The 107,500-nt window shown below is 50.8% G+C and overlaps 7 protein-coding genes across 11 annotated transcripts; all 7 read right to left on the bottom strand.

The window, feature by feature from the left end:
• Positions 1-3,919: 3,919 nt before the first annotated feature.
• On the bottom strand, positions 3,920-36,053 carry HOXB4 (homeobox B4). Of its 4 annotated transcripts, none has more exons than XM_032134332.1 (3): positions 7,023-7,218; positions 6,461-6,887; positions 3,920-4,534 (listed from the first exon to the last, which is right to left on the bottom strand). In XM_032134332.1, the coding sequence occupies exons 1-3, from the start codon at positions 7,134-7,136 to the stop codon at positions 4,308-4,310; spliced, it is 768 nt and encodes a 255-aa protein (XP_031990223.1). In that variant the 5' UTR covers positions 7,137-7,218; the 3' UTR covers positions 3,920-4,307. The 4 variants fall into 4 exon arrangements, with proteins under 4 accessions (XP_031990223.1, XP_031990224.1, XP_031990225.1 ...); XM_032134333.1 differs by lacking the exons at positions 3,920-4,534; positions 7,023-7,218 and adding exons at positions 4,725-5,579; positions 35,976-36,053; XM_032134334.1 differs by lacking the exons at positions 3,920-4,534; positions 7,023-7,218 and adding exons at positions 4,725-5,579; positions 19,477-19,549.
• Positions 21,530-23,945, bottom strand: HOXB5 (homeobox B5). Its single transcript, XM_032134335.1, has 2 exons — positions 23,122-23,945; positions 21,530-22,123 (listed from the first exon to the last, which is right to left on the bottom strand). The coding sequence occupies exons 1-2, from the start codon at positions 23,669-23,671 to the stop codon at positions 21,876-21,878; spliced, it is 798 nt and encodes a 265-aa protein (XP_031990226.1). The 5' UTR covers positions 23,672-23,945; the 3' UTR covers positions 21,530-21,875.
• Positions 26,102-36,062, bottom strand: HOXB6 (homeobox B6). The gene is made up of 3 exons (XM_032134340.1): positions 35,976-36,062; positions 28,466-29,054; positions 26,102-27,216 (listed from the first exon to the last, which is right to left on the bottom strand). The coding sequence occupies exons 2-3, from the start codon at positions 28,872-28,874 to the stop codon at positions 26,957-26,959; spliced, it is 669 nt and encodes a 222-aa protein (XP_031990231.1). The 5' UTR covers positions 28,875-29,054; positions 35,976-36,062; the 3' UTR covers positions 26,102-26,956.
• A 2,616-nt stretch (positions 36,063-38,678) lies between these two features.
• HOXB7 (homeobox B7) lies at positions 38,679-43,502 on the bottom strand. The gene is made up of 2 exons (XM_032134341.1): positions 42,574-43,502; positions 38,679-39,733 (listed from the first exon to the last, which is right to left on the bottom strand). Exons 1-2 carry the CDS (start codon positions 42,971-42,973, stop codon positions 39,480-39,482), a joined length of 654 nt encoding a protein of 217 aa, XP_031990232.1. The 5' UTR covers positions 42,974-43,502; the 3' UTR covers positions 38,679-39,479.
• An 862-nt stretch (positions 43,503-44,364) lies between these two features.
• Positions 44,365-47,522, bottom strand: HOXB8 (homeobox B8). Of its 2 annotated transcripts, none has more exons than XM_032134338.1 (2): positions 46,595-47,522; positions 44,365-45,782 (listed from the first exon to the last, which is right to left on the bottom strand). In XM_032134338.1, exons 1-2 carry the CDS (start codon positions 47,013-47,015, stop codon positions 45,475-45,477), a joined length of 729 nt encoding a protein of 242 aa, XP_031990229.1. In that variant the 5' UTR covers positions 47,016-47,522; the 3' UTR covers positions 44,365-45,474. The 2 variants fall into 2 exon arrangements, with proteins under 2 accessions (XP_031990229.1, XP_031990230.1); XM_032134339.1 differs by having other exon boundaries at positions 44,365-45,779.
• Positions 47,523-55,439: 7,917 nt separating this feature from the next.
• On the bottom strand, positions 55,440-60,232 carry HOXB9 (homeobox B9). The gene is made up of 2 exons (XM_032134337.1): positions 59,518-60,232; positions 55,440-56,228 (listed from the first exon to the last, which is right to left on the bottom strand). The coding sequence occupies exons 1-2, from the start codon at positions 60,023-60,025 to the stop codon at positions 55,993-55,995; spliced, it is 744 nt and encodes a 247-aa protein (XP_031990228.1). The 5' UTR covers positions 60,026-60,232; the 3' UTR covers positions 55,440-55,992.
• A 42,563-nt stretch (positions 60,233-102,795) lies between these two features.
• On the bottom strand, positions 102,796-104,458 carry HOXB13 (homeobox B13). Its single transcript, XM_032134086.1, has 2 exons — positions 103,876-104,458; positions 102,796-103,055 (listed from the first exon to the last, which is right to left on the bottom strand). The coding sequence occupies exons 1-2, from the start codon at positions 104,456-104,458 to the stop codon at positions 102,796-102,798; spliced, it is 843 nt and encodes a 280-aa protein (XP_031989977.1).
• Between the last annotated feature and the right edge of the window lie 3,042 nt (positions 104,459-107,500).

The following is a 107,500-nucleotide window of genomic DNA, read 5'->3' as shown; positions in this document are numbered from 1 at the left end:
ATAAATCTGTCACCGGCGCTGAGAAACTCCCAAGCCGCTCCCAGAGCAGCCTTTAAAGGGACTCGGAGCCACTCCGGGCCACCGCCGCCCCCCCTCCGCCTGTCCCCAGCTCCCCTGCACCAGCCAGACCCCCCCTCATACCCATATATCCATATAGAAATATATAGACGCAAATAAATTTAATTTTCCTTCCTTTTCACTGCGTCCCTCCAGTCGCTACGGCCCGCTGGGGTTGGGCTCCGCGTTTTCCTCACACAACCCCCGTTTTTTGTCCGATTTTGGGATCTTTTGGGGGGATTTTTTTGTCCAATTTCGGGATTTTCGGGGGGATTTTTTTTTTTTTTTTGGTCCAATTTTGGGGATCTTTGGGGGATTTTTTGGTTCTGGGTTTGGGTAGAGATAACAAAGCAGATCGGGTTTGCGGGGGGCTCTGGGAGGATCGCTCCGGTTCGGGAGTCCCCGGGAGAGACTTCCCGAGGATCCCAGGTCCCGGGGGGATCCCCCGCGCCGCTCCGCGCTGCTCCGCGCAGGCAGCTGAGCACAGAGGAGCTTTTGAGAGCGCCGTGGGCAGCGGCGGAGTGGGAGGAGGTGCGGGGGGGAGAAAAGGAGGGAGGGGGGAAGCAGAGGGGCTCTGGGAAACAAAGGAATTTCTGAAAATGAGCGGAGAGATGAGACCAGGGACGCGGCGAGGCCGCGGCTTCGCTCCTCCGCTTGCGCTTTGGGGTTGGTTTTTGGTTTCCACCCCCCCCCCGCCGAATTATTTTTATAGGGCCAAGAGCTGCCCGGAGCCAAACCGCCGAGGTTCCCCGCGCCCGCCGCCCTCTCCCCTGCCCAATTTCCCTCTCCCAAAGCAGAGCAAGGCGCAAAAAACCCGATTTTTTGCAGCGAAACGAGAAGGGAAAGGCTCTGGCAGGCCCGGCCTCGGGGCCAGAACGATTAAACCGTGAGAAAGCACAAATAAACCAACTTTTAAGGATTTTTTTTTTTCTCCCTTCCCGGCGCTGATTCCCCCTTTTCCAGGGCCGGGCACCGGCGGGACACGCGGAGTTCTGCTGGGCTGGGGGCTGAGCTGTCGGCCAGCACAATGTCCAGCCTCGGGGAGGTCAAGGGGTTTGCGAGGTCACTCCCCGGCTATAATACCCAGCTAATCGCCTAGAAAACGTGTCCTCTGCGTGAACTCTATCCCCCGAGCGGGGCTCGCCACTGCTCGGTTTTGTCTCCCCAATTTTCCCCGTTTTTCCCAGCGTAATTCCCGCATCGCTGGCGGGACGAGGGAGTCACCCCCGGGAGCGCCAGCAGCTCCAGGACAGCGACAATCCCGGGATAACGACACCGCCGGCACGGCCTGAAACCGGGAATATTCACATTTCCCGGGACAGCCTCAAACCGGGACACCCAGCGGACGCTCGGCCAAACCCTCCCCAAACCGCCCCGTGAGAGATTTAGCTCGGGAAAAAAAAAAAAAAAAAGAGGACATAAAAACCGACTTTTAAACATGAACAGCCCCCCAGAATCTCCCCCCGGAACCACCGCCCCGGGGTCCCGCAGCAAAACCCCAAACACGCCCAGCCCCAAAGCGAGGAGGAATAAACAAAACCCCCAACCCCTCCCGCCACCGACGCGCCTCAAACTTTCTCCTCTCGCTCCCCTCGCTCCAAAGAAACGGAGGAAAAGAAGGAAAACCCCACGCGAGGACTCGCGGGGTGTTTCTCTTTCCTCTATTTTTTTTTTTTTTTAAACTCCTTTTTTCCTCCCGATTTCGCGCAGGTTTCTGGCGAAAGGAGGCCACAAACCGATCCCAAAGGCATGCCAAGAGAGCAGCTCCGTTACCTGGTTCGCTCCCACATCCTTTTTCCAACGCCCTCATGCTTGGGGTGGTTTCTTCCAAAGTGAGAGAGCTCTGGGGGAGGGGGGTGGCTCGGGGAGGGGGTGCTGTTGGATTTTTGGCTTTTCACCCCCAAAAAGAAAAGCTTTCCCCTTTAGGGTGCAGATTTTATTAGGAATATTATTGTTATTATTGTTATTATTATCGTTATTGCCCCTGAAGGTTTCTTGGAGGACTCCGGGTGCTTTTTTCCCGACAGACGGTCTGCGGAGATTTGCTGTTGAATAACAATGGGAAAAGGGATAAGTATTTAAAGAAAAGAAGTGATTAATGATTTTCTGTATAATTCTCGCATTTTTCTTGGCTTCTGTCTGCTTATAATGGCTGTGAACTTTTAGGTCCTATAGAAATCTTCTTTTCTCCCCCTTCTATCCTATTCATACTTCCCAGCTTTGATTCGCCTCTATAGACCCCGCATTCCTGGAAGCATATGCCTCTCCTTTTTTTTGTTGTTGTTGTTTTTTTTGGGGTTGAAACACCCATTTTTTGCCATTCTTAGGAGCCCCCTCTCGAAAATAACACCCTCTTTACAAGCGCAGCAGATCAAAGAGAGAAACAGCGGAATAAAATGCAACAACAACAAAACAAAACCTCCCCCCCCCCCCCTTCCAAACCTTCAGGCATTAGAATAAAATACAACCCTTGCCAAAAAGAAAAGTGAATAAAAAAGAAACTTTCAACTTTTGCAGTCGCTACCTCTAAAAACGCCAGAATTGAACAAAAATCCAGCCATAAATCCGTTTGTGGGTTTGTTTTTTTTTTTTTTTTACATCACACCGTGCAGCCCGGACCATGTGACCGCATGAATATTATTTTTAAGTATTAAAAGGGGAAGAAAAAACCCATCCAGCAGCGCTTTGTTGGAACCGGGGGAGGGGGATTTTGGGGGGGACACTCGGATTTGCGCAAGGTGCGGTGGCGGCTTCCCCCAGCCAGGGCAGCGACGCTGCTTTTGAAGGGTTCCAGCCCTGCCTTTGTCTCTGGATAAGGCGAGGGCGGGGGGGGAAAATTTCGGTGCTGTTTGGGGTTCTCGGAGAATTCCGTGAACGTTGAACAAATAAGCAAAACCCTTTTATTGTTATTATTATTATTATTACTGTTATTATTATTGTTATTGTTATTATTATTGTTGTTGTTATTGTTGTTATTATTACTATTATTACTACTACTATTGCTACTACTACTACTACTATTATTATTATTATTTTTGAGGCGAATCCGAGAAAATGATCACTTTCTTCAGCTGCCGCACACGTTCCACCCCCCCTCGAGGACAATCATCTTTTCTTTCTCTCCATTCCTAACTCAGAACCTCGCCGTTATTTCGTCCTGAGCGGGGCCTTTTTTTTTTTTTTTCCCCTTTTTTTTTTTTTCGATACTTTTCTATGAGAAAGAAAATGAAAATTAATACAAGAGCTGCGGCTCACAAAAGGAGCCATTTGTCTTCTTGATTATCTATTTGCTTGTCAGGCTATGAGCTATCGCAGGAGCCAGCTCCTTTGTAATATCAAAATACACAGAAAACCTGCAAACACCGAGAAACATCTGTGCAAAAATTAGACTCATTAATGCATTAACTACCTTGGAGAAGGAGGGTTTGGGTTTTTTGTTTTTTGGTTTTTTTAAATTAAAAAAAAAAAAATCCAGAAGGCTCTCTGGAGAAATCCAAGGCTCCCTCCATCCCTCGCAGCCCAGCAAAGCGCTAATGAGCGCCCCTGTTTTGTCTGGGTTTGGGAAGAGCGTATTAATATGTGCTTTGAACAAATAAATCATAATATGTGAGGCTTAGCAGTACTTAAAGCTGATCTAGCCCTGCTCAAACATCTTTTGTTTTCATTAGGGGGCTGGAGGCTGTGCCACTGACAACAGAAACCCCTGGAAAAAAAAAAAAAAGAAGAAAGAAAAAGAAAAAAGAAAGAAAGAAGCTGTTTAATTCATGGCTTGAAATAAATACATTTATTTTTTTTCCCCCTCCTCGCCAACAAAACAACCCACATCCAGCCCAAGAAACAACCGAAAAAAACCACACAGGGGCAGATTCAGAATGAAAAATTTATTTCCGAGTTGTTGCTGTTGTTGGGTTTTTTCTCTGCTATTTACAGGTAAATCCTGGACATCCCGAAGGACAAAGGGAGGGATGGACGCGGCCGGGGGGGTCGGGGGAAGCCTCGCTCACCCCAGGAGGGGCAAACCCCTCCTCCCCCCCTACCTCGGCCCGTAATTCACATTTTCAGCCCCAAACCAGGGCAGGACGGTGGCGGAGGAGCTTTTCCCCCTGCGGGGGCGACTCCAGGTGCCCCAGTTCACCCCAGTTCCTACCCTAAACCCCCCCGCTCCCCTCTCCCTCCCCACCCCCCTTTTCCCAAACTCACAATGAACCTGCAGGACTCAAAAAAACCCCACAAAATAAAGGAAGGGGGGTCTACATCACTCTCCATCCTCTTCCTTTCTTTGTCCACCACCTACTTGACCCAATTTTCCTCTTTTTTTTTTTTTTTTTGTCCCCCTCCCCCCGCTGTCCGAGAGCTCCCCAGTCCCCGGAGGGGATTTTGGTTGTGTTTGTTGAGTTTTGGTCGGGTCGTTTTTTATTTTCCCCTCTCTCCAACTCCGTCTCTTTGGGATGGCGGGCCAGAAACTTTCCGTTTGTGGCTGGGAGGCGAGAAAAGAAAGGAGAGGAGAGGAGAGGAGAGGAGAGGAGAGGAGAGGAGAGGAGAGGAGAGGAGAGGAGAGGAGAGGAGAGGAGAGGAGAGGAGAGGAGAGAGGAGAGGAGAGGAGAGGAGAGGAGAGGAGAGGAGAGGAGAGGAGAGGAGAGGAGAGGAGAGGAGAGGAGAGGAGAGGAGAGGAGAGGAGAGGAGAGGAGAGGAGAGGGGAAGGAAAATTAAAAATAAAATTCAAAAAAAAAAAAGAAAAAGGGGGTGGTGTAGAAAATCCAGTTCGTCTTGAAGAAACGGAGCCTCATTTATTAAAGTGAGCGCTGGTTGTCGAGGTAATAGCAGACATAAGGTCCATCCTTTGTACGGGAGAGTAAACATGACAAATGGGGCAGAGCTTGGCGTGATTAAAGATGAAACAAGGATCCATCTTAGCCAAATCTGAAAACCACCATCTCCAGCCTCCTTTTAATGGGAGAGAGGCACCGCGGCGCAGCTCTGCTTTGTGTGGCAGCTGAGTCTCTCCCTCTGTTCCCTCTATAAATAAAGAGCACCCCCGCCTTCCCCTCGTTCAAATAATAATAATAATAATAATAATAATAATAATAATAATAATAATAAAAAATAATAATAATAAAAGTTAGAATTCTCGCGTGCTCCCTCCGCACTCGCACAAGCTCACAGCCCAAAACACGCACAGCCATCCTCGCAGCCATCCAGGGACAGTTATAGGCTGGCGGCCGGTCCGTGGGATCGCGTTTGGGACGCTCCTTGTGGCATCTGCAGGCTGCCGGAGGAGCTGGAGGAGTTAGACCTGATCTTGGTGTTGGGTAACTTGTGGTCTTTTTTCCATTTCATCCTCCGGTTCTGGAACCAGATTTTGATCTGGCGCTCGGAGAGGCAGAGGGAGTGCGCGATCTCGACCCTGCGCCTCCGCGTGAGATAGCGGTTGTAGTGGAATTCCTTCTCCAGCTCCAGGACTTGCTGCCTGGTGTAGGCTGTGCGAGAGCGTTTCGGTTCCCCTCCTGAGTAATTGGGGTTTACTGAGCAAACACAAAAGGAGGGAAAGGGAAAAAAAAAAGGGAAAAAAAAAAAAAAAAGAGGGGAAAACAACAAAAAAAGGAGGGTAAAAAAAAAAAAGCCAGAATTACCGAGCTGTTCCTTTAATGGGTTCTTTCCCCCCTCAAAAAAAAAAAAAAAAGAGAAAAAAAAGAAAAAACAAGCGTCACGCATTCTTTAGAAGGGGGGATTTGCTTTAAAAAAAAAAAAAAATAGAAGGCGAACCTTCTAAAAATATCCCCAGAACCGATCTGCAAATCTCCACCTCCATCCTCATGGCTTGACGTGTATTCCTGTCTAAAGGTTTTGCTAAGGTCCCCCAGACACGTTTTCCGTGCCCTCTGCGTGTGGATATTCCCATTTATGCGCACACAGCTCTGCGAGAGCATCGCGGAATTATCCCCAAAAGTTCCCCCTACACGCTTGGAAGCAGGCAGACACAGGCGCTCCCATTTATTAAATATCTCCCTAAAAAAAAAAAAAAAAAAAAAAAAAAGAGGAAAAAAAAAGAGGGCAGGGGAGGGGAAAATAGTAAAAGTTTACTCAACCCGCCACTTAAATACAAATTACGAAAACATAAAACTTAACTTATGAAGATTCAACAGCCATAAAAAGAAAAAAAAAAAAAGGAAAAAAAAAAAGAGAGAAGTAGCCTGCAAGAAATTGGAGGAGGATGGTAACAGAGACTTCAAAGGCACATGGCCAAGCAGAGCAATAAAAATTTATGGAGGATGTAATTATACCGCTCTGCAAACAGGCGCTCGTAAATCTCCGCGAATGGTTATTTTACAACTGGTGCAATAAGATTTCTACAAGACTTTGAGGTGCTACTTACTATAAAGCAAAGCCACTTTAGTTCACTTACCCGTGCTTACATGGACTTTTTTCATCCAGGGGTAAACTACCGGCTCTTTGCACGAGGAACTGGGAGGGCTTTGGTTCACAGAGTTTTGGCTGCACGAGGGTGGCGGGCTGGGGGTGCCCGGCTCGCGGGGCTGGCTCGGCTCCGAGAGGTGGCTCTGCAGTCCGGCCGGAGGATGGACATGACCCCGGGGGGATAACACCGCAGCCGGGTGGCCGGAGCTCTGACAGGACGAGTAGAGCTGCTCCTTGCAGGCGGACCGCGGCTCGTACATCGCTTCATGTTGGAAAGTGCTCTCTCGCCTCTGGCTGCTGTAATATTCCGGCGAGTGATTGGGAAGGTAATCGCTGTGGGAATACTCTTCACAGGGTGGGAACTTGGGGTCCACATAGTTGGAGTTGATCAAAAACGAGCTCATGGCCATTAATTTCTTAGAATTGCACACACGAAAAAAAATATATGTATATATATCTCTCTCTCTCTCTCTTTCTCTCCTAAAATTTATTCCTGTCCCCCTCCCCCCCCCTTTCCTCGTTTTCCTGTTTCGTGGAACCCTCCTACTTACTGTCAAGTGAACAAAGTTGAGTCCATGTGACAGCGCGGGCCAATGGCGAGGGGCACGGCGAGCCCCGGATAAGGAAACCTGCCCAGCCCGGGCTCTCCCGGGGCCCCCCAGCATCCCCGGGGAGGCGGCCGGGGGCGTCCGCTCCCCTCCGGCCGCCTCCGGCCCCACCGGCCCCGGGCTCCGCAGCGCCCCGCGGGCGAGCAGCGACACCCCCGCCTCGGCCCACACCCCTCGGGGGTGTGTCCTGGCTCGGGGACACGCAGGGAAGGGCGGTGGGAGCAGCAAATCCCCCCCCACCACCACCACCCTCAAAAGCCAGCAAATAGAGAATAATTAGAATATGAGGTAAAAATGGTTTTTCAGGGGGTTCGCGGCCGCTGCCGCTCGCTGCCCGCGGCAGCTGAGCCGTGGCCCCCCCCTCCCCGAGCGGGGGCTGCATCTCATTCCCGGCTAAGGTGATCCGGGAGGGGACACTGCGCCCCGAGCCTGGCAGAGATGGATAGGGCTTGTTTGGGATCGATAAGAAATTCATCAGCTAATTCGGGGTACCCGGGCTCCTAAATCACATTTAGCCCGGCTCGGAGATTGAGTGTTTTCCCACGCACCGGTGGGAAAAAGGAGCCCGTCCTCCAAGCAAGAAATCAAGGACTTGATGAACAATTACAAAAGCGAATTAGCCCGAGTCCTAATGCATCTTCGCCTCGCCCTTCTCGTAATAAAGACGCTTTAAAAGCCAGAGCGACCCGGCAGCCTTTGAAAAGCCACCCCCAATTCCTCAAGCCAGACCCCAAACGCACCGTGAGCTGCTGGCGAGCGGCAGGGAGGAAAGCAATCATATCAATAATATTTATTTTTTTAGCGATGTCAGCGCTGAGACCACACAAATTAAAGCGGCGGCGGGACCCCCGCTCTGCAATCGCAGCAATAACGCCCTCGACCCCCTCGCCCCCCTCCCCAAATCCCCCCCTCGCAGCTCAGATTTTATCTCGGAGTGATGATAAAGTTTTATCGCAGGAGCGCCGGAGTTGAGCTGAGGTCAAATCCAAAGGATTTCTTTTGAGCCCTAAAGCGGTTTTCTGGTTAAACCCTCGTTTCCACTCTTTTATTTTATGGGGTTTTGGGGTGCGGGTGGGTTTTTTTTTTGGGGGGGGGGGGGGAGTTTAATGGCTTCTGGGTTTGTAGTGTTTGTGTCAACTACATATTCCCCTAGATACGAATTTGTGACCCAACTTCCTTTACACAAATTCGGATCTACAGGGTACATATAGAAGACAGATGCGTCCTCCTCGGTCAGAGATCTTCTCCTACCGCCACAATTCTCTTCTGGGGCAAAGTTTTGGGGTTTGAGGAATCAGGGATTCACCTCTGGGTAAAGCGGGTTGAAATATTCACTCGTCAGGGGGAAGGCGATTAGTTAAGGCAGCGGGTCAGGGTCTGAAGAGCTCATAGGAGAGGAAAATCAGGACTTTTCCACCCTCCTCTCCACACCTTGGGCATTGATTTGGGCTAAAAAAATCAGCGCCTAGGTTGAATGTGGACGTGTAGGCACGCAACGAGACGCGAACCCAAAAATCCGCCTTTTAAAAGCGAAATCCCCCAAGCTCCGTCCCCACCCCGCCCTGAAAGTCTCGTCATTATTTTCTGATCGGCAGCGCAAAGATTTCATCCATTTTTCGTTCTTGGAGGTCACCCAAGGTTTGGGTTTAGCCGTGCGTGTGCGGGTAAATGATACCAAAAAAAAAAAAAAAAAAAAAAAGGAAAAAAAAGAGAAAGAAACAGATGAAAAGAAATACAGAATGTAAAGGCAGATGGGACGACAGGTTTTTTTTTTAATGACAGGCAATTCTTTTTACAACCCGAGAAAAAGATCAAAGGCGTTTCATTTCCGAAAAAGGGATATAAAGCAATAAAATATTCATACTGTCTAGGTAATGAACCTTCATTCGGAACTAATGAGGGTAGCATCATGTTGAGATTTCGTTTAAAATTACAGTTGCCCAAGAGATTAAAAGTAGAGCAGCCCCCCCCCCCCCTTTTTTTTCCCCCCTTTTTTTTTTTTTTTTTTTTGTATTTCAAAAGGCAGAACATTTTTAGGTCAAGTATCTCCCGAATTAATTGCATTTAAATGCCGCAGCAGAGAGGGCATCAGGGAAAACCTGCGTTTCCCCTGCATTAAAATCCCTCTAAGTACATCCAGCAGATTCTACAGGCTCCCGCATTTTCCCTAAAAAAAAATAATAGTTCTGGCCAAGAACAAAATCCCCGAATTCTCCCCCTTCTCGACGCCACGGAGTTTTTCAGGTACTTTGAGGTGAATAATCGCTTTTCCTGCTAAAAATTCCCAGATAAACCCGGGATAACCAAGCAGCGCTCTCAGAAACAAACCCAAACGCATCTAAGACAGTCCCAAAACCATTTTAGACGCATTTTTTAAAAACCCCCAAATTTCCAGCAGAAGCAGCGAGACCTTTCCGCACCGAGCAGAATTTCCCACCTCCCACAGCAGCACCTCCGGCTGCGGAACCGCCAGCAACCCTCAAAATTTACCTTTCCCTCCAAAACCTGCCATAAAAGTGAGGAACCAAATCTAATCTGCTTGTGGATGCCATAAAATAACGCTACAGAACCGACCCCGTTAGAGCTCCTGTCAGTTTTATTTTTATCCTTCCCCCCTCTCTCTCTGTCTCCCTCTCTCCCAGATTTTATTCCTCCTTCCCGAACTCCCCTCACTGATTTATTTTACTGGATTTTCTCACAGCCGCCGCTCCCTTCGCTATCTCCCACCCGAGGACGGGAGCCCGACTAGAAATATCCAGGCCTTATTCTCGATTTTTAACCCCCTCCCACATCCCTTTAAAAAAAAAAAAAAAAAAAAAAATCGGGTTTAATTTCGCTTCCCGGTGACAACACAGGGCCGGTGTTTGCCAACCAGCACCCCTAGCGTCTACCAGAAATTTTTTCCCCCCTCCACACCTCCAAGAAATCTCCCCCTCGGCCGCCCCTGATCCCAAATAAACCCCCCTCATAAACACACACCTTCGGAATCCGCCCCGCGCCGCCGAAGTTTCTCACTGCGGATTTTGGGGGCTTTTTTTTTTTCCCATTTCAAAGCCACCTCAGGCAGGGTGGGGTGACCCGGGGGAGCCCCCGGCCTGTTCTCCCTTTCCAGAGGAGTCCCAAACCCTTCCCAAAAGCTCCTCACGGCACCTGCCAGCGCAGGGGGAGTCTCGCAGCGCTGTCCCTGCCCCAAAAACAGGGGCGGGGGGCACCGAGCGGGCAGTGCCCGGGCCCCCCCAGCCCGCCCAGGTGTAGCGCCCACAGCGGTTCCTACCTTGGCAAAACGCGGCTCCTTTTCCTCGGAGTAATTCCCGAGGGGGTTTTAGGCGCTCCCTCAAAACTTGGGGAGGTTTTGCAGGCGGAATCCTACAGAAACCCCACAGCCCCCACCCCACAGCCGCCCCCTCCCCACTGCAGCCCGCCCTATCGTGCTCTCTGTTTCCGTGTTGCTTTTTCAGTGCGATTAATTCTGCCTAAGAACACTCATTTCTCTCTCTCTCTCTCTCTTTCCTTCTTCTTCTTCTCCTGTTTTTTATTTTTTGGGGGTTTTTTTTGGGTTTTTTTTTTGGTGGGGTCTGGCTGCTCCCCCTCCCCCGCTCCCCCACCAGACCCCACTATTGTCCTTCAAGGCGAGCGGAACTGCTCCTGGCAGCGCCAGGAGGCCCTCTGAGCATTTTGGGGTGGGAAACCCGCAAGTTTTGGTATTAATCTCATAGTTTGTCAGTCTTTGTTAAACAGCGAGGCGTGTCCGCAGCGCGGCGGCCGCCGAGAGCCGCGCTGACCCGCGGTTCACCCCGCGCCGCGCAATTTTTAGGGCTTTTTTTCTCCTTTTCCATCCCCCCCGGGGTGTTTTCCCCACTCCAATCTGGCAGCGGTGAAGACGGAGATTTATTTTTTTAATTTAATTTTTTTTTTCTCTCTCTCTTTCTCTCTCCCGCTCCACCTCCTCCCCCGCTTTGCAGAAGCGCAAAACCTTTCGGGTTTTGGGAATTCGGGGGGGATTTCTCCCACGGAGGGAAAAGGGGAGCGCTGGAGGTCTGAGGGTTTTCTTCAGGGCAGAGCTTTTAATAAATAAAAAGGCCAAAAGCGCCTCTGAGATGGATAAACGCAGGAAAGGGGAGGCGGGAATCAGCCCACACCTGCTTTGCAACGGGGAAAACTCAGCCTTAAACCCCGGCGTGCTTCCCCAGTCAGCTTCGTGCAGGCTTGAAATTCATAATAATGATCCAAAATGCAATATTTTCGTGTCAGGCCGGGAAGCAGCACGCGAGGAGCCCCGGCAGGGTCGGGGTCCGCAGCCCTGCGGGAATTCCCCATTCACCCCCGCGTTTACACCACCAGCTCCAACACCGCCTTTCTCCCGGCCATAAAGGGGCGATTTGGGAAGTAAATCGCGATTAAAAAGCGTATTCAATTGATTGTCCGGCGGAAAAAAGAAACCCCAATAATAGGGGGGAAAAAACCCAGCCTGAAACGCGTTCGCAGCGCCTGAGCCCGGCTCAGAGAGGCTCAGCCGCGGGCCGAGCCCAGCCCGTCCCGGCACGGGAGATAAATTAGAAATATCCTTGAAAATGATACCTTTAATTTCCTCCGTCTGCCCTCCCCTCCCCTCCCTCGCTGCCTCCAAATGAGCTCCCACCGCAGCCTCGCGCCCCTAAATTGAAACTTAAACGCTGTGATGGGGGAGTGAACATTAGAGGGAAAACTTGGGAGGTGGGTGTTGTGTTTATACATATATATATATATATATATATATATATATGATTTTATTTTTTATTTTTATTTTTATTGCCGCCAAATTATACCTGCTTGTTTTAATATCCCGAAAACAAATGGCCTTTATTATCCATTACCTGTTCCATAAACCTGGAGTAGAAATGACTGTTCGGGAGAGATAAGTGTAGTAATTACAAGGGCGAGGAGATGGATCACCCGAGTTGCGACTAAACGGTAGCCCTTATACAGCGATATTTTATAAATACCCAGCAAATTCACGGCAATTAATTAAAGCCGAGCCTTATCACGCGAAACAAAACGCTCCGCGTTCTCCTGGATTTCACCTACTCCATGAATACCACCCGCGTCGGGAAAGCAAATGGATTTTCCAGAATGCCTTTCCCAGGGCTCTAATATTCGCCCTCTTTCTCTCCCAAGAAAAATGAGCCTTGTTAGGAATATTTAGTCCCTGAAAATATTTAAAAGCCGGGAAGGAGGGGGGGGGGGGTGGGGGGATGAAGGAGAAGGGGGAGCAAATTCGCAGGGATTTTCTTTTTTAATTCCCTTTTTTTCCAGGAGAGTTCGCCTTGCTCCGACTGTTTGCTTAAGGAGCCATTGAAAAGATCTTCCCCGGTCCCAGCGCAAATAATATTTAAGAGTTGGAGGGTTCGAAGTCTGGCAGCCGCAGAAATAACTTTGGGACGCCAAGGGAAATATTTATTATATCAGTTCATTAAACTGTTGCAGCGACCGGAGTGGAGTCGAGTTTCAAGCCAGGAATATAAAGCATTTCAGCCCAATTCCGACTGCAAAATAAAAGGATAAAATCGGCTCCTTTAACCGGCCCGAGCGAGGCGGGCACTTAAAAACGCCTTTAAATACATATATTGAATTTTTTAAAGCCCTCAGCCCATTGATTTCGCCCGTATATCACCATCCCGGCTTTCCCACGATTAAGGTGGGAACGCGAATAAATCGCGGACGTTACCCCGCGTAATTCTTTTGTTTTTGGGATTGGGGTTTGCATTTTAAAAACCATTCGGTGCCGGGGCTCCGGCACCTCTCCAAAGGCTTTGGAAGTGCTTCCAAGCCAAGATGTTCGAACAGATTTTCACCAACCGTGTCAGCTTTTTTTTTTTTTTTCCTGCTGGATAATTTAAACCCTCTCCAAACAAAATTGACGCTGGAATGAAAATTATTTTTTAACTGCTCGCGTTAATATCCTAGAGGGACCTCGGCGTAATTGGATTTAATAAATGCATTTCCCTGAGATTCTGCTAATTCCAGCCCAAACGGCGTTTCGGGGGTTATCTTAAAAAAATATTCAGCGTTTCCTCGCGGGAGACCCGAATCAATCCGCTTTATTTTCCACCCAAATTTCGCATCCCTCTCTCTTTTTTTCTTTTCTCCAGCCTCTCCTGCGGCTGAAGGTCGTTCCCACCTCTCCCTCGCCTTCTCCCCTCTGTGCCCAGACTTTTCCTCGCCCCCCTCGCCGCTTTCTTTTTCTCTCTCCCCCTCTCTCCCTTTTTTTTTTCCCACTGCCATCGCTCTATCAGGGTTATACACAAGACTGACTCACGCACAGCGTAAACTTTTGACCCTCAACTTTTTGACCCCTCGAGCTATAATGCTGTACTAACAAGCCCCCCAAGACCGCAGTTGCCGTCTGCAGCTCCAGAAACCAGCGCGGCGCTGCCTTTCCCTGCTTTAATTCTTTTTTTTTTTTTTTTTTTCCAAAGAAGGGGGGGAAAAAAAAGGTTGGGGGGGGTGGAAATGGACATTTCTTGGAGATTTTTTTTCTCCCCTGGTGGGGAACCACAAAAATCAGAGCTTTATCTCCACATCGCCAGCGTTGTCTTAGATCTCTGCGCTTTCCCCCCCTCGCCCCCTCTTTTCCTCCCCTCCACTTTTACCTTTTATCCGAAATATCAGGAAGGGAAAAAAAGAATTCCCTGAGCATTTAACGGCGTTGTTTCTGTTTTACCGGCGATTCCACCGCGGAATTCGCCCGCTCTGATATTTTCACGGGTGTTTTTTAGGGGATTAAAGAGGTTTGGAGCTGCGTTTTGAGGGCTCGGCACCAACAACGCCGCTGCCACCGGGGGGTCCCGGGGGTCCCCCAGGCTCCTCCCGGGGGTTGCGGGGTTGCGGGGCCGCCGGTCCCGCTCCAGCCCCAGCCCGGCCCGGCTCGGCCCGTCCCTGCTGGCAGTGAACTTGGTCTGAAGCGAGCTCTGCTGGCTGCTCGGGGACGTTACAGGCGCTGCAGCCAATTCACCGGACCCCCGTGCCCGGGGCTCGCCCGGTTTCCCCCGCTGCTCTCCATCCCCACCCCCCCAAAAAAAATATCCTTCCCCTCTCCTTGAGAGTTCGCGAAATCTCCCTCCATAAACAACCCCGGTTTGCCACCAAACAAAACGTCCCGGCCGCAAAATCCCAGCGCTGTGATTTGTTTTGACTTGAAGGGTGTATAAAAATGTATCTGTATATACATACATATATATATATGTGTATATATCCGCCGACATCCCTCCACATGTTAAAAAGGGATAAATCAAAGGGCAGAAAAACCCTCGCGCCGCTCCGCTTCTTTCAACGCTCGCTGTCAAAATAGTTTCTTTTGAAAGCTATTTAGGGTAACAGAACACGGAAAAACCGCGCCGGGTTGGACACCTCTCGAGTTAAGTTATCAAGCTCCTTCCAAATATCATTTATTTAATGTTAGCGGGGGGGGGGGGGGGGGGAGAATGGGAAAAATCAGCGCAGACAGCGAAATAGCGGCGCTCTGAAAGAAAATTTCACTCCTAAATCCATCCTAGGGTTGGAAAGAGACCCCAGAGGAGGAGCCAAACCGCATAGAAGTCCTTTTCGGGGTCCCTAATCGAGAGACCTTTATCAAGAGGATTTTAAATAATCCCGTCAGTTGTTCTTATTTTAAAAAAAGGGGGGGGAAAGGAAGAGGTTGGGGCTGGGGGAAAGAAAGAGCAATTTCTCAGCCTGAAATTCATCTGTGGGGGAGGGAAAGGGGCTGCAGGGAAGGGTTTCTTTGGGAAAGCGTTCCCTTCTCGGGGAGGTCACGGCGGGGCTGTGCAGGCTGGACTCGTTCAGGGGAGCATCGCAAATAAATCGCTGAATAATCGGGGTCTTCCCCGGAATAGAATGAGATACAAGAATTACAGCCCGGGCAGGGCGAGCTCTGCTCCCAGCCCCTCCCAGGCTGATCAGGACCCGCAGCCTCCTGACCTTCATTTCTGTGGTCAGGCAATAAAAAAAAAATAGGCGGGGAAAAAAAAAAGAGGGAAGGGAGGGAGGGGGGGGATGAAAAAATGGAGATCCCTGAGATCCCTTTGGCTCCTGCAAAGAATAATCAGCACATTGTTGGTGGATCGGAGCGATATGAAGCACACCCAGCCCTCCCCCTCCCTCTGCCAACACTGGCGGGCAGGAGGACTGGGTCCATTTGGGGGGGGAAAAAAAAAAAAAAAAAAAAAAGAATGAAAGAAAGAGAACGAAAGAAAGAAAGAAAGAAAAAAAAAATATCCCGGAGCTGATGTTTTCCTTAAAAAGGTGACCCGGCAGCCCCGGGGTCCGTGTCGTGTTGTGATACTGATGCTCACCCTCTCCTCGGAGCGAGCAGCCGGGGCTGTCCAAGTCTGCTGACCTCGGGATGATCCCTCTCGCCTATGAATTATTGATGAGATATGAGCTCTGATTTCGCTGTTCAGTATGCAAACCCCATTATACTGTTAAAATGGCGATTTAATCGTTTAGAATAGCTGCGCTTTTTTTTTTTTCTTTTCCTCTCCTCTCTTTCTCGCCCGACTCATTTGTGCCCCTTCCTTTTCATTTAGTTCTCTTAATTAAATCCTTTAACAGATTTTAATCACTTTTCGGTGAATAAAATAAGACATCAGGCGCGTCTGTAACTGCGTTACCTTGGCGGAGTTTGGTTTTGGTGGGGTTTCTTTGGGTTGTTTTTTTTTTGGGGGGGGGGGGGTGTGTGAGCTGAGGCTTCCTCGGCGGAATTTTTGGGTGGGGAGGAAATTTTAATTTAATGTCGCACCTCACCCAGCGAGCGGGGAAAGGCCTAAACCGTACAAACGCTCAAAAAAAAAGGAGAAGAAAGCCTTAAAAAAATAATACAAGAAATAAATGCCATTCAAGATGGCCTCGCCACGGCACTACAACCTCGAGCTGCTTTTGGCAGGGAAGCTCCCCCAAACCTCTCAGTGCCTCTCACAAATTCTCCCCTCCATCCACCTCTCCCCCCTCATTTCTTGCTGAACGAACCCCTGAACTGAATTTTATGGGCGAAATTTCATCCTTTTTTTCACCTTTCAGCAGCAGCTTGGGCATGGAGGGGCCTTTCCTCCCCAGCCCCCACCCCCCTTCCCCCCAAATGATGAGGGTTGTAATTAATCCAGATGCTCATCTGGGCTCTGGCAGGCTGGGGAACCTGAGCTTGGCTTTTGGGTGAGAAAGAGATGATTTAGGGTTTTTTTCTCCCCTTCAAATCCCTGTTTGTTACAGGAAACCTTCAGGAGCAGCACACAGGTCAAGGGGGCAAAAAAAAAAAAGGGGGAAATTGGCTGTAATTGCACCTCTTTTTTAGGGACGGATTCTGTGAGCCAGGTGAGCTCACGGGGAGGGTCCTCACTTGGCATTTTTGGGGCACAAAACCCCCCCCCCCCCCTACACCACTCAGCTTTGGAGAATCCTAAATCCCGAGGTTCCCTCACCTCGAGCCTGAAACCTCTGCACAGACACGGGGTTTAAAACCAGACATTTCCCTCTCCTAGAGCTTCTCCCTGGCCGGGGACTCGATATTAAAGCACTTTGTATTTATTCTGTCCTCTGCAGCTGCGGAAGGAGCGATTGTCCCGTGCCTGACGTGTGCCATGGAAGTGGGAGAAGCGATGAAAAATGCCCAGGAAAATCCCCGCCTACCTGCACGGTCAGAGCTGCGCTTTCCTGTTTACTCTCCTTACGCTTCCTTTGCACCAGAAACGGGGAGATTTGGGGGTTTTTTTTAAATTTTTCCTTTAAAGGACAGCGAGGGGAAGCCTGTGCTGAGCCCGTGCTCAGCCCGTGACCCTTTCCAGGCTGTAAAATGGGAGACAATGACACCTCACAGGAAGCGGGAGGTTTGGCCATGCAGGAGAAAAAACAACAACAAAAAAAATACCCCAAAGAAACCCCAAACCCCTCCCAAAAGCCAGCTTGTTGAAAGAAAAACCTCCACGAACACCCCAAAAAATGCTGCAGGTAGAAATCAGAGCTCCTGGGCAGGGAGACTCCCTGGGATGGACTGGAAGGAGAAGGAAGAGGTTAAAATCCAGTCCCTGTGCCCGGGATGCTCCAGCCAAGGGGACAGCCCAGGGTTGGTACCTGTTGTCACCCCGACAAGGATCTCATCCCATAGCTAAAAACTCCATCGAAAAATTGGAAAATCCGCGCTTTTTTAGCCCCTTGAAATCACAAATTGTCAGCAGCAACGAATTAGAGATGATGGTGTTTAGAGGGGAAAAAAAACACCCCAATTTTTAGCTCCTGTGATCTGAGCGGGTTTGGAGGGAAAGTTTGGCTGGGAATATCTACAAAAATAAATCCCTGGGAGTGGGGACGTGGGGATGGGACGGGGATGCAGGGGATGGATGGGGAAGAGGTGGAGGGATGGATGGATAATCTATGGATAGAGGGGCGCAGGAATTTTGGGAACACGAAGTTTGCGGCACGCTCTGAACGTGTGGTTACAGCCCAAACAGACACCAAAGCGAGGACACTTTTCCTGCCCAAATAGCTCGGATTTGGGATCAGGAGAAATCATTTCTGGCCCCCAGAACGGGCGAGGAGGGTGAAGAACGAGCAGGCCACTGCTCAATCCCATCCCAGCACCACCACATCCCTCTCCTCCAAGTCTTCCCCAGTTTGAGGACAAAACATCTGTTTTGGGGCCAAATTCCCCTTTAAACACCAACTCCTCCAGCATCCCACCCAATATCTTTATTATCCACTGAAAACAGGGATTCGGGAGAGGCTGCTGGAGATGGGGAAGGCTCCCCACGGCCTGGATTTCCAGGTTTGCTGAGCAGAGGGGGCTCAGGATCAGCCCGGCCAAGCCCGGACTGCTCGGGGAGCAGCCACGAGTTCAGCTGATGATAGCAAAGATATTCGGAGCCACATGGAGCAGGACAGGAAAAACAGCCCGAGGAAGGAAAAGCAATCTCCAAAGTGTGCTAAAGGGGGGACATTCTGCTCTGCGTGAAAAAAAAAAAAAAAAAAAAGAGAAAGAGAAAGAAAAAGAGACGGACATGTGTCCACCAAATGTGGCCGGAGGGTGAAAAAAGGGAGAGAGAAAAGGAAAAAAAAAAAAGCAAAGCTCGTGGCCGCTCTGAATTCTAGAAACTGCCCCATTCTCAGCCAGCACTTTCCCTTAGAGATATTCTTCTAAATTTTATTTCATTTTTTAAGGAGGGGGAAGGATGGGACGCGTTGGTTCAGGTGTGGACGAGGCGTCCCCCCACCTCCTCTGCAGATGTGACAACAGAGCTTCCCCCCAGAAAAAACCCCAAAAACCTACAGCAGCCTCTCCCGGCTTGGGATTTGGGGTTTTTCCCCTTCTATCTGCCCAATTCTGCTGTTTCTGCTGCGACCCCGAGCCCGGGGCCGGGGCCACCTGCCCGTCCCAGCCCCCGCCCCAGCCCCACGCCCCCTTCCAGGGCCGCCTCTGCTCTCCTGCCCTTCCCCGCTCGCTTGTTTATTTTCCCAAAGAAGCGGGCTGGTGCCTGCCTTTCCCAGGAAAGCCGCCACCCTTTGGAGGGAGAGGGGGAAATGTGGGAGATGCCGGTGGGCGCGGGGAGCTTTGGAGGGTCCAGATGCAAACAGCAGCTCCTCTGATTATTTTTCTGTAGCACTTCAAGCCAGGCTGGAGACACAACAGTGGTCATTCAGTGTCTCCAGATGGCAGGGACGGAGCACGGAAATATGAGGACACTCGATCCTATTAAATGTGGGGAGGGGGGAGGAAACCCAAGAGGAAAAAAAAAAAAAAAAGAAAATAAAGAGAGAGAGAAAAAAAGGGAAAAAAAAAAAACCCCTGAGGCAAAACCCCCCTTCCCCCCCCAACAACCAAAGCACCAAACCTCGGTCTCTATCCAGGCCGAGAGAAAGACAAAAAAGTGCCGAGATTTCTTTGGCGAGCAGGTGAAAAGGGCTGAAACGCAAAGGTGAGCGCGCAGACAGAGCAGAGGTGATTGAGATGCAAAAGCTCGGGCCGGGTCCGTGCTGGCCGCGAGCAGCACAAACCCCCCCGAGCCGCCCCCCTGAGCCAGCCAGAGCCTTTCCGCGGGGCCAAGGACAGCCCCGAACTTTGGCTGGAGTCCCCTCGTCCCCCTGCAAAGCCAGGATGGAGTCGGCTTTGCCGTGAGGAGGAATTTTCACAGATTTTTCCCCGTCTTCCCCCCCGCTTCCACACGAAGTTCCCCTGGCGGGCCTGGAAGCTGAGATGGAAACAACGCAAGCCCAGCTCTGGGGAGGCTGAGACCTTCCAAAAGCCAGAAATAAAGCTCTGCGAGAGAGCCAGCCCCTCTTTGCTCCCCATCAACCCTCGCAAACCGGTTCCTTTTGTTGGTTTTTTGGTTTTTGTTTTTTTTTTTTTTTAAGCAGAGAATATTTCAGGACTTACTTTGAGCACTGCAGTCCATTGGCCCTCTGGACTGAAAACGGGACCCGCAAAACATTGTTCCCCTGCAATTGCAACGTTTATCTCTCATCTGGAAAAGTGCTCACCCATTGCTGCCCCTTACAAGCCAAACCAAGCAGTTAAAGTGTCACTTAACATTCTCGAGAATGTGAAATATATTGTACATTGTCAACTCCCCAAAACCATAAAACTAACTTTATGGACCTCACGTGACTTTTGAGAGCCAGTGAGGGGTATCTGTCTGAGGTCTGGGCGATTTTTACGATCTAACTTCGAGATAAAACCCTATCCATTTGACATCTAAATGTCATACCCACTTTTGGTATAGTTTGCTATTGGGGGAAAAAAAAAAAAAAAAAAGGAAAAAAAAAAAGAAAGGAAAAAAAAAATTACCAAGGGGAAGGCGAGCAAATGGTTTGGGATCTGACAATCCACTTCACAGCCCTCTCAAAATCACTTAAGAAGTACCTAAACAGTGGGAGATTAAGTTTGGTAAGTTTGAAGCTCCAACTTTACTTGCTACGAGCAGAAAGCCTGAGCGGTGTTGTCGAGATGTCAGAGGCGTCGCGCCAAACTCGAGCGACTTTAGACCGAGCTTTTCTCGCGCCTTGCCGGATTCCCTGGGCAGCCGAATGGCAACATTTGCCATCCCTGATGATGTTAAATTGTCTGCGGCCGGAGTGGCTCGGTGTGGTGTCAGGAGTTGCGATTTCCATGTTAAGCCAGGGACTAAGAGGTAAAAGCACCACAAAGCGAGCAGGAGAAGCAGCGCAGAGCTCAGCTTAGCACAGAAATGTGTGATTTATACTCCTGTTCTCCGTCTCTAACAAAACCTCGGCGAACACCCGGCTCTGGGGTGCTCCAGAGCGCAGCTTTGCGTGGGCAGGGACGTGGCTTTGGTACCTCTCGCGTTTCAAATGTGCTTTTCTGTCCGAGCATCCCCGAAGCGCTCGGGAATCGGCCGGGAAAAAGCGTTGGGAGCGGTGTTGTTGCAACTTGGAGGACTTGAAACCACTTTGGCTGAGGGTGTTTTTTGGGGGGGTGGGGGTGCTCTGTGCGGTTTTGGGGGTGACGGAGCGCGGGGCGGTTGTGCTTTGATCCAGGATATTTATTGGAAGGGGGTTTTTGGCGTCGCTGAGCTCGCAGGGATGCCCAGGAGAGCGCTGAGGAGCTCCCAGCTCCATGCCAGGCACCTCGCGGGGCTTTCCCAGGGGCTGCGGATCTCGGAGGGTTGGGGATAAAGTGCGACTGGGAGCCTTTGTGAGTTGGGGAAACGTTTATTTGACTTCGAGTAAAGCTACAAACAAATACAAAAAGCTTCTTGGCAAAGTACTAACAGGCAGCTAGACATGACAGATGCCATTTTTACACAGAACACTGCATTCACTCTGCCCACTACGACCCGGCTATTACTCACGGCAGAAATATTTCTAGTATTTACAAACATCAGAGCACTCCAGCGTTGGTCCGGTTTTATACATTCTTCTTTTTTTTTTTTTTAATTATTAATTATTATTATTATTATTTTTAATAGTGAAGTTCACCCACGTCTAAGAGTACGCCTCGGAATTAGGCTGGGATTAGAAATCCTGGCCTGAAGTTTGGACTAAAACACAGACTGGACAATTTTAAGACAGAAAGATACAAGAGCTGTTTCTTTTTTTCTTTTTTTTTCTTTTTTTTTCCTTTTTTCTATTTTTTTTTTACATTTTTGTTTGGGTTTTTTTTAAGACTTTTTTTTCCTTTTTTCTTCTTCCTGCGACTGTAACGCAGGAACCCCCGATTTTCACTTAGGCAGAGAAGAACTCACCCAAGAGCAGTAAACTCAGAAAAAAAGGGGAGAAAAAGAAAATCCCAACAAATAAACAAACAACCGTATCTGTCCTCAATTTATAAATAAGTTATAACATTTAAAGGGCTCACGGAACACATGCTAGCTTTCCAGAAAGCATCAAAAGAGCACGGACACAGACATTTAGAAGAACAACGAGAGCAGGAGGAGCATCTGGAAATAAAATTTAATTAATTTTTTTCCTTTTTTTTTTTTTTTTTTTTTTGAAAACAAAAAAAAACCTCCAAAAGAGAACACGACATGAACTCAGTCCTGGGATAACGGTACCAACAGGAGCAGTTTTAGGATAATCAACCACATGCCGAAAAGAAGGTGCCTCACTGTACAGTACTCCGAAACTAAAGATCTGCGGCCATTCGTTTATTTATTTATTTATTCACGCGTTGGGGGTTTTTTGTTGTTGTTGGGTTTTTTTTGTTTTTTTTCCTCTCGCCCATCTCCTCCTCTTCTTCTTCTTCTTGTTCTTCTTCTTCTTCGTCTTCTTCTTCTTCTTCTTTTCCCCCCCCTCGCTTATTCCTCCTCCAGCGTTTTATGGCTGAAAGGCGCTGCCCGCCGAGGCCAAGCTCATGCTTTTCAGTTTGTTATCCTTCTTCCACTTCATCCGCCGGTTCTGGAACCAGATTTTGATCTGGCGCTCGGAGAGGCAGAGAGCGTGAGCGATCTCTATTCTCCTCCTGCGGGTGAGATATCTATTGAAGTGGAATTCCTTTTCCAACTCCAGGGTCTGGTAGCGAGTGTACGCTGTCCTCGCCCTCTTCCCGTCTGGTCCAGTCATGTCTGGATAACACGGACAACAGCGGGGTTTGGGTTTGGTCTTTCTGCTTGGATTTTTTTTATATATATATATTTTTTTTTTTTAATTTTTAAGGCTATTTTTCGCTTTTTAAAACCCGAGGTTAAATATTCGCCCGCTTGGAAAGCTGCGAATCCCCCCAAATAACAGCACCCCCCCTCCTCTTTCTCCCACCCCCCCAGGCACGTGTAAAACCCCCCACCCTTGGCCCCTCCAGACCCGACATTCCCGACTCGATATCCATAATTTAACTGGGGGAGCGAGGTCTGCAAATCTCTCCCCTTTTTTCGCTCCTGCCTGGGTGTTCCTGGAGCTCTTGGCAGGTTTAGTGCTGCTTTCTTTTCTCCAGGAGAAAACCGGGAAGGGAGAGGACGGAGGGGGGGGGGGGTGGCTCTTCCACGAGTATCTCCTGGCAATTTTGGGGTTTGTCAAGGGCAGATTGTCAGGAACAAGCCCGGAAAATAAGAGTAGGAAAGGGCTCCGAGCCCCATCTGTGCCTACAATGCCATTTTAATGGACAATTCTTTCCTTTCTCCCCCCCCCACCACCCCAAGGAACACCCCCTCGCCTCAATTTTTAAATTACCTTCTCCCACCATCCACACCGTGCTAAGAGCTTAAAATAAGCGCCCGCTTCGCGGCGAGAAGAGCGAAACTAAAATAAAATCGCCCCCCACAAACACACACACGCAGAGACACCCCCCCCCCCCCCCAGGCGCCAGAGGCAGCTTTAGAGCAGCGATCAGAGCAAGAAATACAAAAGCAATAAATAGCTGAGATTCTGATCAAAGCGCCTCCACCGAATAAAAGGAAGGAGAGAGAGGAAAAAAAAAGGGAGTGGGGTCGAGGGGGGGGGTGTGGGGAGGGAAAAAAAAGGGGGAAAGGGGGAAAAAAGAAAGAGAGAAACAGGAGAGAAAAAGAGAAGGGGGTGTGCGAAAAATAAACAACAACAACGACAACGACGGAAAAAGAAGTAGCTGTACCATGGCTAATGTGAAGTTTCCTCATCCAAGGGAATATCTGAGGTGCCTGCCCTTCTGTTGCTGCCGTGGAGGTCGCGATGGGCTCTGCCTGCGCTCGGGGGATGCTGCTGCTTATTGGAGTGCCCTCGTCGGCTCCCGAGGACGCGCTGGTCTCGTCTAGTTCTGTGAAATTTGTGTTGGTGGTGCTGGCAGAAGTAGCTTGGTCGGAGGGGGACGGGGCGGGTTTGCCTCCATGGCTCTCGCTGTTGGAGCAGGGAAGGGAGTCGGGAGAAGATAAGGAGCAGCTGGACGCCTGTCTAAACCTGCTCTCCTGAGCTGGAGAAGGGAAACCGCGGGAGCTCTCGCCCACAGCCCCAAAGTGACTAGAGGAGGCTGAGCGGTTGATGCTAAGGTCCATCCCATTGTAGTTGTAGCCATAAGAGCTGGAATGCATGGTGCTTGAATCTCTGTAAGAACCGTTCATGGAACTGCTGGTCCCATAATTTAGTAACTGATAGTCGGGGCCATTTGGGTAGCGCCCTGAGAACGAGTTTACAAAGTAAGAGCTCATTTGGGTTATTTTGGAGGGCTTGATTTGTGGCTCGTGGTCGTTATAACCCTGTGCTTGACGATTTATGATGTATTAATGAATTATAGCAATGCACTGTACTTCGTTTTTGCTATGTATGCGGCCAAATATGGGGGGAGGGTGGGGGGTGCGTTTGGGCATCACGTGCTTTTGTTGACCAGTCGTAAATTCTCACTGATGACCTCAAGAGGTAATTCATGCTCTATGGTTACAAATAATGACGAGCGCGGAGCCGTTTAGGCCCAAAGTCGGTGCGCGGCGCCCCAAATCCGCCGCCGCCATCGCCCCCCGCCTGGGCGGAGCGCGCCACCTGCCGGCCGCGCCGGGCCACCGCACCCCCACCCCCGGCCGGGGACCCCCCAAAAAAATCCGCCTCCCCTCCCCCCCAACTTTGCTCCCATCGGCTTTCCCCTTCCCTAAAAAAAATATATATATATATATATATATATATATATATATATAAAAAAAGGGGGATCGGGGTGGGAAGCGAGGAGAGGCTGCGGGGGTGCGGCGTGTCCTGCGGCTCTGCGCGGGTCTCGGTTTCTTCGTGGGAAGTCTTGGATTCCTTGCGTTGGAAAAGCGGTGGAGAAGTTTGGGAGGAGGCGAGGGATGAGGTTTCGGGTGGCTGGGAGGCCTCTGTGGATGTCTGGAGTTGTGTGGGGGGGGTGGGTGACGAGGAGCTGCGGTTATTTGGGTGATTTCTCCGCGGTTATTTCGCCAGGAAAGTCGAGGCTCCTTGCACGCTTCTCTTGGAGCCAGCCGGGCGCTCGCACCTTAATTCTGGAGGGGGGAAAAGAAACCGTGGGGGAAACAGGGCTGGGAGAAAGGAAAAAGAGGCGAAGTCCGGCCGGTGGGGCTGGTTGACAACGTTGCTTTTTAGGTTGTTCCTGTTCCCGAGCGTTCCACGTCCCCTTGGAGCGTTGTGCTGCCTGGTTTTTCCTTCCCATTTGTTTACCTGCAAGGAATAGTGGGGAGCAAAAGGGCTCTGAAATTGGGCAAAACGCTGGGGAAGAGCCGGGCTTTCTTTAGGCTTTACTTTCTCTTTTTTCCCTCCTTATTTTCCTTTTATCGGTCTTTCTCCTTCTTTCTTTTTTTTCTTTTTTTCTTTTTTTTTTATTTTTTTTTTTTTTATTTTTTTCCTTTTTTTTCCCCCCCCTTCCAAGGCAGTTTAGGAATTTCATGTGCTTGTCTGCAACTCATTGGGAATTATGCGCCATATTGAAAGTGACATATAATTATAATAATTACGGGCAATGAAAAGCGTGGCAATAATAGTAAATGTCCTACAGCTGTGAAGCTTCTGCATGAATTGATTTTAAAAGTGACTGACATTAAAACCGGCTCGTGGCGCGGGGGAACGCGTTCCCACCGAGGTATTTCTGGTGGGGATGGGAGGCAGGAGATGCTCTTTCCTCGCCTTTTCCCCCCGTGCAGGATCCGAAATCGGCCGGGCTGGTGCCGCTGGTTTCCAGTCCTAAATCCCCCGGCAGTAAAAAAGCGTTTCCTTTCGTTTCGTTCCCCCAAAACGCAGGGAAAAGTTGGATGTTCCGCAAGACATTCCTTGGTGAGGAGCAGAAACCTTCCCCGTCCCATCCCCGGCCAAGCCAAGGAGCCACTGGCAACGCTTTCAAGAGAAAAATGAAAAGTTGCCCTTTCCAAAGAGCTTAATTTAGAATTTTTCCACTTTTTTCTCCCCCAGCTTAAATGGACGCTCGTATTCCTGGCGCTGAGAATTTTTTCCAGGGTAAATTCCCTGGAAATCTGGACTCTTTTTTTAAACTTTTTTTTTCTTTCTTTCCCCTTTTGCGCCACACTTCGCTTTGATTTGGGGGCATGGAGTAAGGGAGCAGATGTTTGAAAGATGCTGGGCAAATGTTAGGTACCTTGGGTAGATAAATGAGAGCGTATTTTTGCCCGTTTCCTTGATTTATTATGGATATGGGATGGCGTTTCGTCATAACTCTTTGTACTGTAACAATAAAAAAAAAAAAAAAGAGAGAGAGCGGTGCTAAAGGCAGAAATGTCAGCGAGGAAATACTATTGGTGAAAGGTCTTCCATTTCAGATTAGAGCAAAAAAAAAAAGAGGAAAAAAAAAAGAAAAGGGGGGAAAATCAGATTTATCTCTCCACTGTAACTTCCGTGCTCTCGGAGTTGCTCGTCCTCGCAGATTAGGAGACTTTGTCACCCAGAGGGAAGCAAAGCTCTCCTCACAACCCTCTGCTCCTTAAGAATTCCCCTGGAAAAGGGAAAGATCATCATAAAAACAGCGGTAATAATGACAGGGGAGGGGGTGCGCGGGTGAGATCGAAGACTTGGCTTTTATTAGAGAATTCCATGTTCATACCTAAGACAAACTCCAAACACAACACGTACAAAAATTAATAAAATAGAACTTTCTGTTGTTGTTCCTTTTTTTTTCATTTTTTTTCTTTTTTTTTTTTTGCAGCTCTGTAGGTAGTACTCGTTCTTTCAGTAGATTTTTCCTTTTTAAAATAAAATATTAAAAAAAAAAAAAAAGAAAAAAACCACCCCAAAACTAATTACAAAGAACCCCAGGGCTTGATTAATTTACCAAAGGAGAAAAAAAAATTAAAAAAAAAAAAAGGGAAATTAAAAAAAAAACCAACTTATGTCAACCGTGCATGAAACATTTTTACAAAATTAAGACAATAAACACCCCAAATGACATATATTGCAGCACTTCCATTAAATACAAGAGTTAGCAGATTACTAACAGTGACACCAAGGGTAGAAACACGGCTAGGAGTCCTTTTTTTTTTCTTTTTTTTCTTTTTTTTTACTTTTTTCTCTTTCCCTTTCTTTCCCTCCTCCTCTCTCTCTCTCTCTCCATCTCTTCACTTCTTAATTATTATTATTATTATTCCATTTCGTGCGTGAGGGGGGGTGGGTGGAGTAGGAGGGAAAGGGAGGTGTAGGACGGGAAAAAAGAATTCAAAACGCGACTAGAAACCTGATTTTTGGTGGTCTTTTTTTGTTTGTTTCTGGACAAAATCACTGGGAATTCGAGTCCAGGCCACTGGTGGCCCAAACTTTGTGGCTGTCGCCGCTGCTGCGGAGGGCTTGTCCCACCAACGTGCGGGTTTCTCCTGCCCTCGCAGCCAGCCCACACCCCCCTCATCCTCTCGCCTCTCACACTCCCTCCCTCCCTAAATTTTTGTTGTTTTCTCGTCGCTTTTTGCTCGTGTTTTTAAATAATACTTTCTCTCTCTTTTTTTTTTTGTTGGGTTTTTTTTTGTTGTTTCTGTTCACTCCGCTGCTTTCTCCTCCTCCTCCTCCGCGCTGAGCTGCGAGGAGTTGAGCAGTTTGTTCTCTTTTTTCCACTTCATGCGGCGGTTCTGGAACCAGATTTTGATCTGCCGCTCCGTCAGGCACAGGGAATGGGCGATCTCGATCCGCCGGCGCCGGGTCAGGTAGCGGTTGAAGTGGAATTCCTTCTCCAGCTCCAGGGTCTGGTAGCGGGTGTAGGTCTGGCGGCCTCGACGGCCGCTGGGCCCGAAGGAAGAACCTGTGACACCCGCAAAAAAACCACAGAAAAATAGGAAACAACTAGGAAAAAACCAGGGGAATGGGGGGAGGGGGGAAAGGGGTAGAGGGGAAAGAGGGGAGAGCCTCGGGGGTGGTTTTAGGGATGGTGCGGAGGGGCTGCGCCCGCTCCGCTGCCTTCCCAAAGCTTTGGCCAACTCCAGGAGAAGCCTGAAGCCCTCGGAGCATCCCCGCGCAGGCTCCGCGGCCGCGCAGCCGGGCGGAGGGGTTAATGCCGGGCTCGCAGGGCTGCGGGGAGAGAGACAGGGCGAGATCTATCTTATTCCGGGATGAGGAATCGCAAGGTGTTCTCATCCCCCCCGCGCCCGCCCTCGCTGTTTTCCACCCTACCGGCAACTGTAATAGATCGGGGCATTTAAGCAATAATGAAGTGAATCGATCTGCCCAAACTCTGCATTAAAGAGGACACAACACTTTATGTCCCCGCGCTAATGGACATCAATTTGGAACCTAAAAGGCAACAAATGCATCTAAACATGGGAAGGAGAGTAGGGAGCCTTTTATTATTTTTCTTTCCCCCCACCCCCTCTTTTCTTTTTCTTTTTTTCTTTTTTTTTTTTTTTATTATTATAATTCAGATTGAGGAAACAGCACTTAAAGAAGTCATATATCACCGGGGGGGGGATGAAAAAAAATAATCCTCTCCAGGCAGACTTTTCATCACGTGCGAGTTGCATTAAAAATGTAACCGTCTCCCTTCAAATATTTAAACACTTTTCTATCATTTAACTGCGGGTCGGAGGGAGAGGGAGCTGCGTGGGGGTGTGGGTCGGGCTGTGTGTGTAAAGTCATCCAGATCTGATTTAGAAAAGATATCTCCCTGTGCGTGTGGGGCAGAGACAGAGACAAATCGCTGTAGCTGAGTGACACGCAAACTGGAATGTGGCAAAGAAAAAAAAAAAAAAAGGAAAAAAAGGGGGGGGGAAAAAAGCGAGGGAGGGGGAGGAAATACAGTATTGGGGTTTAAAAGTTGTTAGCTTGGGGCGGGGGGGGGAGAAAAGACTGGAGCGGTGGGAAGTTTTGGTGCGTGTCACGAGCAACTTGGAGCCTCTCACGTCGCCCAAGTTCCCCCGCTGGAAGTTTGGGCTCTAAAGTGAACCTTCCTCCTGCTTCCCTCGCTCGCTCGCTCTCTCTCTCTCTCCCTGGCGGTAACAAATAAGAAAGGGGGGGAGGAGATTGATGTATTTATTTCTGTAAAAGAGTAAACTCACTATTGCAAGAGTTCATCCGCTGCATCCAGGGGTAAACCGGCGCGGAACACTTTTGCTCCTCGCTCTCTCCGAACACAGTTTTGCTCTGCGCGCAGTCCGACTTGCGCGGCTCGGGGGCGAAGGGCACCTCGTCCAGGCTGGGAGGGGCGCACGCAGGGTCCTTCTCCCTGAAAAACCCGCCGGCCCCATAGTCACAGGCGGAGCCGCGGCCGTAGGCTCCGTTGCTCTGCTGGTAGTAAGGAGAGGAGGTGTAGCCCTTCTCCTGGACGCCCGTGGCTCCATAGGTGCTGGGGTAGTGCCTCAAAGGATCCGCATAGCCCGAGGGATACAGCGGGATCTGTCCCAGGAAGGGCTCCTGCCCCGCCGCCAGGCTCACCGGGAAGGTCGAGTTGACAAAATAAGAACTCATTGGAAGGAGCCTTTGCCGTCCTTGCCCGGCTTTATGATTTGTTGTGTTTTATAGTCCAAGTGGTTTAGCTATTAGTAGTATATCGGAGATTGGGTTTTAGCTGAAGGGAGATGGCGTGGTGCCAGCGAGGGACACAAGGAAATACAACCATCTGATCATGGGCTGACCAATAGCAGGCGCCTGAGGTTGCAAAATAGCACCCATGAGGAGCTGAGATTGCACCAGGGACCCCAAGAACAAACCATCCACCCCCTTTTTCCCTCCCTTTTAAACAACAGAAAGGCACCCCCTTAACCAAATATATAATATCTGCCGAAAGAAACATTCCCGGCGCGCTGCGAGCTTCATAAATAAATAAACGTGTGGTCCCCCCCTCCTCCTCTCCTCCCTCTTCTCCCTCCCCGGAGCTCGGCGTGGGGGTGTGGAGCGCCCGTCCGCGCGGATGGCGGTGTGAGCGCCTGTATCTTTATATTTACTCCCATAAAAACGTGTCCAGATACCCGCTGGAAGTGTGTGGAGCGGGGGGAGGAAAGAAAAAAGTTAATTACTCGCATTGCCAAAACTTTAACCCCTCGCGTTTGCGAACCGTCCTGAAATGTCCGGCTACTCCGCCGGAGTTCAATAAAACAGGGTGGGGGGAAAAGGGGAGGAAAAATGAAATTAAAAGTTTTTTGCGTGAAGTTTGCAAGGAGGAGACCCCGCCGCGGTGACTGAGTTGGGTTTGCTCTGTGAGGAGAAATAGGTTTTGACAACTTCTCTCGCTCCGCGCTTGGCTAATTACCATAGATTAGCGCTCCCCGCTCAGCAAAGCTGCGCCCGCTTGAACCCAACCTTCGCTCTGCCTCTACCGCATCTTCCCACTTTTCTTGTTGCTGCAAAAGCTCCGCGCTCGGGAGATAAATGGAAAATCGAAGTATTTCCTTTCTCCTTGGGCTAAATCCCGCTCTCCTCCGGTGGCCGGCACCGCATTGTGCCCTCTTGCGTTTTTTTGTTAATACCAGATCCAAGCCCGACCTTTTATGGCTAAAAAAGAGCCTTGGGTTAGGGTGTGAAAAGCGGAGTTTATTGATCGTTACCGATCGGGAGCTCGCGGGGGGGTTTAAGGAGAGCAGAGCTGGCGCTGTGACGGTGCCTGGAGGTGCGCAGGGTCCGCGTCCCCCCCTTCGAGCCCGTCCCCACCACAAAACACCGATTTTTGGCCAAGTTGAGCCCCTGCAAAGGGTAACACCGAAAGTCCCCATCGCCCTGGAAGCTCCACTTTGCTCTGGTTTTTTCTTTTCTTTGCCTCTCCCGGTTCGCCCGGATTTCCTCGCTTGGCTCTACCTGCGCATCCCCCCCTGAGCTCCTCGCTGGCTCAAGGTGGGGTTGGAGCTCTGCCCGTGGCCTTTTTTTTTTTTTTTTTGCTTTTCAAGGAGGAAAATCAAAGTCACAGCAGCAGAAAGACACGGCCAAAAGGAAAAAAAAAAATGAAAAAAAAAAAGAAAAGAAAAAAAAAAAGAAAAAGAAAATCCACCTAAATTAACCCCAGCAGCGTCCCCCCGATCCGTGGCGTTTTATCAAGGGTTTGTTTCCTGTCCGAATTTGTAACCATCTGTCTGTCGGGGCTGAAATACCTCGAATCTGTGAATGTGTGCGCCACAAATCTAGAATTACATGTCTTACACGGCGGCCGCGGAGCTGCCAACGCGGCTGCCTCTGACAGAGCTTGAAGTGCCTCGGAAAAGCGGGATCTTTTTACGAGCTAATTTATTTTAAACATCGTGTTTACAGCAGCCAAGCCAAGATTGTTTCATGCCACGGCTGCGATGAACATCTCGGCCGCGACGTAATCCTTATAATTCAAGGAAATACCACGCAGAGGAAGTCGTTTTCCATCCGCCACCCCCCTCCTTGACTGATATCTCTTATATTTGTTCTTGCAGAGTTTCCCTTTGTGTGCGGAATGGACCCAAACTTGCGTAGATCGGCTTTATTGGGATGCGAGGGGGAAAAAACATCGGGGGAAAAGGAAAAAAAAAAAAAGAGAGTGAGATTGAGAGGGAAAGATGAGTAGAGAAGAAGGGGGGAGGGAAAAAAAGGGGGGAAAAAAAGGAAAAAAGCTGGGATGAGAGGCTGAAGTGAACCGCTTTGCAGGAGCCGAGCAGCTCATCCATTTGATGAGTTACGCAATATTTGTGGCTCTGCAAAACCCGGCGATTATCAGGCGCGAGCAGCCCCGCATGCAAATTTTGGGCAGAGAAATGGGATGTCCTGATAGCCCAGCGCGTGAGTACAATCTGCCGGAAAAATGTTTGCCCTCCTGTTTTTCCGCCACTCCTCGCGATTGCTCTGCAAATAAATCCCTCGAAATAGTTTGGGAAAGCACAAAGAAAAAGGAAAAAAAAAAAAAATCTCACGGCCCCAGATCTCGACGCTGCTCGTTATAATAATTTGTGGTTGAAAGAGGCTCTGTGCGTGGCTGGACGAGCCAGGTTTTAAAAGAAAATAAAAACGCACTAATTGAAGCTGGCCGCTCGCTAATTGCGTATTGCTGACATCTCTGCAGATTAAAAAAATCTTTCCTCTCCCAAGGCCGACCCTACAGATGGTTATTTGGGGCAGGAAAAGAGGAAAACTTGATTCCCAAGGTGGAAAAAAACCCCCAAAACCCAAAGCCTGTCATAGTTTTCATCTTCCCGAGGGTCAGGCCCGCGGTGTAATTGATTTGCCACCTATGATACATTTAAATACGAGCAGGGGTCTTAAAGCGCACTAAATCTCCCAGAATTGAGTGTTTGGCGCAGGGGTGGTTTCCATCCCCGGTCCGAGGGCTTTAAGGACGGAATTTAAAATTTAAACCGCCGGGTCGTTGGCGGAGCTGTTGCACAGACGCCCTCCCGCCTGAAGTCCCGAGTAAATCTGAGGCGGATTTGGCGAATATATTTATTTTGGACGCCTCTGCCGCCCCAGCTCAGGCGGGAGGGAGCAATAAAGGCTGGAGCCGGCTCAGACAGTAGCCCTGAAGTTAAACTGGGCTTTGAGGGCACCGATGGGAGCGTCTTTAATCAGATTTTGGCCTCATCTCCTCAAAACAAAAACCCCAAAAAACCAGACGCAAGGTCTGCTAAGAAGGAGCAATAAAGCGGGGAACTTGCGGGAGGCACCAGAAGGTGCAATAACAGATTTAACTGCGGCTTTCCCCTCCTGACAGGCATCACTCAAGGGTCAGGGCGGAAATAAAGATAAAGAGAAGTATTTCGGGTATGGACAAGCCCGGTTCTCTGCCCAGGAAGGTCCCGCTTTTTGCCCCTTGGCTTTGCTGGCCAGCAGCGCCTCAATCCCGGCAGAGCAGAGAGATGAGGGGATTAAAACAACACCCAAATATTTCGCCAGGCCAACAGAACAGAGCGTGACTTGTGTGAAAGCTGAAGCCGCTCGCAACTTGGTGGTGGAAAGTTCAGTGCAGTTGGTTCCAATAAAAAATGAAACTCTCCTTTTTTTTTCTTCTTTTTTTTTTTTTTTTTTTTTTCCTGGGGAGCTGGAATTCCCGACCCTTCTGAAGTGAGAACACAGCGGGGGTTTCCCCACCGAGGGACTTATTGCGGCCATAAAGTCAAGCCAACAGCACGAAAACAGTTGAAAAAACCCCTTGTTCTTGGAACTCAGACATAGAAAGCCATTGGCAGCAGTGGAGCCTGCCCCGTAATGCTCCTGCACACCCAAAATCACTTCGGAAAATAAACCCGGCGCAGCCACGAGCTTCAGGCTTGGAGTATTTAAAACAATGACCCCCGAAGGTGTAAAAAAAAAAAAAAAACAAACCCCGCTCTCCCTGCGCAAAACCGCCTGAAACTTAATTTCCAGCAATTTAAGTTTAATTTACCTGACTTCCCGTGCAGTGCATAATAACCTTGTTAATGGGAGCTTTGGAAAGAAGCAATAATAATCTACCATTGTTCCATTAAGGAGTGCGGCTAATTATTAACAAGAAAATAAAAAAAGGGGGAGGGGGAAGGGAGGGGGAAGCAGAGGGAGAAGGGGACATTGAGGGAACCCAAATGCGTCCAGACCCGAATATTTCCGCGAAGGCAACTCCCGGGGAGGGGAGAGGGGGGAATCAAATGATGTGGGGAGAGCAGGGAGAAGGGGAGGGAAAGGCGAGACGGGTCTGGTGTAATGCGGGAAGCGAGTGCTGGGGGTGTTGGGAATTACAGCATGGAACAAGTTAATCATGGCTCTTGCTGGTCAAAGGAGAGAAACTTTTATTCCTCTCCTTTTTCATTTTGTTTTGTTTTGTTTTTGATTTCTTCCCCCCCCCCCCCCCCCCCCCCCCCACCGCCCCAGAGGCTCTGGGCACGTCACTTTCTTGGGGGAAAACGTCCCTTATTCCAGACGTAAACCGTTGCCAGGAAACTGCGTGGCAGAAGGAGAAAACGAGAAGGGAGAAAGCGAGCGGGAGGGAAGGGGGGGAGAGAGGAACCTTTAAAATAACAGGCACGCATTGTCCCTCCAGAGCCTACAGTAACTTAAAAGTGACCCCTCGTCTGCCCCTGTCCCCAGCAACCACCTCAGCCCCTCGCGCACGCCTGGACACATCTCTGCCAGAGCCCGAAGTGGCCACTGCGAGCCACAAAGACATAAAAGCTCCTCTGCCTTTTATTAATTTTTTTTTTTTTTTTTTTTTATGACGAGCTGCCAAACCACGGCCGGCCCCCCCAGCTCGCCTCGCCTCGAGCGTCACGATTCCGCCGCGTTTGACAGCATCCCCGCCCGCGTCCGCGCTCGGCCAGCGCGCAGCCGCCGCGGGATGGGCGCGCACCGAGGGATGCGAGGCCGAGGGATTTGGGAGCGCTCGGCGCAGGTTTGGGGATGCTCAGATGGCAAAACGCATGGGGATCGTCCAAACCCTCCCTGAGGGCGCCCAAATCTGTCTTTCCACCCACTTCGAGGCGAAAACACCCCGATAACACCCACAGGAGGCAAAAGCACCGCTCCCGTCTCACAGCAGGCGCGCAGGGCGCGGCGCGGCCGCGCTCCCTCGGGGGGCTGCGGGTCGAGGCGAGGGGAGGCCAGGCCGGGTGAGGACCCCCTGGGAGGGTGCTCGGGGCTGCGGGGAGCCCCCCGGGAGCCGCCGGCCGCCGCCGCCGACGGTAGATGGCAGCAGACGGCGGGGAATGGGCGAGTCCCGCGGCGCGGCGGCGGCGGCGGCGCCCGGAGGGACGCGCGGCGGGGGGTGGCCGCCCTGGAGGAGGTTTTATTCCCTTTTCCCTAAATCAGCGAGCGGGATGGCAACAGGGGAGAGCGGCCAGCAGCGGGGAACACCCCCAAATCACACCCCCCGCGTGAGGTTCCCCTCTCGCCCCGCGCCGCCGCGAAATGGTGAAAAAGCCCTTCCCCGCAGGGAGGTGCGTGGGTTCCACAAGTGGTTGTCCACGCGCGGTGTGGAAGAATCGGCACAAAAGCATTCCGGAGCGAGGTTTTTCAATTAAATTATTTGCTTCTAATTTTTTTGTTTTCATCCCCCCACACGAGTAGGAAAGGAAAAACAAAAAACCCCAAAACCACCGCGAAAAGATTGGGGGGGAAAGGGAGAACAGGAGACTGAGCCCGCATTCATTTCTTTCCTCGCCTCCTCGTGATTGATGAAAAATGTAACAGGTTCGGGAAAGAAATAGCTTTTAAAAATGTCTCTCTGTTTATTACTTCCACGGCTCGCGATCATTTACTCTCGTGCACACAATATTCGGGCTCAGTCAGTTCAGATGAGATAAATCGTCACGTCATAAAATGGTTTATGCTTAAGTAATGAATCTCCTCTTACTCCATCTCGCTCCGCACGCACAGGCTCTTTCATTATCTTATTTAAGAATCACCTCGTAACAGTAGCAATTAACACAATATTTCAAAACCCACCCTTGAAATATTGAGGGGGAAAAAAAAAAAAAATTAAAAGAGATTTAAACCGACCGGCACCTCCGGACAAATATTTCCTTTAAAGACGAGCGAGGCTTGGGGCATCGGATCTGAAAGGAGAGAGCGATTTGCGCAGAACCTGGCGCGGGGCTGAAACCCAAGCCGGGAAAGCCGTAAAGCCACGTTACCACTGCAGAACGCAATTAAAATCCAAGGAGCTTTATTGCTTCCCAACGTCAGCTTCATTTGGGAGTTGAGGGGGAAAAAAAATTACAATGAGAGCGCTGCGCTCTGGGTTGGCTTCATTCTTCTTATTATTTTTTTTTCTCTCTCTCTTCTCTTTTTTTTTTTTTTTTCCCTCCTTTTTTTTTTTTTTTTTTGTGTTGGTTTGGTTTGGTTTGGTTTTTTTTTTTTTTAAACACTAATTTTCAGAACCTGATTTCCGCGAGCTGCCCTCTCTGCGAAGAAACCACCCACATAATAATGACCCTGGAGAGCAACGCAAAACCCAACTGGCTTCCACAGAAACTTCGCCAAATTACTGGGCTCGCCTGAAGACGAGAAAACTGGCACGAGATTCTGCGAGGGGGAGGAAAAAAAACCCCAAAATAAAACGCGACAACTGCCCACAAAGGGCTTGGTGTTTTTTAAAGGCAGTGTCTAAAAGTCTCCGTCAGCGAGCTGCTGCAAAATCCTTCATTCCAAGTCTGCTATCTCCAGGTGACCTTACAAGGCTTCATTTTTATCCTTCTTAGTCCGTTATTTCATTTTTCTTCCGGTTTACTCTTTCTTTTCTTAATTTTTTCCTCCCTTTTTTCTTTCCTCCTTCCCTTTTTTCCTTTTTTCTTTCATTATTTCTTCCTTTCCCCCTCTCGATTTCTTTCTTTCCCCTTTCTTCCACCTTTCTTTCTCTCGCTCTCTTCTCTTTTCCTCACCTCTAAGCTCCACTTTTTTTTTTTTTTCGGGTGAAATTGCCGCTTAAACAGATTCCCACCACCTTGAATTTCTTCCAATGCCTCCCTTCTGCATCACCCCACCCTTTTTCTTCCCCCCCACCACCTCCTCCCCGGGCAGAAGGAGATGGGGATGAAATAGGGGGGAAAAAAAAGGCAGCTTGACAAATACATTTCCTCATTGCAAAAAAAGAAATAATAATAATAATAATAATAATAATAATAACAAATGAAGAGAAACGTATTATTCCCTTACCTTTTGACGTCCATTTCTGTGGCATGAGTGCAACGTTTGGGGAAGGAGAGATAAGCGTTTGCTTATCTGTTGGCTGACAAATATTGTCCCAACCTGAGAGCCGTCGATCGCCTCTCTGACTCGTGAGAGCTTCTTGCATTTCTGTCACTTGCCCGGAAAACGGAGCAACTTCCCCCTCTGAAAAAACGAGAGCCTCCACTCCTCGTGCAGAATCTCCTCTGCCCTTCCATTATTACTGAGATCCCAAAGCGGCGGGCAAAATTGGGAGTGGGATTTTTTGGAGGGGGGGGAAAAAAAAAATTGAAAAAAAAAAATTGAAAAAATTATTATGATAATTAAAAAAAAAAAATTAAAAATGGATATAACTCTGTTGCTACGCGCGCGGGAGCGGAGGTGGGTGCCTATGGGTGCGTGTGGGTGCGCGTTCAGGCGGCCCCCCCCTCCCCTCTGCCCTGTTTTAGCCCTGCCGAGCTTATACACAAAAGTAAAAAAATGTAAAGAGGCGAGAGCCCTATAGAGGACACTGATCCGACCCAAGGTGCAGCGGACAGAAGAATGGTGCAATATAACCACATGGGAAATAATAAAAAGTTCATGTTCACGGTTAGCAGTCCACATGACCGGCTCTGGCCAATCCAGAACCCAGCCACTCATAAAGTTCTATCACAAAGTTGTAAATTTTCATAAAACAACAAGGAATTTATTGCATTTCTTCATGACCGGTTTAACAGCAGTCTTTTTCTTAGCCGCCATCTTTTTTTTTTTTTTTTTACCAAAAAATAAAAGAATATGAAAAAAGGGGTTCGGGGATTTTTTTTTTTTTCCGCCCCCACCCCACCCCTGGCTTGATATGGGGGGGTCGTTGGGAGAAAAAATTGAAGAGCGCCTCATATTCGGAACAATGAAACCCCCCCAGAATAAAGAGCTGGAGGTTTGGGTTGCCTTTTAAATGGGGGAAAGGCACAGTAAAACAGTGGGGTTCGCAGGGATTTTGGACGCCTTTCCCTCTTTTCGGGCGCAATTGGGATCCTTTCGGCTGCACGGGGCGATCAGGAGGTTTCGGGGGGGGGTGTGGAAGAGGGGAATAAAGGCAATAAAAGCGTGGCCGGGGGTGCCCATGCTCCGGGCAGAGCGGAGCCGGCGGGGTCGCTGCCTTGGGGGGCTCCCGGTGGCCAAAACCTCCCCCCCGGGAGCCCCCGGGATCCAGCCCGGGTCCCCTCCGTGCCCCCGCTGTCGCCCGGGGCGGGGTTTGGGGGTGCTCCGGCCAGGTGGGTCACCCCACCGCTCACCCCCTGCCTGATTAAAGCCTCGCTCTGCCTCTCTTTGCCTTTTTTTCCCTGGAATTCGCCTCAATTCCCGCTTGCCCCCCAAGCGCAGAGGTCCGGCCCGGGAGAGGGGGGGCTGCTCCAGCCGAGCCACTGCAGTCCAGGAGCAGGAGAGGGGCGGGAAATTTCTGGAATGGCTTCTATTTTTTATTTATTTCCCCCCCTCACCGTGCTCTGCACGCAGCGCTCTTAAGAAGGGGCTGCACCAAGGGGGTTCACCAAGGAAAAAAAGGGAATTTTCCCTCCATTTCCCCCTTGAAATGGGAATTTCGGCGTGCAAAAGCCAGCAGAGCTGATCCCTTTAATAACGGGCTTTCCATAATTAGGGCAGGCGGCGGCAGCAGCGAATGTGGGGGCGCGCAGATCCTTGACGTGGCGCCTTATTTTGGGGCAAAAAACGCTGCTCGGGGATGCGCCGCGCCTTTATCGGGGCACGAAATCATCTGGGGGTGGTGGGAGGTGGGAAAGGAGCGAGGAAAGGAGGGGAGGAAGGGGGAAGGTGCAGAGCTGCCACCGCCAAGTCCTTCCAGAGCTCCCCGAGCTGCTGTTTGGCTTTTTCTTTTTTTTTTTTTTTAATTATTATTCCCTTCCCTCTGCATCTTGCGCGATTCGTGGAGTAAATTCCGTGGAGCCTCCGCGGGAGGAATCCGCGTCTTTATGCGCAGTGGAAATAAATAAATAAACGAAGAAATAAATAAATAAATAACCAGGGCGGGGAGAGGGCGGCGGAGGCGCAAGTGCTTAAATTTACTCGCCTTTTGTTTTGCATTGTTGATTTTTTAGATTTTTTTTTTTCTCTCTCTCTCCCTCTTCCCTGCGTTTAATTGCTTTAATTTATTTTATGCGCGCTTTGATGCTCAACATTATTTGGTGCTAATGAAAGAGTTCCAGTCCGCAGTAAAGTAATTGAAGGGCGGAGGGAGAACCTTAAAAAGAAAATAATAAATAAATAAAATTGCTAAAGGCATGGCGAAATGGAGCGGGTTGGTGCAAATTAGTTACGAGAAGAAGAGAATTAAAGCCAGGAGCGGAAAGATTATTTGGGGTGATTCTGGGTTCTTTACATCCCTCTTTTCTCGCTTTTATCTTCCCCAGAAATAATCCCAGCGCAATCACAGAGGGAGAGAGGGAAGAGAGCCCAGCCCGCGTTTCCAGAGCCCCGAATATCAATTATTTCTCAGAATATCCGCCAAATCTATTGAAAAAGCACCAGTATTTTGAGTGGATTGGCTGTCGCAAAGAAAAGGAGAGAAATTTAGGTGATAAATCGGGGTAAAAAAGGATATTTCATCACATTTATTTCACCCGGGAAAAGGCCATTCCAAAACCTGCGCTGTTTTTAATAAGCCGAAGAGGAAGGCACCCAACACGCTGTAGATTATTGGAGATCTCCTTTTTATTTCGAAGAATAATAATCACAGACGAAGGAAAATAATAATAATAATAATAAAAAAGCAACGCGCCGCCATTAAATAATCCGCTACTTTGATATACAACATTTGACGTAGCACAATATTAATTCCTCTTGGTTTTTTTCTCTCTTTTTTTTTTTTTTTTCCCTTTTTCTCTTTTTTTTTTCTTTTTTCTTCCCTGTAGAGGCTCGAACAACGAAGGGAACCCAGGTAAAAATACCCACAGACAAAAGAGCATCGCAAGGAGAAAAGAACCACAGAGGTTACAGGGAGAAGGAGGAATAATAATTCGGATTATGTACAGGACTACACGCGCTAAATGTAATTTGCATTCAGGCTTTCGGGTCACATTTTCTAAATTAAAGGTGCTAAACACGACCACGTTACTTCATACCCCCAAAAAAGTACACAGCGAAGTACAAAACGGAGCTTTACAAATTACTGGTGCTAGAGGAAGGCTCACAGAGGAAAGAAATGTGTCTATCCTGACTCTAAAGCCACATTAATAGGTAGATATTCTATTGTAAAAAAAGAAAAACAAAAAAAAAAAAAAAACCCCAAAAAAAAAAAGAGACTTTATATAGGTAGTATTTTTCTCAGTGTCATCAAACACAACGTATCACTCCTAGGGTTTTAATTATTTATGCGCTTATCATTTATTTTTATATATAGTCCTTTTTTTTAATTTTTTTTTTTTTTATTTTTAATGTGTGTGTGTTTCCCCCCTTTTCTTCTCTCGTTTCCTGCATCCTGCTCCTCTCCCCTTTTCACTCCTCCTCGTCGTCCTCGGCGTCTGGCTTTTCCTGCCCGCTGGAGCCGGGGCAGGCGGTTTTATTTTCCTTTTTCCACTTCATGCGGCGGTTCTGGAACCAGATTTTGATCTGTCTCTCGGTGAGACACAGCGCGTGGGCGATCTCGATGCGTCTCCTCCTCGTCAGGTAGCGGTTGTAGTGGAACTCCTTCTCCAGCTCCAGGGTCTGGTACCTGGTGTAGGTCTGGCGGCCGCGTTTTCTGTCCGTTCCTGCGAAATAAACGCAGATTGGGGTCAGCTGAGGGGTTCTGGGAGGTGGTTTTGGGGTTTTAATTCGGTTTTTTTTTGTCTCGGTTTTGCCTCTGGGCGCAGCCCAACAAGAACCGCTCCGCTGCAGTCCCACCAGGGGCAAAATCCTGCACAACCTGGGCCAAACTCTCCTTTAATTTTGAGGATTTTCCTTCTGCTCCAGGCTCTCCCCATCTCACCCTCGCTGTTCTCAGCCCCCCAAACCACCCCAGCTTTCATTTCCCTTCCTCTCGGTGCTTTTTTTCGTGGTGCCTCCGAGCCAACAACAAAGTTCAGAAAGTTTCCTGCCCTCCCAGCCCCGGCCAGACTCCGAGTTCCTGCCTTCATTTTCATGCAGACACCAGAAATTTGGGATGTTTTGGGGGAAATAAGTGCGGAAACACAGGCGAGCGGAGCGAGAGAGACATCTGCTACCTCCACAAATCCAACTATTTGTCCTCTCCTAAAGCTGTCATCGGGATGCCTGCGTGGAAGGTGTGGGATGGTCTCAATCATTCCAGGGGATGTTTTGGGCACTTTGGGGACTTCTGGGCCTTGCAGAGGAGCTTCTCCCCCTCCAGGCTGCTCTTTTTGGGGGTGTGCAGACGGGAAGAGCCTCAACCCCTCACCTCAGGCTCGCCACCACCCTCCAGCTGCCTTCAGCAGGGTTTGGAAAGGGCCCAGCTCCTGATTCTCCCTTCCACCCGACATTTCCTGGAGCCTGATGGGGAATTATTCTACAACATGGTGTTTGTGATCGCGGGGCCCCGTTCCGTGTAAACGCTGTGTAGATCTGGAGTGGAACACGTTCTTCCCCGGAGCACCAGCCCTCGGCCTCTCCTCCACACATTCCACCCGACTCCTCTTCTTCTTCACCCCTTCCCCCCCCCACACCAACCCCAGCCTTCTTTCTTTCTTTCTTTCTTTTTTTCTTTTTCTTTCTTTCTTTCTCTCTTTTTTTTTTTTTTTTAAGAAGAAAAGATCCAGTCATTAAAAGGAGAGAGAGGGGGGAAAAAAAAAAAAAAAAAAAAAAAAAGGCAAAATAGCCCGGGCTAAGCTGTAAAGTAAAAATGTGCAGGTCGTGGAATGCGGGTTGTAAAATCCGCTGAGGGGAGAGCCATAAACCGCTGCTGAATGGGGATGACAACTCTATCTCTGCTCGCCGATGAAATTCCACAAGCGGGATCGCGCACTGGGCACGAGGAACGGGAAGGGAAGGGGGGGCGGCAAGGGGGGGACCCCCCTTTTTACGCCCCAGGTCGAGTTTTTCTGGTTTTAGGCTCAGCAGATCCCAGAGCATCCAGTTTTTGGGGTTGTTTTGGGGTTTTTTTGAGGTTTGCTCTCTTTCCAAAGCCTCTCCAGTGTTGATCCTCGCAGCGTCACCGGCTAAAAGAGGAGTGAGTGGGGGGGCTTCTTAAATCTAAAGTCGGATAAAAGCAGAGATGAAGTGTTTACGACCAGAAATATTTGGTCTTTGATAAATCAACTGTAAAAGCGGATGAGTTATGGAGCAGGTAATGGAAAGAACTGACCACCAAATAAGTGCCAGGGTAACTCCTGCCTTCATAAACCGCTCTGCATTGGCTGCTCCGCTGTTTTTCTTTTTTCCTCTGCTTCCCAGGGAGGCTGGGCCGCACTCCGCTCGCCCCCGAGCTCTCCTAACAAGCCCTCTCCTGGATTTTTCCGCCGCTGGAGAGCGGGGATGATGCTCTCAAGTTGCAATCCGGCGGCTGGAAAAGGAGCTCACGCCTGGTCCCCCCCTGCTCCCAGGCGGGACAGCATCGCCTTTCTCCCTCTTTTCGGCATCCCAAGGGTGTGAGCAGCACCACGCGTGACCACGGACACGGCACGGGCAGCTCCGGGCGGGGGGAGCCCGGTGTGGAGCGCCCAGCCCGGCCCCGGTGCGCTCCGGGCAGCCCGGGGGGAGCCGGGCCGCGCCGGGACCGCTCCCGCGCGGGGGAAAGGGATCTTTATTAATTGCTAATTGACATTAATACCCTGAGACGGAGCACGTCGGGCACTGAAGGCAGCGCGGAGGTTTGGGACCTGTGCGGGGGCAGCGTGACCCGGAGTGGGGCCGCTCCTGGAGCCCCCCCAGCCCCCAGCAGGGCCACGCTGAGCACCCCAAAAGTGCCTCCCCCGAGGGTTTCGGGACATGACGTGCCCCCACCTCTGTCCATCCATCCCTCCATCCATCCCTCCCTCCATCCCGATCCCGGCCGGGCTGTCACCGCTTGGGGAGCGGGGTTTTCGTGGGGCAGGGAATGATGTGCTGCTGTTTCTGACATCGCAGCGCTCGGGACACCGCGAGGGGCTGCCAGATGAAGCTTTGGCCGTCTCAAGGAAAACAACCCGAGCCCGCAAAGCACCTCCCATCAACAGTTTCCCCCCCGAATCCATCTCTCTATCTGCACGGGGTAGCGCAGCCTGTAAATACAGGAGGAGAAGAAGGGGCTGGCCATGATTTCTGCAGCTCCGTCTGTCCCCTCCGAGACAAACTGCCTTCTGCACGGCACAGACACAGCCCCGGCAGCACCGATAAATATTTAAAGCTAAAAGGATGGCTTTATGGCAAGGGGGGGGAGGGCTGGAGCGAAGGGGGGGGGGGGTTGTGGTGGTGTGTGGCTCTTCCCCCTCTCTCTTTTGAAGACGCGTTTTCCGTGAAACGTCATGAAAAGAGTTGGGGACAATTCCCCCCTCCCCCTCCGCCACCCCCCGCGCACGCCAGCAAATAATTTACACTCCCCCCACCCCCCAAGCCCCCCTCCCCTCCTCCTCCTCCCCAAGCCCGAGCTCCTTTCTTCAGCGAGGCCGGGGCTTACCTGTGCTCCTCATCCAGGGGTAGATACGGAAGTTGCTGTCGCTTTGCAAATCTGAGTCCCTCTGGTCCGTTTTGCTGCAGTTCTGCTTGGAGGCATCTCCCGGGCACATCATGGAGAGGTTTTGCTCGAAAGGGGAACAGTGCATGTTGAAGGAGCCGGGCTCCAGGCCGTACCCCGAGGAATACATGCTGGGGGGCTGGGGGTGCACGGCGCTGCCGCTGGAGTAGAGCCCGGGCATGGAGGCGGCGAAGGGAGGCGTGGATCCGGCCCCATACCCCGCTCGCTGGGTGTTGGAGGCGAAAGCGCAAGAAGTTTGCTCGGGAAAGACTCCGGATGGGAAAACCGAACTTGCGGCTTGATATTTAGAAAATAAAGCATTCGCATAATACAATGAACTCATAATTTGGCCGGGTGATTTGTAGGTCGGGACGTTTTAGTGTCGGTTTTACGAGGTACCGTGATATATTACGGAATTAGAGTCCAGATTTACACCAAAAAGGAGCCTTTTTCCTCCCGGCCCCGGTGACGCGCGGGCACGTGGCTGCGCCGGCGCCAATCGCCGCCCGCCCCCTCCTCGGGGGCACGGGACTGTGCGGCTGGATTTATAAAATATGATAAATAATTGATGCGATATAAAACCCTCCACGATCTCTGCTGGAAGGGGTGAAATTGTGCTGGAGTCGATAAGCAACCTGTAATCAGTTTTCAGCTTAGAGCGAGGGGAGAAAGAGGGGGGGGGGGAATTAAAAAAAGAAAAGGAAAAAGGGGAGGGGGGTACCAGCACGTTGCTGATAAACCAGAGAGTCTCTCTCGGTCTCTCTCTGCTGGAGGAAAGGGAAGGGAGCTCTATTTATCCCTTTATTGATCCCGTCTAAAATTCCCTCCTTCGCACCATTTCCTCGGCTCCGAGCTACTTTTTCACCAGACTGTCCATAATTCCCTCCCCTCCCCCCTTGACCCTCGCCCCCTCCTCATACCCCCCCCAAAAAAAAAAAAAAAAAGACAAATGTCTCATTGATACCTAATAGTTTCAGGCTTCTCCCCCCCCCGCCCCAAATGCCATTCAGCTCTATATCTAATTTATTCCAGTGCCACAGGCTTTGAGCCGCGTATTGAGCTGGCATTTGCTTTTCTTGTTGCGAAAAATAAAGAGTGTTCAGATCCCTTGTTTCGCGTGTCAGCGCTTCTGCGGGGCTCAATTACAGTCAGAAGTAAAACCTGACCAGCTGGCTGATTTGCTTTCTGCTGGAGAAGCACAGAAACCATCCAAAACGCGATCTGCCTCGATTTTTTCTTTTTTCTTTTTTTTTTTTTTACGGGGACGTGGCGGTCCCGGCTGGGGTGGGTGGGAGGGGGGGGGGGGTGTAGAGAGAAAGAAAAGTCTTGGAGGCAGGAAAAGCAGACAATGGTGGCTGTGCGTGTGGGGTTTGTGCTGATTCTCCTTCCCCAAGGTTATGAGCATCCCCGCGCTCCTCCCCGGCCGTGGCAGGGCAGCTCGGGAGGGGAAGGAGCAGCTCAGCTGCGCGCCTGACAATGTGATTTTCACAGCCACAGCAAAGCCAGGGGCGCCCCGAGCTGCTGGGAGGAAGAGACGGGGGAAAAAGAAGGAACAAAAAGGAAGGGGAGGGAAAAAAAAAAAAAAAAAAAAAAAAAAAAAACAAAATCCAAGGCACGTTACCTTCAGCAAGGATTTCCACCCAGCATCCCAAGCTGTCGGCAGCCAGGAGCTGTGAGAAACAACAAGGAGAAGAGCAGGAGCCATCGCAGCTGCCCCGGCCCCCTCCCCTCGGCCGCGGCTCGCAGGCAGCGGCTCCCCGGCCCCAGCCCTGCCCCGGCCCCGGCGGCAGCTCCGCGGCCACGGAGGGATTTGCCGGCCACGGCTGCGGCTCGCACACAATTGACTTTTATTTCCTTTCTATCCGAGTGGTCCTGGAGGAAGCGGAGCAGGGCGAAAAGAATGATGTCACGGAATTCTCGCTTGTAAACTTTATTGTAACTTTCTTCCGCCGCTTCCAGGTTTAGACAATAGAACAAAGTGATGAAAGAACAACAAAATATAGCATTAGTTCCCCCAATAAAGTAATTCACGTATACAGTATACATTCTTTTTCACAGTTAACCTAAAGATCACTTTACAACTTGCTTCACTGTGCGCATGCTAACTAAAGGAGAGAAAACCGCTTTTTTTTTTTCATGTATTTTTTTTTCTTTTTTCCTTTTTTTTTTTTTTTTTTGGAAGAGACATTGAAAAATTGGGGAAAAAAAAAAAAAAAAGGAAAAAACCCTAACCAAGGAAAAGACCAGGAGGGAAAGTGAGGAGAGAGAAAGAGAGAGATAACTATAGCATAAATAGGCAGTTTCATGTTGTTGGGATGTTTGTCTCAATAGCTACCTCCAGTACATACAGATAAACCACAACAAAAAAGGGTGGGAAATAATAAACTAAAATTAAAAAAAAAAAAAAATTAAAAAAGTGCACAAATGTAATATCACGTAACTCCTATAGCGCTGAAAGCTATGTTAACCAACCCACCCCCCACCCCCGGAAAGAAGAGAGAGACAGAGAGAAAGACAGAGAGAGAGAGAGAGAGAATTTCACAGTCATGTTTTACATAAGCTATTGCGTTACACTACCACTAGTTAATAACTGGCAAAAGGCAGGAGAGAGCTCCCGATCACTTCTGCATTCTGCTCATTGTATCAAAGGATAATCAGGAAAGTGGTGCTTACAGCTATATTGTTTTACAGCAATAAAAGGGGTTGTTTTTTTTTCCTTTCTCTTTTCTATGCACTGTTTTTTGTTTGTCCCCCCACCCCTCCCTTACATTAACTGCCATTAACGTGGGGCTCGGGGGCTCTTCCACCCCAGCAGCGCTTGCCTTTCAGTCCTCAAAAATCCTTTTATTTCTTGTCCGCCTTCTGTGCTTCCCCTTCCTCGTCCACCTCCTGGGCTCTTTCCATTTTCTGTTTTTCCAGTTCTTCCTGCTCGCATTTGCTGCTGGGAAACTTGTCTTTGTTGTTCTCCTTTTTCCATTTCATCCTCCTGTTCTGGAACCAGATTTTGACCTGCCTCTCTGTCAATCCCAGGGCATGCGAGACCTCGATCCTCCGTTTGCGGGTCAGGTAGGGATTAAATAGAAATTCCTTCTCCAGTTCCAGCGTCTGGTAGCGGCTGTAGGTTTGCCTCCCCCTCCTGCGTCCAGCGGCTGCTGGGGGATTGCAAAGGTTGGGGTGGGAGAGGGGGAAGAAGAGAAGGAGGTTGAGAGATACATAAACCAGGCTCGGGGAGAGGCTCACACAGCTCACACCCGCTCCCACACGCTCCCAAACGCAGCCGCGGGCGGGGGGAGCGAGGAAAAGGCTCGCAGGAGCCAGAGCAGGAAGCGAGGAGGGCGAGGGAAAGGCTCCTGTAGGATATTCTAAAAGGGAAGATGGTTATAAAGGAAAGGGGTGATGGTGGCAGGGGAAGGGAAGGGAAAAGGGGAGGCGGGGGGGGTCCCCCACCAGCCCACCCCGAGCAGCCCAGCTGAAGCTGCACTTGCACACTGATTATCACCCCCAGCACAACAACAGAGCCCGGCTCTATGGGACCACCACGCAAGGAGAAAAAAAAAGCCCCAAAAATTAAAATAAATAAAAGGCTGCAGCCCGGGGAGAGGCGGCAGCACGGCCGAGATCCCAAATCAAACGCCAAACAAAAATGAAGGGGCTTTTTAAGGCTATAAAAGTGCCATAAACTTTAAGGACGCTTCCTTCCACAGAAAGCCCGGCTCGCTCAGCCCCCAGAAGAAAAGGTCTCCTTCAGGGTAATTAAACTATAAAGCAATTTACAAGTGCAAAAGTTTACCCCCATAAAGCAGTAAAATACAGTCACCGGGGAAGAAAAAGGCAGCGAAAGAAAGAAAGCGAGCAAAGAGGGGGCAGAAAGAAAAGCAAAAAAGGGGTGGTGGTGGGGGGGGGTGGGGGCTACTTTATGGGGCTCAGGAAATGCCTCCTCGGCGTCCTTTCCATTTCGCCTCACCTTGCGGTCGCATCCAGGGGAAAAGCTGGGTCGGAGAAGGGCTCTGCTCCGAGCTCTCCGCCTCCTCTCCGAGGCCGCTGGCAGCGAGCTTGCAGTCCGTGTACTGCACCAAGTCCGACTCCTGCGCGCTGAAGAGGCTCTGCCTTTGCAAGGGGTCGTAGCCGTAGAAGTTGCCGGGGTCCCCATGGCACGCCACGGCGCAGGGATTCTGTTGGTAAGGGGAGCTGGAGAGTGAGGATGCTCCGTGGTAGAACTCCTGGATTTGGGGCGGGTGCTGGAAGGTGCCCCCCGTGCTGGGTCCGTACACCACGGTGGGTCTGCCCCCGAGATCCTGAGCGAACCCACAGTCATAGTAATTGGGGCGCAGGGAGTCCCCGGTTTTGTATTTGGAGAAGAGTGAGTTGACAAAATAGGAGCTCATTTTAATTTCAATAAGAGTTTGCAGGAGGAAGGCGGAAAAAAAAAATTTAAAAAAAAAAAAATTATTAAAAAAAAAAAAATACCCCACAACAAACCAGACCACGGGAATCTATTAGCAAAAAAAGAAAGCGCTAAGATGCTAAGCAACGACAGTTTGTGATTTCCAGGAATATAAAAGGAGGATATAATCAAAACTCTAAGCCTGCATGATATTGAATTCTTTCCTCCCCCCCCACCCCTAAAAAAAAAAAAAAAAAAAAATCGCCACTTAAAGAGTTCTCGCTTTACATTTCCAAGAAGAGATGCCAGTTCATAAACAGTTTTCAGTGATTTACTTCAGCGCAAATGAGTTGTTTCATATTTTGCAGTGTCTTTTCATGATCATTTGCATCTATTACCAAAACCTCATCCTATTGGCTTCTCCTTACTCCACACGGACTCTGCACCGCATGATTGTGAAAGGAAGAGTGTGAGAGAATAAAGAAGGAAAAGCAAGCGAGGGGGAGCGAGAGAGGGAGACGGAGCGGGAGGGAGAGAGAGAGAGAGAGAGAGAGAGAGGGAGAGGGAGCGAGAGGGGAAGGGAGAAGGAGGTGGGGTGAATATACGGATTAAATATGTTTAACTACCTACATTAATGAGATATCGCTCGCCTCACAACAAATCACGTACCTAGACCACCCAAAAGATTGATTTTTGGGGAGTGTTGGAAAATTAAAGAGAAGCGCTCGCAGTCGTTAATTTCAAAATTTTAACGAGGCAGTTTTAGCCTTTTTAAATGTCAGGGTCGCTTTGGAAAACTGTAAAAGAACACGATTTAATTGCTACCAGTTTTAAAAGGTCCTATAAATGTAATTGGTATTTTAATACAAGTTATCAAATCATACAGCTTCTTACCCTAAACATATTTTAAAACAAACGAGGTAGTCATATTTAACATTTTAATGATCAATTTCCTTATTATTGATAAAGGTTTAACTATCGCATGAAGGGAATTGCATTTGTAATAGCCCCAAAAAAGGCTGTAAACTGTTTAACAAACTATAAAACGCCATAAAGCCGGGGATGTTGTTGTTGTTTATACCGCACTACATAAAAGCCGTTAGGATTTTACGAGTCCGCTCCTCCACCGCTATAAACCAGAGGTTTCGATTGGACCCGTCCGCGTTCGCAGCGAGATGTGGAGGTGTCAATATTGAATTAAAATGATTATAGTTTTTCATATATAACATTGACTTTCTGTGGCTCGCCCCGCAGCCCCCTCGCTGCCTCCTCCTCCTCCTCCTCCTCCTCCTCCTCCTCCCGCACCGAGGGCTTGCTCGAGATGTGGTCGGGGATGATTGGGAACGAAAAGTATCGAGGCTCTTATCACCTCCAGAGCAGGAAAACCTTCGTGCTCCCAGCCCACCTCGCCCCCAGCCTCCAGAACCTCCCGTTTATTTATTTATTTATTTATTTATTTATTTCCCGCAGGAAAAAACTGGGGGGAAGCGGGGGATGGGAGGGGGGGGGGGAGAGAGGAGAGAGAGAGAGGAGAGAGAGAGAGAGAGGCGCTTTCTCTTTTATTGGCATTTGGTAACAACGGAGCCAAACTTGCCCCTCAGATGCCAGCGCTGCAATTTTCCACCGCCTAAACACACAGGGGGTAGATTTTGAAATTCATTTATCGCAGTCAGCAAATATTACCGAGACGTTTCTCAGTTAATAACGACTCCGAACCCTCCCAGCCCAACCGCTGCCCCAGCCTGCCGGAGCCCCACGACGCCCCTCCAACGCCCCTTGCAATTCCAGCTCTATTTTCCAGCCTTTCTTCCTTCAATTCGCTCTTTCCAACCTCAGTTTTCGATCTTTCCCCCCCCCTTTGCCCAGCGTAGGTTTCTGCTGTTTCCCCATCACCTCCGCCTGAGCGGGGCTGGACACGAGAAAGGTGAATTTTAGGAGGGTTCCACTCGTGCCCGCCTCCGGCTGAGGGACAATTTTCAACCTCCACAGCACGAAAAAGAGGAAACAAGTTGAGATATTTGGGTTTGTCTGACTTGGTTAAAAAAAAACAGAAAAAGAGAAAAAAAAAAAAAGGCACTAAAATTATCAGTGGGGATAGGCAGGGAATGAAGAAAGGGAGAGAGGAAAAGAAAGAAAGAAAACAAAGATAGCAACGGAATACAACTTTAAACCCATCCTTAGAGAAATAATTTAAGTAAATACGCTTCCTTTATTTCGTGGAGGGATAATTTCAGCCGAGTCTAAGAGCCTTTTCAAGTAATTATTGCTGTTGGAGTACTTGCAGCGGTATAATTAAGGCTTTTCCCCCCTCTCTAAAAGACAAGTTAACCTTTTATTTTTTCTCCACACTTTTATTGTCGATTGAGCAGCTTTGGGTTTCATCTCGGAACATAAAAGCCCCGAAAATGGTGCACAGAAGTAAATAGAGCTTTGCAGCCTGGCGTGTGGATGCTGGATGCTGGAATATTCAAGGGGGAAGGGAAAAAAAAAATTGGAATCGAGTAAAGTGATTTTAGAAAAGAAGTTTCTTCTCCTGTGTGTATTTACAGCCGCGCCCTCCTCTCCTGAAGTTTGGGAAGGGAAAAAGAGCAGGAATTCCCGTTCCTGCGCCGACCCCGGGAAGTTGTTGTTGGAAGTTAACATTTTTATCAAGTGCAGTAGAATTTTATGGTCGTGATGCGCTGGTAACTCACCAATGCCCCAGAAATCAATGGCTGATCCTAAATCATCGCCCGTACTGTACTCGGCTTCCCGATGAAAGGAAAACGTTTCCATTCCAAGGAAAACCGAGCGGGGCCGGGTGTGAGTGCGTGGGGTGGGTGTCTGAGAGAGATAATTTATAAATACCCAGCGGAGGAAAGATTTATTAGGAATTCATAAAGAAAAGAAAAAATGAAAGAACCTCAAATCCTTTCCTAGGTAAGCCTCGAGTTTGCTCTGCTCTGCCTCTCGCCGAATGCACAGGGGCGAGATTTTTCTTCATTTCCCCCATTTATTTCTGTTTGCGCTCGTATTTCATTTTATGGCGCTGGAACAGAAGTCTCGAGATGCTGAAACTTTGCCTCTTAAAATAATATTTCCCACCCTGTTTGGTGCGTGTGGGTTTGAATTGTTCCACCCTCACCCAAAACGCTGATTTTGGAGCAACGGGAGCGGTTTCTGATGGAACTTCAGAGAAATATTCACTCAGAAAAAAACCCAGTTCATACCAACCTGAAAGAAAACCCATCTTGAAATTATTGCCGCCATTTGTAGCTGAAGAATTACAACATCTGAATAAATTTTTGCCTCGTAATTCCGAGGAACCAAAGGCCAAGATAAAAGTGAACTCATGCAGTTAAAAGTTGACAATATTGCTGCCGCATTAGTGGTGTATTTACATGTACCCCAAACCGCGGTGGCTTAAGAGCATTTTGGGTTAATTTACTCGTTTGTGGCATTTAAAAATATTTCTAAAGCTGTTAAGTGAAGAATTTAAGCAAAGAGCACCAGCACTGCCAAAAGATGGAGCAGCCATACCAGAAATGAGTGATTTAACTTCTACAAAAAACAAATGCTCTGGTTTTGTTGCATGGTTGGTTGTTTCTGGGTTTTTTTCTTTCCCCGCGGTGGCTGGGATTATAAAACACATAAAATATCGAGCCGGGGAAGCGCAGATCATCCTAACGGCCCAGAGAAAGAGCCGGGGAAAAAAATATTGTCCCGGTTCTGCGCTTCCCTTTCTCCCCGAAATCTTTGAGCCGCTCTCTCTATTTTTTTCCAGCGCTGCAAACGTAAATCTGCGGGGTCGGGATAATTTAAGCTGTCCTCCCACCTCCACCCCGACCAGCAGAAGACAAAACCCGGCGCTTTTTTATTCCCCTTTAAACGAACACTTAGCAGAGATGCGCGCCCCACCTCTCACCGCATCTCTGCCGCCGCGTTGTTGCGTTATTTTTCCCCTTCGCAGCCTCTCATAATTTACCCTCGATAAAAAAAAAAAATAGATGTAAGCTATAAAACCGGCAAAATAGCTATAATTAACCCTATATTTTATGCGCGGGGGGGGCCGGTAATGAAATCAAGGTGTTTGCGCGGAGCCCCGCGGGCGAGCGCGGAGGGGGCGCCTCTAACGTGGAGCAACGGCTCCACCTCGCGGCCGCGCGCGGAACTGCAGGGGGAGATTTCTTCTGGGGGCGAAAAAAGGGGAAAAACCATCAAAATAAGAAGTCCCGCTCCTCGCTGGGAGGACAAAAAAGATTAAAAGAAAAAGAGGAGAAGGAGAAGAAGAGGAAGAAAATCCGAATTAATTTTTTTGTCCCCTCTTTGCCTGGCCGCGCTGGAGTTTTCTCCAACTGCACCATCCAGCGCGGCAATAAAAAAGAGGAGAAGTGGGTTTGCTTTTGAAACCCGCTATTGTTTCAAATTCCGAGACTAAACAATTGGTCATTCTGCTGCCGAGGAGGGAAGAGGGGGAAAGGCCGGGGCTGTAAAGTCATAAAGAGCTTCCCCAGCCCAGACGTCTCGCCAGAACTTCGAGTGTGCGAGCCTTCTGTGCGTGGTGATGTTGTTGTTGTGTGCAGGGCTGGGCATTCGGGCAGCCTGGAATTGCTTTAAAGGAAAGAGAAAGAAATAAAAATGAAAAAAAAAGGGGGGAAAAAAAAAGGGGAGAAGGAAACAAACAAACAAACAACAAAAAAAGAACAAAGGGAATCATCCAGAGCGCTGGATTTTCACGGCATCTGCAAGAGAAGAATAAATTAGCAAAAGTCCCTCCCCACCTTTTCTCTTCCCCCCCACCCTTCTTATTTTTTCCTCAACTGCCCCCTCCTTCAGGGAAAAAGAAGAAAAAGAAGAAAAAGAAAAGAAAAAGAGGGGAACTTTGTGGCTGAGGCAGAAACCGGAGCATTTACGCATTGGGCTTCCCCACATTCCCAAGTCGTTGGAGTAATTTAGGAGTTCCTGAAAGTTTTCTTGCACTGTTTCCTTTACAGCCGTTTAGTTCCTTAACCTTCAGAAATTTATACCCTATAAAGTTTTATAGCGGTCATATTCTTTTATTGCAGCACACTGCACTGAATTTTCCTTTTTTTATGACAAGTTACTTCCCTTTCTCTCTCTTCCCTCAGTAAGCTCCAAAAATCTTCCTTCTTCTTTTGTTTTCTTTTCAGAGCTGCCCCAAAGAAAGGATTTTTTTTCTTTTTTTTTTTTCTCTTTTCCCTAAAGAAGTGAAATATTGCCCTTTGGAGTGGCCCTTTATGTTAAAAATTAGTGGGAAAGAGGCTCTCGGTTCTGTTTCTCACTACCTGCTTCCTGCGGGGCTGAGCAGGTCTCGGGGTTTGTTTGGCTTTTTTTTTGGGTTTTGTTTTTTTGCTTTTTTTGTTGTTTTTTTTTTTTTTTTTTTTTTAATATAGAGATAAAGCCACTTTCCAGGCACTTGTGTTTCTTCATGAGCAATAAAACGTCAAACGAATTTCGAGAGGGAATCACAGGAACGGCTCCTTGAGCCCTCGGAAAAAGGAACCGCGTGTCAAATCCGAGGTGATGCCAAGCGGGGAGAGCGGGGTGGGGTTTCCCCGCTGTTTGTTTTGGGTTTTTTTTGGTTTTTTCTCTGGCCAAGTTTCCCTTGGGCCAGAGGGGAATAAAGCGAGGAAAGGCAAAGAAAGCAAATCCGCGCTGAGCGTTTTCCCTCAGGCTGAGGGGGGAATAAAGAGATCAAACCTCCAAAAGTAAGAAATAAACACGCAAACGAGCGAGAAACGCAGCCAGAGATCCGCAAACCTCCGATTTCAGAATTAAAAATAATATTCATAACGAAAGATCAGACGCGCAGCAAGTTTGAGTGGGACCCAGCAAACACTTGCTGCTCCAGAGTGGAATTATTTCCACTTCTTCATCACTGATTTTTGCAAACCGAACCCCAAAGTGATGCTCAGAACGAGCGGCTCAAAAAGCAGGAAAGCACAGGGAGGATATTTCTGGAATTTCGGGTGAAGCGGTAGAACACAATGACATCGCAGCTGGTTGTTCTAAAATCGGTTTTTATTCTGGAGCATTAAAACATCTCTGGAAAATACATCCGGGCTGATGCTACAGAAAACAATCTTTCCCAACATTTTTTTTTTTTTTCATTTTTTAAGTAAGCATATTTCCTAATAAAATCAGCTAACATCTTAAATTCTATTTTAAAAGAACCTTATATCGTCATCTTAAAAATATCTGCTCTTTACCACAACTCTAAGGAAAGTGAGAAAACCGTTTCTAAATCCTGGTGGCCGCTGGGTTGCAAACATCAAGGAACTCGCGGAAAACGCTCCTGGGAATTAAAATGAGGATTTTGGCAAATCCGTGCTCGGTTCGAGACGTGAGGATTATCCCAGCTCGGAGCAGGTTTGGAATTCACCCATCCTCGAGGAGAATCAAACCAACCTGGGAAAATTTCGCCCAGCTCAAACGTCCCTTTCCACCCCCTTTCTTTGACTTAATCACACTTTTAAAATAAATCAGCGCTTCGAGGCACGATCCTGCTGCCACCGACCCCGCAGCTCGAAACGCCTCCAAAGCAGCTCTTTTTTTTTCATTTAATTTTTAAACACGGAGCGAAGTTCGGTGGCGCTGAACTCCCTCCGGCAGCAGAACAGTTAAATTTGGAAGCCCCCAAGGAGCTGCTTCAGGGTGGAAAGTTTTACACGGGAAACTCTGAGCGTTAAAAAAAGACCCAACCGAAAAACAAAACAACTTTCTGAGGAATGGTCTCAAACGCGTCAGCTCTGGTTTCTTGGCGAGGGGGGAGATAAATTTTTGTTTCAACCCCTCTTAAGAGGATTTGGAGTGGGGGAAATTTCAGTGCAGCTCCTCGGGTCTTATCTCCGGATCGCGGAGGGAGGGGGAAGGAAAAAAAAAAAGCAGGAACACTTTGCAAACAGGCAAATCTGCGAATCTGCCTATCGCTGCTTCCCAGAGCAGCCTCTGCTCCGCAGATAAAAGTGGCCTCGCCAAACCTGGCGCGGAGGACACACGAGTCACTCCTGGAAACAGATTTGCGCTGGTTCCTTCAGATAAACAGCAGAAAAAAAAGGTTTTTCTCTGTTTTTCCCCTCCTCCCTATTCAAACAATCCGCCTTCCCCTCGCCTGGTTCCTCGAAAGCCTCCTGCCAGCTAAATATACAAATTCCGCACACGAAGCAAACGAGAGAGGTTTATTTCGATTTTTTTTTTTTTCAGCCACTACCAACTGCAGAACTCTTCCCAAAAAAAAAAAAAAAAAAGCCACAGCAGAGACAGAAAACGAGCTGCAACACTCACAGAAACACGAGCACGAAACACGGTTTACAACACCCACCACAGAACCGACTGGAACTAAACCCCCCCGAGCCCCCCCTCCCACCCTCATTCCCTCCCTCCTCCCTCCCCAAACCAAAGTTAATCCTTACAGAGATAAAGGGAACCCAAATCCCGCCCGGGCGGGATGGAGGAACCTCCAGCAGAGCTGTCAGAGCAGGAATCCTGCGGGACACGAGCCCGGCGAGCTCCAGATTTGGGACTTTCCGGGATGAGGATGAGGATGGAGAAGCACGGGGGGAGCATCCCCCGGTGCCACTCGCGGGTTCCTCCCCGGGGTGGCACCGGGAAAACGCTCCCGGAGCTCGCTGGAGGAGGGGAAAAAAAAACCCCCAAGGCCACCCCGAGCCAAAGCCCGGCGAGATTCAAGAATTAAAAAGCGTCTCGGCCAACGGGAGGGGGAAGGAATAAAAAGCCGGGCTGGGGTTGGCACTTCATCTCTGCAGCAGCCTCCTGCTCCAGGAAAAGTCAATCCACAATAAATTATAAATACCTAGCGCTAAGAACACACCCGGCCCCTCCCTGATCGCTCCACTAAGGTAGTTTGTTTTTGTTGTTGTTGTTTGTTTTGGTTTTTTTTTGTGGTGGTTTTTGTTTTTGTTTTTTTTTTTCTTCTTCTTCTTTTTTTTTTTTTTTTTTTTCCCCTTAAACTAGAAAATCCCATTCTTCCTCTTCTCTAAAAAGTTAGGAATAAGTTGGCGGGGGTTCTTCCGCCCCCTTTTTTCTCCTAAATAATTTACAATGCGGCTCGGGGAGTGCCCCACGCACTCCCTCTCTCTCTCTCTCTCTCTCTCTCGTCTTTTCTCTCCCTCCCAGTGCCCCAGTATAAAACTACCAAAACCAGGAGGTTCTGCCCCAAAAGATCCCGCGAAACTTTTTCAGGTCAAAGTCCCAATTTCCGCCACTCGAATCAAAATCCCGCATTATAAACCGAGCTAAAAAAGTGAAATAACGGGAGGGGGAAGGGGGGGGGGGGAAGGGGGCGGGCGGAGGAGAAGGGGGGGAACCCCCATTTGGGGCTGTCATGGAGCGGCTACCCCGGGATGGAGTTGGCGAATTGCAAATGATTTGTTGGGTGCAATTAAAGGCGAGCCTTACGAATGTGTCTGTCTTGCAGGAGTTTAATTAAATCGTCTGGTTCCTCCTCGGCCACCTCGGCGGGCGAGTGCGAGCGTCTGGGGGGTTGTGGGGTGGTGGTGGTGGGGTGGGGTGGGGGAAAATCTTTGTCCTTGCTTGGAGAAAAGAAAAGACAGCGAGGTTTGGTGGTGGCCAGTTTTGTGGCGGCCGTCTTTGCTTTTCCACGGAAAAAAAAACGGGGGGGGGAAAGCTGCTCCAACAGGAGCCTGTGCTCTGTCACACCGCGGGGAGAAGGGGGGAGAAAAAAAAGAGGGGAAAAAAGACAAAAAGGGAGCAAGAAAAGAGAAACAAACCCCAGCGCGTGTCCCCAAAAAGGAGCCGCACTTGGGGCTAAGTTGCCTCCAGCGTGGCAAGGCTAAGGAAAGAGATTTAGAAAAGGTTCATTAACAACATCTCGCATGCAAAAGTGGAGATGGGACTCGGGGAAGGGTCTCCCCCTGTTTTTTTGGGGGGGGGGTTTGGCAGCACCAAGCGGGGGGAAAGGGGGTCTGAGGAGGGGGTGCTGCCGCTTTTCTGCTCTTTCATTCCTTGCCCTGCTCCTTGTTCATTTTCTTCATTTTCATCCGCCGGTTCTGGAACCAGATTTTGACTTGTCTCTCGCTCAGGTTGAGGAGCCGGGCCACCTCGTGCCTACGGTCCCTCGTCAGGTACATATTGAACAAAAACTCCTTCTCCAGTTCCAGGGTCTGGTATTTGGTGTAGGGGCATCGCTTTTTCCTGGAGGAGCGGGCGTGCAGCCAGCTGGCAGCGGGGTTGGCTGGAAGAAAAAGCAGCGAGATCAATACGAGGCGAGCCCTGAGTGTTTCTCAGAAGGTTTTAATCACGCCATCAAATATTAAGATTATTCCTGCGCAGATGCACCCCCCGGCTTGGGGAGAAAAAAAAAAAAACCAAAAAACCCAAACCAGGAGCTGCGAGGACGCAGGAAAATCACTGGGGGCCTGCGCAGATGGTGGGGGTCCCACCCCCGAATTCCAGAGGCATCCAAACCCTCTGGATTGGGGGGGAGGCGGGGATTGGGGAGCAGGAGGGGTTGTGGTGGGTGTTGTCCCTGTGCACCCCCTGTTTTGGGTGAATTTCTGCGGGTTTTGGATGCATTCCTGAGGGGTTTGGGTGCACCCCCGAGTTTTTGGCGTCCCCACGTGCCCTCCCCCTGCCCCATCCCTGCCAGGTGAACGCCCACATCCCCTCCCAGCTTCCCACATCTCCCCATCTGCACATTATATACAAAGAAACTCCCCCCCCCCAAAAAAAAAATCACATTTCTCCCCATTTTTCCCAGGCGCGTTTGTAGATTTGCTCCTCCAGACCCATCACGCAGAGAGGGGAGGTCTGGAGGAGCTTTTCCTAAATAAATCCTGCCTATTTTTCTTTTCCTTTTTCCTTTTTTTTTTTTTTTTGGGTGTGCTATGTGGCAAAAACCGCTCTGGCTGCGATAAACATCCTCTGGGAGCTGCCCGGGCTCTGCTGCCGGAGGTCTGGACAGCGTCACCCCGAGCCAGGGACGTTTGCAGGGCTGGAAATGCAGCCAAAAAATAAATAAAAGCCTGCCCGTCACTCTCGCGGGTGGGAGAAGTTGCGTGGGAATCGTGGAAAAAGGATATTTCAGGAATTCTTCGCGGGGTTGGGGGGGGGGGAAGGACGGACACACAAGATTTTGGGAGCAAAACCCACCCCCCTGGCAGACCCCAGAGTGGTGAAAATCGCACCCAAAAGCGAAGTGGGTTTAGGGTAAATAATGGGATGTTCGCTAATCACATGCAAATATTGGGTAACGGGGAGGCGGGCGGGAGGAAAATGAAGGGTTATGGACACACCACGAATTCCTGTTTTATTTCCTTTGCCTCCCCTGAAATTATGGCTGGAGCCATAAACCTTTACACCAATTAAATGGACCATTATAAATATACACACGCGCGCACACACACACACATCGGGACGGCTCCTCCACGCCAAAAAAAAAATGAAATATATTGAATATTTAAAACTTAAAACAAAAATAAAATAAAATAATAATCCGGTTAATCTTCCTCTGTAAGTACGGCCTCTTACAAATTTGCACGGCTATTTCCTTAATGTAATTGACTTGATCTAATATGCAGAATTAAATATTAAAGAGGAGGAAAGCTGTTAATAATTGATATTGTTAATCCTGTTACCCATCCTTTAATGGCGATGGAGGGCTGTGCTTCACAACGGGTTTGGGGGGTTTTTTTCGGTCATATTTTGGGTCGTTAAAATATATTTTAGATGCCGATGTTGTTTTATCTCTCCACTGCACACAAATCCCAGAGCATGAAAGCGAACGGGGAGAGGTCCTGGCACCTCTCTTTCTCTAAAACCCAGCAGATAATTTAACAGCTCCCAGCGCCACGCGCGGGGCAGGGATTCATTAGGAAGAAATACTCGCAAAAATTGAAAGAGTCGGGGAAATCGGGGGCAGAACTCGCTGCAAACCAGCCCTGGCAGCCTCTCAACGGCAGCCCCAAATTAAACTATTCTTTTAAACAAAGTATGCGCTGCAACCACACGGGAACCACAGCGCGTCCACCCTCGAGCCTTTAAAATCGTTCTTTTCTCGGACAGGATTTTGCCAATATTCAATTCCAGCGGCACCGAGCAGGGAACGCGGGTGTTTGGTTCTCCGCAGGCATTCACCGCCCGGTTGCAGTTTGTTCTGGATCCCTGCCCAGTACAATAGAACAGGACTTTTCTTTTTGTGTGTGAGTGTCTGCGGGCGAGTTAAAGGAGAGGAAAAAGAGAAAGGAAAAAAAAAAAAAGAAGAAAAAAAAGAAAAAAAGCCACCAGAATATCCTGCAAGAGCAGGGGAGGAAATCGCGAGGGGGGAGAGAATATTCGGGGTTTTTAATGGCAAAAGAAGTCCATTCAAAGGGGAAAAAAATGCCCGGGGAGGGACCCCCTGGCCGGGCGCTGCTGCTCTGCCAGGTTGGAAAAGTTCGGCTTTCCCTGGAAAAATATTTCCCGGGAAAGTGAAGCCAAGGCTGTCCCGGTGCCTCCCGCTCCGGGGTCACCTTTCAGCTGGAAACCAGGTGCCAGCCGGCTCGGCACGAGGTGCGGACGCTGCTTCTCCCTCCCTCAAACGCTATAATAATTATTATTATTATTAATAATAATATTAATAGCGTTGTTGAGAGCATTCAATATTTTCCGGGCAATACAATATTATTTTTAGCACGTATTTCAAGCGGAAAAAGGCGACGCAGCCCGCGGAAAAAGCCCACGCTGGAGTTTATCTGTCTCCCTAGTCTGGCTACGTTAGGAATAAAAGCTGATATAAAAGCTGATATAGAAGCTAATTAACTTCCAAGCACCCCCCCTCCCTCCTTCTTCTTCTCCTTTTTTTTTTTTTTTTTTATTTTAACTAGGGAAGGAGCGTGACTTTGAAATATTCATACCCGCCGTGGTTGCGTTTAATAAACAAACAATTAACAGCACAAATAAACACGCGAACGCCAGGAGGAAGCGCCAGGAAAGCCCGACAGGAGCCGCGGAAGGAGCGCGGAGCCTCCGCGCCTTCCCCGGGGCGCGGACACGGCGAAGCCCCCGCCGCTCCTCTCTTCCCCCCACGTGAACTTTTCCCCCTCGATTCCTCCTCTTTCCCCCCCTTTTTCCCTCTTCTCCCTCGCCCTCCAGCCCCGCTCCCTTCCCCGCGACATTTCCGCGCTGTCCGCGGCCCCTCCCGACCCCTCCGCCCGCAGCCGCGCAGTTTTACTCCCCTTCCCAGCGCGTCTGTGCTGCCGGAGCCGGCGCTCTGCAGGAGCGAGCGGGACTCGCTCCAGCTTTTGTCCGCTCCGGACTCTCTTTAAGGCCGGGGACGACGCCGATTCTGATTTTTAGTTTTGTTTCCCGGCACAGACAATGCCAGCCCTCTCCCCTCCCCACCTCTCCCCTTAGGTTGGCATCAGCCAGCTGAGACTTTTTTTTTCTTCAAGCCCTGATTTTCAACTTTCCGCAGCATTGTCCCCCCTTTTTATTGCACCTCCTCCAGCTTTTATGCTGTTTACTTCCTCACTTTTATAACTTACTTTGATCTGTCCTGTCTTTGTCTTCGCTTCCTTCACAAACTTTATTGTCCTCGAAGCTGGGCCTTTGATTGGAAACGATCCCTTCCCTTGCAGCAGAAGTTTCTAAATTGTACTCCTGTGTTCCCTGTTTATGGACATCCCCGGGACGGCCCAGCAGCGGCTCTGCCTTAACAGATCCCTGCCCGGGGAGGGTCTCTGCCCTGGGCACGGGCTCCAGCCAGCTCCGGAGGTACCTGCTCTCAGCTGGGACGCTTTGATGTTGAATATAAGGATGGTAGACGGCAGGAAGGGTGCCAGAAGAATGTGGATTCAAAGGAGTCCAGGAGGCGCTGAAAACTGGAGGTTTTGGCTGGAAACTACAGGAGGGGAATTCTAGATGCTCACTGTGGCCAGCTTGCCTGGAACCCGAGTATTGCCCAGACGAAAATTTAGCTGAAGGCGAATCTTCGCTCTCATGACTTATGATAGAGTCGACATAATAATTGCTGAGAGTGCCAGAAATGGACATTCTCAGACATCATACAAAGCACGGTTCAGTGAAGGGAAAAAAAAAAAAAAAAAGAAAAAAAAAGAAAAAAAGAATATATATATATAGAGAGAGAGAGAGGACAGCTCTAGATTTGTACTCTACCCCCTTCCCCAACTTCCCAGCCAACAAAGTACAGTTGGGCTGCTGTGTTGTGAGCTCCCGGCGAAATGATTGGTCAAACTTTTTTCGTGTGCCTGATAAAGCGTCAGGCTCGGCGTAAATCAATCGCAGCCGAGGGGGCTGCGCTGCGCTGTCATCCGCCCTTGCATTCCATATCAAGGATGGATTGTTTTATGTTTATGCGATGTTGCAAAACGTCAGGAGTGGCGGAAAAAAAAAAAATAAAAAAATAAAAAAAAAAGCAAAGCCACAGAGCTGGGGAAGAATATTCCGATGTCCCCCTTTCCCCCCAGCAAGGTTTGCTGCTGGAATATCGCGGGGAGGGGTCCGAAAGGAGGGATGGGGGGTGGGATTTTTTTTTTTTTTGTCTCTGTCGAAGGAAGATGCTGATGTGTTGGCTTTAATAACGATCATGGGGGAATGGAGATAGAAGCCATTCTTTGCCACTCGGGCTCCAGAGAACGATAGGGGGAAACAGGGAATAAGTACAAACCGCCCCCACCCTCCTCCTGGCCGTGATTTCATAGACGTGAGCGTTCCTTATGGTCATACATCGACATAAAATCACGCCAAAATCCACGTTTTTGGGAAGGAAAACAGCGGCCCTGGGTAGCCGGAGTGCTGGGGAGGGCGCTAGAAATAATTAACCGTTTGGGATGGGGAGAGGGGATGCTTAACGCGCTAAAATAACGTGGGCAAATATGACATTTTAAATGCCACTGGCGTGGAGGTGTCACCGCGACTTTGACCAGCCAAAGCAGCCCCTGGGTGCATCCAGCGCCTGCCTCGGGCTTGGTGCTGGTGGGTATTTCTAGAAGTATTATTAAAAAATTAAAAATATCCCCGCGGATGGAGAAATGCCCGCGTGTCCCGGGGCTTCGGCGGAGCTGAAATGATTCCCCCCACACCGCTGAAATCAGAAGCCTTCCCCGAAGTTTACAAGGCCAGTAAAATCCAGCGCGCCACTGATCCGGCTTTGTTACGGAATGCCTTAAACTTGTGATGGTTAAAGAGTTTAATAAAACTTACATTGGCTTTCTTTGATTTTTATAGCCTCGGATTTATTGCCCGGGGAAGAGAAAAGGGGGCAAAGAAGGGACCCCTCGCCCTCGCAGCCACCGCGTGCCCCCCTCGCATGTCCGTGCCCACGCTGCGTGTGCAACGCCACCCCCGCCTCACTCGTCTTTTCCCGTGTTTTTCCCCCAAACCCGGGGATTCCGGGGTATTTTTTTTTATTCCCCGTGATCGGAGCTCGGTGCGAGCGGCGCGGGGGGCGGGGGGAACGGGCTCGGTGCTCCCGAGTTCTGGGGATAAATCCCTTTATTGCCAGAGGCTCCGGCGGCCTCGTAAATGTTGGGTGAAGGGAAAGGTGCTCTCCACGATCCCGGCAAAAAGTGATTCCCTGGATTTCGGCTGTAACAGTCTGGCTCAATTTGCCTCTTTTAATCTATTGCCCCTCCGCCCTGCTCCGTCTCACCCCAACACCCGAGGATGTTTAAAGTGAAGGGCAAAGAGATTCTAGGAATGATAAATCATCGCGGATCCCTTCCTGGAGTGGATGGGGATGGAAGTCTTTATTAACAGGCTGATAATAACAGGGGAGAGGCGCTAATAGCCGCCTGAAATGAGGGAAAAATCTATTTTCGCCTTCCTCTGGCCCCTCTGAGCGTCCGCGCCACACAAAACAGAGGTGGGAAATTGCTACCAGAGGTGTTTCACTAATAAAGGGAGATGATGAAGGCGATTAAAAACCTCCATCCCAAAGCCTGAGATTTCCCCTCATCCCCATCAGCGCTGCTTTTCCACGAGCATCAGCCCCGTGCAAGGACGCGATTTCCCCTGTCCAGAGCTCCTCTAAATGAGGCGCTTTTAGGACGCATTTTCATTAAAAAAAAAAAAAAAAAAAAAAAATTAAAAAATCCAGAGGGTCGGGATGATGGGCGAGGAGAGCCGGGGCGGAATGGCGGAGATTTGATTCGATTCTCATTTTTGCCACCATCGGGGTGGCCAGAGCCCCCCAGGCAGCTCCACATCCTTGTGCTGGAGGAGCAGCTCCGGTTCCCAGGCTCCAGCCAAGGTGAGCTTTGGGGAGAGGTTGGAGACCCCTCTGCAGCCCCTGGGCTCGGATCTGGCCCAGCCGGGGGGGGGAAATGTCCCCAGGTGAGTGACCCGCGAGGTCCCCTCTCCTTTCCAGGGGTTATTCCAAAGGAAATCCTAAAATCGGCGGAGGGAGAGGAATCCCTTCCAGGGAGCAGCGCGAGGCAGGATCTCTGCTCGCTCCCCTCCATCTCACCCGACCAGGGGTTGTGGGAAACGAAGGGAGAATTCCTGATTTTCCCAACTTTTCGCATTTCTACCTCCTTTTTATTTTTTGGATTTTTTTTCTCTTTTTTTTGAGGTTTTTTTTTTGTTTTTTGTTTGTTTGTTTGTTTGTTGTTGTTTGTTTGTTTGTTTGTTTTTTCCCCCCTTCCTTCTTTAAACTTCCTGAACAGTTGCTGAGGTTTGGAAAGGAAAAGCCCGCGTGTCACCAGGCATGAAATACGAGCGGGTGGCTCACGTTGTCATATTTCTCTGCTTTATTGCCTCTCAGAAATGATTTTTTTTTTTTTTTTTTAATAAAAATCAGACAGTTCCACAAAGAGATTCGGGGCGACTCCGCAAACGCTGCGAGAGCTCAGGAGAGGCGAGGGCTGATTTAAGCGTCTTGTGGAGATTGAAACTCGCTCGGCGCCTGGGAACGTGTTTATCCAGCTGATGGATAAACAGCCGTGCTGGTAGCGGGGTGTTGAATAAGGCGAGATGGAATTATTGAACGTTAATTGAAGCAAAACACCTGTTCTGTGCTCGCCAGATAGATTGGCCGTGTCTTACCTGTAATAAATATATTCCTGAAGAAAAAAAAATAATAAAAAAAAAAATCCTGGCGCGCCTCCTATAAATAATGATGAACTGCGGCAGCGCGAGTATATAATTTTCTGTAGTATATAAATTTCAGCCAAGAGGGATCCTCGGGAGCGTGGCTGCGAGGCAGAAACCGAGGGGTTTTCGGATCCCTGGTGGATGGGAACCTCACAAGAAGATCTGCAAAAGCCATTTGCTCTCGCTCCTCTGGAGGTTTCCGTGCGTTCAGGAGTTCATTTTTTATGCATCTCGCCGTGGTTCATCTCCTTGTAGCCTTTTCTGAGAGGGGATTAAGGCAAACGATGGCTCGGAGAGCTGGGTGGTGCTGCCTGCGCCGGTTTGGGTTTTAAATCCTTCGTTAAAACCCATCAGAAATTAAAATAGAAGCGCTTCTGCTCGTAAAACAACAACAACAAAAACTTGGAGAAGGGAAACTCAAGGAGCAGCGTGGAAAAGTCTGAATTTCTGGGAGGGAGGAGGCAGGAAGTGCGAGTTTGGCTGGGTTTGGAATGGGATTCAGCGCAGAGATGTGGTTGTGATGTGTAAAAGGGAAGTGGAAGTGGAAACTGTTATTTAAAAAAAAAGAAAAAAAATCGAAGTGGAAACTTTTCCCGTGCTTTGCAGAGTCAGCGCCAAGTGAATTTGGCCGTGAGGAAAAATTCGGGATATTATCAGCCCGCCGTGGCGAACCAGAGGCGTCCGAGCTCGGGTTCTGTTTATGAATTATCTTTATTGTCTGTGGAGAGAAGGAATATTTTGCTTAGCAATACACAACTGCCAAAGTCCCTCTTTGCAGGCGCGCTCCTGGGCTTGGCATTTCCCAGCTGTGAACGACCAAATCTGAAATGTTTTTGAAATATGCGGAGTTTAGGTCGGTGCAACGGCCGCCTTTCACTGATTTGTAAGTTTTGGTCTAAGAAAGGGAAAAGTCCGGCTGGTTCTTTTCTTCCCAGAAACGTATTTAAACCCCTTTTAAAAGACTTTTTGTTATCATTTATTAAAACTGGCCACTTCCTCCGGCCGATTTTGCCTCTTTAGCTCTGATGTGAGGAAGGTGGAGGAGATCTGGGGGTGCGGAGCTTTCCCCCCATCCTGACTCCCAGACAGGGCAGGATTTTGGGGGGGATTCACCAGGATTTTTACTCCGAGAGGCCGTCCCGGTGCAACCTGAGTGATTTTAGGGATTTTTCCTGGGCCGGTTTAGGTTTGGAAGCTGATAAGCAAAGGGAGGATAAAAGCTGAGGGTGAACTTCACGGCTATGGAAGAGTCTGGAGCCCAGATTCTGATAACTCAGCCTTCAAAGGGCCGAGCATTTATTTTCAATGATATCAAACATCCCAATATTATAATTGTAATTATAATAATAATGATAATCACAACAGGCAGCGAATTCCTTTTTGTTTTGTTTTGTTTTCTTTTAAGAGTCAGGAAACAGGACTAAAAGCCCAGCGTAAAGCAAACATAAATTATGAGTGATGCAGTTAGGCAGCTCTAAGAGGTTATGAAAGAAACTTCAGTCACGGGCCCCCTCCCAAACACGAGAGAGCGCAGCAAAAATTCCCTCCTGAAGGGTAAAACCTTTGGGGGGGGGGAAAAAAAGTGAAATAAGTTTCTGTAGCCTAAAAGGCGAAGGATCTACCTTGGCCATTTCCTGTGCTCGCAGTTTGAATGCTGCCGTCTGTTAAAAATCCGTAAGTGCTGCGAGAGGGAGGGAGGGAGGGAAGGAGGGAGAAGGAGGCGGGGGAGGAATTCCTTGTCTGAGGAGAAGCAAAAACAAGTTACACATGTGGGCAATTTTCCAAGGACCGAAAGTGTACCCTGGCTTAAAAAAAAAAAAAAAAAAAAAAAAAAAAAAAAAAAAAGCAAAAACCAAAAGAAACCCGGTTCCAAAAGAGGTTTGTAATCTCAGCAGTTCATAAAGCGTTTGGGATCCGTGCCACTGTAAAGTAGAAGCGTATGTGCATTTGAAAAGGGAAGCTGGAAGGGGAGAAAGTTAAAATAAAGTTGGATTGTTGTTCGGGAACCCATATTCTGGCTACTGGACTGATTCCGCTCCCTCCCCTCACCTCCCTGCTTGGAATAATATTCAGCTTCCATGGGATTGCTGCTGCGGATTTTACACCCCGGGAGCTGCTGGGGCGGGTTGCGCTGGCTCTGCTTTGGGGTGCCCGCGGTGTAACGGGGATACCCCTCCAAAAAAACTCAAACCCCCCCAAAAACCATAATCCGAATCGCGTTCAGTCTGGGTGGAAGGGAGGTAATAACCCGTGATGGTGAGGAATCTGTCGCTCCCAGTCCAGGCAGGGGGAAGAGGGTGGGAGAGCACAGGCACAGGTACAGGAGTGAAGCTGCGCTGGAGTTGTTTCCATAAAAGCAGCAGAGAAATAAAAAGGGGGAGTTTCTTTCGGACGGCATCTCCTCACAACACTTTTTGCCCCCCCCCCCCAGTGAAACTCGTCCCGGGTGGGGGGAATATCAGCCAGGCTGAACTTTGGCAGGAGAGCGACTTGGGGCGGGGGGGGGATGTGTTGCGTTAAACCCGGAGTTGCTCCTCGCGTGTGAGCCCAGAAATGCTCAGCGCGTCCCAAACCAGGCAATTCCTACTGGGAGGAGAACCCCTTTATCCATCCCCACAGCGCTGCCGCTCCAGGTAAGCTTCTCTTGTGGTTTTTCACTCGAAACAAAGCGCTACCGGGGCAGCGGCGCAGGCGGGACCCCCTGCCCGCCTCACCCTCCTGTCCCCGCTCCTTCCCTCGCGAAAGGAGCCCCAATTCCCGGTTTGGGGCAGCCACACAGCCCCCTCCGGGCCTGATCCGGATCTTTCCCAGCTCTGCGTCCCCCCCCCGGCCCTGCCCGGCCCTTGTTTCCTGTATTGACGTGGGCAGGAGGGAGATCAAAATCAGCAGCCCAGACATTTACAAGGAGGTCGGTGGTTGCCTATGGGGCCGTTATTACCGAGGGGTTTATGATTAACTTTCCCAGATTGTCCTTTTCCGTTTAAGGGCTTTTGAGGCCGGGCACAAGCAGCGCGTTGTTCCTAAGGCAGGAGTCACAAGGCTCCCTAAAACTCCGGGTTATTTTACGCTGTTTGATTTTCCCCTCTCCTCCCCTCGAGCGGGTGTTTGTTTATAGGCGAGAGTCGCCAGTTTCGGGAATAAAGCACGCACCGGTTTAAACCCCAGACGAGGTGGTTGTTTGTTTGTTTTCGTTTTCTTGGAACAGTGGAAGAAAAATTTTAAAAAACCCACCTTAAACTAAATTAAAAAAAAAAACAACCCAAGCAAGTAACACCCTCGGCCACAGAAAGCAGGAGCAGATGGCGGGTTAGGTCCTGGATATGGTATCAAAGTTTAATTCTTTAAACCTCGGAGGGAGATCAATTCACAGGCTTGTTTGGCCGTGGCCTGGACCATGTGAAATTTGTTTTTATGAGGGTTTGGAACAGCAGCGCGGGGAAAATCGCTGCCGTGATCTGATTCCGTGCACACAGAACCCTGTGGGCTCCGGGGAGGAGAGCGGGTGAACTTCATCCAAACCCGAGCTCAGGCACTCGGAGCTCTCCGCTCTCCCTCTTTCTCACGTAAATTTTATAGTTTTAGGGCTTTGTTTGGTGTGGAGTTTATTTCTTTTTCAATCAATATATTCCCACGCGCAACACGTTGAGAGGAAGGATGTGGCGAAACTCTTGTGGGCATTTCTGAGGCCGCCTAAAGTCCCCTTTTATTCGGTGAAATTCGCAGCCGTGGTCTGAGGATGTTGCAGATGATGAATTTAGAGTTACAGATGATGAATTTAGAGTTACAGATGATGTTAGAGATGAAATTAAAGACCAGCGCCCAGCCACGAGCATCAGCCGCTCATCTCTGTGCGGTTTTGTGTCTACAGACCCGGCTTGGCATTTATCCATCCCAAAAATCCTGCGGCAGGAGCTCCTGGGTGACCAAATATTCAATACCCGCACAGCTAAATCCTGTGTTTTCCATAGGAAAAATCGCAGGAGTCGCTAGCCAGCCCAGTCCCTATAAAAATTGCCAGGGGGACCTTTAATAAACTTATTTTATCAACTGGAATAATTAAACCCAAGAGCTGCTCACAGCCCTTTTGTGCTGCCCAAACCCACACGTTACCCTTTACACCGAGCTGGAGATCACAGCTCCTAAAATAAGACGCCCTTAAATTCCTTTATGGCTCTGCGTGTATTTATAGGGATGTATTTTTATGCCAGACACAAACGGAGGGGTTTGCTGACCCTGGGCCGGGGAGGATTTGCCGGGGAGGGGGATTTCAGCCTCTGAGAGGCGCCGCAGCCTAATTAGAGCGTTAATAAGCTCTTGATGATTCGGGGCGTGACTGCGCTGTCTCGCAAAAGGTCCCTGGAACGGGGATTTAAACAAAGAAAGCGTCACCCCTGCCCCGGCGGTGCCCGGTGCTGGGGCCCGGTAGCGGCGGGGGATGGGGCGGGGGGACGGAGCCGGGGCTGGGGACACGGATCTGGGGTGAGGGACACGGACCCCGGGGCAGGGGACACGGACAAGGTCCAGGGGATGGAGGGCAGAGGGGATTCAGGGCCCTTCCAGGTCCAAATCCCGTGTCCGGGAAGGGGATCCGGATCAGGGATGAAGGGGAGTCACGGTCCCGGGAGAGGGGACACGGAGCCGGGGTGGGGGACACGGAGTGGGGGATACAGAGCCGGGGTGGGGGACACGGAGCCGGGGTGGGGGACACGGAGCCGGGGTGGGGGACACAGAGCCAGGGTGGCTCCACTCCCGGTGCCGGTGAGGTCCAGGGGATGGACAGGAGGGGGGAAATTGGGCTGCCAGCCCTTCCTCATCTTTCCCGGGACAAATGCCCGTCTCTGGGAAGGGGGATCCGGGCCGGGGGTGAAGAACGGTCCCGGGGAGAGGGGACACGGTCCCGAGTGGGGACACGGTCCCGGGAGAAGGAACAGGGATTTAGGAGGGGGACACAGTCCCGGGAGAGGGGACACGGTCCGGAGTGGGGACATGGAGCCAGGAAGGGGAACAAAGACCCCGGGAGGGGGGCAAAGACCCGGGGATGAAGGGGAGTCACGGTCCCGGGTGGGGACACGGTCCCGGGAGAGGGGCCATGGATCGAGGACGGGGACACAGTCCCGGGAGGGGGGACAGGGACTCAAAAAGGGGACCCAGACCCAGGAGAGGGACCCAGACCCTGCCTCTCCACTCCCGGTGCCAGCAGGATGCAGGAGCTGGAGGAAAAAGGGGCAATCCAGGGCTGCCACCCCTTCCCCACCCTGCCAGGGGCCAAGCGCCCCGCCGGGCCCGCAGCGCGGAGGAGAAACTGGAGTAAATCAGGTAGTTTGATGTCCTTGTGTTTGAAACGAAGAGCCCAACAACATGAAACTACCTAATTCACAGAGCAGTTCTAGTTCAGCCTTGGGTCAAAGGCTAAAATTCCCAAGAAAGGCGCCCGGGCAGCCATTTTGTTGGGCATCATCTGCGATCTGAACTTTTATAAAAGAAAACAGTTGCTAGGAAACAAAAGCAACAAAAGGATCTTTTCAGCGCCCGAATAAAAACCCCTCGGATTGCAGGGAATAACTATTGAGATGATTTCCTATGTACAGTGTCGGCAGCGGCTCCCTCCCGCAGGACTTTACAAATAGTTTACAAATGGACCAGAGGAAACAGTAAAATGCTATTGACGTTGAGAAAGAAGCGATTATCGCAGCCATAAAACAGAGCAAAAATCCCCAAAGTTCTTCCCCCGCCTCCTCTGGAAAGGCAATTTGAGGGATGGTTTCCTATATGAAGCCGATTTATCAAGATTTCGTATTAAAACGCCATTACCACTTTTTTTTTGTTGTTTTTGTTTTTTTTTTTTTTTAATCTAAATCTGCCAGAGTTTGGAGAATTTTTCGCAGAGTAAAAGCAGTGAGTTCTGGGGGGAAAAAGGGCAAATTATTCATAATCTCCTCCCCTGGAAGGAAGTATTACGTGAGTCATTTAAAGAAAAGAAAAAAAAAAGAAGGGAAAAAGGGTAAAACCCGTAGGAATCAGTTAAAGAAAGAGGGGGTAAATTGAAATTTGGGCTATTTTGAGCAATATAGAGAAATTTGTGTCCTTTTCTCCCTCAAATTCCCTGCCCGAGCTGGAAAAGTGTTATAAAATAATGAATTAAAGCCCAAGGAGGCGCCCAGGCCCCGGGGGCTTCCGCGGGGAAAGTTTGCGGGAAGAAAAATCCCGCCAAAATTCCCATTTAGGGACCAAAAAAAAAAAGATATTTTTTTTTTTTTTTAAAGGACAACGCTTCCCCAGCAAACAGGATCAGGCCGCAAACCGCTTTTTCTATGTAAATACTCATATATATTGAATATAAATTCAAAGTCTTACCTGACGAGCTGGGGGTTGTCCTCAGAGTGAATTGAACAATTAAACGGGGGAAGAAAAATTAAAAATAAACTCTGAAAAGGCAACAGGGCAGGGCCGAAAGGGCAAATCTGGGGGGAGTTTAAAAGTTCAGCGGAGGAAACAAATCCTCCGGGTTCAGGAGATGCGCGGAGGAGGCAGACACTTGGCGATAACTCGGCTCCATTTCCTTGGAAAAGCCTTTAAAAAGCCTGGATGGGCCGGGATATAAATCTATTGTACCGGAAATACAATAAAACTTCGCCCTGTTGTTGAACTTCAAACACTTCGCACCAGCTCGGGCGGGGAGAGGAGAAAATAAACAAACAACCGCGGCAAGAACCCCTGAAAAACCCCGAACAGGCGTTTGGGAGGGCATAAAAGAGGGGGGAAATCCCTTTTTTTTTGGGAGAATATTGACATTCTGAGCTTTGGTTTGTGGCTTTGTTTTGTGCCAGGTTGGAGCTCTAAAAAGCGTCCGAGCCCGCGTTTTTATAGGCTGTAATTTGAAATTAATACAGATTTTTTCCCCCCCCTTTTTCTTTCACATTTCGCCGTTTCTCTGCTTTTTGTCACACAAATATGGGGCAGGGTAGGCTCTAAATGCAACCTCTAAATCCGAAAATTCGAATTTTGCTGTGAAGCTTCAATTATTTTTACACGTGAGGGACCTCCAGCATCACATACCCACAATATTTATTATTTAATATTTATTATTATTATCCTTTTCTTACCCGGACCACACCTGTAATAACTTAAAATTTTTAATTTTTTCTGTTTATTAAACAGAGGAATTTTGTTTTAAAAACCCCTTGCTTTACTTCTGCCAATGCAATTTATAGGACAAAAGTCGTGGTTTACCCTTGAACCCGTCCTATTAAAAGCTCTTTATTTCAGCCCAAAACAGGCAGCAGGAATTTTTTTTTAATGAACTTTCACTGCTGCGGCTCGGAAATGGAGCCCTTAAATCGCAGAGTGGGAACGTAAATGAGGAAAAGCACTCAGGGTAAGCATGAAAAACACGCGAGCGCCGTTTAAATTCGAAAATAAATAACATTAAGGCGGGAAAAAAAATGAGGGGAAAAACCCATTAAAAGCACCCCAAACCTAACTAGGTGATGTATTAGCGTTAATTCCTGGGGCTGCAATCACATTTTAAGGTAATGGCTCATTTTTTTCTCCTCTTCTGGCTGCTGCTGAAGTTTGTAAAGACATTTTAAATTCAGATGTCAGCGGCGAGTCGGGGCTCTCAGACACTAAATGGGCGCCGGAGCTGCGAGATAACTCCTCCCTGTCAGGGGAACGGGCGCTGGGATAACGAACAGGCCGCGATGGGAGGGATTTCGAGTGGGAATAGATCAGCAAATGCAGATTTGTGTCCGAATCCATCACGAGCCCACTCGCGGGATGAAGGATCGGCCGCGGGAAGCGGCTCCTGAATTTTCAAGTCTCATTTACGGCTCCCCCGCGCCCCGCTCGGGGCGGACAAAGCCGTATTTTTATTAAAATACGATTATAGCAGAGGCTCCCGTCCGTCAGCGCCGGCCTTTGGGAATATTTGGGTGGCCGCTTCTCAGGAAGGGGAATTTGGGGTGCTCCCAGCAGGACGGGGGGCGAGCAGGAGGCGTTTAGAGGGAAAAGGATAAAAAAGTTGGATTTCAATCTTAAATCCTCCTCCTGACGGCCGTGGGGGACAGCTCGGGCTGGGGGTTTTGTCCCTCTTCCCGAAATCCGTCAGGGCCTGGGACAGGGAAGAGCGCGCTCAAACCGGGATATTCCTGAACCGGGATATTCCTGAACCGGGATAATTCTGAACCGGGATAATTCTGAACCGGGATAATTCTGAACCGGGATGTTCCTGAACCGGGATAATTCTGAACCGGGATAATTCTGAACCGGGATAATTCTGAACCGGGATGTTCCTGAACCGGGATAATTCTGAACCGGGATAATTCTGAACCGGGATAATTCTGAACTGGGATGTTCCTGAACCGGGATAATTCTGAACCGGGATAATTCTGAACCGGGATAATTCTGAACTGGGATATTCCTGAACTGGGATGTTCCTGAACCGGGATAATTCTGAACCGGGATAATTCTGAACCGGGATGTTCCTGAACCGGGATAATTCTGAACCGGGATAATTCTGAACTGGGATGTTCCTGAACTGGGATGTTCCTGATCCGGGATATTCCTGAACCGGGATAATTCTGAACCGGGATATTCCTGAACCGGGATAATTCTGAACCGGGATAATTCTGAACTGGGATATTCCTGAACTGGGATATTCCTTAAGAGGGATGTTCCTGATCCGGGATATTCCTGAACCGGGATGTTTCTGAACCGGGATATTCCTGAACCGGGATAATTCTGAACCTGGATAATTCTGAACCGGGATGTTCCTGAACTGGGATAATTCTGAACTGGGATATTCCTGAACCGGGATAATTCTGAACCGGGATAATTCTGAACCGGGATAATTCTGAACTGGGATATTCCTGAACTGGGATGTTCCTGAACCGGGATATTCCTGAACCGGGATAATTCTGAACCGGGATAATTCTGAACCGGGATATTCCTGAACCGGGATATTCCTGAACCGGGATAATTCTGAACCTGGATAATTCTGAACCGGGATGTTCCTGAACCGGGATATTCCTTAAGAGGGATATTCCTGAACCGGGATAATTCTGAACCGGGATATTCCTGAACCGGGATAATTCTGAATCGGGATAATTCTGAACTGGAATATTCCTGAACCGGGATAATTCTAAACCGGGATATTCCTGAACCGCCCCCCCAGCAGGCAGAGAGGGATTTTCCCGAGTTCTGGCGGGTCGGGCGATGCCCGTAATTCCATAAATAATTCCATAAATAATTGAAGAAATGGGAAGAGCGGATCCGACCCGATCCCCACCGGCCCCGCCGGGACCCGCGCGGTGGCCTCGGGGCGGCGCTCGCCGGCCGGGCTGGACCCGGAGCGGCTCCGCGGAGCTTTTGTTCCCCTGCCAGCGAGAGGAAAAACATTGCCCCGGTTTCTGTTTGGTTTCCTCTTCCTCTTTCTCTTTTCCTTTTTTTTAAATTTTATTTTATTTTAAATTTTTTTTAAATTCTTGGTGTTTTTTCAAGGGGAAGGAGGGAAAAGCGAAAAGGGTTTGCAGTCAAAATCAAGGTTTGTGCCTTAAAGAAAGGCGAAATAAAGTAAAGTAAAGGAAAGTGAAAGGAAAGTGAAAGGAAAGTGAAAGGAAAGTGAAAGGAAAGGGAAAGGGAAAGGGAAAGGGAAAGGGAAAGGGAAAGGGAAAGGGAAAGGAAAGGGAAGGAAAGGAAAGGAAAGGAAAGGAAAGGAAAGGGAAGGAAAGGGAAGGAAAGTGAAAGGAAAGGAAAGGAAAGGAAAGGAAAGGAAAGGAAAGGAAAGGAAAGGAAAGGAAAGGAAAGGAAAGGAAAGGAAAGGAAAGGAAAGGAAAGGAAAGGAAAGGAAAGGAAAGGAAAGGAAAGGAAAGGAAAGGAAAGGAAAGGAAAGGAAAGGAAAGGAAAGGAAAGGAAAGGAAAGGAAAGGAAAGGAAAGGAAAGGAAAGGAAAGGAAAGGAAAGGAAAGGAAAGGAAAGGAAAGGAAAGGAAAGGAAAGGAAAGGAAAGGAAAGGAAAGGAAAGGAAAGGAAAGGAAAGGAAAGGAAAGGAAAGGAAAGGAAAGGAAAGGAAAGGAAAGGAAAGGAAAGGAAAGGAAAGGAAAGGAAAGGAAAATAAACCCTACTAGGGCACCCTAAACACGGACCAACCGCACCAGGACACCCTAAAACACAGAGAAACAGCACCTGGGCACCCTAAAACACGAGCAAACCAGACCAGGACCCCCTAAAAGACGAGCAAACCGCTCTTGGACCTCTTAAAACACGAATAAACCAGACCAGGACCCCCTAAAAGACGAGCAAACCGCTCTTGGACCCCCTAAAACACGAATAAACCAGACCAGGACCCCCTAAAACACGAATAAACCAGACCAGGACCCCCTAAAAGACGAGCAAACCGCTCTTGGACCCCTTAAAACACGAATAAACCAGAGCAGAGCACCCTAAACCACGGACAAACGGCGCATGGAGCCCCTAAAATGCGGATAAACCCGGCCGGGGGGGTCCTGGCTGGGATTCCCCGCTCGGGATCTGCGCGAGGAGCAAATCCCGCCGCACTTGTTGCTGCTGGAGGAGTTTTCCTCCGGGATCCGGAAAACCTGAGCGGGGTGGGAAGGGAGCCCTGGAGCCTCCTCCCGACGGGGGATTTGCTTTTCTGTTTTTGGCTTTTTGCCCCTGTCGAAATCCTGCGTAGAGCCCCTGATTTTATAAACTGAGCCCGTAATTAGATGGAATCATTAATCCCGAGCTGGAAAACCCCAAGGAACGGCCCCGCGGCGCCCCTTTCCCTCCGCACCCCTTTTCTGGGGAATTAAGTGAGAAACAGCTCTTTAAAAGCAGAATCCACTTTAGGAAAGAATAAACTCCGATTCATTCCAGAGGGCCAATTAGTAGGAAAACTGTAATTAGTAGGAATGAAAAAGCGGCGGGAGTTTCTGCACAGCTTCTTTGGGATAACTCTGAGAATTCCCTGGATTTTGCAGGGCGAAAAGGGAACCCAGACGGCCCCAGAACGGCACCAAGGAGCTCCGTGAGCATCTTTCCCGAACACCCGAAATGAAAATTTAATTCAATTAATTATTTAATGGAATAGTTCGGGATGTCCGGGGGTGCCTTTGCACCCTCACGGCCCAGCCAAAATTGGGGGGGGGGGAATATCAATTAATCTCCAGACATGCGGCAAAGTTTAGTCAAATGAGGTTTCCTTTAATTAGCGATTTTCGGCTGGAGGGTTTGGGCGGTTAAGCCATAAAAAGTAAATTTACAGCTACAAAAGTGTCCAAAACATCGCGATTAAATTAAATGAATTAGCAAAATATTCCGGCTGAGCCGATGGTCAGACAAATCCAGTTTGCTTTCCTGAATTAAACTCTCGCTTTGCCCAGAACGTTTCAGGCCCAGCAACTCGTGCGAGGATTTATTTTGCTCCGCAGATTCGCCTGCCAGCAAAATAACCCTAAAATCTTCTTTTTAATTAATTTCTCACGAGAATTTTCCTTTCTTTTTAGGAATTCCGTCAAACGCTGCGTTGAGAGTATTTTGAATTAAATCTAAATATTTGCAAGAATTCTCTGTTGGATAAGAAAATAAGTTTGGAAAAGGGATTATATTGATTAAAAAATCCTTGGAAATGAGCAACAGAAATAAATCCAACACCGGGCGTTGCCTTAAACAAAATATTCCATTTGCTCCTTTTCCATCCATTTGCTGGGAAAAATCAATTAAGCCTGGCTACCTTTAATTATTTACATAATCCCTCTGTCCCGGAGACTTTAATGGGCTCTTCCCTTGTTTCCAGCATTGTCCTTGGAAATCCATAAAGCCGGGGAGGGACGGGAAATTAAATTTAAAGGTACCTCATTATGGACCGAGCTCTTTCCCAGCGCCGCGAGGGTTTGGAGACGGAGAGAACACCCTGGAAAAGCGGAGTGGACTTGGCAATCCTGGAGAAATGACCTTTGGGATCCAAGTCCAGCCAAGATCCTTCCTTCCCATCCCACCGGAAAGCCGGGAAAAAAAAAAAACCCAGGGAGAGAAGAAAATCGTGCAAGGAAAAAGCGGCGTGAGTAGAAAGTGCGGGGTTGAATTATTATTATTATTATTATTATTATTATTATTATTATTATTGCTAAGGAAAGGCCGGACTCGGGCGGGATAATCCCGAAGGTTTTCCCAGCTTTTGGAGCCAAGGATTTCTCCGCCTCTGATCCGCGGGTTTGGCCAAAGAGAGAAATAAAAGAGGGATGGGAACGATGGAAAATCGGCTCAATGATGGAAAAAGAAATCGCCAAAATTCCCAGCGGGAGCAGAAGCAGCGCGGATTTTCCTCGGATTTCTGCTTCGGAAGAGCTGGAGGGGTTCTAGAGGGCGGCGCACGGAAATTATGGCGAAAAATGAAATCAAGAAGGACTAAACCCGAGCCCGCCCGCTCGCCCAGAGCTTTTCCACCCCGAGCTCGGCGCAGGGTGAGGATAAAACATTCCCGGGGAGCCGCACGTGGGAAACGATCAAAAACCCGCGCTCACTTACCTGGCCGTGCCTTTCCTCTCCGATTTTCCTGGGTTTTAAGATTTCTTTTTTTTCCAATCCAAACCTTCCCCTGCCCCCTTAAAACTCCCGGGAAATGAAGAAATCCCAGCAGAGCTTTGCAGAGGCGTCCTCGCGCCACTTGTTACAGCCCGGCCCCGCCTGAGCGGATTCGATTTCTTCCATCATTTTCTATTTCTCTCTTATTTTATTTTTTTTTTTTCCCCCCCCCCCAAGCCTGGCGGTTGTTTCTGGTGGAGCTTTGCCCCGGCTTGAGAGCGAGGGTGCCTCGAATTAATTTTTAACCGAAGGGCCGCTGTGTCAGCGAGGGGGAAAAAAACAAGGGAAAGAAAGGAAAAGCCGCAAGCAGCTTCCCTCCCCGTCTAGACCAAATCGCTGTTTTGACGGCGAACCGCGGCCTCTCCCCTCTCCTCCCCAATTCCTGCTCGTCCTCCTCCTCCTGCTCCAAAAACGGCCGAGCGGAGCTGGATTTTGGTTTTTTATTGATTCGCTTTTACCCACCTTCGCATTCTCGGGCTGCCTCAGCACCTTTAGCCCCGGCTAAAGAATAAAATTTAACTCTAAAAAGCGGAGAGCCCTTCTGGGCGCGTCCCCGAGCCACGGGGGTTGCGGGAGGGGGATGGGATGCGGTTCCGGCCCCGTTTTCCAGGCGGGATCCCAATTCCGTGCCAGGCGGGAGGGACAGGGGTGGGCAGGGGGGATCCCGCGGCTCCCGGGGGGAGCGCAGGAGCCGCAGCCGCTGATCCCAACCCCAAAAAAGACGCGCGGGGAGCGGGTGGGGGGCAGGACCCTTCTCCCCCGCACCCCCCCAGTTTAGGGTGGGAAAGAGGGAGGGAGGAGAGGAGGGAAGGAGCCGGCTGGAGCTTGGCAGAGCGGATTTTTGGGGGGGGGAAAGCGGGGTGGGGGGAGGTGTCTGCCGCTGGAATTATCTGCTGGAAAAGCGTCTGCAGCGAGCTCAAACCAATCCGGGCTCAAACCCTGCTCGGCCCAGCCCCCGGGGTCGGTGTTAACGGGGAACTTCCCCGCTTTGCAGAGGGAGGGGATGGATTTTATTTAAGAGAAAGACCCGCAGCCCCCCCACCCCCGCCCCCAGCCCCTCCCTGCGGTTCGCTCACCCCTCCTTCTCCAGGCTCCCCGTTTTCGGGTTATTTTGGGAAAGCCCTTCCGCAGAGGTGAAGCGACGGCGGCGGTGCCAAGGCGTGAAAGCCCAACCCCAAAAATGAAAAAGGGAAGAGGAGAGAGAGCCCTGCGCAGAGCTGATGCTCAGATTTCCGCCGCTCGAAGCCTCCTGGCAGCGCACCTTGCTGCAGAGAGGGGCCCAAACCTGAATATTCCATATGAAAACATCGCGTTCTAAACACCGCATTAAATATTGTACGCTAAATATCACATAATAAACATGGCGCGTGACTTACGAGCGTGAAATGTTAAATATTAAATATGGAATATTCTAGCAAATGTTACATTTTAAATACTATATATTAAATATCTAATGTTTTTAGGGAAGGGAACACGCCCTGGCCTCTGGGATGGGGTTTTTTTCCCTATAGGGCCTGGAGCCACAGGGAGAAGAGTGGGGAGATGACACAAATCCCAGAAATCCCCCCAAATTTTGTCAGATCCCATGGAAATCCCTCCCTGCACACGCGTGGGGCCTGGTGGGGCAACAGAACGGTTCGGATTGAGAAGGTGGAAAAAAGGGGAATTCTCTTCTTCCATAAGATCTTTTTATGGATTTTTTTTTCAGTTATAATTTACTTTTCCTTTCGGGAATGAGCCTCCTGTTGGAAGCCTCCTAAAGTTTTGGAGTGGAGAAGAGATTTTGCGGTTTTATCTGGTTCCGTATTCCCGACACGTTCTTAAAAGTGCTGAAATACACCAATTCAAGTAGCTATTAATGGACAATAACGGGGGAAAAAACAAGGGAAAACACGGCGGAGTGGGATTTTGCAGATTTTGGGAAGCACAGGTGTGGATCAAAACTTCATACAGGGAAAAAAAAGACCCCAAGCCCACCCCAACCAAACTTGTGCTGTGGAATAGTCTGAGAGGAGGGAGATGGGGCACAGGTCCGAAAGTCCGGATCCCCTTTCCAGCCTCCTCCAGGGCCTTTTCCAGCCCTTTTCCAGCCTCTTCCAGCCGCGATGCTCCCCCCTGGCCGGGACTGACCCCTTCGCCGAGCCAGAGCTGCGAGCTGGGAAATTGGGGTGGTTTTCCCCAGTCCCCCCCCGCTTTCATCTCCCGTCTGCGTCCCATCTCCTCCTCCAGCCGGCTCCCCGCTTTCTCTCATTCCTTGATTAAATCCCTTCATTAAAGCCCCACCTTTCGCCTCCCGGCTCCGGTTCTGCCCCGCGGTTCCTCGCGGGGACTTTTCCCTTCAGCCTCTCCCCTTCTTCTCCCCGCAGGGAGCGAAGTCCGGGCCCGCTTTGCCCGTTGATCCCGAGGTTCCAATGTCACCCGGGGGAGCTTCCAGAGGGTCCCGGGGACAAACCCAGCGCGTGCTGCCCGAGGGGACAGCCCGGGACCGTCCCTCCCCCCGACCCCGCTCCCGGCACTTGCTCCATTCCCGTTCCCGGGAGCCGTCGGGGAATTGGGGAGGGAGAACCGGGAGGATGCGGAGGAAAAGTCCGGGATTAAAGTTTCAGGCTCTGGGGTTTTTTTTTTGTTTGTTTGGTTGGTTGGTTGGTTTGGTTTTTGTTGGTTTTTTTGTTTTGATTTTTCTTTTTTTTAAAATATATTTTAATTAGCAAAAATCTGCTCGTTGGAAAAGCGCGAAGGAAAAAAGGATCCTGCGGGCTGAGCTCCCTGCAGGGAAAAGGGGCAGGAATCATTCCTTGGAAAGGACCCGAGCATCCCGCTCAGGGCACAGCCCTCGTGCCCCAGGTTCTCCCTTGTAAAAGTCACTTCCCATCTCCCCAACCCGAAAACTGCCCGGGAACAACTTTTTACGAGCCCACTCCCAGGACAAGGATCCATCCAATTCCTCAACTCTTCCATCCCTCTCCCCCCGGTCAGACCCCTCGGGTTTAGCTCGAATTTAAACACTCAAACCTTGCAACGAGAGCTGATTCGCGGCCTGGCCTTGAGCAGAGGGATTTTGGGACCATCTGGAGCTGAACTCGGATTGCAGCCGCGAGGGATTTTTGGCTTTTTAAGAGTCCGTGGGATTCCCAGGGTTGTGGGGAGAGCCCCTCCTTCAGCAGCAGCTCTGTGGGAAGGTGCTGAGGGTGGTTTGTCCCGAGGTTTTCCTGGCGCCGGGATATCCCAATGATCCCAGCTAGGCCCAGTTATCCACGCAGAAAAATCCCATCCCGATCCCAAGCCTGGAGCAGCTCCTCAGGTGTTCCAGTTGCTGCTCTCGCTGCTTTTCCTCCTGATTGTGAATTTTGGAGTCGGAACTGGGAGCTTGGAGAGAAGGAGGTGGGAGAGGGGGAAAGCAGCCCTGGGAATCCGGCCGGGGATGAAGCGCAAGAGCAAATCCATGAATCCATGGCTCAACTCGCCTTGGAAATGGATGGGTGGGAGCCCTCCTCCCCCCGGGCCCTGCTCCGGGGGCTTTTCCTCTCGGGTTTATGGCTCTTGTCTGTGCAGTGTCAGCGTTTCACACCCTGCACGGCGCAGCCTCCCCTCCTCCGCTCCCTCCGAAGGTTCAGATCCCAAAGAGAGCAGAAAAACCCCAAACTTCTCCATCCCAGCGCTGCTTCCCGGTGCTTTGGGGGTGCCGCGGCTCTGCTGGCTCATCCACCCTGAAGAAATAAAATCCAATCCAACGCCCCAAAACCAAAAGAGCAGAACAAGGGCACAGATCCCAGCGGCCGAGCTCGGCATCCCTCGCCTGCGCGGGAGCGGAGGCACCATCCTGAATCCATTTAGTTCCCATCCCTGGCAGATAGGGGCCTTTTAAGGTCTCTTCTCCCTTCCCCACCCCCCAGAGCCACTACCCCTCATATATTATTTTTACTCATGTGCCGGGATTTTTTTTTTTTTTTTTTTTTTTTCCCCTTTCTGGGAGGAGGAGGGATTTGTGTGGCCGGAGCGGAGGAATTTCGGGAGAGAGAGAGGGAGAGAGGGATGGCCCTGCTGACTCGAGGGATGTTGTTTTTGGGATTAGAGCCGTCTGACCTTGAAGGTCGCAGGTCACGGTCTTGAATGAGGCGCAGGAGTGGCGGGGCCGGGGATTTGAAACCCGAGGTGCGTCTGCCGCAGATCACAGGGAAAACTCCCCCCAAACAAAGAGGAAGGGGGCGAGAAAAGACAACTTCCCCGAGAATTATGGCCCCGCATACCTGCAGACCCCCCGAAGGATGCTCGCAGGGGAGGAAGGAGGGGCGGGGTGGCTGCAGACAGAAGGCCCCGTTATTTATTGCTGCTTGAGCTCCGGGCAGGCCCGGAGGCCCCAGAGCTGGAAATTTTCTGAGGGGGATGGAAAAAGGAACATCCCAGCCCCGGGGAGGAGGGCGGAGAGCGGGGAGGGTGCCCAGGAGCGGCTCGGTGGGATGGGGAGACGAGAGGAGACTCCCCAAAAAAGCAGAGTGACCCAGCCGGAGATAGGAAAGGATCTTTGGGAGTCACTCCCAGCTCTGTGCCTCAGTTTCCCCCCTGGAGCAGCAGTCAGAGGGGCCAGGAAATCGTCAGGCCGGGCTTTAGGGCAGCGAGGGCGGAACAGTCGGCAGAAATCTCATTTCTCTGCCGGGATCTCCATTCAGAGGTGGAAAATGCGGCGTTCAGCGGTGCGGAGGCAGCGCAGGTCGTGCCCTGCGGGGTTTGTGCGTCTCCCTCTGGGTGCCTGAGCTCTGGCTCTGCCCAGGGAACGAGATGGGGGTGACGGGAGCAGGATCCCGGCAGGATCCTGCTGATATTCCCAGCTGCAATCCCGCCCATCCCACCCAAACTCATCCCTTGGGTGATTACACAGCCTGAAATCCGTGCTCAGACAAATCCAGCTCGACCTGCTGGGAAAGGGCGATGAGGAACGCAGGGAAGAGTTTGGAAACCCAAAACCTCTCCAAGGTTTGCAATAAACCCCCACAGAGCAGGACTTTTCCTGCCCGTTTCCAGGCCTGGAGGTCGGGAAGGGGTGGGGAAGGGTCGGGATGGGAGCGGGCCCTGCCCCGGGAGGGGACCCGAGCGACGCTAGAGGGAGCCCGGGGCTCGATTAATTAACGAGCACGAATTAACCGAGGGCGAAAAGCCTTGGAGCGGGGAGGGAAAGTGGGAATTCGCTCACCTGAGTCACTGCGGGCGTTTTATGTACCGAGAAAAAAACCTTTCTTGTGTAGGGTGGGGTGGCACAAACCCAAAATCCGGCGAAGGAAATGGGGTTTTGTGACGTGATTCGGGGCAATTTTTGGGCTCTAATTGATGGAAACCTGCTTTTTCCCTCGGCCTGGGTGTTTATTCTCCACTCGGAAGCCTTTCAGGGAGAGTAAAAAGCCCCAACCTGCCTCCAAAATGCCTTTTTAAAAATCCCGGTATTGATTTTTTGAAGCGTTTCTGGAGGAAAGGGGAATCTGAGGAATAAGTGTTGAGGAGTTTGATCTTTCCCAGCCGGGCCCAGCCATAAATCGTGCCTGGGGATGCTCCAGGGAGGTCCTAAACCTGATCCAGAGCCTAAATCCAGTGGGATCACAGCCAAGAGGAGGCTCTCGGAAGCCCTGGGCACCCTCGGGTGCAGCCTGAGCGGCCGCAGGGGGCTCCTCTGGATTTCGGGATGCAAGAATTCCAAATTTTTTGGGGAAATTTCTGGGTTCTGCAGACCCACCCTGAGTCCCGGCCTCAGTTTCCCCCTCGTGTCCCTCCCTCTGCAGCATTCCCTGCACGGAGCGAAGCCTCTGGAAGGCACCGAGGGTCAAAAACTCCCTGAGCTGCTCTGCCAGGGCCGGATGCGTCCCTCAGGAATCTGCTGGATGCTTTCCCAACCTTTTCTTTGAAATCTTGGCTTCTGCGTCCTCCCGCAGCAGCTGCGGAGGTGAGAAATGACTCGTCCACTCTTGGAAACAGAGGAGAAATATTTTCCTGGGCTCTTCCCCTCGTTTTCCGGGCTGGGCCAGGCTCTGCCATCCTCCAGCTCAGCCATCCCTCTGTGAAAAATCGGTTTTCACCCCAATTTTTGGCGGAGAAAATCCTCTCCTCCAGGGCAGAGCGTCCCAGGAGAGCCAAACTGTCCCTGGGGTGTGGCAGGTGCAGGAATTCCAGCCCCAAAGGAAGGGCGGGGAGCTCCTGGGATGCGACTTTCCCGGTCCTCCAGGAGAGGGCAACCCCCGGCTGGAGCTGAGCTCGGGGAGGGATGCTCGGGGGGAGTGGTTTGGGTTTCTCGCTGCTCCTTCCCGGCAAAAGCTCAAGTTACTGGGACGGGAGAGGGTTGTGAAATGGGAAACGCAGATGGGAGAAGACACTGGAAGTTTGGGGCAGGCAAAACGCGGGGGATTTCATCAGTCTGCCTCTGCGAGAGGGAAAAACCAGAATTAAACCTAAACCAGAGCTTCCGGACAAGAAATTAGGATTTTGCGTTGGGTGACCCAGCCATAACCAAATCTCCCCGCCTGTCCTCATCTCGCTGATGCCGAGTTTATCTTTTCAGATATTTTCTTTTCAAGCCCAGACGTAAAGTTCAGGGGCGTGTGGAGGAGAACACCAACCCTACGGGTGCCTCTCTCCACCTCCCCCAAACACTGGGTTCTTCACCAAAACCACTTTCTGTTTAGCAAATTCACTCTCACAGAGAGAGAAACAGACTTTCCACCTGCCCTGGAGAGCAAAACCCCGGCAGGAGTTAATTCCCTGTGCGATCCGTGCCATCGGGTGATGGATCAAAGAGCTTTTTTTCCTTTTTTCCCCTCCCACTTTTCCCATCTGCAAAATCGGGACCCCAAAACCGCAAGGTTTTCGCCAGAGGCCGCGTTTTGCAGCAGCCGTGAATGAAATGTGATTTTTTTCAGCTGTCCTCTGTCCTGAGAGGCCGGAGGAGATCCAGGGAAGCGTTTCCAGGATGTTTTATGGCACACGGGAGAGGTGGAGCTGCTTCGGCCTCAGTTTTGCACTTGGAGGTGCCCAGGAGCTGGCGGGGAGAAGAAAAGGGCCCCAAAATCCTCCCGGAACCCTCTCAACACCTCAGCGATTCCCTTCAAATGATCTCATTCTCAACACCTCAGCCATTCCCAGCCACTTCCAGGGAGAAGCTTTGGGAAAACTTTATGGGAAGGGAAGAGTTCATCCCACCAGGCCGCTCCACCCCGGAGAGGGTTTGAATATCTGGAAAATAAATGAGCAAAACCTCATTAAAAGAGTCCTTTGAACCACCCAGCCCCTTGCTGACTGTCAACCCCAGAAGAAAAGCAGGAATGAGGGGGGTTAAAAAAAAACCCACTGGAGCCCGGCAGAAGCGGAATGCGGAGATTTTTGGGCACAGGCCGAGCGGGAGAAGCTTCCAGAAGGAAGAACGTGAGCGAGAGGGTTGTTAGGAAAGGCCAGAGTGTCAGAGCTGTGCTGGGAGTTAAAAGGCTCCCATAAAATCCACTTGGGCAGGGACGGAGCCGGAGCAAGGTTGGAGTTAACTCCTTAAAGCCCGCGAAGCAGCGAGAGGCAGCGGGAGGCGCTTTTCCCGCTGCCGGGGGCAAAGTCCCGCCTCAGCCGCCACCGCAGGGCTGTAAAGAGGGGGAAAAAAGCCGATCCAGCAGGTTGGGGAGGGTTTTATGCAGCGCCATAAAGGGGTAGAGCGGCTTTCTAATGGAAACTTCCCCTTTTGTAGCTGTGCAGAATAATTCCAATAAAAGCACAGAAAAGGGAATGGGATCTGATCCATGAACTCCGATCCGGGAATGGGAGAGCAGCACAATCCTGCCTCGTTTTCCCATCGTTATTAAAAAATCTTGCAGCTTTGAGGGGCCAGATCTTACAGGGGGAATTCGCAAACTGGTTGCAAAGTAGGGGGGAAAAGGGAATTTCAGTGGTTTTTAGTTTGTTCCCCCTGCTCAAGCCCTCTGCAAAGGCTGAGCAGTGAATCCCTGCAAGCTGCAGAGCAATTTTTTCCCTTTTCTGTGAAAATTCAATGGGAATTTGCAGATATTTGAATCTTTGATTTCCCTTAAGAGTTAAAGATAAACATTAGAGCAGTGCCTAAATAATTTGTGAAAGGCCGGAGTGTCTTCAAGGACAGCACAAAACCCGGTGGGTTCAGGTCGCAGCTGAGATTTATGGGATACGTTTTCCATGGTTTTGTGTTGGCAAGGAATAAAAAAAAGGATGGATTTGGGGTCTGATGGGAGATCTCTGCTGCTGGGCGGGTGCGGGTCACAGGGAAAACAAGGAAAACCCGGGATTTTTGGCAAACCGAGCCTGGGATCGCCTTCCTTAAAGCCCTGAGCTCCTCCTGTCCTTGCAGGGCACCCTCACTGACCTCTGATCCCACACCCCGGAGCCGCTGGTCCCGGGATCTCAGCCCAGCCCTGTCCTCGCTTCCCCTCCCGCTCCCGGCCTTTGGATCCTGACCCCGCTCCCGAAATGTGGGAGAGGAAACCCGGGAAGGACCGAGCAGGAGGAACCCCAGCTCTGGCTCACGCACACCAGGGAATGGCAGAGAAGCAGCGGGATCTGCGAGAGGATGAGATTTTGGCTGGAAATTTGGGTAATTCAGGGCAGTTTTGAGCGCCGAGACGTTTCGGGGGACAAAAAAAACCCCAACGTGGCCAAGATTGGGGGGGGGGTCCCCTCCCGCGGCAGGTGCTCAGGCAGCAGAAATGATTCCACCTTGACACACCCCAGAACAAACACGGTGCCTCCGACGCAGCAGGGCAGAGCTGAGCGGGGGGAAAATCAAACCGAGAGGCTTTGAAAAGGCAGAAACAGGCGGAACGCGGCCGCAGAGACAAACTAATGAAAGTCAGGATGAATTTATGAGGCACCTTAATGAAACACGTGGCCAGGCAGGAGATGGAGCCGCAATGGTTGAGCTTTTAGGGCGGCCGAGAGGACGGAACTGGCCGTAAATCTCCCGGCAAATGGACGGGATCATATTTGCCCAGGGAAAAGCTTTGCTCAGAGCCGGCGTGGGGGCCCAGTCCTCACAATTCCACAATCCCGCCCTTCCCGGAGTCCTGTGTCCTTTAAATCCTCACAATTCCACAATCCCGCCCTTCCCAGAGTCCCGGGAATCCACATTAATTCCATAGTCCCGCCCTTCCCAGAGTCCTGTGTCCTTTAAATCCTCACAATTCCACAATCTCGCCCTTCCCAGAGTCCTGTGTCCTTTAAATCCTCACAATTCCACAATCCCTCCCTTCCCGGAGTCCTGTGTCCTTTAAATCCTCACGATTCCACAATTCCCCCTTCCCTGCATGCTGTGTCCTTTAAATCCTCACAATTCCCCCTTCCCTGCATCCTGTGTCCTTTAAATCCTCACAATTCCACAATCCCGCCCTTCCCGGAGTCCTGTGTCCTTTAAATCCTCACAATTCCACAATCCCGCCCTTCCCGGAGTCCTGTGTCCTTTAAATCCTCACAATTCCACAATCCCGCCCTTCCCGGAGTCCTGTGTCCTTTAAATCCTCACAATTCCACAATCCCGCCCTTCCCGGAGTCCTGTGTCCTTTAAATCCTCACAATTCCACAATCCCGCCCTTCCCGGAGTCCTGTGTCCTTTAAATCCTCACAATTCCACAATCCCGCCCTTCCCGGAGTCCTGTGTCCTTTAAATCCTCACAATTCCACAATCCCGCCCTTCCCGGAGTCCTGTGTCCTTTAAATCCTCACAATTCCACAATCCCGCCCTTCCCGGAGTCCTGTGTCCTTTAAATCCTCACAATTCCACAATCCCGCCCTTCCCGGAGTCCTGGGAATCCACATTAATTCACAATTCCCCCCTCCCTGCCTCCTGGGAATCCTCACCATTCCACACTTCTCCCTGCCCTGACTCCATCCCCTCCCTTCCCGAATCAGCAGGGATGTTAAATGCCCAATTAGGGCGTTCATTAATTGCACAATCGGCTCCCTCAAAGCCTCGCCAAGGCCGCACCCCCAAAGTGGGAACATTTATGGGTTGGAGCCCAGCTCTGCCCCACAGATGGGGCTGGTTCCTGCGAGCGGGGAGATCACAGGGAAAACGAGGAGGGATCGTGTCCCGCTCCGCGCCCGCGGTGGCGGAACAGAGACAATAAATGTCATCTTCCCTTCGTCAGGCGGAGAACGGCCGGGGGATGCCCGGGGGATGCTCTGGGATGCTCAGGGGATGCTCAGGGGATGTTCAGGGGATGCTCGGGGGTTGCTCAGGGATGTTCAGGGATGTTCAGGGGATGCTCAGGGGATGCTCAGGGGATGCTCAGGGATGTTCAGGGATGTTCAGGGATGTTCAGGGGATGCTCAGGGGATGCTCAGGGGATGCTCTGGGGATGCTCAGGGGATGCTCAGGGGATGCTCGGGGGATGCTCAGGGGATGCTCGGGGGATGCTCAGGGGATGCTCTGGGATGCTCAGGGGATGCTCAGGGGATGCTCAGGGGATGCTCAGGGATGCTCAGGAGATGCTCTGGGGATGCTCAGGGGATGCTCAGGGGATGCTCGGGGGATGTTCAGGGGATGCTCAGGGGATGCTCGGGGGATGCTCGGGGGATGCTCAGGGGATGCTCGGGGGATGCTCGGGGGATGCTCAGGGGATGCTCAGGGGATGCTCGGGGGATGCTCGGGGGATGCTCAGGGATGCTCAGGGGATGCTCGGGGGATGTTCGGGGGATGCTCGGGGGATGCTCAGGGATGCTCAGGGGATGCTCGGGGGATGCTCGGGGGATGCTCAGGGGATGCTCGGGGGATGCTCGGGGGATGCTCAGGGATGCTCAGGGGATGCTCAGGGGATGCTCGGGGGATGCTCAGGGATGCTCAGGGGATGCTCGGGGGATGCTCAGGGGATGTTCAGGGGATGCTCGGGGGATGCTCGGGGGATGCTCAGGGGATGCTCAGGGGATGCTCGGGGGATGCTCGGGGGATGCTCAGGGGATGCTCAGGGGATGCTCGGGGGATGCTCTGGGGATGCTCAGGGGATGCTCGGGGGATGCTCAGGGGATGCTCAGGGGATGCTCAGGGGATGTTCAGGGATGTTCAGGGGATGCTCAGGGGATGCTCGGGGGATGCTCAGGGGATGCTCAGGGATGCTCAGGGGATGTTCAGGGGTTGCTCAGGGGTTGCTCAGGGGATGCTCAGGGGATGCTCAGGGGATGCTCAGGGGATGCTCAGGGATGCTCAGGGGATGCTCGGGGATGTTCAGGGGATGCTCAGGGATGCTCAGGGGATGCTCAGGGGATGTTCAGGGGATGCTCAGGGGATGCTCAGGGATGTTCAGGGGATGCTCGGGGATGTTCAGGGGATGCTCAGGGGATGTTCAGGGGATGCTCGGGGGATGCTCGGGGGATGCTCGGGGATGTTCAGGGGATGCTCGGGGATGTTCAGGGGATGCTCAGGGATGTTCAGGGGATGCTCAGGGGATGTTCAGGGGATGCTCGGGGGATGCTCGGGGGATGCTCAGGGGATGCTCAGGGGATGTTCAGGGGATGCTCGGGGGATGCTCGGGGGATGCTCAGGGGATGCTCAGGGATGTTCAGGGGATGCTCGGGGATGTTCAGGGGATGCTCGGGGATGTTCAGGGGATGCTCAGGGATGTTCAGGGGATGCTCAGGGGATGTTCAGGGGATGCTCGGGGGATGCTCGGGGGATGCTCGGGGATGTTCAGGGGATGCTCGGGGATGCTCAGGGGATGCTCAGGGGATGCTCGGGGGATGCTCGGGGGATGTTCAGGGGATGCTCAGGGGATGCTCGGGGGATGCTCGGGGATGCTCGGGGGATGCTCTGGGGATGCTCAGGGGATGCTCGGGGGATGCTCAGGGGATGCTCGGGGGATGCTCGGGGATGTTCAGGGGATGCTCGGGGGATGCTCAGGGGATGCTCTGGGGATGCTCAGGGGATGCTCAGGGGATGCTCGGGGGATGCTCTGGGGATGCTCAGGGGATGCTCTGGGGATGCTCAGGGGATGCTCAGGGGATGCTCGGGGGATGCTCGGGGATGTTCAGGGGATGCTCGGGGGATGCTCGGGGGATGCTCAGGGGATGCTCAGGGGATGCTCGGGGGATGCTCAGGGGATGCTCGGGGGATGCTCAGGGGATGCTCGGGGATGTTCAGGGGATGCTCGGGGATGTTCAGGGGATGCTCGGGGGATGTTCAGGGGATGCTCAGGGGATGCTCAGGGGATGCTCAGGGGATGCTCGGGGATGTTCAGGGGATGCTCGGGGGATGCTCAGGGGATGCTCTGGGGATGCTCAGGGGATGCTCAGGGGATGCTCGGGGGATGTTCAGGGGATGCTCAGGGATGTTCAGGGGATGCTCGGGGGATGCTCGGGGGATGCTCTGGGGATGCTCAGGGATGCTCAGGGGATGCTCAGGGGATGCTCAGGGGATGCTCAGGGGTTCCTCCTTCGCGGGGACACCGCGGGGCGGTGGCGTTTACAAGCCCGGACACCCCCGGAGCCGCCCCCGCCGCGCACCCCGCGGCCAGCGGGGAGGGGCAGCGCCGGGACCGCCCCCACCGGGGCACCGGGAGCGGCCCCGCCGCACTCCCCGAGCCCCCCGGGCGCGTTTGAACCCCGGGCCGGCAGCACCGCGGAGAGCTCCGGGGGACGGGGATGGGCCGGGAGTGCCCCGGCTCCAGCGTCTCCTTGTTTGCACTCATAGATAAATATTTATATTTATATTTATATTTATATTTGTATTTATTTTTATATTTTTATATTTTTATGTATAGATATTTATATTTATACTTATATTTATGCTTATACTTATACTTATTTATATTTATACTTATATTCGTATTTATATTTATACTTATATATATTTATATTTATACTTATATTTATACTTATGTTTATACTTATATTTATGCTTATACTTATACTTATTTATATTTATACTCATATTTATATTTATATTTATACTTATACTCATATTTATGGTTATACTTATATTTGTGCTTATACTCATATTTATATTTATATTTTTTATGTAAAGCTCATTCCCTCTGGGCATTGACACGCGCACATTTCCTGCATGTCACGCACCCTCACCATTCCCCAATTCTCCCTTCCCTGAGCCCTGGGAATCCTCACCATTCCCCAATTCTCCCTTCCCTCAGTCCATCCACACCCTCCAGAAGCAACAGGGACGTTAAAAAACCTCTTTTTAATTTTTTTTTTTGCATTCTTAATTCACCTTCTGCCCTGCATTCATCGATTTATTTGCAGCCTTCCCTGAAGTCCCCGTGCTCCACGACAAATCCCTCCGAAATGAAACGCAGGAGTCAAAGCAGCGCCGCCAGCTCCGATTACAGAAGGCAAGTAAGGAAAAGAACAATAATTAAAATTATTCCAAGACCTCCAGCGAGATTTACCAGCGAGGGACGGAAAGAATCGCTCAGCCCAGCAGAGGAGAGAGCAAAACCCGGGAGATGAGGAGCGGGATAAAGGCAGGAGAGTTCTGGGGTGGATTTGTGCTTCCCCAAAGCTCCTCAGGTGCGTCTGGAAATGCAGGGAGCGAGGGAATTTCTGCCTGGGCAGAGCCGGGGGTGCAGCACAGGCGGCTCCGCTCCCTCTGCTGCCTTTAAAATCTGTTTTTCTTCCAGCCAAGCCCTGAAAATTCTTTGTTTGCGAGCCAAGCAGATGGAAAATCCCCAAATCAGCCGCGCGTTTGTGCAGGGGAGAAACGCCGGGGTCGGTTTTATTTCTATTCTTATTTTTATTTTTATTTTTATTTTTATTTTTATTTTTATTTATTTTATTTCATTTTATTTCATTTTTATATTATTTTATTTTATTCTATTTTATTCTATTCTATTTCATTTTTATTTTATTTTATTCTATTCTATTCTATTTTATTTTATTCTATTTCATTTTTATTTTATTTTATTTTATTTTATTTTATTTTTTCCATTCCATTTCATTTCATTTCATTTCATTTCTTATTTATGTTAAAAAATATTTTATTTTAAATTTTATTGACATTTAAATTTTAATTTTTAAAAATTTATTTCATTTTAATTTTTTCTCCATTTTAATTTTCTTTTCCTACAGCTCCAGCCACAACTTTCTGCCGAATTGAAACCCAGAATGATACAAAGCTGAGCGAGGAGAATCCAGCTCCTCTTCACCTTTCAAAGTGATTTTCTCTTCCCTTTTCCACGAGAAATTCAGGACCGCGGATCCCTCCTAAATCTTTAATTTTATTTAACTCCGATTCGCTTTTTCCCTCAGGCAGCGAACAAAGAAAAGCCTCGCGCGCCCCAAATCCGGGATGGAAAATTTCATTAACCCGGCGGGAAGTGGGACAGGAAATAGAGACAAAAACCAAATTGTAGCCTAAAAAATTCCATCTCTGGATCGAGGGAGGGATTTATTTGGGATTGAGGAAGGATAAGAGCGGCTGGGGGGGGATTAGTGGGACATTTCCCACCTCAAAACGGGTCACGCGAGCGCGGAGATTTGGGCAGAAATGCTTCCCAAGGTTGAAATTTGCATTTTGGGCCATCATTCTCTGCCCCCGGTAGAACGATAAACATCGCCGGAATTATTCTGGAAATGTTCCTTTGTTATTTGCTGCGCGTTCGGCCACAAAGAAACACCCAGGGAGCACGAAAGCAACAAAAATAAAGAGGTTTTTTTTACAGAATTTTTGCAAACGTGCGGTCGCAGCGGGGCCACGCGGAGTTCAAGGCTTTTCCATCAAAACGCCCAGTGGGATTTTGGGTTGTGGGATTTTGGGATGGGGTTAAAAGCTGCGGAGTTGTCCAGAATAAATTAAAATCGGCATAAAACTCCAGTTGCAATAAATTGGGGTATTGGGGTCTTTTCCCCTCTGCCTTTAGGAGTTTCTTCCCTTCGACAAGAAAACAAAATTGAGTCATTTTTAAATTCCCGAACTCCCCCAAGCCACAACTCCGAGATGTGGGGATGCGGTGGGATCAGCCTCAAACCCCGCTGCGACACCCGCGCGGACCCTGCTCCTCAAGGCAGGAAAACCTCCCGCGGCTGCCTCCAAACCCTTTTCCCGTCCTTTTCCCGGCCGGCAGAGCCCCTCAGCCGCTTCCCGGGATCCTTATTCCGGGTGGTTTTCCCCCAAAACGCCTCGCGCCGAGCCCGGGCGGGGCCCCCGCTGTCCCTCGGGATTTTGCCGCTGGATGCTCCGGGCCGAGGGATGAGATCCAGAGCTGCGATTTCCCGGGAATAACCGGGATATCAACCCCGGGAGCCACCCACAGCTCTCCCTGGGGCGTGTGTGGGGTCATCATTTAATTTATTAACGCATCATCCCCGATCCTTTTCACTCCCCGCGTCTCTTTCCATGGAAAAATTCCCCCCGTTTTCCCTCTCGGCGGAGCCTCGGGGCGGGCTGGGGGATGTGGATTTACGACCCGTCCCGTCGGGAATGGAAGCGCCGGGATTTACTGGAAAACGTCGCCTTTCCCGGAGGGCTCCGGAGGCGACAAAGTCTGAGAATGTCACTTGGCCGGGGTTTGTGGCCCCCAAAAAAAGAAATAAAAAGTTCCCTTGTTCGGGGCGGGCGATAAATTTCCCCTCTGGCACGGAGCAAATTGAGCCGCGGCGGGGGGGACAGGGGGGTCCCGGGAAGAATTCCCGTCCTCAGCCCCTCAATTCCCAACAATTCCATCCCTGAGGAGCAAATCCAGCTCCCACCAGGCCACCCCCCCTCCGTAAAAAGCGGGAACCCCCCGGTTTTAGGGGATCAGTGGTGCTGATTTACACCCAGAGCGTTTTTGGGATGGGTCACGCTTCCCAGGGAGGGAAAAGGAATGAGAATCCGTGGCTGGAGCGTGGGATTTTTGGGGTGGCTTTGGGTGGATTCGGCCCCCTGCCGAGTAATTTTGGGGTTTCTCTCTCCGAGGGTTCAGTGGTGAAGAGAGCAACGATTCCCTGCAAATTCCCTCAAGGAATTTTGCTGTCTCACTCCTTGTCCTGCTGGAGTTTTTACTGGCGGCAGAAGAAAAAGGAAAAAGGCAAATAAGGAGGAAAAGTGGCGAGGAGCCAGAAAGACACAAAAGAACACCAAAAGCAGCAGGTCTGACTGAGCAGAGATCCCGAATTCCTTAATTCCTAATTAATTTCTCCTTCCTTCCACTCAGGCCTGATCCAGGAGTCGGTCCGAGATTCCAGGGGAGATGGGGCAAGGGAGCCAAGGCAGAGCCACTCCCACCCTAATTCCCACACCAGAGGTGGAAATAAAGCGCTTTTCCCGGAGTCTGTGCCTGGAATTTCCACTCAATTAATTAAATTAATGAACTAAATCAGTGGCGTTCTCCTGCACGGCTTGGGTGAGGTCTGAGGTTCCTGCTCAGGCACTGACGACCTTGCCCTGCATTGTCCTGGTGAGCCAGGGAGAGTCACTGCCGAATTCCCCTTTTCCTCTTGACATCTGGGGTTGAGAAACCCGGATTTGGGGGATTGGTTAAAGAAAGCAGCCCAAAGACATCTGGATTTGGGGACAGAACCACCCTCGAGGCTCTCCGTGGCCTGGTCCGTGGGGAATCCGGGCAGAAATTCCTGCTGCTCATCCCTGCAGCCTTTTCCTGACCTCTGCTGTCCTCCAGGATGGGTGACCCCACAGCTTTGGGGTGTTCCACAGCACTTTGGGGCTGCTGCCAGGTTCTGGGCAGGTTTGGGGGGATTTCTGTGAGATTTAGGCCATAAATGACCCTGGCGAGGTTCCACAGAGATCCCCGCATGGTTTACGACTGCGAGAGGTGGAAATAAAATTCGGGATGATGGCAAAGCCAGAAGTTCAACTCGAACCTCTCCGGTCCCAGGGTAGGACCCAGCCTTGGCCTTGGGGCTGCTGAAATCCATGAATCCCTTTGCAGCAGGAGCCCTAAACCAAGGGCAATCCAAACCTCGGGATTTTTATTTAAAATGCTCTCAGCCTCGGGCTTTGAGTTCACGCTGAGGGAGCAGAGAGCAGCCAACATTTATTTCTGTCTCGGAGAAATCCAAGGCCTGAATGTTCCCCTTTTTCTCCTGGAACTTGGGTGGGGAAAGGGAACAAGGGCCTGGATTCTGGGAAGTCGTGGTCAAAAACCTCCAAAGATTTTATGGAGGAGATTTCCTAATTCAACCCTTTCACCTCTTTGAGGGGTTTTGGGACACGCAGCAGAGGGGAAGGTAGGGGCCGCGCTGGGATAGGACAAATTCCAGATCCTTTTCCAGCCCTTTCCCGCACATATTCCATTGTTCCATGTGTCTGTGCAGCCCCGAGGCTCGGAGGAATGTGCCGGGGTGATGGCTGAGCACAGATGGAGGGAAAGGCTGCCAAAAGCACTCCCAGAAAGGACGTGGGACTGGCAATAAACGGAGCTGCATCAGCAGGAGCGGAGGCTGCAAGGCCGGGAATCTCGTTCCAGATTTCACATCCTCCGTGGGACGATGGGGACGGGGAGCTTGGGATGGGGACAGGAATTCGGGGTGGCTGGTGTCCCAACACCAGCAGGCTCGGCGTCGGATGCAGCGACATAAAACGAGCAAGGGAAGAAGCAGAAGTGAAAAACCCGAGGGTGCTTCGATGGTTTGGGTTGGAAAAGGTTCCCGTGGATTTACAGGGATGGGAGCACGGGAAGCCCCATGGAGCTGGCCTGGGAGAACTGCAATTCCCAGGTGTCCAAAACTCAGCCAAATTCAGCCTGGAGAGGTAAAGCAGAGCAGGCAGAGCCGTGAGGTGAGGGGTGAGAACGCTCAGGGCTCAGCTGGGCACGGAAAAGGGATTTTTATGCCCCAATCTCCGTTTCCTCTCAGAAATGGGGCCGTGCAAAAAAAGAAAAGAGTTTTGTCCCCTTTTCCATTTCCCTGAGCCCCTCAGAACCGGGACTTTGCAGAGCTCTGGGGTTGAGCTTTGTTCCCTTTTCCATTTCCCTGAGTCCCCTCAGAACCGGGACTTTGCAGAGCTCTGGGGTTGAGCTTTGTTCCCTCTTCCATTTCACTGAGGCACCGCTGAGGAAAATCCCATTTGTTAATGAGGACAAAGTGACAAGGTGGGGACAGAACCTCTCTGATCGCGGGTTACGAACGCATTTCCCTGAGGTTCCCGGCCCTGCGGGGGTCATCGGCTTCTTTTTCCACCGCCAAGGGAGAGGAAAATTCCATCCTGCTCTGCTCCAATCATGCCCAGCCCGTCTGGAGGGCCAAAGCAGCGCCAGGGTTTGTAGGGTGCCCCAAAACCAACCCTGCAGACAGAGCCGCGATCATAAAGCCGAAGGGGTGTGGGTTTTGTGTCAATATTTATTTAAATGCTGGGTCTTCGGTCTGCTCTGTGAAGAGTCCTGTAGGATTCCTTAAAATCCCTCCTAAATTACGGGAAGAGGAGTGAGGGAGTTCATGGAGACAGGAATAGAAAAATCAGGGATTTTGTCAGAAAGGGCAACATCCATTAACCATGGCTCGCCATAAAAGCACCACTGACCTTCCTTGGCCTGTGGAAATCCAAGGAGCTGCAGCACAAAAGGACTTTTTGACTTTAAATCCCAGGGCCGGGCAGGGAAAGAGCCCTGACTGGGTAAAAAGTGCCGTGGAGATGGGAAAATCTGGTTCTGGAAAAACGCTCTGAAGGATAAAAACCTGGAAAAACGCACCGAGGAATCCGAAATAACACCCCTGAGGGATCCAAAAAGTGTCTCTGAGGAACAGGAGCAAAGCCACGGCTCCGCAAGGATCAGCTCTGGATAAGGTGAGGGCAGGGAGAAGCCGAAGCGCTCAAAAACGAGGGAAACGGGGCCACTCAAAACATTCTCAATAAACCCAGGGATGCTGGAACGCTCTCACCTCGGGGGAGACGGAGGAGAGGGCGAGCCTTGGGATGCCAGGAAACCCACCCCAACCTGCCGTGTAATTCCGAGGAGGAATTTTAACAAGAAGCACCTGCCCGGCTTCCCCAGCCCGGCCCGGCCTTTACTGCTTTCCACACGTTGTTAAATTTAATCAAGCACATCAGTTTACATATTGCCCCTAATGATGAAACCCTCCATGGCTGCTTTGTACGCGGAGCTGAAGGTACCCAGGTGTATTAAAAATTTTTCTTTTCAAATTTATCAATCGGCCAAAAATTGCGTTGTTTGCACGCTCCTGACTCGGGAAGTTTTGTATTCCCGGCATCCAAGAGTTGCTGAGGAATGTCAGAGGAGAGGGGTGATGGGATGGGGAAAGAAATTGGATTTAATGACTGGGCTGTGTGATACAGGTAGAAGGATTAGCCCAGTTCCAACTCTTGTGCTGCTGGAGGACATAAAATCAGCAATTTTAACGTGTTTTCGTGGTGGATTTCAAATTCAGAGGTGAGGAAATATTCTGATGTTCTCCAGGGTTAAAAACAAGGGGGGAAAATGGGCAGAAATCGGTGTTTGGGAAGGGAAGGGAAGGAGTCTGAGGGTGCTGGATCCTGCACAGAGCTGGCTCCTGGAGGCACCAGCACATCCCAAATCCACACTCCCAGACCTCCATGGCTTTAATCCATCCCTGTTTCCCTTCACTCCGCATTTCCAGGTGTCCAACCCCCCGAGTTTCTCTCCTTCCACCGAGGCGAAATTTTCCTGAATAAAGAGAACAAATCCTGAATCCCCGAATTCCTGCTCCTTTCCCAACTGTCTGGCTCGGCCTCCTCTTCACGGCCCCGCAGGGACAATTCCTGGGGGCACAGCTGGAGGAACGCAGGAGCACGTGGATCCCCCCGGGACTGTCTCCTCCATCTGAAAGGAATTCTCTTAACGGGGCAGACGGAGAAGGAGGGGAAACTCACGGCACAGGGAATTCGGAGACTGCGGGAGGAAGAAGCAGCTCCGTCCCCACCGGGGCTGCGGCTCCAGGGCGGTTCCAGCAGCGCCCAGGGAGGGATTTTGCAGGGGGACAAAGAGGAGAAGCCAGAATGAAGCGACATAAAATAAAGAGGTTTATAAAATAATAAAAAAGGCTTCACCTCATTCCTCCCAAATGCGCAGGAAGCGACGGTGCCGGTGTCCCCCTGAGGAGGCGGCTTTGAACTTCCCCAAATCCGCGGTTTTCCCGGAGCACTTTGGGGGAGCCGTTGTGGGTTTCTATCCAGGGAACCCCAGGAGATGAGGAGAGGAAATGCCCTCCCAGGGACGAGGTGCTGCGCTCAGCAGGGCCGGATGTGCTGACCCCCAACACCACTCGTGGGGTTTGAGGGCGGTTTTAGGATCAAAAACAATCGCGGAATTGTTTGGAAGGCCCTTAAATCCCATCCAGCTCCATCCAGGGACGTCTTCCACTATCCCAGGGTGCTCCAGCCCGGCCCTGGACACTTCCAGGGATGGGGCAGCCACAGATTCCCTGGGAATTCCATCCCAAACCCTCCCCAGCCTCACAGGGAAGGAATTTAAATCTTTAAATCTGGAAGCTTTTGCTCCTGGAGCTCCTGACTCTGACTGAGCCCCCTCTCGCAGGATAAATGGAATTTAATTTATTTATGTCCCATTTCCTGCCTCTCTTGTCTCGTGCCTTAAACTGCTCAAACCCCGAAACGCCTGAGAGAATAATGAGGTTATTTTAGGGTTTTTTTTCCAGTTAAACCAACTCAATGCCTCTGTTTCTGACCAATTTTACAAAAAGCTTGTTCCTGCTTTCGTGGCTGTGGCTGCAGGTGCCAAACCAGGGCCAGCTAAAGCAAAAGGAAACTTATTTTACATCTCTTCATTAACCTGAGGTGAGGGGACAAGACGAGGGCGTGGAGCTCATTTCATATCCTAAAGTCATTTTTACTTTTCAGGAAGAGATTTCTCCCCAGGAGCCTTTTCCTGGGGGGATTTTCCAAGGCACAAATATTTTCCCTCCTCCTCACCTGCTCAAAACTCCCCAGGTGAGCCGGGACCGTCCCAGCCCCCTCCGATTTTGACCCCCACGCTCCCCGCAGCCGCTGCGGCTGGAGGGCAACCTTGGAATCCTCGTGTCCCCCAAAACGCTGGAAAACTGCTTGGATTCCAGGCGGATTGAGGTTTTCTGTCTCGTTCACCTGCTTAAAGCAGCCCCTGGGTTATCCCGAGGCGTTAATGAGGGAACGAAGCCGCAATTCCAGGGGGATTTTATTTAAAAATGGATCACTTGAGTGCCGCCGAAACGCATCCGGACTCATCTCTGCTCCCATCCCTGCTGTTTCCATCCCTCTCCGGAATTTCTGAGCATTCCCGACGCTGTCAGGGCTGTGCGGGGGTGAGGTGGGGCTGGAGGTGAATATTAGAAATCAGATTTTTTGGATATTCTGGTGGCTGGGAAGGGCTTGAGGTGGGATTTGGGGTTTTTGAGGTCACCCAGCACCGTCGTGTCCCTCCGTGTCCCAAACCCCTCATTCCTATGGATTTCTCAGGAATTAATGGCATTAAAATGGAACGGATCCTTTAATTCCATGGGGTTTTCCCCCCCTCCTTTTTCTGTGCTAAAAATCCCCATTATCCCATAACGACCAACCTACAGATTTCCAGATTGTTTTTTCATCAGGTGGAACCATCCCCGCGTCCATGCAGAGAGAATTCCTTAAAAAAAATAATTAAAAGCAAGGGGGGGTGTCCTCAAATAAGATCATTATTATTATTAATAATAAAAATATCTTTAGAAGAAGAAACCCCAACAGGTACCGAAAAACTTCTGCCGAGGTGAACTCCAGTGCAGCCAAAATTCTCCCATTTTAGGGAAAATTGGGGGTTTTAAAGGGTTTTTCCCTTCCTCCCGCCCTGGGGGCTGCAGTCGCGGGATCTCCCGTGGGGTGCAGGATCCCATGGAGGAAATCTTTGGAAAAAATCGGGTTTTTCCCCTCATTTCACCACCGGGCTCTGTTTTTTCCTTCCGCTCGGAGGAATCGCCTTTTTTTTTGCACTTTTTTACTTTTTTTTTTTTTTTTGCGCGGAAATCGCTGCGGAGGAGGGCGATGGAGGCCGCGGGACGCAGCGCAATTCAAATATTCCCCCTCGCCTTTCTGCGCGTTCATTAATTATCCTTTAAATTAAAAAAAAAAAAGGGGGAGGAGGGGGGAAGGAGTTAATTCGTCAAAATAAAGCCCAAAAGGTGCTCGAGAGGAATTGAAAAGCGCCTCTCTTCTTTTCCTTCTCTGTCGTTTGGTTGCCGGCTCCGTAATGCGGATTTTTCCCATTAAAATTCAGCACACGGAGCCCTGCAGCAGGAATCGAACGGGTTCGGGTGGGAATAAACCAAACCCCACCAGAAAACCGCGGCCCTGGTAAATTCCAGCTCGGAAAATTGAAATATTCCTCACTTGGACGCTCATTTCTGCGGATCAGAGAAAGGGGGGGGGGGAGGGGGGAAACAACCGAGGAAAAAGCGCTTTTTGTTGTTGTTTTGGGAATGTTTCATCCCGGTGGCGTGAGAGCCGCAAACAATAAACCTGCTCCGTGTTTGTTTTTTTTAAACTTTAATTTTATGAAAAGCAATTAAATCATCCAGCAGAGAAAGGGGGGGGGGGGGGGGACCGGATTCCAGTGGAAAATGAATTCTGTTTTGCCTTTGTGCAGAGCTGAACGCTGATGTATGGAAAAGGAAATGCCCTGGAAGGGCTGGAGAGGAGCGAATTTGATTTTAAGTTTATTGGATGTCACCCCAACGAGGAGTTTTCCTGTTTTGTTTACAGGTCTAAAATGACAAGGTGACGTCGGGCAGCTCGCACATTTAAAATTCCCGTTCTTTTAGAGCTGGAAAAAACCCAGTAATAATTCAAGTTTTGAGTAGAGGGAGAGGGCGAGAGGCAGAGCTCTGCTCTGTAGGGATAAAACGAAATATTTGGGTTTATTTTTGAGGCTCGGATGAGGAAACAATTAGGAAAAAAATTAAGGTGAGGAGGTAAAAACTGTACCTTTGGTGGCGCTGAGGGAGAGCAGGGGGAAGGCAGAGCAGTCTGAGGTCCCCGTTAATGACATCCCAGGAATGTTTACAGCGCGGGCTCAAGTTCAATGACAAAATCCTTTGAAGGGGAAAGGGGAGGAAAAGAGGGGAAAAAAAACCAACAAAAAACCCAGCCCAGACAGAGACTTTGTGCGGTGGGAATGAACTTGAACAAAAGAAAGGAGTCAAAGGCTGCGGAAAGGGGGGGGAGGTGTGAAGGGGAAGCTCGGAGAGGTGTTCCCAGCGCGCCTCTTTGGGGTTTGTCGAGTTCTGAAGTGGATTTTGGGGTGTGTTTGGGGTTGTTTTAGGGGGAAATTGAGAGAGGAGAGGAGAGGAGAGGAGAGGAGAGGAGAGGAGAGGAGAGGAGAGGAGAGGAGAGGAGAGGAGAGGAGAGGAGAGGAGAGGAGAGGAGAGGAGAGGAGAGGAGAGGAGAGGAGAGGAGAGGAGAGGAGAGGAGAGGAGAGGAGAGGAGAGGAGAGGAGAGGAGAGGAGAGGAGAGGAGAGGAGAGGAGAGGAGAGGAGAGGAGAGGAGAGGAGAGGAGAGGAGAGCTCGATGAAGGTGTCGGACTCTCCAGTGACTCTGTTTTAAACCCAATTTTCCCACTGAAACCCCACCAGAACCCCCCCATTCCCCTCCCCAGGCCGGCACCTCCCAGGGCAGCTCCTCCCCAGCTTTTGGGACCGCTCTGCTCGGGTTCTGCTGCTCTGCCCGGGTTTGGGGCTGTTCTAGCCCGGGTTTGGGGCTGTTCTAGCCCGGGTTCGGGGCTGTTCTAGCCCGGGTTCGGGGCTGTTCTAGCCCGGGTTTGGGGCTGTTCTAGCCCAGATTTTGGGGCTGCTCTAGCCCGAGTTTCGGAGCTGCTCTAGCCCGGATTTTGGGGCTGTTCTAGCCCCGGTTTGGGCCACTCTAGCCCGGGTTTGGGGCTACTTTAGCCCAGTTTCGGAGCTGTTCTAGCCCAGATTTTGGGGCTGTTCTAGCCCGGGTTTGGGGCTGTTCTAGCCCGGGTTTGGGGCTGTTCTAGCCCAGGTTTTGGGGCCCCTCTAGCCCGGGTTTGGGGCTACTTTAGCCCAGTTTCGAAGCTGTTCTAGCCCAGATTTTGGGGCTGTTCTAGCCCGGGTTTGGGGCCGCTCTAGCCCGGATTTTGGGGCTGTTCTAGCCCGGGTTTGGGGCTGTTCTAGCCCGGATTTTGGGGCTGTTCTAGCCCGGGTTTGGGGCTGTTCTAGCCCGGATTTTGGGGCTGTTCTAGCCCGGGTTTGGGGCTGTTCTAGCCCGGATTTTGGGGCTGTTCTAGCCTGGGTTTGGGGCTGCTCTAGCCCGGATTTTGGGGCTGTTCTAGCCCGGGTTTGGGGCTGTTCTAGCCCGGATTTTGGGGCTGTTCTAGCCTGGGTTTGGGGCTGTTCTAGCCCGGATTTTGGGGCTGTTCTAGCCTGGGTTTGGGGCTGCTCTAGCCCGGATTTTGGGGCTGTTCTAGCCCGGGTTTGGGGCTGTTCTAGCCCGGATTTTGGGGCTGTTCTAGCCTGGGTTTGGGGCTGCTCTAGCCCAGGTTTGGGGCTGCTCTAGCCCGGATTTCGGAGCTGTTCTAGCCCGGATTTTGGGGCTGTTCTAGCCCCGGTTTGGGCCACTCTAGCCCGGGTTTGGGGCCGCTCTAGCCCGGGTTTGGGGCTACTTTAGCCCAGTTTCGGAGCTGTTCTAGCCCAGGTTTTGGGGCCACTCTAGCCCGGGTTTTGGGGCTGCTCTGCCCCGGGTTTTGTGAGTCTCAAGTTCAACGGCAAAGGGAGGGGGCGGGAGCCTTCACCTGGCCCGGCGCCCCCCGGCAGCGGCTCCTTCCCAGCGTTTTACGAGGATGTCGGGCCTTTCTCGCCCTTTGCTGAGGCCGCCGTGTAAAGGTTTTACAGCTCTCCCCGAGACTCTCCTCCTCCCCTTCCCATCTGCGTTCTCCGCTTCGGGTTCGGGGGCTGGAGCTGGGAGCAGCTCTTGGGGGCGGGGGGGGGCGAGGTCTCCCAGTTTCAGCCCAGTTTTCCCACTGGGATGGAGGGGGTCTGGGGGATTTGGGAATACCGGGAAAAGATCTCTGGATGGAAAAGGAGGAAAAAAAAGATGGGGGAAAAAACCCCTCTCCCTAAAAGGATTAACCTTGAGCGTGCCGGAGAGGGGAGCGCAGAGAGGAGCGACCCTTCCCAGAGCCGTAAATCCAACTGGATTTACTTTTATTTTATTGGATTATTTGGCTTCCTTTGGGGGACACCCGAGGGTCGGGTGACGCCGCCTCTGCAGCCCCACGGAAATCGGGCCGAGGAGGTTCATTATTGGGATGAAAACAGGCAGATTTGGGGGTTTTCATCCCTCCGCCCGCTCAGAAAATCCGGATATTCCCAAGAGAGCAGGGGACAGAGGGGACTCAGGGCCGGGATTCTCCCTGCGGGCCAGGAATTAAAAAAAATGAACGGGGTTTGGAGAAAATCGGAGGATTTCAGAGCAGGATCGGGATGGGGAAGAGCCCCGGGGTCCGCCCCGGCGGTGCCAAACCCGCCCCTTTCCCTGCTTTTTTTAGGGAATTTTCTGCCGGGCGCAGCGGCCGCCGGGGGTCACGGAGCGGCCCCGACGACTCCCGGGGAGGGGTTTATGACGTCAGCCACGCCTCCCCGCTCTGACGTCACAGCCCGCAACGCCCGGCCATTGGTTGTTCGCCCCTGCGGGGTTCTGACGTCGCGCGTGACGTCACGAGGGAAAGGCTTCGCTCCGGCAGCTCCGCAAAGCGCAGGGAGGAAATATCTGGGGAAAAAGGGGGGAAAATAGGGAAAAAAACCAAGGGAGAGCGTGGCTGGCTCTGCTCCGCTGGCCGGGAATCTTCTGGAAGCCAGAGCCGCCTCAAATACTCAATAAATCCTTTATTGAGCAAAAAACCTCTTTAAAATTACCCTTATTTAGGGCAAAACGCGGGTTAAACCCTGAAATCTCTAAAAGAATGAAAAGGCGGGGAGAAAGGCAAATTTTTCGCGGTAACGGTGGAGTTTTTTCTCCTTTTCAGAGGTTTTTTAGGGAGTTTCAGGCGGGTTTGAACCCGAGCCGCTGCCTTGAGACAGCGAGATATTAAACAAAGAAATTGTGAGCGTGGAGCCGGCGCTTCCCCCGAGCCTGAAAAGAGCCGAGAAAAAAGAAAAAAAAGGAAAAAAAAGGAAAAAAAAGAAAAAAAAAAAGGGGAAAAAAAGGGAAATAAAAAAAAAAGGGGAATCCGAATATATTTAATTTATACATCTTTAATTTCACCCCGTTTATTCCGCTGCTTCTCCAACACCAACCGAAACCATTTCGCGTTTACACGGGGATTTCTCTCAGCGCATGCGGCGAAACGCGGGGCTGAAATTCCGTGTTAATAAAGGCAGGAAAAAGAAATTCGCGTGTACAAATCCACGGATTTCAGCACGAACGGAAGCGCGGGAGGGGTTTGGGGAGTCGCCTTGACCTGTATCAAAATACAAGCGGTGGAAATGGGTATTTGCGGGTTACAAGTGCCTCTACACCTCTCTCCGAGTATATTTTTATATCTCCACACAGGGCTACATCGCCTTTAATCGTGCATTTATACACCGGGGTAATACAGAAATACTCGCAAACACAAAAATCGCGGGGGGGGGGGGGGTGGGGAGAAAAGGTAAAATAACGCTAAATATGAAATATGTGCATGTGCATATGGAGATTTTATATAGAACCGCGCGCGAAAAAAACAAAACAAAACAAAACAAAAGGAAAAAAATTAAAAAAAATAATAATAAAAATAAAAAAAAAGTACGTGCCTTTATAAATGGGTGCCTACATGTGTCATAGCATATCCTGTACATTCAATTTTACGGAAATAATTCAGGTGCGTTTCGCTGGAACACGCCCGGGTTTATTTTATTTCCTCCCCCTTCACGCGCCTTTTGATGCTTCTGCCTGAATTTAGATTTCTTTTTTTTTTACCGCTTTCCGTACGGCTTTTCGTATTTAAAAACCGAATCCTCCCAGAGACCCCCCCCGCCCCCACCGCCCTCGCGAGCCGGGAGTGGCGTTTTGGGGTTAATTACTGCGATTGGGCCAGTTTTTATTGATGTTTCGAAGTCTTTGGAGCGCTCTGAGGGTGCTGCTGAAGGCAGGAGCGAGCTGGGCAGGGTCCTGTGCGGGCACAGCGGGCAGGGCTGGCGATGTCCCCTCCTTTGGGGGGGGGGGAGGGTCCCGGTGTCCCGCCCTCCCCGGGGACCAACGGGGCCCTCAGGGGGTGCCGCTGGTGCTGCTCTTGATTTTGGCCACGACTTTTTTCTCCTTGACGCGGCGGTTCTGGAACCAGATGGTGATTTGGCGCTCGGTCAGGTTGGTGGCGGCCGAGATCTTCCTCCTCTTGTCGCGGGTGATGAATTTGCTGCTCGCGTACTCCTTCTCCAGCTCCTTCAGCTGCCCCTTGCTGTAGGGCACCCGCTTCTTGCGGCCCCGGCGGAAGGCGCAGCCGTCCGGGGGACACTGCCCGCCCGACTCTGGGTTTGGGGACACACGGGGCTCAGTGGGGCGGCGGTGGGGTCGCCACAAAGCCCTCAGCGCCCACCCTGCACCCACCTCCCTCCCCGCCGCCCCGTTTCTCCCCTCCAGCCTGCTGGCAGCGGTGATTTAAAAATATTTTTAATTTCTATATTTCCCCCCTCTTGGCATTTAAAGGTTTGGGTGTTCTTCCCTAAATTTTTATTTTGTGGTGGTGAGGTCCGGGTGTTGGCAAGGCAGCGGCGTGCTGAGCCCACTTTAATCACTTGAATTAATCCCCGCCTGTTCTCTCCGCGCGGCTGAGCAGGGCCGGGGACAAATTCAACCCCACAGCCGTGGTGTGGGAGGTGGGAAAAGTGCCCTCATCTTCCTGTGGGAGCCACGGGCACCCCCTGTGCCCTTCAGAGCCCCCCGAAACCCCAACGCTGCTCGCCGGTCCCGGGCTGGGCCGTGCGGTGTCTGAACGCGGGCGGTGCCACCCTGAATTCGGGTAATGTCACCGTGTGCGCCCCGATAACATCCGGAACCCGGATAATATAATCGTCTGAACCCCGATAAGCGATCATCTGAAGCCCGATCAATCACCCTCTGCCTCCCTGCTCGGAGTTACAGGTGACCGATAACTCCAACCACTATTTAGTGAACCCTAATTTGCTCCATTTCGCAACCAAACGCCCCAGGACAGCGAGAACAGATCCCTACGGCAGAAACAAACCCCATAAATCAAAAAATGACCTCAACCCAGACTATTTTAACCCCTGGTGCCTATTTCACCCCCAACCCCTGCTGTCCTCCCGCAGCGCCGGGAGCGGGATTTACCTGCGAAGGCGGATTTCAGGAGGTAGCCGGCCTGGCCCTGCTCCTTGGGGCAGCACATCTGGCCGCTCCAGCCTCCTCCCAGCGCCCAGGGCTGGTGGTAGCCATCCACGGGCAGCAGAGTCTCGTGCCGGGCCTCGCCGGGAGCGCCCAGCCCGGGCACCACCGACACGTCCAGGTACCCGGCCACGGGCTGGTACGGGGCGCCGTAGCCGGGGTAGAAAGCGAACTCCGCGGGCCGGCTCTGGAAATCCTCGCTGCCCGCGGCGGGTTCCAGGTATTTCTCGGCGGGGAAAGGCCCCTGAGCCGGGCCGGCTTTCAGGGAGCTGCGGGCGACGCGGCACGAGTAGTACCCGCTGCCGAAGTATCCGTAGGGCAGCGGCGCCGAGGCCGCGGGGCCCGGCGGGGGCGGCGGAGCTTTGGGGGGCTCGGGCGGCGCCTCCGGGGGGTACCCGGGGTTCATCCCGGGGGGAGGCGAAGGCCCGGCGAGGGCCGGGGGAGGAGGAGGAGGAGGCAGCAGCCCCCTGCCCTGGCCGCCTGCGAAGCCGCCGGGAGCCAGGAGCCCCTCGAGGCCCGGGGGCTGCATGGGGGGCGGCGCGGGGGCCGGGGCATGGGGAGAGGCTGCTCGGCAGCGCCCGGGCACTGCCCGAGGGGGGTCCCCGGATCTTTTTAAAAGGCTGCGAGCCGCCGAGAGCTGCCTTTCCCCCCGCCGGGCTGCCCTGACGCAACGGGTGGAGGTTTTCTCATTGGTTGGTGCATGGGAGGTGGGGGGGGGAAAGGACGGAGAGGAGGGAAAAAAAAAAAAACAACCCCAACCCCGCACCAGAAAAAAAAAAAAAAATCTTCCAGCCCCAATAAAGCGCTGCAGAAATTGCGAAAATACTTTTATTGCAAGGGGAGAGGAGGAGGAAGAGGAGGAGGAGGAGGATTAGGAGGAGGGGACCCCCCCGCTGGTGACAGGAGGGGACACGGAGGTGGCTCCTGAGCTGCACCTCGGGGAAAAAAAATTAAAGCAGAGGTGGGGAAGGAGGGCAAGGAGGGGGAGAACCAGGAATGGCAGCCCCCGGGTGGAAAAATCCGGGCTCAAATTAAAAACGCCTTTATTTTAAAATCAAAAAAAAAATTTTACAAAATGGTTTATTCCCACGCAGAGCCGGGGGGGTTCGGCTGCCAAGCCCGAGTCCTCACAGACCCAGGGACCCATCCCGGCCTAAGTGGGGCAGCGACGGACCCCTGGGAACGGGGCCTTCCCTCCATTCCAGCCTTTCCAGCCTCATTCTTCTCTTGCTCAGGGATTTTATCCCACTCCAAAATCCCCTCAAAAATCCCAATTCTGTTCTCCTGTGGAGAGCGCTTTTCCCTCGAGGCCCTAAAAGTACAGAGAGGGGGGAAAAGTGGCCTCTGGTATCCCAAAAAACCACCCCTGGAGAGGTGCTGGAATAATCTGGCGTGAGCCCGGGCCCTGCGGATCCCGCTTGGGAAGCATCCCAAAGGGAGAGGGCTCGGAAAAGGCAGGTGGGAAAACAAACCAGAAAATCCCTTGGGGTTCCAGGAGCACCGGGCAGGTGGAGGGACAGGCAGAGGAAGGGGAAAGACGCGGATTTGGGATGAGGGATTCCAGGGGCCTGGGAAAAGTCTGGGTTAAACGCAATAATCCCTGAGGAGTGGCTGCTGTTAAATCCTCCAGGTATTTTTAATTGTCCGCGCACACGGTACGAACGCCCAGACCCACGTTCCTCCACCTTTTCCCCTCTGTTTTCTTCCCAAAGGTGCTGCTGGAGAAAAGCTTTGCCGAAATTCCCCCAAAGGCAGCTTCAACTCGGGCGTCGTTTCCTTCCTGCGGAGAAATCCGGAGATTTCTGCCTTCTGGCCGTCAAACCGCAATAAAAACCCCCCTCCTGCCACGTCCTTGGGCCACCAAAGAACGCCCCGGAGGAGCCGCGACAGCGCTGGACACGCAGGGACAGAAATCGGGTGGAAACTGGAGTGAGGAGCGATGATGGCAGAGCTCGCCCAGGCGGGGAAAACCCCAATTTCTCTGCTGGAAGCAACCCCCAACCCCCAGTACCCCAAACACAGCCCCCCGAATCCACCCCTAAAAAAATCCCTCAGCCTCCGCTCTCGCTGATTTTCTATTCCCGGCGGGGAAAAAAAAAAAAAAATTAAATAAAAATCACAAATCCCCGCGGTTTCAACCTTCACCTTCCCCGTCCCAAAGCTCCTTCCTTCCCTCGCCGCAGTTTAACGACCGCGCTCCTGCTTTGATGCCCTTTTTACCCCCCCTCCGCTCCTCGCTCTCCCCATTTGCTCTCCCCCAGCCCCACAAGCGGGGCCGGGGGCCCGGCCGGGTGTTTGCCGAGCGTCTCGCCCTGTTCCCGGCAGGAAAGGTCGGGCTGGAGCTCGAGGTCAAGGCCAAGTTGAAAGTTAAAAGCCCTGAGGACTTGGGGGGATTTTCTTCCCTTTCCCGAGCTCCCGGGGCCGCAGGGACCCCTCGGTTCCTGCCGAGGTTTTTGGGGGAGAAGCTCCGGATTGTCCCAGCTTGAGGCTGGATTGGGGTGTGCGGACGGAGGGATTCGCCGCGGGTTTTCCTGCGGGGTTTTCGCCCCTTTGGTTGCCTTTGGTTTATTTGTTTTTAGGGCAGAAAGGACGAAAAAGACGAGCGGGATCGGCCGCGCACGGACACCCCGAAAAAGCAGGGGACGGAGCCAAAAATGGATGGAAATTGGATTTCATTCCCTTTGCCGAGGAGTGCCGGGGCTGGCCGGTGAGTGGGGCTTCGTCCCGGCCCCGCGGATGCTGCCTGGGGGAGCAATTCCCCTTTTTCACCCCCAAAACTGCCCTTGGGTTCATTTATTACAATTTTTTCCCAACCCGCTTTTAAGACCGCGCTTCCCTCAGCTCATCTCCTTCACGAATGTGAGGAAAATTTCCCGCAGGCTTTGCCGCGGGAGCGATTTAAAAACGCGATTTCCAAGCCGATAATGAGATTTTCCTTCTCTGACGATTTTACGGAGCGAATTTCACTGTTTAAAGCAAGAGCAACGGGGTTGTTTTAAAGGAAAGAACCTGAATTCTCTCCCCAGTCCCTCTCTCAATGACGGACATTAAAATTGCCAAACGCTCTTATCAGCTTGCAGCCCTCCTTTTATCATCTTCTCATAGGATCCATTTAATATTTATCCCATCTGGAACCCGAAAAATCTCTGGAACAACTTTTTAAAAGTCTGGGGGTTTTGTTGTTTTTTTTTTTTTTTTTTTTTTTTTTATAAAGCATTTGAATCCGATCCGTCATTTACAAAATACAAGGGGAAAAAAAAAAATCCAACCCAACCCAAACCCCAAAGAAGTTTGAAAGGAAGGGGGGAAAAAAAATTGGAACTACTTAAAGACTTCACGTTTGGAAATAATCAATCGCTGGAAAATTGAATTCTGGGTCTGGAAGGGAGCCCAGCTCTTCGGTTTCCGATTCTGGCAATATTTCGGGGAGGAAAAAAATCAAATCAAGGCAAACATTTTGATCTTTTTATTTCTTTTTTGTTGTTGTTTCTTCCCACCTTTTTCCTCAGCGCCGGCCCCTCCTTCCCCACCCCACCGGCAGCCCCGGAAGGCCGGGGGGTTGTAGGTGCGA

This window comes from Corvus moneduloides, chromosome 26, assembly GCF_009650955.1.
Source record: "Corvus moneduloides isolate bCorMon1 chromosome 26, bCorMon1.pri, whole genome shotgun sequence".
Lineage (NCBI taxonomy): Eukaryota > Metazoa > Chordata > Aves > Passeriformes > Corvidae > Corvus > Corvus moneduloides.
This window is presented reverse-complemented; position numbering and strand designations above follow the sequence as displayed.

What these genes read in the sequence shown, in the direction of transcription:
- HOXB4 (XM_032134331.1), bottom strand. Translation starts at nt 7,136, where the DNA reads ATGCTGGGGGGCCCCGGGAGAGCCCGGGCTGGGCAGGTTTCCTTATCC. An exon ending in TCAACTTTGTTCACTTGACA is followed by an intron (nt 6,888 to 7,022) that starts GTAAGTAGGAGG and finishes TGCAATTCTAAG; the next exon opens with AAATTAATGGCCATGAGCTC. An exon ending in AAAAGTCCATGTAAGCACGG is followed by an intron (nt 5,580 to 6,460) that starts GTAAGTGAACTA and finishes GTGTTTGCTCAG; the next exon opens with TAAACCCCAATTACTCAGGA.
- HOXB5 (XM_032134335.1), bottom strand. Translation starts at nt 23,671, where the DNA reads ATGAGCTCTTACTTTGTAAACTCGTTCTCAGGGCGCTACCCAAATGGC. An exon ending in GAAACTTCACATTAGCCATG is followed by an intron (nt 22,124 to 23,121) that starts GTACAGCTACTT and finishes CGTGTTATCCAG; the next exon opens with ACATGACTGGACCAGACGGG.
- HOXB6 (XM_032134340.1), bottom strand. Translation starts at nt 28,874, where the DNA reads ATGAGTTCTTATTTTGTCAACTCGACCTTCCCGGTGAGCCTGGCGGCG. An exon ending in GCGGATGAACTCTTGCAATA is followed by an intron (nt 27,217 to 28,465) that starts GTGAGTTTACTC and finishes CGGGTGTCACAG; the next exon opens with GTTCTTCCTTCGGGCCCAGC.
- HOXB7 (XM_032134341.1), bottom strand. Translation starts at nt 42,973, where the DNA reads ATGAGTTCATTGTATTATGCGAATGCTTTATTTTCTAAATATCAAGCC. An exon ending in CCCCTGGATGAGGAGCACAG is followed by an intron (nt 39,734 to 42,573) that starts GTAAGCCCCGGC and finishes TTTATTTCGCAG; the next exon opens with GAACGGACAGAAAACGCGGC.
- HOXB8 (XM_032134338.1), bottom strand. Translation starts at nt 47,015, where the DNA reads ATGAGCTCCTATTTTGTCAACTCACTCTTCTCCAAATACAAAACCGGG. An exon ending in CCCCTGGATGCGACCGCAAG is followed by an intron (nt 45,783 to 46,594) that starts GTGAGGCGAAAT and finishes GCAATCCCCCAG; the next exon opens with CAGCCGCTGGACGCAGGAGG.
- HOXB9 (XM_032134337.1), bottom strand. Translation starts at nt 60,025, where the DNA reads ATGTCCATTTCTGGCACTCTCAGCAATTATTATGTCGACTCTATCATA. An exon ending in CAAAGACAGGACAGATCAAA is followed by an intron (nt 56,229 to 59,517) that starts GTAAGTTATAAA and finishes TTTTTCTTCCAG; the next exon opens with CCAACCCCGCTGCCAGCTGG.
- HOXB13 (XM_032134086.1), bottom strand. Translation starts at nt 104,458, where the DNA reads ATGCAGCCCCCGGGCCTCGAGGGGCTCCTGGCTCCCGGCGGCTTCGCA. An exon ending in CCTGAAATCCGCCTTCGCAG is followed by an intron (nt 103,056 to 103,875) that starts GTAAATCCCGCT and finishes CCCCAAACCCAG; the next exon opens with AGTCGGGCGGGCAGTGTCCC.